This window comes from Hippocampus guttulatus, chromosome 11, assembly GCF_054856545.1.
Source record: "Hippocampus guttulatus isolate MCC_2025c chromosome 11, RoL_Hgut_1.0, whole genome shotgun sequence".
Taxonomy (NCBI): Eukaryota; Metazoa; Chordata; class Actinopteri; order Syngnathiformes; family Syngnathidae; genus Hippocampus; species Hippocampus guttulatus.
Window position 1 is genome coordinate 1,026,173 of NC_141271.1, and position 144,179 is coordinate 1,170,351.

Genomic DNA, 144,179 nt, shown 5'->3' on the forward strand with positions numbered 1-144,179 from the left:
ATTTAAAGCAATAAAAACTCAAATTGAGTGTCACACCTAAACCAAAGGACTTATGCACACACTTCAACATGTATTTTGTTCAGGATGACCTTCTGAACCCCATATGAGCATTAATTTGACTACACAACTCATTCCTATGAAGATACATTCAAACTCACAAAACGTGCTCAGCTCGGGCTGAAAATGCATTTAAAGCAATAAAAACTCAAATTGAGTGTCACGCCTAAACCAAAGGACTTATGCACACACTTCAACATGTATTTAGTTCAGGATGACCACCTGAAGCCTAAATGAGCATTAATTTGACCACACAACTCATTCCTATGAAGATACATTCAAACTCACAAAACATGCTCAGCTCGGGCTGAAAATGCATTTAAAGCAATAAAAACTCAAATTGAATGTCACGCCTAAACCAAAGGACTTATGCACACACTTCAACATGTATTTTGTTCAGGATGACCACCTGAAGCCTAAATGAGCATTAATTTGACCACACAACTCATTCTATGAAGATACATTCAAACTCACAAAACGTGCTCAGCTCGGGCTGAAAATGCATTTAAAGCAATAAAAACTCAAATTGAGTGTCACGCCTAAACCAAAGGACTTATGCACACACTTCAACATGTATTTTGTTCAGGATGACCTCCTGAAGCCTAAATGAGCAGTAATTTGACCACACAACTCATTCCTATGAAGATACATTCAAAGTCAGAAAGCGCGCTCAGCTCGGGCTGAAAATGCATTTAAAGCAATAAAAGCTCAAATTGAGTGTCACGCCTAAACCAAAGGACTTATGCACACACTTCAACATGTATTTTGTTCAGGATGACCTCCTGAAGCCCATGTGAGCATTAATTTGACCACACAACTCATTCCTATGAAGATACATTCAAACACACAAAACTTGCTCAGCTCGGGCTGAAAATGCATTTAAAGCAATAAAAACTCAAATTGAGTGTCACACCTAAACCAAAGGACTTATGCACACACTTCAACATGTATTTTGTTCAGGATGACCTCCTGAAGCCCATATGAGAATTAATTTGACTACACAACTCATTCCTATGAAGATACATTCAAACTCACAAAACGTGCTCAGCTCGGGCTGAAAATGCATTTAAAGCAATAAAAACTCAAATTGAGTGTCACACCTAAACCAAAGGACTTATGCACACACTTCAACATGTATTTTGTTCAGGATGACCTCCCGAAGCCCATATGAGCATTAATTTGACTACACAACTCATTCCTATGAAGATACATTCAAATTCACAAAACGTGCTCAGCTCGGGCTGAAAATGCATTTAAAGCAATAAAAACTCAAATTGAGTGTCACGCCTAAACCAAAGGACTTATGCACACACTTCAACATGTATTTTGTTCAGGATGACCTCCTGAAGCCTAAATAAGCATTAATTTGACCACACAACTCATTCCTATGACGATACATTCAAACTCACAAAACGCGCTCAGCTCGGGCTGAAAATGCATTTAAAGCAATAAAAACTCAAATTGAGTGTCACACCTAAACCAAAGGACTTATGCACACACTTCAACATGTATTTTGTTCAGGATGACCACCTGAAGCCTAAATGAGCATTCATTTGACCACACAACTCATTCCTATGAAGATACATTCAAAGTCAGAAAGCGCGCTCAGCTCGAGGTTGAAAATGCATTTAAAGCAATAAAAACTCAAATTGAGTGTCACGCCTAAACCAAAGGACTTATGCACACACTTCAACATGTATTTTGTTCAGGATGACCTCCTGAAGCCCATATGAGCATTAATTTGACTACACAACTCATTCCTATGAAGATACATTCAAACGCACAAAACTTGCTCAGCTCGGGCTGAAAATGCATTTAAAGCAATAAAAACTCAAATTGAGTGTCACGCCTAAACCAAAGGACTTATGCACACACTTCAACATGTATTTTGTTCAGGATGACCACCTGACGCCTAAATGAGCATTAATTTGACCACACAACTCATTCCTATGAAGATACATTCAAACTCACAAAACGTGCTCAGCTCGGCAGAAAATGCATTTAAAGCAATAAAAACTCAAATTGAGTGTCACGCCTAAACCAAAGGACTTATGCACACTTCAACATGTATTTTGTTCAGGATGACCTCCTGAAGCCTAAATAAGCATTAATTTGACCACACAACTCATTCCTATGACGATACATTCAAACTCACAAAACACGCTCAGCTCGGGCTGAAAATGCATTTAAAGCAATAAAAACTCAAATTGAGTGTCACACCTAAACCAAAGGACTTATGCACACACTTCAACATGTATTTTGTTCAGGATGACCTCCTGAAGCCTAAATGAGCAATAATTTCACCACACAACTCATTCCTATGAAGATACATTCAAAGTCAGAAAGCGCGCTCAGCTCGGGCTGAAAAAGCATTTAAAGCAATAAAAATTCAAATTGAGTGTCACGCCTAAACCAAAGGACTTATGCACACACTTCAACATGTATTTTGTTCAGGATGACCTTCTGAACCCCATATGAGCATTAATTTGACTACACAACTCATTCCTATGAAGATACATTCAAACTCACAAAACGTGCTCAGCTCGGGCTGAAAATGCATTTAAAGCAATAAAAACTCAAATTGAGTGTCACGCCTAAACCAAAGGACTTATGCACACACTTCAACATGTATTTAGTTCAGGATGACCACCTGAAGCCTAAATGAGCATTAATTTGACCACACAACTCATTCCTATGAAGATACATTCAAACTCACAAAACATGCTCAGCTCGGGCTGAAAATGCATTTAAAGCAATAAAAACTCAAATTGAATGTCACGCCTAAACCAAAGGACTTATGCACACACTTCAACATGTATTTTGTTCAGGATGACCACCTGAAGCCTAAATGAGCATTAATTTGACCACACAACTCATTCTATGAAGATACATTCAAACTCACAAAACGTATTCAGCTCGGGCTGAAAATGCATTTAAAGCAATAAAAACTCAAATTGAGTGTCACGCCTAAACCAAAGGACTTATGCACACACTTCAACATGTATTTTGTTCAGGATGACCTCCTGAAGCCTAAATGAGCAGTAATTTGACCACACAACTCATTCCTATGAAGATACATTCAAAGTCAGAAAGCGCGCTCAGCTCGGGCTGAAAATGCATTTAAAGCAATAAAAACTCAAATTGAGTGTCACACCTAAACCAAAGGACTTATGCACACACTTCAACATGTATTTTGTTCAGGATGACCTCCTGAAGCCCATATGAGCATTAATTTGACTACACAACTCATTCCTATGAAGATACATTCAAACTCACAAAACGTGCTCAGCTTGGGCTGAAAATGCATTTAAAGCAATAAAAACTCAAATTGAGTGTCACACCTAAACCAAAGGACTTATGCACACACTTCAACATGTATTTTGTTCAGGATGACCTCCCGAAGCCCATATGAGCATTAATTTGACTACACAACTCATTCCTATGAAGATACATTCAAATTCACAAAACGTGCTCAGCTCGGGCTGAAAATGCATTTAAAGCAATAAAAACTCAAATTGAGTGTCACGCCTAAACCAAAGGACTTATACACACTTTTCAACATGTATTTTGTTCAGGATGACCTCCTGAAGCCTAAATAAGCATTAATTTGACCACACAACTCATTCCTATGACGATACATTCAAACTCACAAAACGCGCTCAGCTCGGGCTGAAAATGCATTTAAAGCAATAAAAACTCAAATTGAGTGTCACACCTAAACCAAAGGACTTATGCACACACTTCAACATGTATTTTGTTCAGGATGACCACCTGAAGCCTAAATGAGCATTCATTTGACCACACAACTCATTCCTATGAAGATACATTCAAAGTCAGAAAGCGCGCTCAGCTCGAGGTTGAAAATGCATTTAAAGCAATAAAAACTCAAATTGAGTGTCACGCCTAAACCAAAGGACTTATGCACACACTTCAACATGTATTTTGTTCAGGATGACCTCCTGAAGCCCATATGAGCATTAATTTGACTACACAACTCATTCCTATGAAGATACATTCAAACTCACAAAACTTGCTCAGCTCGGGCTGAAAATGCATTTAAAGCAATAAAAACTCAAATTGAGTGTCACGCCTAAACCAAAGGACTTATGCACACACTTCAACATGTATTTTGTTCAGGATGACCACCTGACGCCTAAATGAGCATTAATTTGACCACACAACTCATTCCTATGAAGATACATTCAAACTCACAAAACGTGCTCAGCTCGGCAGAAAATGCATTTAAAGCAATAAAAACTCAAATTGAGTGTCACGCCTAAACCAAAGGACTTATGCACACTTCAACATGTATTTTGTTCAGGATGACCTCCTGAAGCCTAAATAAGCATTAATTTGACCACACAACTCATTCCTATGATGATACATTCAAACTCACAAAACACGCTCAGCTCGGGCTGAAAATGCATTTAAAGCAATAAAAACTCAAATTGAGTGTCACGCCTAAACCAAAGGACTTATGCACACACTTCAACATGTATTTTGTTCAGGATGACCTCCTGAAGCCTAAATGAGCAATAATTTGACCACACAACTCATTCCTATGAAGATACATTCAAAGTCAGAAAGCGCGCTCAGCTCGGGCTGAAAAAGCATTTAAAGCAATAAAAATTCAAATTGAGTGTCACGCCTAAACCAAAGGACTTATGCACACACTTCAACATGTAGTTTGTTCAGGATGACCTCCTGAAGCCCATATGAGCATTAATTTGACTACACAACTCATTCCTATGAAGATACATTCAAACTCACAAAACGTGCTCAGCTCGGGCTGAAAATGCATTTAAAAGAATAAAAACTCAAATTGAGTCTCACGCCTAAACCAAAGGACTTATGCACACACTTCAACATGTATTTTGTTCAGGATGACCACCTGAAGCCTAAATGAGCATTAATTTGACCACACAACTCATTCCTATGAAGATACATTCAAACTCACAAAACGCGCTCAGCTCGGGCTGAAAAAGCATTTAAAGCAATAAAAACTCAAATTGAGTGTCACGCCTAAACCAAAGGACTTATGCACACACTTCAACATGTATTTTGTTCAGGATGACCTCCTGAAGCCCATATGAGCATTAATTTGACTACACAACTCATTCCTATGAAGATACATTCAAAGTCAGAAAGTGCGCTCAGCTCGGGCTGAAAATGCATTTAATTTAAAGCAATAAAAACTCAAATTGAGTGTCACGCCTAAACCAAAGGACTTATGCACACACTTCAACATGTATTTAGTTCAGGATGACCACCTGAAGCCTAAATGAGCATTAATTTGACCACACAACTCATTCCTATGAAGATACATTCAAACTCACAAAACGTGCTCAGCTCGGGCTGAAAATGCATTTAAAGCAATAAAAACTCAAATTGAGTGTCACACCTAAACCAAAGGACTTATGCACACACTTCAACATGTATTTTGTTCAGGATGACCTTCTGAACCCCATATGAGCATTAATTTGACTACACAACTCATTCCTATGAAGATACATTCAAACTCACAAAACGTGCTCAGCTCGGGCTGAAAATGCATTTAAAGCAATAAAAACTCAAATTGAGTGTCACGCCTAAACCAAAGGACTTATGCACACACTTCAACATGTATTTAGTTCAGGATGACCACCTGAAGCCTAAATGAGCATTAATTTGACCACACAACTCATTCCTATGAAGATACATTCAAACTCACAAAACATGCTCAGCTCGGGCTGAAAATGCATTTAAAGCAATAAAAACTCAAATTGAATGTCACGCCTAAACCAAAGGACTTATGCACACACTTCAACATGTATTTTGTTCAGGATGACCACCTGAAGCCTAAATGAGCATTAATTTGACCACACAACTCATTCTATGAAGATACATTCAAACTCACAAAACGTGCTCAGCTCGGGCTGAAAATGCATTTAAAGCAATAAAAACTCAAATTGAGTGTCACGCCTAAACCAAAGGACTTATGCACACACTTCAACATGTATTTTGTTCAGGATGACCTCCTGAAGCCTAAATGAGCAGTAATTTGACCACACAACTCATTCCTATGAAGATACATTCAAAGTCAGAAAGCGCGCTCAGCTCGGGCTGAAAATGCATTTAAAGCAATAAAAGCTCAAATTGAGTGTCACGCCTAAACCAAAGGACTTATGCACACACTTCAACATGTATTTTGTTCAGGATGACCTCCTGAAGCCCATGTGAGCATTAATTTGACCACACAACTCATTCCTATGAAGATACATTCAAACACACAAAACTTGCTCAGCTCGGGCTGAAAATGCATTTAAAGCAATAAAAACTCAAATTGAGTGTCACACCTAAACCAAAGGACTTATGCACACACTTCAACATGTATTTTGTTCAGGATGACCTCCTGAAGCCCATATGAGAATTAATTTGACTACACAACTCATTCCTATGAAGATACATTCAAACTCACAAAACGTGCTCAGCTCGGGCTGAAAATGCATTTAAAGCAATAAAAACTCAAATTGAGTGTCACACCTAAACCAAAGGACTTATGCACACACTTCAACATGTATTTTGTTCAGGATGACCTCCCGAAGCCCATATGAGCATTAATTTGACTACACAACTCATTCCTATGAAGATACATTCAAATTCACAAAACGTGCTCAGCTCGGGCTGAAAATGCATTTAAAGCAATAAAAACTCAAATTGAGTGTCACGCCTAAACCAAAGGACTTATGCACACACTTCAACATGTATTTTGTTCAGGATGACCTCCTGAAGCCTAAATAAGCATTAATTTGACCACACAACTCATTCCTATGACGATACATTCAAACTCACAAAACGCGCTCAGCTCGGGCTGAAAATGCATTTAAAGCAATAAAAACTCAAATTGAGTGTCACACCTAAACCAAAGGACTTATGCACACACTTCAACATGTATTTTGTTCAGGATGACCACCTGAAGCCTAAATGAGCATTCATTTGACCACACAACTCATTCCTATGAAGATACATTCAAAGTCAGAAAGCGCGCTCAGCTCGAGGTTGAAAATGCATTTAAAGCAATAAAAACTCAAATTGAGTCTCACGCCTAAACCAAAGGACTTATGCACACACTTCAACATGTATTTTGTTCAGGATGACCTCCTGAAGCCCATATGAGCATTAATTTGACTACACAACTCATTCCTATGAAGATACATTCAAACTCACAAAACTTGCTCAGCTCGGGCTGAAAATGCATTTAAAGCAATAAAAACTCAAATTGAGTGTCACGCCTAAACCAAAGGACTTATGCACACACTTCAACATGTATTTTGTTCAGGATGACCACCTGACGCCTAAATAAGCATTAATTTGACCACACAACTCATTCCTATGAAGATACATTCAAACTCACAAAACTTGCTCAGCTCGGGCTGAAAATGCATTTAAAGCAATAAAAACTCAAATTGAGTGTCACGCCTAAACCAAAGGACTTATGCACACTTCAACATGTATTTTGTTCAGGATGACCTCCTGAAGCCTAAATAAGCATTAATTTGACCACACAACTCATTCCTATGACGATACATTCAAACTCACAAAACGCGCTCAGCTCGGGCTGAAAATGCATTTAAAGCAATAAAAACTCAAATTGAGTGTCACGCCTAAACCAAAGGACTTATGCACACACTTCAACATGTATTTTGTTCAGGATGACCTCCTGAAGCCTAAATGAGCAATAATTTGACCACACAACTCATTCCTATGAAGATACATTCAAAGTCAGAAAGCGCGCTCAGCTCGGGCTGAAAAAGCATTTAAAGCAATAAAAATTCAAATTGAGTGTCACGCCTAAACCAAAGGACTTATGCACACACTTCAACATGTATTTTGTTCAGGATGACCTCCTGAAGCCCATATGAGCATTAATTTGACTACACAACTCATTCCTATGAAGATACATTCAAACTCACAAAACGTGCTCAGCTCGGGCTGAAAATGCATTTAAAGGAATAAAAACTCAAATTGAGTCTCACGCCTAAACCAAAGGACTTATGCACACACTTCAACATGTATTTTGTTCAGGATGACCACCTGAAGCCTAAATGAGCATTAATTTGACCACACAACTCATTCCTATGAAGATACATTCAAACTCACAAAACGCGCTCAGCTCGGGCTGAAAAAGCATTTAAAGCAATAAAAACTCAAATTGAGTGTCACGCCTAAACCAAAGGACTTATGCACACACTTCAACATGTACTTAGTTCGCATGTCCTCCTGAAGCCTAAATGAGCATTAATTTGACCACACAACTCATTCCTATGAAGATACATTCAAACTCACAAAACGTGCTCAGCTCGGGCTGAAAATGCTTTTAAAGCAATAAAAACTCAAATTGAGTGTCACAGCTAAACCAAAGTACTTATGCACACACTTCAACATGTATTTTGTTCAGGATGACCTCCTGAAGCCCATATGAGCATTAATTTGACCACACAACTCATTCCTATGAAGATACATTCAAACTCACAAAACGTGCTCAGCTCGGGCTGAAAATGCATTTAAAGCAATAAAAACTCAAATTGAGTGTCACGCCTAAACCAAAGGACTTATACACACACTTCAACATGTATTTTGTTCAGGATGACCTCCTGAAGCCTAAATGAGCAATAATTTGACCACACAACTCATTCCTATGAAGATACATTCAAAGTCAGAAAGTGCGCTAAGCTCGGGCTGAAAAAGCATTTAAAGCAATAAAAACTCAAATTGGGTGTCACGCCTAAACCAAAGGACTTATGCACACACTTCAACATGTATTTAGTTCAGGATGACCACCTGAAGCCCAAATGAGCATTAATATGATCACACATCTCATTCCTATGAAGATACATTCAAACTCAGAACACGTGCTCAGCTCGGCCCGAAACTGCACTTAAAGCAATAAAAACTGAAATTGAGTATAGTCATGGTACCCGCGTTGAGTTATAATTAGTTCAAGAACAAAGAGAAATTGAATAATTGGCTCAAGAGTACAGTTATACAGTCATATAAATGTAAAATGGTTTCAGGCCTTGGAGACAATAACGGACTTTGGTCAGTAGAGGGGAACATAGACCATAACATGATTCAAGACACATTTTGAAAACTTGTTCCACTCGGCCTGAAAATGCATTTAAAGCAATAAAAACTCAAATTGAGTGTCACTCCCAAACCAAAGGACTTTTGCACACACTTCAATGTATTTAATTCAGGATGTCCTCCTGAAGCCTAAATGAGCAGTAATTTGACTACACAACTCATTCCTATGAAGATACATTCAAACTCACAAAACGCGCTCAGCTAGGGCTGAAAAAGCATTTAAAGCAATAAAAACTCAAATTGAGTGTCACGCCTAAACCAAAGGACTTATGCACACACTTCAACATGTATTTTGTTCAAGATGTCCTCCTGAAGCCTAAATGAGCATTAATTTGACTACACAACTCATTCCTATGAAGATACATTCAAACTCACAAAACGCGCTCAGCTCGGGCTGAAAAAGCATTTAAAGCAATAAAAACTCAAATTGAGTGTCACGCCTAAACCAAAGGACTTATGCACACACTTCAACATGTACTTAGTTCAGATGTCCTCCTGAAGCCTAAATGAGCATTAATTTGACCACACAACTCATTCCTATGAAGATACATTCAAACTCACAAAACGTGCTCAGCTCGGGCTGAAAATGCATTTAAAGCAATAAAAACTCAAATTGAGTGTCACGCCTAAACCAAAGGACTTATACACACACTTCAACATGTATTTTGTTCAGGATGACCTCCTCAAGCCTAAATGAGCAATAATTTGACCACACAACTCATTCCTATGAAGATACATTCAAACTCAAAAAACGTGCTCAGCTCGGGCTGAAAATGCATTTAAAGCAATAAAAACTCAAATTGAGTGTCACAGCTAAACCAAAGTACTTATGCACACACTTCAACATGTATTCAGTTCAGGAGGTCATCCTGAAGCCTATATGAGCATTAATTTGACCACACAACTCATTCGTATCAAGATACATTCAAACTCACAAAACGTGCTCAGCTCGGGCTGAAAATGCATTCAAAGCAATAAAACCTTAAATTGAGTGTCACGCCTAAACCAAAGGACTTATGCACACACTTCAACATGTATTTAGTTCGGGAGGTCATCCTGAAGCCTATATGAGCATTAATTTGACCACACAACTCATTCCTATCAAGATACATTCAAAGTCAGAAAGCGCGCTCAGCTCGGGCTGAAAATGCATTCAAAGCAATAAAACCTCAAATTGAGTGTCACGCCTAAACCAAAGGACTTATGCACACACTTCAACATGTATTTTGTTCAGGATGACCTCCCGAAGCCTATATGAGCATTAATTTGACCACACAACTCATTCCTATCAAGATACATTCAAACTCACAAAACGTGCTCAGCTCGGGCTGAAAATGCATTTAAAGCAATAAAAACTCAAATTGAGTGTCACGCCTAAACCAAAGGACTTATGCACACACTTCAACATGTATTTAGTTCAGGAGGTCATCCTGAAGCCTATATGAGCATTAATTTGACCACACAACTCATTCCTATGAAGATACATTCAAACTCACAAAACGTGCTCAGCTCGGGCTGAAAATGCATTTAAAGCAATAAAAACTCAAATTGAGTGTCACGCCTAAACCAAAGGACTTATGCACACACTTCAACATGTATTTAATTCAGGAGGTCATCCTGAAGCCTATATGAGCATTAATTTGACCACACAACTCATTCCTATCAAGATACATTCAAACTCACAAAACGTACTCAGCTCGGGCTGAAAATGCATTTAAAGCAATAAAAACTCAAATTGAGTGTCACGCCTAAACGAAAGGACTCATGCACACACTTCAACATGTATTTAGTTCGGGAGGTCATCCTGAAGCCTATATGAGCATTAATTTGACCACACAACTCATTCCTATCAAGATACATTCAAACTCACAAAACGTGCTCAGCTCGGGCTGAAAATGCATTTAAAGCAATAAAAACTCAAATTGAGTGTCACGCCTAAACCAAAGGACGTATGCGCACACTTCAACATGTATTTAGTTCAGGATGACCACCTGAAGCCTAAATGAGCATTAATTTGACTACACAACTCATTCCTATGAAGATACATTCAAACTCACAAAACGTGCTCAGCTCGGGCTGAAAATGCATTTAAAGCAATAAAAACTCAAATTGAGTGTCACGCCAAAACCAAAGGACTTATGCACACACTTATACATGTATTTTGTTCAGGATGACCTCCTGAAGCCCATATGAGCATTAATTTGACCACACAACTCATTCCTATGAAGATACATTCAAACTCACAAAACGTGCTCAGCTCGGGCTGAAACTGCATTTAAAGCAATAAAAACTCAAATTGAGTGTCACGCCTAAACCAAAGGACTTATGCACACACTTCAACATGTATTTTGTTCAAGATGTCCTCCTGAAGCCTAAATGAGCATTAATATGATCACACATCTCATTCCTATGAAGATACATTCAAACTCAGAACACGTGCTCAGCTCGGCCCGAAACTGCACTTAAACCAATAAAAACTGAAATTGAGTATAGTCATGGTACCCGCGTTGAGTTATAATTAGTTCAAGAAGAAAGAGAAATTGAATGATTGGCTCAAGAGTACAGTTATACAGTCATATAAATGTAAAATGGTTTCAGGCCTCGGAGACAATAACGGACTTTGGTCAGTAGAGGGCAACATAGACCATAACATGAATCAAGACACATTTTGAAAACTTGTTCCACTCGGCCTGAAAATGCATTTAAAGCAATAATAACTCAAATTGAGTGTCACTCCCAAACCAAAGGACTTTTGCACACACTTCAATGTATTTAGTTCAGGATGTCCTCCTGAAGCCTAAATGAGCAGTAATTTGACTACACAACTCATTCCTATGAAGATACATTCAAACTCAAAAAACGTGCTCAGCTCAGCAAAAAATGCATTTAAAGCAATAAAAACTCAAATTCAGTGTCACGCCTAAACCAAAGGACTTATGCACACACTTCAACATGTATTTAGTTCAGGATGACCACCTGAAGCCTAAATGAGCATTAATTTGACTACACAACTCATTCCTATGAAGATACATTCAAACTCACAAAACGTGCTCAGCTCGGGCTGAAAATGCATTTAAAGCAATAAAAACTCAAATTGAGTGTCACGCCTAAACCAAAGGACTTATGGACACACTTCAACATGTATTTAGTTCAGGATGTCCTCCTGTAGCCTAAATCAGCATTAATTTGACTACACAACTAATTCCTATGAAGATACATTCAAACTCACAAAACGTGCTCAGCTCGGGCTGAAAATGCATTTAAAGCAATAAAAACTCAAATTGAGTGTCACGCCTAAACCAAAGGACTTATGCACACACTTCAACATGTATTTTGTTCAGGATGACCTCCTGAAGCCCATATGAGCATTAATTTGACCACACAACTCATTCCTATGAAGATACATTCAAACTCAAAAAACGTGCTCAGCTCGGGCTGAAAATTCATTTAAAGCAATAAAAACTCAAATTGAGTGTCACAGCTAAACCAAAGTACTTATGCACACACCTCAACATGTATTTAGTTCAGGAGGTCATCCTGAAGCCTATATGAGCATTAATTTGACCACACAACTCATTCGTATCAAGATACATTCAAACTCACAAAATGTGCTCAGCTCGGGCTGAAAATGCATTCAAAGCAATAAAACCTCAAATTGAGTGTCACGCCTAAACCAAAGGACTTATGCACACACTTCAACATGTATTTTGTTCAGGATGACCTCCCGAAGCCTTTATGAGCATTAATTTGACCACACAACTCAATCCTATCAAGATACATTCAAACTCACAAAACGTGGTCAGCTCGGGCTGAAAATGCATTTAAAGCAATAAAAACTCAAATTGAGTGTCACGCCTAAACCAAAGGACTTATGCACACACTTCAACATGTATTTAGTTCAGGAGGTCATCCTGAAGCCTATATGAGCATTAATTTGACCACACAACTCATTCCTATGAAGATACATTCAAACTCACAAAACGTGCTCAGCTCGGGCTGAAAAGGCATTTAAAGCAATAAAAACTCAAATTGAGTCTCACGCCTAAACCAAAGGACTTATGCACACACTTCAACATGTATTTTGTTCAGGATGACCACCTGAAGCCTAAATGAGCATTAATTTGACCACACAACTCATTCCTATGAAGATACATTCAAACTCACAAAACGTGCTCAGCTCAGGCTGAAAATGCATTTAAAGCAATAAAAACTCAAATTGAGTGTCACGCCTAAACCAAAGGACTTATACACACACTTCAACATGTATTTTGTTCAGGATGACCTCCTGAAGCCTAAATGAGCAATAATTTGACCACACAACTCATTCCTATGAAGATACATTCAAAGTCAGAAAGTGCGCTAAGCTCGGGCTGAAAAAGCATTTAAAGCAATAAAAACTCAAATTGAGTGTCACGCCTATACCAAAGGACTTATGCACACACTTCAACATGTATTTAGTTCAGGATGACCACCTGAAGCCTAAATGAGCATTAATATGATCACACATCTCATTCCTATGAAGATACATTCAAACTCAGAACACATGCTCAGCTCGGCCCGAAACTGCACTTAAAGCAATAAAAACTGAAATTGAGTATAGTCATGGTACCCGCGTTGAGTTATAATTAGTTCAAGAACAAAGAGAAATTGAATAATTGGCTCAAGAGTACAGTTATACAGTCATATAAATGTAAAATGGTTTCAGGCCTCGGAGACAATAACGGACTTTGGTCAGTAGAGGGCAACATAGACCATAACATGATTCAAGACACATTTTGAAAACTTGTTCCACTCGGCCTGAAAATGCATTTAAAGCAATAATAACTCAAAATGAGCGTCACTCCCAAACCAAAGGACTTTTGCACACACTTCAATGTATTTAGTTCAGGATGTCCTCCTGAAGCCTAAATGAGCAGTAATTTGACTACACAACTCATTCCTATGAAGATACATTCAAACTCACAAAACGTGCTCAGCTCGGGCTGAAAATGCATTTAAAGCAATAAAAACTCAAATTGAGTGTCACGCCTAAACCAAAGGACTTATGCACACACTTCAACATGTATTTAGTTCAGGAGGTCATCCTGAAGCCTATATGAGCATTAATTTGACCACACAACTCATTCCTATGAAGATACATTCAAACTCACAAAACGTGCTCAGCTCGGGCTGAAAATGCATTTAAAGCAATAAAAACTCAAATTGAGTGTCACGCCTAAACCAAAGGACTTATGCACACACTTCAACATGTATTTAGTTCAGGAGGTCATCCTGAAGCCTATATGAGCATTAATTTGACCACACAACTCATTCCTATCAAGATACATTCAAACTCACAAAACGTACTCAGCTCGGGCTGAAAATGCATTTAAAGCAATAAAAACTCAAATTGAGTGTCACGCCTAAACCAAAGGACTTATGCACACACTTCAACATGTATTTAGTTCAGGATGACCACCTGAAGCCTAAATGAGCATTAATTTGACCACACAACTCATTCCTATGAAGATACATTCAAACTCACAAAACGTGCTCAGCTCGGGCTGAAAATGCATTTAAAGCAATAAAAACTCAAATTGAGTGTCACGCCTAAACCAAAGGACTTATACACACACTTCAACATGTATTTTGTTCAGGATGACCTCCTGAAGCCTAAATGAGCAATAATTTGACCATACAACTCATTCCTATGAAGATACATTCAAAGTCAGAAAGCGCGCTCAGCTCGGGCTGAAAAAGCATTTAAAGCAATAAAAACTCAAATTGAGTGTCACGCCTAAACCAAAGGACTCATGCACACACTTCAACATGTATTTTGTTCAGGATGACCACCTGAAGCCTAAATGAGCATTAATTTGACTACACAACTCATTCCTATGAAGATACATTCAAACTCACAAAACGTGCTCAGCTCGGGCTGAAAATGCATTTAAAGCAATAAAAACTCAAATTGAGTGTCACGCCTAAACCAAAGGACTTATGCACACACTTCAACATGTATTTTGTTCAGGATGACCTCCTGAAGCCTAAATGAGCATTAATTTGACCATACAACTCATTCCTATGAAGATACATTCAAACTCAGAAAACGCGCTCAGTTCGGCCTGAAAATGCATTTCGCAATAAAAACTCAAATTGAGTGTCACACCTAAACCAAAGGACTTATGCACACACTTCAACAAGTACTTAGTTCAGATGTCCTCCTGAAGCCTAAATGAGCATTAATTTGACCACACAACTCATTCCTATGAAGATACATTCAAACTCAGAAAACGCGCTCAGTTCGGCCTGAAAATGCATTTCGCAATAAAAACTCGAATTGAATGTCACGCCTAAACCAAAGGGCTTATGGGCACACTTCAACATGTATTTAGTTCAGGATGTCCTCCTGAAGCCTAAATGAGCATTAATTTGACCACACAACTCATTCCTATGAAGATACATTCAAACTCACCAAACGTGCTCAGCTCGGGCTGAAAATGCATTTAAAGCAATAAAAACTCAAATTGAGTGTCACGCCTAAACCAAAGGACTTATGCACACACTTCAACATGTATTTTGTTCAGGATGACCTCCTGAAGCCCATATGAGCATTAATTTGACCACACAACTCATTCCTATGAAGATACATTCAAAGTCACAAAACGTGCTCAGCTCGGGCTGAAAATGCATTTAAAGCAATAAAAACTCAAATTGAGTGTCACGCCCAAACCAAAGGACTTATGCACACACTTCAACATGTACTTAGTTCAGGATGACCTCCTGAAGCCCATATGAGCATTAATTTGACCACACAACTCATTCCTATGAAGATACATTCAAAGTCAGAAAGCGCGCTCAGCTCGGGCTGAAAATGCATTTAATTTAAAGCAATAAAAACTCAAATTGAGTGTCACGCCTAAACCAAAGGACTTATGCACACACTTCAACATGTATTTAGTTCAGGATGACCACCTGAAGCCTAAATGAGCATTAATTTGACCACACAACTCATTCCTATGAAGATACATTCAAACTCACAAAAACGTGCTTAGCTGGGGCTGAAAATGCATTTAAAGCAATAAAAACTTAAATTGAGTGTCACACCTAAACCAAAGGACTTATGTACACACTTCAACATGTATTTTGTTCAGGATGACCTCCTGAAGCCCATATGAGCATTAATGTGACTACACAACTCATTCCTATGAAGATACATTCAAAGTCAGAAAGTGCGCTCAGCTCGGGCTGAAAATGCATTTAATTTAAAGCAATAAAAACTCAAATTGAGTGTCACGCCTAAACCAAAGGACTTATGCACACACTTCAACATGTATTTAGTTCAGGATGACCACCTGAAGCCTAAATGAGCATTAATTTGACCACACAACTCATTCCTATGAAGATACATTCAAACTCACAAAACGTGCTCAGCTCGGGCTGAAAATGCATTTAAAGCAATAAAAACTCAAATTGAGTGTCACACCTAAACCAAAGGACTTATGCACACACTTCAACATGTATTTTGTTCAGGATGACCTTCTGAACCCCATATGAGCATTAATTTGACTACACAACTCATTCCTATGAAGATACATTCAAACTCACAAAACGTGCTCAGCTCGGGCTGAAAATGCATTTAAAGCAATAAAAACTCAAATTGAGTGTCATGCCTAAACCAAAGGACTTATGCACACACTTCAACATGTATTTAGTTCAGGATGACATCCTGAAGCCCATATGAGCATTAATTTGACTACACAACTCATTCCTATGAAGATACATTCAAACTCACAAAACGTGCTCAGCTCGGGCTGAAAATGCATTTAAAGCAATAAAAACTCAAATTGAGTGTCACGCCTAAACCAAAGGACTTATGCAAACACTTCAACATGTATTTTGTTCAGGATGACCTCCTGAAGCCTAAATGAGCATTAATTTGACCATACAACTCATTCCTATGAAGATACATTCAAACTCAGAAAACGCGCTCAGTTCGGCCTGAAAATGCATTTCGCAATAAAAACTCAAATTGAGTGTCACACCTAAACCAAAGGACTTATGCACACACTTCAACAAGTACTTAGTTCAGATGTCCTCCTGAAGCCTAAATGAGCATTAATTTGACCACACAACTCATTCCTATGAAGATACATTCAAACTCAGAAAACGCGCTCAGTTCGGCCTGAAAATGCATTTCGCAATAAAAACTCGAATTGAATGTCACGCCTAAACCAAAGGGCTTATGGACACACTTCAACATGTATTTAGTTCAGGATGTCCTCCTGAAGCCTAAATGAGCATTAATTTGACCACACAACTCATTCCTATGAAGATACATTCAAACTCACCAAACGTGCTCAGCTCGGGCTGAAAATGCATTTAAAGCAATAAAAACTCAAATTGAGTGTCACGCCTAAACCAAAGGACTTATGCACACACTTCAACATGTATTTTGTTCAGGATGACCTCCTGAAGCCCATATGAGCATTAATTTGACCACACAACTCATTCCTATGAAGATACATTCAAAGTCAGAAAGTGCGCTCAGCTCGGGCTGAAAATGCATTTAATTTAAAGCAATAAAAACTCAAATTGAGTGTCACGCCTAAACCAAAGGACTTATGCACACACTTCAACATGTATTTAGTTCAGGATGACCACCTGAAGCCTAAATGAGCATTAATTTGACCACACAACTCATTCCTATGAAGATACATTCAAACTCACAAAACGTGCTCAGCTCGGGCTGAAAATGCATTTAAAGCAATAAAAACTCAAATTGAGTGTCACACCTAAACCAAAGGACTTATGCACACACTTCAACATGTATTTTGTTCAGGATGACCTTCTGAACCCCATATGAGCATTAATTTGACTACACAACTCATTCCTATGAAGATACATTCAAACTCACAAAACGTGCTCAGCTCGGGCTGAAAATGCATTTAAAGCAATAAAAACTCAAATTGAGTGTCACGCCTAAACCAAAGGACTTATGCACACACTTCAACATGTATTTAGTTCAGGATGACCACCTGAAGCCTAAATGAGCATTAATTTGACCACACAACTCATTCCTATGAAGATACATTCAAACTCACAAAACATGCTCAGCTCGGGCTGAAAATGCATTTAAAGCAATAAAAACTCAAATTGAATGTCACGCCTAAACCAAAGGACTTATGCACACACTTCAACATGTATTTTGTTCAGGATGACCACCTGAAGCCTAAATGAGCATTAATTTGACCACACAACTCATTCTATGAAGATACATTCAAACTCACAAAACGTGCTCAGCTCAGGCTGAAAAATGCATTTAAAGCAATGCAAACTCAAATTGAGTGTCACGCCTAAACCGAATGACTTATGCACACACTTCAACATGTATTTTGTTCAGGATGACCTACTGAAGCCTAAATCAGCAATAATTTGACCACACAACTCATTCCTATGAAGATACATTCAAAGTCAGAAAGCGCGCTCAGCTCGGGCTGAAAATGCATTTAAAGCAATAAAAGCTCAAATTGAGTGTCACGCCTAAACCAAAGGACTTATGCACACACTTCAACATGTATTTTGTTCAGGATGACCTCCTGAAGCCCATATGAGCATTAATTTGACCACACAACTCATTCCTATGAAGATACATTCAAACACACAAAACTTGCTCAGCTCGGGCTGAAAATGCATTTAAAGCAATAAAAACTCAAATTGAGTGTCACACCTAAACCAAAGGACTTATGCACACACTTCAACATGTATTTTGTTCAAGATGTCCTCCTGAAGCCTAAATGAGCATTAATTTGACTACACAACTCATTCCTATGAAGATACATTCAAACTCACAAAACGTGCTCAGCTCGGGCTGAAAATGCATTTAAAGCAATAAAAACTCAAATTGAGTGTCACACCTAAACCAAAGGACTTATGCACACACTTCAACATGTATTTTGTTCAGGATGACCTCCTGAAGCCCATATGAGCATTAATTTGACTACACAACTCATTCCTATGAAGATACATTCAAACTCACAAAACGTGCTCAGCTCGGGCTGAAAATGCATTTAAAGCAATAAAAACTCAAATTGAGTGTCACACCTAAAACAAAGGACTTATGCACACACTTCAACATGTATTTTGTTCAGGATGACCTCCCGAAGCCCATATGAGCATTAATTTGACTACACAACTCATTCCTATGAAGATACATTCAAATTCACAAAACGTGCTCAGCTCGGGCTGAAAATGCATTTAAAGCAATAAAAACTCAAATTGAGTGTCACGCCTAAACCAAAGGACTTATGCACACACTTCAACATGTATTTTGTTCAGGATGACCTCCTGAAGCCTAAATAAGCATTAATTTGACCACACAACTCATTCCTATGACGATACATTCAAACTCACAAAACGCGCTCAGCTCGGGCTGAAAATGCATTTAAAGCAATAAAAACTCAAATTGAGTGTCACACCTAAACCAAAGGACTTATGCACACACTTCAACATGTATTTTGTTCAGGATGACCACCTGAAGCCTAAATGAGCATTAATTTGACCACACAACTCATTCCTATGAAGATACATTCAAAGTCAGAAAGCGCGCTCAGCTCGAGGTTGAAAATGCATTTAAAGCAATAAAAACTCAAATTGAGTCTCACGCCTAAACCAAAGGACTTATGCACACACTTCAACATGTATTTTGTTCAGGATGACCTCCTGAAGCCTAAATGAGCATTAATTTGACCACACAACTCATTCCTATGAAGATACATTCAAACTCACAAAACGTGCTCAGCTCGGGCTGAAAATGCTTTTAAAGCAATAAAAACTCAAATTGAGTGTCACGCCTAAACCAAAGGACTTATACACACACTTCAACATGTATTTTGTTCAGGATGACCTCCTGAAGCCTAAATGAGCAATAATTTGACCACACAACTCATTCCTATGAAGATACATTCAAAGTCAGAAAGTGCGCTAAGCTCGGGCTGAAAAAGCATTTAAAGCAATAAAAACTCAAATTGAGTGTCACGCCTAAACCAAAGGACTTATGCACACACTTCAACATGTATTTAGTTCAGGATGACCACCTGAAGCCCAAATGAGCATTAATATGATCACACATCTCATTCCTATGAAGATACATTCAAACTCAGAACACGTGCTCAGCTCGGCCCGAAACTGCACTTAAAGCAATAAAAACTGAAATTGAGTATAGTCATGGTACCCGCGTTGAGTTATAATTAGTTCAAGAACAAAGAGAAATTGAATAATTGGCTCAAGAGTACAGTTATACAGTCATATAAATGTAAAATGGTTTCAGGCCTTGGAGACAATAACGGACTTTGGTCAGTAGAGGGGAACATAGACCATAACATGATTCAAGACACATTTTGAAAACTTGTTCCACTCGGCCTGAAAATGCATTTAAAGCAATAAAAACTCAAATTGAGTGTCACTCCCAAACCAAAGGACTTTTGCACACACTTACTTCAATGTATTTAATTCAGGATGTCCTCCTGAAGCCTAAATGAGCAGTAATTTGACTACACAACTCATTCCTATGAAGATACATTCAAACTCACAAAACGCGCTCACCTCGGGCTGAAAAAGCATTTAAAGCAATAAAAACTCAAATTGAGTGTCACGCCTAAACCAAAGGACTTATGCACACACTTCAACATGTATTTTGTTCAAGATGTCCTCCTGAAGCCTAAATGAGCATTAATTTGACTACACAACTCATTCCTATGAAGATACATTCAAACTCACAAAACGCGCTCAGCTCGGGCTGAAAAAGCATTTAAAGCAATAAAAACTCAAATTGAGTGTCACGCCTAAACCAAAGGACTTATGCACACACTTCAACATGTACTTAGTTCAGATGTCCTCCTGAAGCCTAAATGAGCATTAATTTGACCACACAACTCATTCCTATGAAGATACATTCAAACTCACAAAACGTGCTCAGCTCGGGCTGAAAATGCATTTAAAGCAATAAAAACTCAAATTGAGTGTCACGCCTAAACCAAAGTACTTATGCACACACTTCAACATGTATTTAGTTCAGGAGGTCATCCTGAAGCCTATATGAGCATTAATTTGACCACACAACACATTCGTATCAAGATACATTCAAACTCACAAAATGTGCTCAGCTCGGGCTGAAAATGCATTCAAAGCAATAAAACCTCAAATTGAGTGTCACGCCTAAACCAAAGGACTTATGCACACACTTCAACATGTATTTTGTTCAGGATGACCTCCCGAAGCCTATATGAGCATTAATTTGACCACACAACTCATTCCTATCAAGATACATTCAAACTCACAAAACGTGCTCAGCTCGGGATGAAAATGCATTTAAAGCAATAAAAACTCAAATTGAGTGTCACGCCTAAACCAAAGGACTTATGCACACACTTCAACATGTATTTAGTTCAGGAGGTCATCCTGAAGCCTATATGAGCATTAATTTGACCACACAACTCATTCCTATGAAGATACATTCAAACTCACAAAACGTGCTCAGCTCGGGCTGAAAATGCATTTAAAGCAATAAAAACTCAAATTGAGTGTCACGCCTAAACCAAAGGACTTATGCACACACTTCAACATGTATTTAGTTCGGGAGGTCATCCTGAAGCCTATATGAGCATTAATTTGACCACACAACTCATTCCTATCAAGATACATTCAAAGTCAGAAAGCGCGCTCAGCTCGGGCTGAAAATGCATTTAAAGCAATAAAAACTCAAATTGAGTGTCACGCCTAAACCAAATGACTTATGCACACACTTCAACATGTATTTTGTTCAGGATGACCTCCTCAAGCCTAAATGAGCAATAATTTGACCACACAACTCATTCCTATGAAGATACATTCAAACTCAAAAAACGTGCTCAGCTCGGGCTGAAAATGCATTTAAAGCAATAAAAACTCAAATTGAGTGTCACAGCTAAACCAAAGTACTTATGCACACACTTCAACATGTATTTAGTTCAGGAGGTCATCCTGAAGCCTATATGAGCATTAATTTGACCACACAACTCATTCGTATCAAGATACATTCAAACTCACAAAATGTGCTCAGCTCGGGCTGAAAATGCATTCAAAGCAATAAAACCTCAAATTGAGTGTCACGCCTAAACCAAAGGACTTATGCACACACTTCAACATGTATTTTGTTCAGGATGACCTCCCGAAGCCTATATGAGCATTAATTTGACCACACAACTCATTCCTATCAAGATACATTCAAACTCACAAAACGTGCTCAGCTCGGGCTGAAAATGCATTTAAAGCAATAAAAACTCAAATTGAGTGTCACGCCTAAACCAAAGGACTTATGCACACACTTCAACATGTATTTAGTTCAGGAGGTCATCCTGAAGCCTATATGAGCATTAATTTGACCACACAACTCATTCCTATGAAGATACATTCAAACTCACAAAACGTGCTCAGCTCGGGCTGAAAATGCATTTAAAGCAATAAAAACTCAAATTGAGTGTCACGCCTAAACCAAAGGACTTATGCACACACTTCAACATGTATTTAGTTCAGGAGGTCATCCTGAAGCCTATATGAGCATTAATTTGACCACACAACTCATTCCTATGAAGATACATTCAAACTCACAAAACGTGCTCAGCTCGGGCTGAAAATGCATTTAAAGCAATAAAAACTCAAATTGAGTGTCACGCCTAAACCAAAGGACTTATGCACACACTTCAACATGTATTTAGTTCGGGAGGTCATCCTGAAGCCTATATGAGCATTAATTTGACCACACAACTCATTCCTATCAAGATACATTCAAAGTCAGAAAGCGCGCTCAGCTCGGGCTGAAAATGCATTTAAAGCAATAAAAACTCAAATTGAGTGTCACGCCTAAACCAAATGACTTATGCACACACTTCAACATGTATTTTGTTCAGGATGACCTCCTCAAGCCTAAATGAGCAATAATTTGACCACACAACTCATTCCTATGAAGATACATTCAAACTCAAAAAACGTGCTCAGCTCGGGCTGAAAATGCATTTAAAGCAATAAAAACTCAAATTGAGTGTCACGCCTAAACCAAAGGACTTATGCACACACTTCAACATGTATTTAGTTCAGGAGGTCATCCTGAAGCCTATATGAGCATTAATTTGACCACACAACTCATTCCTATGAAGATACATTCAAACTCACAAAACGTGCTCAGCTCGGGCTGAAAATGCATTTAAAGCAATAAAAACTCAAATTGAGTGTCACGCCTAAACCAAAGGACTTATGCACACACTTCAACATGTATTTAGTTCAGGAGGTCATCCTGAAGCCTATATGAGCATTAATTTGACCACACAACTCATTCCTATGAAGATACATTCAAACTCACAAAACGTGCTCAGCTCGGGCTGAAAATGCATTTAAAGCAATAAAAACTCAAATTGAGGGTCACGCCTAAACCAAAGGACTTATGCACACACTTCAACATGTATTTAGTTCGGGAGGTCATCCTGAAGCCTATATGAGCATTAATTTGACCACACAACTCATTCCTATCAAGATACATTCAAAGTCAGAAAGCGCGCTCAGCTCGGGCTGAAAATGCATTTAAAGCAATAAAAACTCAAATTGAGTGTCACGCCTAAACCAAATGACTTATGCACACACTTCAACATGTATTTTGTTCAGGATGACCTCCTCAAGCCTAAATGAGCAATAATTTGACCACACAACTCATTCCTATGAAGATACATTCAAACTCAAAAAACGTGCTCAGCTCGGGCTGAAAATGCATTTAAAGCAATAAAAACTCAAATTGAGTGTCACAGCTAAACCAAAGTACTTATGCACACACTTCAACATGTATTTAGTTCAGGAGGTCATCCTGAAGCCTATATGAGCATTAATTTGACCACACAACTCATTCGTATCAAGATACATTCAAACTCACAAAATGTGCTCAGCTCGGGCTGAAAATGCATTCAAAGCAATAAAACCTCAAATTGAGTGTCACGCCTAAACCAAAGGACTTATGCACACACTTCAACATGTATTTTGTTCAGGATGACCTCCCGAAGCCTATATGAGCATTAATTTGACCACACAACTCATTCCTATCAAGATACATTCAAACTCACAAAACGTGCTCAGCTCGGGCTGAAAATGCATTTAAAGCAATAAAAACTCAAATTGAGTGTCACGCCTAAACCAAAGGACTTATGCACACACTTCAACATGTATTTAGTTCAGGAGGTCATCCTGAAGCCTATATGAGCATTAATTTGACCACACAACTCATTCCTATGAAGATACATTCAAACTCACAAAACGTGCTCAGCTCGGGCTGAAAATGCATTTAAAGCAATAAAAACTCAAATTGAGTGTCACGCCTAAACCAAAGGACTTATGCACACACTTCAACATGTATTTAATTCAGGAGGTCATCCTGAAGCCTATATGAGCATTAATTTGACCACACAACTCATTCCTATCAAGATACATTCAAACTCACAAAACGTACTCAGCTCGGGCTGAAAATGCATTTAAAGCAATAAAAACTCAAATTGAGTGTCACGCCTAAACGAAAGGACTCATGCACACACTTCAACATGTATTTAGTTCGGGAGGTCATCCTGAAGCCTATATGAGCATTAATTTGACCACACAACTCATTCCTATCAAGATACATTCAAACTCACAAAACGTGCTCAGCTCGGGCTGAAAATGCATTTAAAGCAATAAAAACTCAAATTGAGTGTCACGCCTAAACCAAAGGACGTATGCACACACTTCAACATGTATTTAGTTCAGGATGACCACCTGAAGCCTAAATGAGCATTAATTTGACTACACAACTCATTCCTATGAAGATACATTCAAACTCACAAAACGTGCTCAGCTCGGGCTGAAAATGCATTTAAAGCAATAAAAACTCAAATTGAGTGTCACGCCTAAACCAAAGGACTTATGCACACACTTCAACATGTATTTTGTTCAGGATGACCACCCGACGCCTAAATGAGCATTAATTTGACCACACAACTCATTCCTATGAAGATACATTCAAACTCACAAAACGTGCTCAGCTCGGGCTGAAAATGCATTTAAAGCAATAAAAACTCAAATTGAGTGTCACGCCTAAACCAAGGGACTTATACACACACTTCAACATGTATTTTGTTCAGGATGACCTCCTGAAGCCTAAATGAGCAATAATTTGACCACACAACTCATTCCTATGAAGATACATTCAAAGTCAGAAAGCGCGCTCAGCTCGGGCTGAAAAAGCATTTAAAGCAATAAAAACTCAAATTGAGTGTCACGCCTAAACCAAAGGACTTATGCACACACTTCAACATGTATTTTGTTCAGGATGACCACCTGAAGCCTAAATGAGCATTAATTTGACTACACAACTCATTCCTATGAAGATACATTCAAACTCACAAAACGTGCTCAGCTCGGGCTGAAAATGCATTTAAAGCAATAAAAACTCAAATTGAGTGTCACGCCTAAACCAAAGGACTTATGCACACACTTCAACATGTACATTGTTCAGGATGACCTCCTGAAGCCTAAATGAGCATTAATTTGACCACACAACTCATTCCTATGAAGATACATTCAAACTCAGAAAACGCGCTCAGTTCGGCCTGAAAATGCATTTGGCAATAAAAACTCAAATTGAGTGTCACGCCTAAACCAAAGGACTTATGCACACACTTCAACATGTACTTAGTTCAGATGTCCTCCTGAAGCCTAAATGAGCATTAATTTGACCACACAACTCATTCCTATGAAGATACATTCAAACTCACAAAACGTGCTCAGCTCGGGCTGAAAATGCATTTAAAGCAATAAAAACTCAAATTGAGTGTCACGCCTAAACCAAAGGACTTATGCACACACTTCAACATGTATTTTGTTCAGGATGACCTCCTGAAGCCCAAATGAGCATTAATTTGACCACACAACTCATTCCTATGAAGATACATTCAAACTCACAAAACGTGCTCAGCTCGGGCTGAAACTGCATTTAAAGCAATAAAAACTCAAATTGAGTGTCACGTCTAAACCAAAGGACTTATGCACACACTTCAACATGTATTTTGTTCAAGATGTCCTCCTGAAGCCTAAATGAGCATTAATATGATCACACATCTCATTCCTATGAAGATACATTCAAACTCAGAACACGTGCTCAGCTCGGCCCGAAACTGCACTTAAACCAATAAAAACTGAAATTGAGTATAGTCATGGTACCCGCGTTGAGTTATAATTAGTTCAAGAAGAAAGAGAAATTGAATGATTGGCTCAAGAGTACAGTTATACAGTCATATAAATGTAAAATGGTTTCAGGCCTCGGAGACAATAACGGACTTTGGTCAGTAGAGGGCAACATAGACCATAACATGAATCAAGACACATTTTGAAAACTTGTTCCACTCGGCCTGAAAATGCATTTAAAGCAATAATAACTCAAATTGAGTGTCACTCCCAAACCAAAGGACTTTTGCACACACTTCAATGTATTTAGTTCAGGATGTCCTCCTGAAGCCTAAATGAGCAGTAATTTGACTACACAACTCATTCCTATGAAGATACATTCAAACTCACAAAACGTGCTCAGCTCGGGCTGAAAATGCATTTAAAGCAATAAAAACTCAAATTGAGTGTCACGCCTAAACCAAAGGACTTATGCACACACTTCAACATGTATTTTGTTCAGGATGACCACCCGACGCCTAAATGAGCATTAATTTGACCACACAACTCATTCCTATGAAGATACATTCAAACTCACAAAACGTGCTCAGCTCGGGCTGAAAATGCATTTAAAGCAATAAAAACTCAAATTGAGTGTCACGCCTAAACCAAGGGACTTATACACACACTTCAACATGTATTTTGTTCAGGATGACCTCCTGAAGCCTAAATGAGCAATAATTTGACCACACAACTCATTCCTATGAAGATACATTCAAAGTCAGAAAGCGCGCTCAGCTCGGGCTGAAAATGCATTTAAAGCAATAAAAACTCAAATTGAGTGTCACGCCTAAACCAAAGGACTTATGCACACACTTCAACATGTATTTAGTTCAGGATGTCCTCCTGAAGCCTAAATGAGCATTAATTTGACTACACAACTCATTCCTATGAAGATACATTCAAACTCACAAAACGTGCTCAGCTCGGGCTGAAAATGCATTTAAAGCAATAAAAACTCAAATTGAGTGTCACGCCCAAACCAAAGGACTTATGCACACACTTCAACATGTACTTAGTTCAGATGTCCTCCTGAAGCCTAAATGAGCATTAATTTGACCACACAACTCATTCCTATGAAGATACATTCAAACTCACAAAACGTGCTCAGCTCGGGCTGAAAATGCATTTAAAGCAATAAAAACTCAAATTGAGTGTCACACCTAAACCAAAGGACTTATGCACACACTTCAACATGTATTTTGTTCAGGATGACCACCTGACGCCTAAATGAGCATTAATTTGACTACACAACTCATTCCTATGAAGATACATTCAAACTCACAAAACGTGCTCAGCTCGGGCTGAAAATGCATTTAAAGCAATAAAAACTCAAATTGAGTGTCACGCCTAAACCAAAGGACTTATGCACACACTTCAACATGTATTTTGTTCAGGATGACCACCTGACGCCTAAATGAGCATTAATTTGACCACACAACTCATTCCTATGAAGATACATTCAAAGTCAGAAAGCGCGCTCATCTCGGGCTGAAAATGCATTTAATTTAAAGCAATAAAAACTCAAATTGAGTGTCACGCCTAAACCAAAGGACTTATGCACACACTTCAACATGTATTTTGTTCAGGATGACCACCCGACGCCTAAATGAGCATTAATTTGACCACACAACTCATTCCTATGAAGATACATTCAAACTCACAAAACGTGCTCAGCTCGGGCTGAAAATGCATTTAAAGCAATAAAAACTCAAATTGAGTGTCACGCCTAAACCAAGGGACTTATACACACACTTCAACATGTATTTTGTTCAGGATGACCTCCTGAAGCCTAAATGAGCAATAATTTGACCACACAACTCATTCCTATGAAGATACATTCAAAGTCAGAAAGCGCGCTCAGCTCGGGCTGAAAAAGCATTTAAAGCAATAAAAACTCAAATTGAGTGTCACGCCTAAACCAAAGGACTTATGCACACACTTCAACATGTATTTTGTTCAGGATGACCACCTGAAGCCTAAATGAGCATTAATTTGACTACACAACTCATTCCTATGAAGATACATTCAAACTCACAAAACGTGCTCAGCTCGGGCTGAAAATGCATTTAAAGCAATAAAAACTCAAATTGAGTGTCACGCCTAAACCAAAGGACTTATGCACACACTTCAACATGTACATTGTTCAGGATGACCTCCTGAAGCCTAAATGAGCATTAATTTGACCACACAACTCATTCCTATGAAGATACATTCAAACTCAGAAAACGCGCTCAGTTCGGCCTGAAAATGCATTTCGCAATAAAAACTCAAATTGAGTGTCACGCCTAAACCAAAGGACTTATGCACACACTTCAACATGTACTTAGTTCAGATGTCCTCCTGAAGCCTAAATGAGCATTAATTTGACCACACAACTCATTCCTATGAAGATACATTCAAACTCACAAAACGTGCTCAGCTCGGGCTGAAAATGCATTTAAAGCAATAAAAACTCAAATTGAGTGTCACGCCTAAACCAAAGGACTTATGCACACACTTCAACATGTATTTTGTTCAGGATGACCTCCTGAAGCCCAAATGAGCATTAATTTGACCACACAACTCATTCCTATGAAGATACATTCAAACTCACAAAACGTGCTCAGCTCGGGCTGAAACTGCATTTAAAGCAATAAAAACTCAAATTGAGTGTCACGTCTAAACCAAAGGACTTATGCACACACTTCAACATGTATTTTGTTCAAGATGTCCTCCTGAAGCCTAAATGAGCATTAATATGATCACACATCTCATTCCTATGAAGATACATTCAAACTCAGAACACGTGCTCAGCTCGGCCCGAAACTGCACTTAAACCAATAAAAACTGAAATTGAGTATAGTCATGGTACCCGCGTTGAGTTATAATTAGTTCAAGAAGAAAGAGAAATTGAATGATTGGCTCAAGAGTACAGTTATACAGTCATATAAATGTAAAATGGTTTCAGGCCTCGGAGACAATAACGGACTTTGGTCAGTAGAGGGCAACATAGACCATAACATGAATCAAGACACATTTTGAAAACTTGTTCCACTCGGCCTGAAAATGCATTTAAAGCAATAATAACTCAAATTGAGTGTCACTCCCAAACCAAAGGACTTTTGCACACACTTCAATGTATTTAGTTCAGGATGTCCTCCTGAAGCCTAAATGAGCAGTAATTTGACTACACAACTCATTCCTATGAAGATACATTCAAACTCACAAAACGTGCTCAGCTCGGGCTGAAAATGCATTTAAAGCAATAAAAACTCAAATTGAGTGTCACGCCTAAACCAAAGGACTTATGCACACACTTCAACATGTATTTTGTTCAGGATGACCACCCGACGCCTAAATGAGCATTAATTTGACCACACAACTCATTCCTATGAAGATACATTCAAACTCACAAAACGTGCTCAGCTCGGGCTGAAAATGCATTTAAAGCAATAAAAACTCAAATTGAGTGTCACGCCTAAACCAAGGGACTTATACACACACTTCAACATGTATTTTGTTCAGGATGACCTCCTGAAGCCTAAATGAGCAATAATTTGACCACACAACTCATTCCTATGAAGATACATTCAAAGTCAGAAAGCGCGCTCAGCTCGGGCTGAAAATGCATTTAAAGCAATAAAAACTCAAATTGAGTGTCACGCCTAAACCAAAGGACTTATGCACACACTTCAACATGTATTTAGTTCAGGATGTCCTCCTGAAGCCTAAATGAGCATTAATTTGACTACACAACTCATTCCTATGAAGATACATTCAAACTCACAAAACGTGCTCAGCTCGGGCTGAAAATGCATTTAAAGCAATAATAACTCAAATTGAGTGTCACTCCCAAACCAAAGGACTTTTGCACACACTTCAATGTATTTAGTTCAGGATGTCCTCCTGAAGCCTAAATGAGCAGTAATTTGACTACACAACTCATTCCTATGAAGATACATTCAAACTCACAAAACGTGCTCAGCTCGGGCTGAAAATGCATTTAAAGCAATAAAAACTCAAATTGAGTGTCACGCCTAAACCAAAGGACTTATGCACACACTTCAACATGTATTTTGTTCAGGATGACCACCCGACGCCTAAATGAGCATTAATTTGACCACACAACTCATTCCTATGAAGATACATTCAAACTCACAAAACGTGCTCAGCTCGGGCTGAAAATGCATTTAAAGCAATAAAAACTCAAATTGAGTGTCACGCCTAAACCAAGGGACTTATACACACACTTCAACATGTATTTTGTTCAGGATGACCTCCTGAAGCCTAAATGAGCAATAATTTGACCACACAACTCATTCCTATGAAGATACATTCAAAGTCAGAAAGCGCGCTCAGCTCGGGCTGAAAATGCATTTAAAGCAATAAAAACTCAAATTGAGTGTCACGCCTAAACCAAAGGACTTATGCACACACTTCAACATGTATTTAGTTCAGGATGTCCTCCTGAAGCCTAAATGAGCATTAATTTGACTACACAACTCATTCCTATGAAGATACATTCAAACTCACAAAACGTGCTCAGCTCGGGCTGAAAATGCATTTAAAGCAATAAAAACTCAAATTGAGTGTCACGCCCAAACCAAAGGACTTATGCACACACTTCAACATGTACTTAGTTCAGATGTCCTCCTGAAGCCTAAATGAGCATTAATTTGACCACACAACTCATTCCTATGAAGATACATTCAAACTCACAAAACGTGCTCAGCTCGGGCTGAAAATGCATTTAAAGCAATAAAAACTCAAATTGAGTGTCACACCTAAACCAAAGGACTTATGCACACACTTCAACATGTATTTTGTTCAGGATGACCACCTGACGCCTAAATGAGCATTAATTTGACCACACAACTCATTCCTATGAAGATACATTCAAACTCACAAAACGTGCTCAGCTCGAGCTGAAAATTCATTTAAGGCAATAAAAACTCAAATTGAGTGTCACGCCTAAACCAAAGGACTTATGCACACACTTCAACATGTATTTTGTTCAGGATGACCTCCTGAAGCCTAAATGAGCAATAATTTGACCACACAACTCATTCCTATGAAGATACATTCAAAGTCAGAAAGCGCGCTCAGCTCGGGCTGAAAATGCATTTAAAGCAATAAAAACTCAAATTGAGTGTCACGCCTAAACCAAAGGACTTATGCACACACTTCAACATGTATTTTGTTCAGGATGACCACCTGAAGCCTAAATGAGCATTAATTTGACCACACAACTCATTCTATGAAGATACATTCAAACTCACAAAACGTGCTCAGCTCGGGCTGAAAATGCATTTCAAGCAATAAAAACTCAAATTGAGTGTCACGCCTAAACCAAAGGACTTATGCACACACTTCAACATGTATTTTGTTCAGGATGACCTCCTGAAGCCTAAATGAGCATTAATTTGACCACACAACTCATTCCTATGAAGATACATTCAAAGTCACAAAACGTGCTCAACTCGGGCTGAAAATGCATTTAAAGCAATAAAAACTCAAATTGAATGTCACGCCTAAACCAAAGGGCTTATGGACACACTTCAACATGTATTTAGTTCAGGATGTCCTCCTGAAGCCTAAATGAGCATTAATTTGACTACACAACTCATTCCTATGAAGATACATTCAAACTCACAAAACGTGCTCAGCTCGGGCTGAAAATGCATTTAAAGCAATAAAAACTCAAAATGAGTGTCACGCCTAAACCAAAGGACTTATGCACACAATTCAACATGTATTTTGTTCAGGATGACCTCCTGAAGCCCATATGAGCATTAATTTGACCACACAACTCATTCCTATGAAGATACATTCAAACTCACAAAACGTGCTCAGCTCGGGCTGAAAATGCATTTAAAGCAATAAAAACTCAAATTGAGTGTCACGCCTAAACCAAAGGACTTATGCACACACTTCAACATGTATTTTGTTCAGGATGACCTCCTCAAGCCTAAATGAGCAATAATTTGACCACACAACTAATTCCTATGAAGATACATTCAAACTCAAAAAACGTGCTCAGCTCGGGCTGAAAATGCATTTAAAGCAATAAAAACTCAAATTGAGTGTCACACCTAAACCAAAGGACTAATGCACACACTTCAACATGTATTTTGTTCAGGATGACCTCCTGAAGCCCATATGAGCATTAATTTGACCACACAACTCATTCCTATGAAGATACATTCAAACTCACAAAACGTGCTCAGCTCGGGCTGAAAATGCATTTAAAGCAATAAAAACTCAAATTGAGTGTCACGCCTAAACCAAAGGACTTATGCACACACTTCAACATGTATTTTGTTCAGGATGACCACCTGAAGCCTAAATGAGCATTAATTTGACCACACAACTCATTCCTATGAAGATACATTCAAACTCACAAAACGTGCTCAACTCGGGCTGAAAATGCATTTAAAGCAATAAAAACTCAAATTGAGTGTCACGCCTAAACCAAAGGACTTATGCACACACTTCAACATGTATTTTGTTCAGGATGACCTCCTGAAGCCCATATGAGCATTAATTTGACCACACAACTCATTCCTATGAAGATACATTCAAACACACAAAACGTGCTCAGCTCGGGCTGAAAATGCATTTAAAGCAATAAAAACTCAAATTGAGTGTCACGCCTAAACCAAAGGACTTATGCACACACTTCAACATGTATTTTGTTCAGGATGACCTCCTGAAGCCTAAATGAGCAATAATTTGACCACACAACTCATTCCTATGAAGATACATTCAAAGTCAGAAAGCGCGCTCAGCTCGGGCTGAAAATGCATTTAAAGCAATAAAAACTCAAATTGAGTGTCACACCTAAACCAAAGAACTTATGCACACACTTCAACATGTATTTTGTTCAGGATGACCTCCTGAAGCCCATATGAGCATTAATTTGACCACACAACTCATTCCTATGAAGATACATTCAAACTCATAAAACGTGTTCAGCTCGGGCTGAAAATGCATTAAAAGCAATAAAAACTCAAATTGAGTGTCACGCCTAAACCAAAGGACTTATGGACACACTTCAACATGTATTTAGTTCAGGATGACCTCCTGAAGCCTAAATGAGCATTAATTTGACTACACAACTCATTCCTACGAAGATACATTCAAAGTCAGAAAGCGCGCTCAGCTCGGGCTGAAAATGCATTTAAAGAAATAAAAAATCAAATCGAGTGTCACGCCTAAACCAAAGGACTTATGCACACACTTCAACATGTATTTAGTTCAGGATGACCACCTGAAGCCTAAATGAGCATTAATTTGACCACACAACTCATTCTATGAAGATACATTCAAAGTCAGAAAGCGCGCTCATCTCGGGCTGAAAATGCATTTAAAGCAATAAAAACTCAAATTGAGTGTCACGCCTAAACCAAAGGACTTATGCACACACTTCAACATGTATTTTGTTCAGGATGACCTCCTGAAGCCTAAATGAGCATTAATTTGACCACACAACTCATTCCTATGAAGATACATTCAAAGTCAGAAAGCGCGCTCAGCTCGGGCTGAAAATGCATTTAAAGCAATAAAAACTCAAATTGAGTGTCACACCTAAACCAAAGAATTTATGCACACACTTCAACATGTATTTTGTTCAGGATGACCTCCTGAAGCCCATATGAGCATTAATTTGACTACACAACTCATTCCTATGAAGATACATTTAAACTCACAAAACGTGCTCAGCTCGGGCTGAAAATGCATTTAAAGCAATAAAAACTCAAATTGAGTGTCACGCCTAAACCAAAGGACTTATGCACACACTTCAACATGTATTTTGTTCAGGATGACCACCTGACGCCTAAATGAGCATTAATTTGACCACACAACTCATTCCTATGAAGATACATTCAAACTCACAAAACGTGCTCAGCTCGAGCTGAAAATGCATTTAAAGCAATAAAAACTCAAATTGAGTGTCACGCCTAAACCAAAGGACTTATGCACACACTTCAACATGTATTTTGTTCAGGATGACCTCCTGAAGCCTAAATGAGCAATAATTTGACCACACAACTCATTCCTATGAAGATACATTCAAAGTCAGAAAGCGCGCTCAGCTCGGGCTAAAAATGCATTTAAAGCAATAGAAACTCAAATTGAGTGTCACGCCTAAACCAAAGGACTTATGCACACACTTCAACATGTATTTTGTTCAGGATGACCACCTGAAGCCTAAATGAGCATTAATTTGACCACACAACTCATTCTATGAAGATACATTCAAACTCACAAAACGTGCTCAGGTCGGGCTGAAAATGCATTTAAAGCAATAAAAACTCAAAATGAGTGTCACGCCTAAACCAAAGGACTTATGCACACACTTCAACATGTATTTTGTTCAGGATGACCTCCTCAAGCCTAAATGAGCAATAATTTGACCACACAACTCATTCCTATGAAGATACATTCAAACTCAAAAAACGTGCTCAGCTCGGGCTGAAAATGCATTTAAAGCAATAAAAACTCAAATTGAGTGTCACACCTAAACCAAAGGACTAATGCACACACTTCAACATGTATTTTGTTCAGGATGACCTCCTGAAGCCCATATGAGCATTAATTTGACTACACAACTCATTCCTATGAAGATACATTCAAAGTCAGAAAGCGCGCTCAGCTCGGGCTAAAAATGCATTTAAAGCAATAGAAACTCAAATTGAGTGTCACGCCTAAACCAAAGGACTTATGCACACACTTCAACATGTATTTTGTTCAGGATGACCACCTGAAGCCTAAATGAGCATTAATTTGACCACACAACTCATTCTATGAAGATACATTCAAACTCACAAAACGTGCTCAGGTCGGGCTGAAAATGCATTTAAAGCAATAAAAACTCAAAATGAGTGTCACGCCTAAACCAAAGGACTTATGCACACACTTCAACATGTATTTTGTTCAGGATGACCTCCTCAAGCCTAAATGAGCAATAATTTGACCACACAACTCATTCCTATGAAGATACATTCAAACTCACAAAACGTGCTCAGCTCGGGCTGAAAATGCATTTAAAGCAATAAAAACTCAAATTGAGTGTCACGCCTAAACCAAAGGACTTATGCACACACTTCAACATGTATTTTGTTCAGGATGACCACCTGACGCCTAAATGAGCATTAATTTGACCACACAACTCATTCCTATGAAGATACATTCAAAGTCACAAAACGTGCTCAGCTCGGGCTGAAAATGCATTTAAAGCAATAAAAACTCAAATTGAGTGTCACGCCTAAACCAAAGGACTTATGCACACACTTCAACATGTATTTTGTTCAAGATGTCCTCCTGAAGCCTAAATGAACATTAATATGATCACACATCTCATTCCTATGAAGATACATTCAAACTCAGAACACGTGCTCAGCTCGGCCCGAAACTGCACTTAAACCAATAAAAACTGAAATTGAGTATAGTCATGGTACCCGCGTTGAGTTATAATTAGTTCAAGAACAAAGAGAAATTGAATAATTGGCTCAAGAGTACAGTTATACAGTCATATAAATGTAAAATGGTTTCAGGCCTCGGAGACAATAACGGACTTTGGTCAGTAGAGGGCAACATAGACAATAACATGAATCAAGACACATTTTGAAAACTTGTTCCACTCGGCCTGAAAATGCATTTAAAGCAATAATAACTCAAATTGAGTGTCACTCCTTAACCAAAGGACTTTTGCACACACTTCAATGTATTTAGTTCAGGATGTCCTCCTGAAGCCTAAATGAGCAGTAATTTGACTACACAACTCATTCCTATGAAGATACATTCAAACTCAAAAAACGTGCTCAGGTCAGCAAAAAATGCATTTAAAGCAATAAAAACTCAAATTGAGTGTCACGCCTAAACCAAAGGACTTATGCACACACTTCAACATGTATTTTGTTCAGGATGACCACCTGACGCCTAAATGAGCATTAATTTGACCACACAACTCATTCCTATGAAGATACATTCAAACTCACAAAACGTGCTCAGCTCGGGCTGAAAATGCATTTAAAGCAATAAAAACTCAAATTGAGTGTCACGCCTAAACCAAAGGACTCATGCACACACTTCAACATGTATTTTGTTCAGGATGACCACCTGAAGCCTAAATGAGCATTAATTTGACCACACAACTCATTCTATGAAGATACATTCAAAGTCAGAAAACGTGCTCGGCTCGGGCTGAAAATGCATTTAAAGCAATAAAAACTCAAAATGAGTGTCACGCCTAAACCAAAGGACTTATGCACACACTTCAACGTGTATTTTGTTCAGGATGACCTCCTGAAGCCCATATGAGCATTAATTTGACCACACAACTCATTCCTATGAAGATACATTCAAACTCACAAAACGTGCTCAGCTCGGGCTGAAAATGCATTTAAAGCAATAAAAACTCAAATTGAGTGTCACGCCTAAACCAAAGGACTTATGCACACACTTCAACATGTATTTTGTTATGGATGACCACCTGAAGCCTAAATGAGCATTAATTTGACCACACAACTCATTCCTATGAAGATACATTCAAACTCACAAAACGTGCTCAGCTCGGGCTGAAAATGCATTTAAAGCAATAAAAACTCAAATTGAGTGTCACGCCTAAACCAAAGGACTTATGCACACACTTCAACATGTATTTTGTTCAGGATGACCTCCTGAAGCCCATATGAGCATTAATTTGACCACACAACTCATTCCTATGAAGATACATTCAAACTCACAAAACGTGCTCAGCTCGGGCTGAAAATGCATTTAAAGCAATAAAAACTCAAATTGAGTGTCACGCCTAAACCAAAGGACTTATGCACACACTTCAACATGTATTTTGTTCAGGATGACCTCCTGAAGCCTAAATGAGCAATAATTTGACCACACAACTCATTCCTATGAAGATACATTCAAAGTCAGAAAGCGCGCTCAGCTCGGGCTGAAAATGCATTTAAAGCAATAAAAACTCAAATTGAGTGTCACGCCTAAACCAAAGGACTCATGCACACACTTCAACATGTATTTTGTTCAGGATGACCACCTGAAGCCTAAATGAGCATTAATTTGACCACACAACTCATTCTATGAAGATACATTCAAACTCACAAAACGTGCTCAGCTCGGGCTGAAAATGCATTTAAAGCAATAAAAACTCAAAATGAGTGTCACGCCTAAACCAAAGGACTTATGCACACACTTCAACGTGTATTTTGTTCAGGATGACCTCCTGAAGCCCATATGAGCATTAATTTGACCACACAACTCATTCCTATGAAGATACATTCAAACTCACAAAACGTGCTCAGCTCGGGCTGAAAATGCATTTAAAGCAATAAAAACTCAAATTGAGTGTCACGCCTAAACCAAAGGACTTATGCACACACTTCAACATGTATTTTGTTATGGATGACCACCTGAAGCCTAAATGAGCATTAATTTGACCACACAACTCATTCCTATGAAGATACATTCAAACTCACAAAACGTGCTCAGCTCGGGCTGAAAATGCATTTAAAGCAATAAAAACTCAAATTGAGTGTCACGCCTAAACCAAAGGACTTATGCACACACTTCAACATGTATTTTGTTCAGGATGACCTCCTGAAGCCCATATGAGCATTAATTTGACCACACAACTCATTCCTATGAAGATACATTCAAACTCACAAAACGTGCTCAGCTCGGGCTGAAAATGCATTTAAAGCAATAAAAACTCAAATTGAGTGTCACGCCTAAACCAAAGGACTTATGCACACACTTCAACATGTATTTTGTTATGGATGACCACCTGAAGCCTAAATGAGCATTAATTTGACCACACAACTCATTCCTATGAAGATACATTCAAACTCACAAAACGTGCTCAGCTCGGGCTGAAAATGCATTTAAAGCAATAAAAACTCAAATTGAGTGTCACGCCTAAACCAAAGGACTTATGCACACACTTCAACATGTATTTTGTTCAGGATGACCTCCTGAAGCCTAAATGAGCAATAATTTGACCACACAACTCATTCCTATGAAGATACATTCAAAGTCAGAAAGCGCGCTCAGCTCGGGCTGAAAATGCATTTAAAGCAATAAAAACTCAAATTGAGTGTCACGCCTAAACCAAAGGACTTATGCACACACTTCAACATGTATTTTGTTCAGGATGACCACCTGAAGCCTAAATGAGCATTAATTTGACCACACAACTCATTCTATGAAGATACATTCAAACTCACAAAACGTGCTCAGCTCGGGCTGAAAATGCATTTAAAGCAATAAAAACTCAAAATGAGTGTCACGCCTAAACCAAAGGACTTATGCACACACTTCAACATGTATTTTGTTCAGGATGACCACCTGAAGCCTAAATGAGCATTAATTTGACCACACAACTCATTCCTATGAAGATACATTCAAAGTCACAAAACGTGCTCAACTCGGGCTGAAAATGCATTTAAAGCAATAAAAACTCAAATTGAGTGTCACGCCTAAACCAAAGGACTTATGCACACACTTCAACATGTATTTTGTTCAGGATGACCTCCTGAAGCCCATATGAGCATTAATTTGACCACACAACTCATTCCTATGAAGATACATTCAAAGTCACAAAACGTGCTCAACTCGGGCTGAAAATGCATTTAAAGCAATAAAAACTCAAATTGAATGTCACGCCTAAACCAAAGGGCTTATGGACACACTTCAACATGTATTTAGTTCAGGATGTCCTCCTGAAGCCTAAATGAGCATTAATTTGACTACACAACTCATTCCTATGAAGATACATTCAAACTCACAAAACGTGCTCAGCTCGGGCTGAAAATGCATTTAAAGCAATAAAAACTCAAAATGAGTGTCACGCCTAAACCAAAGGACTTATGCACACACTTAACATGTATTTTGTTCAGGATGACCACCTGAAGCCTAAATGAGCATTAATTTGACTACACAACTCATTCCTATGAAGATACATTCAAACTCACAAAACGTGCTCAGCTCGGGCTGAAAATGCATTTAAAGCAATAAAAACTCAAATTGAGTGTCACGCCTAAACCAAAGGACTTATGCACACACTTCAACATGTATTTTGTTCAGGATGACCACCCGACGCCTAAATGAGCATTAATTTGACCACACAACTCATTCCTATGAAGATACATTCAAACTCACAAAACGTGCTCAGCTCGGGCTGAAAATGCATTTAAAGCAATAAAAACTCAAATTGAGTGTCACGCCTAAACCAAGGGACTTATACACACACTTCAACATGTATTTTGTTAAGGATGACCTCCTGAAGCCTAAATGAGCAATAATTTGACCACACAACTCATTCCTATGAAGATACATTCAAAGTCAGAAAGCGCGCTCAGCTCGGGCTGAAAAAGCATTTAAAGCAATAAAAACTCAAATTGAGTGTCACGCCTAAACCAAAGGACTTATGCACACACTTCAACATGTATTTTGTTCAGGATGACCACCTGAAGCCTAAATGAGCATTAATTTGACTACACAACTCATTCCTATGAAGATACATTCAAACTCACAAAACGTGCTCAGCTCGGGCTGAAAATGCATTTAAAGCAATAAAAACTCAAATTGAGTGTCACGCCTAAACCAAAGGACTTATGCACACACTTCAACATGTACATTGTTCAGGATGACCTCCTGAAGCCTAAATGAGCATTAATTTGACCACACAACTCATTCCTATGAAGATACATTCAAACTCAGAAAACGCGCTCAGTTCGGCCTGAAAATGCATTTCGCAATAAAAACTCAAATTGAGTGTCACGCCTAAACCAAAGGACTTATGCACACACTTCAACATGTACTTAGTTCAGATGTCCTCCTGAAGCCTAAATGAGCATTAATTTGACCACACAACTCATTCCTATGAAGATACATTCAAACTCACAAAACGTGCTCAGCTCGGGCTGAAAATGCATTTAAAGCAATAAAAACTCAAATTGAGTGTCACGCCTAAACCAAAGGACTTATGCACACACTTCAACATGTATTTTGTTCAGGATGACCTCCTGAAGCCCAAATGAGCATTAATTTGACCACACAACTCATTCCTATGAAGATACATTCAAACTCACAAAACGTGCTCAGCTCGGGCTGAAACTGCATTTAAAGCAATAAAAACTCAAATTGAGTGTCACGTCTAAACCAAAGGACTTATGCACACACTTCAACATGTATTTTGTTCAAGATGTCCTCCTGAAGCCTAAATGAGCATTAATATGATCACACATCTCATTCCTATGAAGATACATTCAAACTCAGAACACGTGCTCAGCTCGGCCCGAAACTGCACTTAAACCAATAAAAACTGAAATTGAGTATAGTCATGGTACCCGCGTTGAGTTATAATTAGTTCAAGAAGAAAGAGAAATTGAATGATTGGCTCAAGAGTACAGTTATACAGTCATATAAATGTAAAATGGTTTCAGGCCTCGGAGACAATAACGGACTTTGGTCAGTAGAGGGCAACATAGACCATAACATGAATCAAGACACATTTTGAAAACTTGTTCCACTCGGCCTGAAAATGCATTTAAAGCAATAATAACTCAAATTGAGTGTCACTCCCAAACCAAAGGACTTTTGCACACACTTCAATGTATTTAGTTCAGGATGTCCTCCTGAAGCCTAAATGAGCAGTAATTTGACTACACAACTCATTCCTATGAAGATACATTCAAACTCACAAAACGTGCTCAGCTCGGGCTGAAAATGCATTTAAAGCAATAAAAACTCAAATTGAGTGTCACGCCTAAACCAAAGGACTTATGCACACACTTCAACATGTATTTTGTTCAGGATGACCACCCGACGCCTAAATGAGCATTATTTTGACCACACAACTCATTCCTATGAAGATACATTCAAACTCACAAAACGTGCTCAGCTCGGGCTGAAAATGCATTTAAAGCAATAAAAACTCAAATTGAGTGTCACGCCTAAACCAAGGGACTTATACACACACTTCAACATGTATTTTGTTCAGGATGACCTCCTGAAGCCTAAATGAGCAATAATTTGACCACACAACTCATTCCTATGAAGATACATTCAAAGTCAGAAAGCGCGCTCAGCTCGGGCTGAAAATGCATTTAAAGCAATAAAAACTCAAATTGAGTGTCACGCCTAAACCAAAGGACTTATGCACACACTTCAACATGTATTTAGTTCAGGATGTCCTCCTGAAGCCTAAATGAGCATTAATTTGACTACACAACTCATTCCTATGAAGATACATTCAAACTCACAAAACGTGCTCAGCTCGGGCTGAAAATGCATTTAAAGCAATAAAAACTCAAATTGAGTGTCACGCCCAAACCAAAGGACTTATGCACACACTTCAACATGTACTTAGTTCAGATGTCCTCCTGAAGCCTAAATGAGCATTAATTTGACCACACAACTCATTCCTATGAAGATACATTCAAACTCACAAAACGTGCTCAGCTCGGGCTGAAAATGCATTTAAAGCAATAAAAACTCAAATTGAGTGTCACACCTAAACCAAAGGACTTATGCACACACTTCAACATGTATTTTGTTCAGGATGACCACCTGACGCCTAAATGAGCATTAATTTGACCACACAACTCATTCCTATGAAGATACATTCAAACTCACAAAACGTGCTCAGCTCGAGCTGAAAATTCATTTAAGGCAATAAAAACTCAAATTGAGTGTCACGCCTAAACCAAAGGACTTATGCACACACTTCAACATGTATTTTGTTCAGGATGACCTCCTGAAGCCTAAATGAGCAATAATTTGACCACACAACTCATTCCTATGAAGATACATTCAAAGTCAGAAAGCGCGCTCAGCTCGGGCTGAAAATGCATTTAAAGCAATAAAAACTCAAATTGAGTGTCACGCCTAAACCAAAGGACTTATGCACACACTTCAACATGTATTTTGTTCAGGATGACCACCTGAAGCCTAAATGAGCATTAATTTGACCACACAACTCATTCTATGAAGATACATTCAAACTCACAAAACGTGCTCAGCTCGGGCTGAAAATGCATTTCAAGCAATAAAAACTCAAATTGAGTGTCACGCCTAAACCAAAGGACTTATGCACACACTTCAACATGTATTTTGTTCAGGATGACCTCCTGAAGCCTAAATGAGCATTAATTTGACCACACAACTCATTCCTATGAAGATACATTCAAAGTCACAAAACGTGCTCAACTCGGGCTGAAAATGCATTTAAAGCAATAAAAACTCAAATTGAATGTCACGCCTAAACCAAAGGGCTTATGGACACACTTCAACATGTATTTAGTTCAGGATGTCCTCCTGAAGCCTAAATGAGCATTAATTTGACTACACAACTCATTCCTATGAAGATACATTCAAACTCACAAAACGTGCTCAGCTCGGGCTGAAAATGCATTTAAAGCAATAAAAACTCAAAATGAGTGTCACGCCTAAACCAAAGGACTTATGCACACAATTCAACATGTATTTTGTTCAGGATGACCTCCTGAAGCCCATATGAGCATTAATTTGACCACACAACTCATTCCTATGAAGATACATTCAAACTCACAAAACGTGCTCAGCTCGGGCTGAAAATGCATTTAAAGCAATAAAAACTCAAATTGAGTGTCACGCCTAAACCAAAGGACTTATGCACACACTTCAACATGTATTTTGTTCAGGATGACCTCCTCAAGCCTAAATGAGCAATAATTTGACCACACAACTAATTCCTATGAAGATACATTCAAACTCAAAAAACGTGCTCAGCTCGGGCTGAAAATGCATTTAAAGCAATAAAAACTCAAATTGAGTGTCACACCTAAACCAAAGGACTAATGCACACACTTCAACATGTATTTTGTTCAGGATGACCTCCTGAAGCCCATATGAGCATTAATTTGACCACACAACTCATTCCTATGAAGATACATTCAAACTCACAAAACGTGCTCAGCTCGGGCTGAAAATGCATTTAAAGCAATAAAAACTCAAATTGAGTGTCACGCCTAAACCAAAGGACTTATGCACACACTTCAACATGTATTTTGTTCAGGATGACCACCTGAAGCCTAAATGAGCATTAATTTGACCACACAACTCATTCCTATGAAGATACATTCAAACTCACAAAACGTGCTCAACTCGGGCTGAAAATGCATTTAAAGCAATAAAAACTCAAATTGAGTGTCACGCCTAAACCAAAGGACTTATGCACACACTTCAACATGTATTTTGTTCAGGATGACCTCCTGAAGCCCATATGAGCATTAATTTGACCACACAACTCATTCCTATGAAGATACATTCAAACACACAAAACGTGCTCAGCTCGGGCTGAAAATGCATTTAAAGCAATAAAAACTCAAATTGAGTGTCACGCCTAAACCAAAGGACTTATGCACACACTTCAACATGTATTTTGTTCAGGATGACCTCCTGAAGCCTAAATGAGCAATAATTTGACCACACAACTCATTCCTATGAAGATACATTCAAAGTCAGAAAGCGCGCTCAGCTCGGGCTGAAAATGCATTTAAAGCAATAAAAACTCAAATTGAGTGTCACACCTAAACCAAAGAACTTATGCACACACTTCAACATGTATTTTGTTCAGGATGACCTCCTGAAGCCCATATGAGCATTAATTTGACCACACAACTCATTCCTATGAAGATACATTCAAACTCATAAAACGTGTTCAGCTCGGGCTGAAAATGCATTAAAAGCAATAAAAACTCAAATTGAGTGTCACGCCTAAACCAAAGGACTTATGGACACACTTCAACATGTATTTAGTTCAGGATGACCTCCTGAAGCCTAAATGAGCATTAATTTGACTACACAACTCATTCCTACGAAGATACATTCAAAGTCAGAAAGCGCGCTCAGCTCGGGCTGAAAATGCATTTAAAGAAATAAAAAATCAAATCGAGTGTCACGCCTAAACCAAAGGACTTATGCACACACTTCAACATGTATTTAGTTCAGGATGACCACCTGAAGCCTAAATGAGCATTAATTTGACCACACAACTCATTCCTATGAAGATACATTCAAAGTCAGAAAGCGCGCTCATCTCGGGCTGAAAATGCATTTAAAGCAATAAAAACTCAAATTGAGTGTCACGCCTAAACCAAAGGACTTATGCACACACTTCAACATGTATTTTGTTCAGGATGACCTCCTGAAGCCTAAATGAGCATTAATTTGACCACACAACTCATTCCTATGAAGATACATTCAAAGTCAGAAAGCGCGCTCAGCTCGGGCTGAAAATGCATTTAAAGCAATAAAAACTCAAATTGAGTGTCACACCTAAACCAAAGAATTTATGCACACACTTCAACATGTATTTTGTTCAGGATGACCTCCTGAAGCCCATATGAGCATTAATTTGACTACACAACTCATTCCTATGAAGATACATTTAAACTCACAAAACGTGCTCAGCTCGGGCTGAAAATGCATTTAAAGCAATAAAAACTCAAATTGAGTGTCACGCCTAAACCAAAGGACTTATGCACACACTTCAACATGTATTTTGTTCAGGATGACCACCTGACGCCTAAATGAGCATTAATTTGACCACACAACTCATTCCTATGAAGATACATTCAAACTCACAAAACGTGCTCAGCTCGAGCTGAAAATGCATTTAAAGCAATAAAAACTCAAATTGAGTGTCACGCCTAAACCAAAGGACTTATGCACACACTTCAACATGTATTTTGTTCAGGATGACCTCCTGAAGCCTAAATGAGCAATAATTTGACCACACAACTCATTCCTATGAAGATACATTCAAAGTCAGAAAGCGCGCTCAGCTCGGGCTAAAAATGCATTTAAAGCAATAGAAACTCAAATTGAGTGTCACGCCTAAACCAAAGGACTTATGCACACACTTCAACATGTATTTTGTTCAGGATGACCACCTGAAGCCTAAATGAGCATTAATTTGACCACACAACTCATTCTATGAAGATACATTCAAACTCACAAAACGTGCTCAGGTCGGGCTGAAAATGCATTTAAAGCAATAAAAACTCAAAATGAGTGTCACGCCTAAACCAAAGGACTTATGCACACACTTCAACATGTATTTTGTTCAGGATGACCTCCTCAAGCCTAAATGAGCAATAATTTGACCACACAACTCATTCCTATGAAGATACATTCAAACTCAAAAAACGTGCTCAGCTCGGGCTGAAAATGCATTTAAAGCAATAAAAACTCAAATTGAGTGTCACACCTAAACCAAAGGACTAATGCACACACTTCAACATGTATTTTGTTCAGGATGACCTCCTGAAGCCCATATGAGCATTAATTTGACTACACAACTCATTCCTATGAAGATACATTCAAAGTCAGAAAGCGCGCTCAGCTCGGGCTAAAAATGCATTTAAAGCAATAGAAACTCAAATTGAGTGTCACGCCTAAACCAAAGGACTTATGCACACACTTCAACATGTATTTTGTTCAGGATGACCACCTGAAGCCTAAATGAGCATTAATTTGACCACACAACTCATTCTATGAAGATACATTCAAACTCACAAAACGTGCTCAGGTCGGGCTGAAAATGCATTTAAAGCAATAAAAACTCAAAATGAGTGTCACGCCTAAACCAAAGGACTTATGCACACACTTCAACATGTATTTTGTTCAGGATGACCTCCTCAAGCCTAAATGAGCAATAATTTGACCACACAACTCATTCCTATGAAGATACATTCAAACTCACAAAACGTGCTCAGCTCGGGCTGAAAATGCATTTAAAGCAATAAAAACTCAAATTGAGTGTCACGCCTAAACCAAAGGACTTATGCACACACTTCAACATGTATTTTGTTCAGGATGACAACCTGACGCCTAAATGAGCATTAATTTGACCACACAACTCATTCCTATGAAGATACATTCAAAGTCACAAAACGTGCTCAGCTCGGGCTGAAAATGCATTTAAAGCAATAAAAACTCAAATTGAGTGTCACGCCTAAACCAAAGGACTTATGCACACACTTCAACATGTATTTTGTTCAAGATGTCCTCCTGAAGCCTAAATGAACATTAATATGATCACACATCTCATTCCTATGAAGATACATTCAAACTCAGAACACGTGCTCAGCTCGGCCCGAAACTGCACTTAAACCAATAAAAACTGAAATTGAGTATAGTCATGGTACCCGCGTTGAGTTATAATTAGTTCAAGAACAAAGAGAAATTGAATAATTGGCTCAAGAGTACAGTTATACAGTCATATAAATGTAAAATGGTTTCAGGCCTCGGAGACAATAACGGACTTTGGTCAGTAGAGGGCAACATAGACAATAACATGAATCAAGACACATTTTGAAAACTTGTTCCACTCGGCCTGAAAATGCATTTAAAGCAATAATAACTCAAATTGAGTGTCACTCCTTAACCAAAGGACTTTTGCACACACTTCAATGTATTTAGTTCAGGATGTCCTCCTGAAGCCTAAATGAGCAGTAATTTGACTACACAACTCATTCCTATGAAGATACATTCAAACTCAAAAAACGTGCTCAGGTCAGCAAAAAATGCATTTAAAGCAATAAAAACTCAAATTGAGTGTCACGCCTAAACCAAAGGACTTATGCACACACTTCAACATGTATTTTGTTCAGGATGACCACCTGACGCCTAAATGAGCATTAATTTGACCACACAACTCATTCCTATGAAGATACATTCAAACTCACAAAACGTGCTCAGCTCGGGCTGAAAATGCATTTAAAGCAATAAAAACTCAAATTGAGTGTCACGCCTAAACCAAAGGACTCATGCACACACTTCAACATGTATTTTGTTCAGGATGACCACCTGAAGCCTAAATGAGCATTAATTTGACCACACAACTCATTCTATGAAGATACATTCAAAGTCAGAAAACGTGCTCAGCTCGGGCTGAAAATGCATTTAAAGCAATAAAAACTCAAAATGAGTGTCACGCCTAAACCAAAGGACTTATGCACACACTTCAACGTGTATTTTGTTCAGGATGACCTCCTGAAGCCCATATGAGCATTAATTTGACCACACAACTCATTCCTATGAAGATACATTCAAACTCACAAAACGTGCTCAGCTCGGGCTGAAAATGCATTTAAAGCAATAAAAACTCAAATTGAGTGTCACGCCTAAACCAAAGGACTTATGCACACACTTCAACATGTATTTTGTTATGGATGACCACCTGAAGCCTAAATGAGCATTAATTTGACCACACAACTCATTCCTATGAAGATACATTCAAACTCACAAAACGTGCTCAGCTCGGGCTGAAAATGCATTTAAAGCAATAAAAACTCAAATTGAGTGTCACGCCTAAACCAAAGGACTTATGCACACACTTCAACATGTATTTTGTTCAGGATGACCTCCTGAAGCCCATATGAGCATTAATTTGACCACACAACTCATTCCTATGAAGATACATTCAAACTCACAAAACGTGCTCAGCTCGGGCTGAAAATGCATTTAAAGCAATAAAAACTCAAATTGAGTGTCACGCCTAAACCAAAGGACTTATGCACACACTTCAACATGTATTTTGTTCAGGATGACCTCCTGAAGCCTAAATGAGCAATAATTTGACCACACAACTCATTCCTATGAAGATACATTCAAAGTCAGAAAGCGCGCTCAGCTCGGGCTGAAAATGCATTTAAAGCAATAAAAACTCAAATTGAGTGTCACGCCTAAACCAAAGGACTCATGCACACACTTCAACATGTATTTTGTTCAGGATGACCACCTGAAGCCTAAATGAGCATTAATTTGACCACACAACTCATTCTATGAAGATACATTCAAACTCACAAAACGTGCTCAGCTCGGGCTGAAAATGCATTTAAAGCAATAAAAACTCAAAATGAGTGTCACGCCTAAACCAAAGGACTTATGCACACACTTCAACGTGTATTTTGTTCAGGATGACCTCCTGAAGCCCATATGAGCATTAATTTGACCACACAACTCATTCCTATGAAGATACATTCAAACTCACAAAACGTGCTCAGCTCGGGCTGAAAATGCATTTAAAGCAATAAAAACTCAAATTGAGTGTCACGCCTAAACCAAAGGACTTATGCACACACTTCAACATGTATTTTGTTATGGATGACCACCTGAAGCCTAAATGAGCATTAATTTGACCACACAACTCATTCCTATGAAGATACATTCAAACTCACAAAACGTGCTCAGCTCGGGCTGAAAATGCATTTAAAGCAATAAAAACTCAAATTGAGTGTCACGCCTAAACCAAAGGACTTATGCACACACTTCAACATGTATTTTGTTCAGGATGACCTCCTGAAGCCCATATGAGCATTAATTTGACCACACAACTCATTCCTATGAAGATACATTCAAACTCACAAAACGTGCTCAGCTCGGGCTGAAAATGCATTTAAAGCAATAAAAACTCAAATTGAGTGTCACGCCTAAACCAAAGGACTTATGCACACACTTCAACATGTATTTTGTTATGGATGACCACCTGAAGCCTAAATGAGCATTAATTTGACCACACAACTCATTCCTATGAAGATACATTCAAACTCACAAAACGTGCTCAGCTCGGGCTGAAAATGCATTTAAAGCAATAAAAACTCAAATTGAGTGTCACGCCTAAACCAAAGGACTTATGCACACACTTCAACATGTATTTTGTTCAGGATGACCTCCTGAAGCCTAAATGAGCAATAATTTGACCACACAACTCATTCCTATGAAGATACATTCAAAGTCAGAAAGCGCGCTCAGCTCGGGCTGAAAATGCATTTAAAGCAATAAAAACTCAAATTGAGTGTCACGCCTAAACCAAAGGACTTATGCACACACTTCAACATGTATTTTGTTCAGGATGACCACCTGAAGCCTAAATGAGCATTAATTTGACCACACAACTCATTCTATGAAGATACATTCAAACTCACAAAACGTGCTCAGCTCGGGCTGAAAATGCATTTAAAGCAATAAAAACTCAAAATGAGTGTCACGCCTAAACCAAAGGACTTATGCACACACTTCAACATGTATTTTGTTCAGGATGACCACCTGAAGCCTAAATGAGCATTAATTTGACCACACAACTCATTCCTATGAAGATACATTCAAAGTCACAAAACGTGCTCAACTCGGGCTGAAAATGCATTTAAAGCAATAAAAACTCAAATTGAGTGTCACGCCTAAACCAAAGGACTTATGCACACACTTCAACATGTATTTTGTTCAGGATGACCTCCTGAAGCCCATATGAGCATTAATTTGACCACACAACTCATTCCTATGAAGATACATTCAAAGTCACAAAACGTGCTCAACTCGGGCTGAAAATGCATTTAAAGCAATAAAAACTCAAATTGAATGTCACGCCTAAACCAAAGGGCTTATGGACACACTTCAACATGTATTTAGTTCAGGATGTCCTCCTGAAGCCTAAATGAGCATTAATTTGACTACACAACTCATTCCTATGAAGATACATTCAAACTCACAAAACGTGCTCAGCTCGGGCTGAAAATGCATTTAAAGCAATAAAAACTCAAAATGAGTGTCACGCCTAAACCAAAGGACTTATGCACACAATTCAACATGTATTTTGTTCAGGATGACCTCCTGAAGCCCATATGAGCATTAATTTGACCACACAACTCATTCCTATGAAGATACATTCAAACTCACAAAACGTGCTCAGCTCGGGCTGAAAATGCATTTAAAGCAATAAAAACTCTAATTGAGTGTCACGCCTAAACCAAAGGACTTATGCACACACTTCAACATGTATTTTGTTATGGATGACCACCTGAAGCCTAAATGAGCATTAATTTGACCACACAACTCATTCTATGAAGATACATTCAAACTCACAAAACGTGCTCAGCTCGGGCTGAAAATGCATTTAAAGCAATAAAAACTCAAAATGAGTGTCACGCCTAAACCAAAGGACTTATGCACACACTTCAACATGTATTTTGTTCAGGATGACCACCTGAAGCCTAAATGAGCATTAATTTGACCACACAACTCATTCTATGAAGATACATTCAAACTCACAAAACGTGCTCAGCTCGGGCGGAAAATGCATTTAAAGCAATAAAAACTCAAATTGAGTGTCACGCCTAAACCAAAGGACTTATGCACACACTTCAACATGTATTTAGTTCAGGATAACCACCTGAAGCCTAAATGAGCATTAATTTGACCACACAACTCATTCTATGAAGATACATTCAAACTCACAAAACGTGCTCAGCTCGGGCTGAAAATGCATTTAAAGCAATAAAAACTCAAAATGAGTGTCACGCCTAAACCAAAGGACTTATGCACACACTTCAACATGTATTTTGTTCAGGATGACCACCTGAAGCCTAAATGAGCATTAATTTGACCACACAACTCATTCCTATGAAGATACATTCAAAGTCACAAAACGTGCTCAACTCGGGCTGAAAATGCATTTAAAGCAATAAAAACTCAAATTGAGTGTCACGCCTAAACCAAAGGACTTATGCACACACTTCAACATGTATTTTGTTCAGGATGACCTCCTGAAGCCCATATGAGCATTAATTTGACCACACAACTCATTCCTATGAAGATACATTCAAAGTCACAAAACGTGCTCAACTCGGGCTGAAAATGCATTTAAAGCAATAAAAACTCAAATTGAATGTCACGCCTAAACCAAAGGGCTTATGGACACACTTCAACATGTATTTAGTTCAGGATGTCCTCCTGAAGCCTAAATGAGCATTAATTTGACTACACAACTCATTCCTATGAAGATACATTCAAACTCACAAAACGTGCTCAGCTCGGGCTGAAAATGCATTTAAAGCAATAAAAACTCAAAATGAGTGTCACGCCTAAACCAAAGGACTTATGCACACAATTCAACATGTATTTTGTTCAGGATGACCTCCTGAAGCCCATATGAGCATTAATTTGACCACACAACTCATTCCTATGAAGATACATTCAAACTCACAAAACGTGCTCAGCTCGGGCTGAAAATGCATTTAAAGCAATAAAAACTCTAATTGAGTGTCACGCCTAAACCAAAGGACTTATGCACACACTTCAACATGTATTTAGTTCAGGATGACCACCTGAAGCCTAAATGAGCATTAATTTGACTACACAACTCATTCTATGAAGATACATTCAAACTCACAAAACGTGCTCAGCTCGGGCTGAAAATGCATTTAAAGCAATAAAAACTCAAAATGAGTGTCACGCCTAAACCAAAGGACTTATGCACACACTTCAACATGTATTTTGTTCAGGATGACCTCCTCAAGCCTAAATGAGCAATAATTTGACCACACAACTCATTCCTATGAAGATACATTCAAACTCAAAAAACGTGCTCAGCTCGGGCTGAAAATGCATTTAAAGCAATAAAAACTCAAATTGAGTGTCACACCTAAACCAAAGGACTTATGCACACACTTCAACATGTATTTTGTTCAGGATGACCTCCTGAAGCCCATATGAGCATTAATTTGACCACACAACTCATTCCTATGAAGATACATTCAAACTCACAAAACGTGCTCAGCTCGGGCTGAAAATGCATTTAAAGCAATAAAAACTCAAATTGAGTGTCACGCCTAAACCAAAGGACTTATGCACACACTTCAACATGTATTTTGTTCAGGATGACCTCCTGAAGCCTAAATGAGCAATAATTTGACCACACAACTCATTCCTATGAAGATACATTCAAAGTCAGAAAGCGCGCTCAGCTCGGGCTGAAAATGCATTTAAAGCAATAAAAACTCAAATTGAGTGTCACGCCTAAACCAAAGGACTTATGCACACACTTCAACATGTATTTTGTTCAGGATGACCTCCTGAAGCCTAAATGAGCAATAATTTGACCACACAACTCATTCCTATGAAGATACATTCAAAGTCAGAAAGCGCGCTCAGCTCGGGCTGAAAATGCATTTAAAGCAATAAAAACTCAAATTGAGTGTCACGCCTAAACCAAAGGACTTATGCACACACTTCAACATGTATTTTGTTCAGGATGACCTCCTGAAGCCCATATGAGCATTAATTTGACTACACAATTCATTCCTATGAAGATACATTCAAACTCACAAAACGTGCTCAGCTCGGGCTGAAAATGCATTTAAAGCAATAAAAACTCAAATTGAGTGTCACGCCCAAACCAAAGGACTTATGCACACACTTGAACATGTACTTAGTTCAGATGTCCTCCTGAAGCCTAAATGAGCATTAATTTGACCACACAACTCATTCCTATGAAGATACATTCAAACTCACAAAACGTGCTCAGCTCGGGCTGAAAATGCATTTAAAGCAATAAAAACTCAAATTGAGTGTCACGCCTAAACCAAAGGACTTATGCACACACTTCAACATGTATTTTGTTCAGGATGACCACCTGACGCCTAAATGAGCATTAATTTGACCACACAACTCATTCCTATGAAGATACATTCAAACTCACAAAACGTGCTCAGCTCGGGCTGAAAATGCATTTAAAGCAATAAAAACTCAAATTGAGTGTCACGCCTAAACCAAAGGACTCATGCACACACTTCAACATGTATTTTGTTCAGGATGACCACCTGAAGCCTAAATGAGCATTAATTTGACCACACAACTCATTCTATGAAGATACATTCAAACTCACAAAACGTGCTCAGCTAGGGGCTGAAAATGCATTTAAAGCAATAAAAACTCAAATTGAGTGTCACGCCTAAACAAAAGGACTTATGCACACACTTCAACATGTATTTTGTTATGGATGACCACCTGAAGCCTAAATGAGCATTAATTTGACCACACAACTCATTCCTATGAAGATACATTCAAACTCACAAAACGTGCTCAGCTCGGGCTGAAAATGCATTTAAAGCAATAAAGATTCAAATTGAATGTCACGCCTAAACCAAAGGGCTTATGGACACACTTCAACATGTATTTAGTTCAGGATGTCCTCCTGAAGCCTAAATGAGCAATAATTTGACTACACAACTCATTCCTATGAAGATACATTCAAACTCACAAAACGTGCTCAGCTCGGGCTGAAAATGCATTTAAAGCAATAAAAACTCAAATTGAGTGTCACGCCTAAACCAAAGGACTTATGCACACACTTCAACATGTATTTAGTTCAGGATAACCACCTGAAGCCTAAATGAGCATTAATTTGACCACACAACTCATTCTATGAAGATACATTCAAACTCACAAAACGTGCTCAGCTCGGGCTGAAAATGCATTTAAAGCAATAAAAACTCAAAATGAGTGTCACGCCTAAACCAAAGGACTTATGCACACACTTCAACATGTATTTTGTTCAGGATGACCACCTGAAGCCTAAATGAGCATTAATTTGACCACACAACTCATTCCTATGAAGATACATTCAAAGTCACAAAACGTGCTCAACTCGGGCTGAAAATGCATTTAAAGCAATAAAAACTCAAATTGAGTGTCACGCCTAAACCAAAGGACTTATGCACACACTTCAACATGTATTTTGTTCAGGATGACCTCCTGAAGCCCATATGAGCATTAATTTGACCACACAACTCATTCCTATGAAGATACATTCAAAGTCACAAAACGTGCTCAACTCGGGCTGAAAATGCATTTAAAGCAATAAAAACTCAAATTGAATGTCACGCCTAAACCAAAGGGCTTATGGACACACTTCAACATGTATTTAGTTCAGGATGTCCTCCTGAAGCCTAAATGAGCATTAATTTGACTACACAACTCATTCCTATGAAGATACATTCAAACTCACAAAACGTGCTCAGCTCGGGCTGAAAATGCATTTAAAGCAATAAAAACTCAAAATGAGTGTCACGCCTAAACCAAAGGACTTATGCACACAATTCAACATGTATTTTGTTCAGGATGACCTCCTGAAGCCCATATGAGCATTAATTTGACCACACAACTCATTCCTATGAAGATACATTCAAACTCACAAAACGTGCTCAGCTCGGGCTGAAAATGCATTTAAAGCAATAAAAACTCTAATTGAGTGTCACGCCTAAACCAAAGGACTTATGCACACACTTCAACATGTATTTAGTTCAGGATGACCACCTGAAGCCTAAATGAGCATTAATTTGACTACACAACTCATTCTATGAAGATACATTCAAACTCACAAAACGTGCTCAGCTCGGGCTGAAAATGCATTTAAAGCAATAAAAACTCAAAATGAGTGTCACGCCTAAACCAAAGGACTTATGCACACACTTCAACATGTATTTTGTTCAGGATGACCTCCTCAAGCCTAAATGAGCAATAATTTGACCACACAACTCATTCCTATGAAGATACATTCAAACTCAAAAAACGTGCTCAGCTCGGGCTGAAAATGCATTTAAAGCAATAAAAACTCAAATTGAGTGTCACACCTAAACCAAAGGACTTATGCACACACTTCAACATGTATTTTGTTCAGGATGACCTCCTGAAGCCCATATGAGCATTAATTTGACCACACAACTCATTCCTATGAAGATACATTCAAACTCACAAAACGTGCTCAGCTCGGGCTGAAAATGCATTTAAAGCAATAAAAACTCAAATTGAGTGTCACGCCTAAACCAAAGGACTTATGCACACACTTCAACATGTATTTTGTTCAGGATGACCTCCTGAAGCCTAAATGAGCAATAATTTGACCACACAACTCATTCCTATGAAGATACATTCAAAGTCAGAAAGCGCGCTCAGCTCGGGCTGAAAATGCATTTAAAGCAATAAAAACTCAAATTGAGTGTCACGCCTAAACCAAAGGACTTATGCACACACTTCAACATGTATTTTGTTCAGGATGACCTCCTGAAGCCTAAATGAGCAATAATTTGACCACACAACTCATTCCTATGAAGATACATTCAAAGTCAGAAAGCGCGCTCAGCTCGGGCTGAAAATGCATTTAAAGCAATAAAAACTCAAATTGAGTGTCACGCCTAAACCAAAGGACTTATGCACACACTTCAACATGTATTTTGTTCAGGATGACCTCCTGAAGCCCATATGAGCATTAATTTGACTACACAATTCATTCCTATGAAGATACATTCAAACTCACAAAACGTGCTCAGCTCGGGCTGAAAATGCATTTAAAGCAATAAAAACTCAAATTGAGTGTCACGCCCAAACCAAAGGACTTATGCACACACTTGAACATGTACTTAGTTCAGATGTCCTCCTGAAGCCTAAATGAGCATTAATTTGACCACACAACTCATTCCTATGAAGATACATTCAAACTCACAAAACGTGCTCAGCTCGGGCTGAAAATGCATTTAAAGCAATAAAAACTCAAATTGAGTGTCACGCCTAAACCAAAGGACTTATGCACACACTTCAACATGTATTTTGTTCAGGATGACCACCTGACGCCTAAATGAGCATTAATTTGACCACACAACTCATTCCTATGAAGATACATTCAAACTCACAAAACGTGCTCAGCTCGGGCTGAAAATGCATTTAAAGCAATAAAAACTCAAATTGAGTGTCACGCCTAAACCAAAGGACTCATGCACACACTTCAACATGTATTTTGTTCAGGATGACCACCTGAAGCCTAAATGAGCATTAATTTGACCACACAACTCATTCTATGAAGATACATTCAAACTCACAAAACGTGCTCAGCTAGGGGCTGAAAATGCATTTAAAGCAATAAAAACTCAAATTGAGTGTCACGCCTAAACAAAAGGACTTATGCACACACTTCAACATGTATTTTGTTATGGATGACCACCTGAAGCCTAAATGAGCATTAATTTGACCACACAACTCATTCCTATGAAGATACATTCAAACTCACAAAACGTGCTCAGCTCGGGCTGAAAATGCATTTAAAGCAATAAAGATTCAAATTGAATGTCACGCCTAAACCAAAGGGCTTATGGACACACTTCAACATGTATTTAGTTCAGGATGTCCTCCTGAAGCCTAAATGAGCAATAATTTGACTACACAACTCATTCCTATGAAGATACATTCAAACTCACAAAACGTGCTCAGCTCGGGCTGAAAATGCATTTAAAGCAATAAAAACTCAAATTGAGTGTCACGCCCAAACCAAAGGACTTATGCACACACTTCAACATGTACTTAGTTCAGATGTCCTCCTGAAGCCTAAATGAGCATTAATTTGACCACACAACTCATTCCTATGAAGATACATTCAAACTCACAAAACGTGCTCAGCTCGGGCTGAAAATGCATTTAAAGCAATAAAAACTCTAAATGAGTGTCACGCCTAAACCAAAGGACTTATGCACACACTTCGACATGTATTTTGTTCAGGATGACCTCCTCAAGCCTAAATGAGCAATAGTTTGACCACACAACTCATTCCTATGAAGATACATTCAAACTCAAAAAACGTGCTCAGCTCGGGCTGGAAATGCATTTAAAGCAATAAAAACTCAAATTGAGTGTCACACCTAAACCAAAGGACTTATGCACACACTTCAACATGTATTTTGTTCAGGATGACCTCCTGAGCCCATATGAGCATTAATTTAACCACACAACTCATTCCTATGAAGATACATTCAAACACACAAAACGTGCTCAGCTCGGGCTGAAAATGCATTTAAAGCAATAAAAACTCAAATTGAGTGTCACGCCTAAACCAAAGGACTTATGCACACACTTCAACATGTATTTTGTTCAGGATGACCTCCTGAAGCCCATATGAGCATTAATTTGACTACACAACTCATTCCTATGAAGATACATTCAAACTCACAAAACGTGCTCAGCTCGGGCTGAAAATGCATTTAAAGCAATAAAAACTCAAATTGAGTGTCACGCCTAAACCAAAGGACTTATGCACACACTTCAACGTGTATTTTGTTCAGGATGACCTCCTGAAGCCCATATGAGCATTAATTTGACCACACAACTCATTCCTATGAAGATACATTCAAACTCACAAAACGTGCTCAGCTCGGGCTGAAAATGCATTTAAAGCAATAAAAACTCAAATTGAGTGTCACGCCTAAACCAAAGGACTTATGCACACACTTCAACATGTATTTTGTTCAGGATGACCTCCTGAAGCCTAAATGAGCATTAATTTGACCACACAACTCATTCCTATGAAGATACATTCAAACTCAGAAAACGCGCTCAGTTCGGCCTGAAAATGCATTTAAAGCAATAAAAACTCAAATTGAGTGTCACGCCTAAACCAAAGGACTTATGCACACACTTCAACATGTATTTTGTTCAGGATGACCACCTGACGCCTAAATGAGCATTAATTTGACCACACAACTCATTCCTATGAAGATACATTCAAACTCACAAAACGTGCTCAGCTCGGGCTGAAAATGCATTTAAAGCAATAAAAACTCAAATTGAGTGTCACGCCTAAACCAAAGGACTCATGCACACACTTCAACATGTATTTTGTTCAGGATGACCACCTGAAGCCTAAATGAGCAATAATTTGACCACACAACTCATTCCTATGAAGATACATTCAAACTCAAAAAACGTGCTCAGCTCGGGCTGAAATTGCATTTAAAGCAATAAAAACTCAAATTGAGTGTCACACCTAAACCAAAGGACTTATGCACACACTTCATGTATTTTGTTCAGGATGACCTCCTGAAGCCCATATGAGCATTAATTTGACCACACAACTCATTCCTATGAAGATACATTCAAACTCACAAAACGTGCTCAGCTCGGGCTGAAAATGCATTTAAAGCAATAAAAACTCAAATTGAGTGTCACGCCTAAACCAAAGGACTTATGCACACACTTCAACATGTATTTTGTTCAGGATGACCACCTGAAGCCTAAATGAGCATTGATTTGACCACACAACTCATTCCTATGAAGATACATTCAAACTCACAAAACGTGCTCAACTCGGGCTGAAAATGCATTTAAAGCAATAAAAACTCAAATTGAGTGTCACGCCTAAACCAAAGGACTTATGCACACACTTCAACATGTATTTTGTTCAGGATGACCTCCTGAAGCCCATATGAGCATTAATTTGACCACACAACTCATTCCTATGAAGATACATTCAAAGTCACAAAACGTCCTCAACTCGGGCTGAAAATGCATTTAAAGCAATAAAAACTCAAATTGAGTGTCACGCCTAAACCAAAGGACTTATGCACACACTTCAACATGTATTTAGTTCAGGATGACCTCCTGAAGCCTATATGAGCATTAATTTGACCACACAACTCATTCCTATGAAGATACATTCAAAGTCACAAAACGTGCTCAGCTCGGGCTGAAACTGCATTTAAAGCAATAAAAACTCAAATTGAGTGTCACGCCTAAACCAAAGGACTAATGCACACACTTCAACATGTATTTTGTTCAAGATGTCCTCCTGAAGCCTAAATGAACATTAATATGATCACACATCTCATTCCTATGAAGATACATTCAAACTCAGAACACGTGCTCAGCTCGGCCCGAAACTGCACTTAAACCAATAAAAACTGAAATTGAGTATAGTCATGGTACCCGCGTTGAGTTATAATTAGTTCAAGAACAAAGAGAAATTGAATAATTGGCTCAAGAGTACAGTTATACAGTCATATAAATGTAAAATGGTTTCAGGCCTCGGAGACAATAACGGACTTTGGTCAGTAGAGGGCAACATAGACCATAACATGAATCAAGACACATTTTGAAAACTTGTTCCACTCGGCCTGAAAATGCATTTAAAGCAATAATAACTCAAATTGAGTGTCACTCCTTAACCAAAGGACTTTTGCACACACTTCAATGTATTTAGTTCAGGATGTCCTCCTGAAGCCTAAATGAGCAGTAATTTGACTACACAACTCATTCCTATGAAGATACATTCAAACTCAAAAAACGTGCTCAGGTCAGCAAAAAATGCATTTAAAGCAATAAAAACTCAAATTGAGTGTCACGCCTAAACCAAAGGACTTATGCACACACTTCAACATGTATTTTGTTCAGGATGACCTCCTGAAGCCTAAATGAGCATTAATTTGACCACACAACTCATTCCTATGAAGATACATTCAAACTCAGAAAACGCGCTCAGTTCGGCCTGAAAATGCATTTAAAGCAATAAAAACTCAAATTGAGTGTCACGCCTAAACCAAAGGACTTATGCACACACTTCAACATGTATTTTGTTCAGGATGACCACCTGACGCCTAAATGAGCATTAATTTGACCACACAACTCATTCCTATGAAGATACATTCAAACTCACAAAACGTGCTCAGCTCGGGCTGAAAATGCATTTAAAGCAATAAAAACTCAAATTGAGTGTCACGCCTAAACCAAAGGACTCATGCACACACTTCAACATGTATTTTGTTCAGGATGACCACCTGAAGCCTAAATGAGCATTAATTTGACCACACAACTCATTCTATGAAGATACATTCAAACTCACAAAACGTGCTCAGCTCGGGCTGAAAATGCATTTAAAGCAATAAAAACTCAAAATGAGTGTCACGCCTAAACCAAAGGACTTATGCACACACTTCAACGTGTATTTTGTTCAGGATGACCTCCTGAAGCCCATATGAGCATTAATTTGACCACACAACTCATTCCTATGAAGATACATTCAAACTCACAAAACGTGCTCAGCTCGGGCTGAAAATGCATTTAAAGCAATAAAAACTCAAATTGAGTGTCACGCCTAAACCAAAGGACTTATGCACACACTTCAACATGTATTTTGTTATGGATGACCACCTGAAGCCTAAATGAGCATTAATTTGACCACACAACTCATTCCTATGAAGATACATTCAAACTCACAAAACGTGCTCAGCTCGGGCTGAAAATGCATTTAAAGCAATAAAAACTCAAATTGAGTGTCACGCCTAAACCAAAGGACTTATGCACACACTTCAACATGTATTTTGTTCAGGATGACCTCCTGAAGCCCATATGAGCATTAATTTGACCACACAACTCATTCCTATGAAGATACATTCAAACTCACAAAACGTGCTCAGCTCGGGCTGAAAATGCATTTAAAGCAATAAAAACTCAAATTGAGTGTCACGCCTAAACCAAAGGACTTATGCACACACTTCAACATGTATTTTGTTATGGATGACCACCTGAAGCCTAAATGAGCATTAATTTGACCACACAACTCATTCCTATGAAGATACATTCAAACTCACAAAACGTGCTCAGCTCGGGCTGAAAATGCATTTAAAGCAATAAAAACTCAAATTGAGTGTCACGCCTAAACCAAAGGACTTATGCACACACTTCAACATGTATTTTGTTCAGGATGACCTCCTGAAGCCTAAATGAGCAATAATTTGACCACACAACTCATTCCTATGAAGATACATTCAAAGTCAGAAAGCGCGCTCAGCTCGGGCTGAAAATGCATTTAAAGCAATAAAAACTCAAATTGAGTGTCACGCCTAAACCAAAGGACTTATGCACACACTTCAACATGTATTTTGTTCAGGATGACCACCTGAAGCCTAAATGAGCATTAATTTGACCACACAACTCATTCTATGAAGATACATTCAAACTCACAAAACGTGCTCAGCTCGGGCTGAAAATGCATTTAAAGCAATAAAAACTCAAAATGAGTGTCACGCCTAAACCAAAGGACTTATGCACACACTTCAACATGTATTTTGTTCAGGATGACCACCTGAAGCCTAAATGAGCATTAATTTGACCACACAACTCATTCCTATGAAGATACATTCAAAGTCACAAAACGTGCTCAACTCGGGCTGAAAATGCATTTAAAGCAATAAAAACTCAAATTGAGTGTCACGCCTAAACCAAAGGACTTATGCACACACATCAACATGTATTTTGTTCAGGATGACCTCCTGAAGCCCATATGAGCATTAATTTGACCACACAACTCATTCCTATGAAGATACATTCAAAGTCACAAAACGTGCTCAACTCGGGCTGAAAATGCATTTAAAGCAATAAAAACTCAAATTGAATGTCACGCCTAAACCAAAGGGCTTATGGACACACTTCAACATGTATTTAGTTCAGGATGTCCTCCTGAAGCCTAAATGAGCATTAATTTGACTACACAACTCATTCCTATGAAGATACATTCAAACTCACAAAACGTGCTCAGCTCGGGCTGAAAATGCATTTAAAGCAATAAAAACTCAAAATGAGTGTCACGCCTAAACCAAAGGACTTATGCACACAATTCAACATGTATTTTGTTCAGGATGACCTCCTGAAGCCCATATGAGCATTAATTTGACCACACAACTCATTCCTATGAAGATACATTCAAACTCACAAAACGTGCTCAGCTCGGGCTGAAAATGCATTTAAAGCAATAAAAACTCAAATTGAGTGTCACGCCTAAACCAAAGGACTTATGCACACACTTTAACATGTATTTTGTTCAGGATGACCTCCTGAAGCCTAAAGGAGCAATAATTTGACCACACAACTCATTCCTATGAAGATACATTCAAAGTCAGAAAGCGCGCTCAGCTCGGGCTGAAAATGCATTTAAAGCAATAAAAACTCAAATTGAGTGTCACGCCTAAACTAAAGGACTTATGCACACACTTCAACATGTATTTTTTTCAGGATGACCACCTGAAGCCTAAATGAGCATTAATTTGACCACACAACTCATTCTATGAAGATACATTCAAACTCACAAAACGTGCTCAGCTCGGGCTGAAAATGCATTTAAAGCAATAAAAACTCAAAATGAGTGTCACGCCTAAACCAAAGGACTTATGCACACACTTCAACATGTATTTTGTGCAGGATGACCTCCTCAAGCCTAAATGAGCAATAATTTGACCACACAACTCATTCCTATGAAGATACATTCAAACTCAAAAAACGTGCTCAGCTCGGGCTGAAAATGCATTTAAAGCAATAAAAACTCAAATTGAGTGTCACACCTAAACCAAAGGACTTATGCACACACTTCAACATGTATTTTGTTCAGGATGACCTCCTGAAGCCCATATGAGCATTAATTTGACCACACAACTCATTCCTATGAAGATACATTCAAACTCACAAAACGTGCTCAGCTCGGGCTGAAAATGCATTTAAAGCAATAAAAACTCAAATTGAGTGTCACGCCTAAACCAAAGGACTTATGCACACACTTCAACATGTATTTAGTTCAGGATGACCACCTGAAGCCTAAATGAGCATTAATTTGACCACACAACTCATTCCTATGAAGATACATTCAAACTCACAAAACGTGCTCAGCTCAGGCTGAAACTGCATTTAAAGCAATAAAAAATCAAATTGAGTGTCACGCCTAAACCAAAGGACTTATGCACACACTTCAACATATATTTTGTTCAAGATGTCCTCTTGAAGCCTAAATATGCATTAATATGATCACACATCTCATTCCTATGAAGATACATTCAAACTCAGAACACGTGCTCAGCTCCGCCCGAAACTGCACTTAAAGCAATAAAAACTGAAATTGAGTATAGTCATGGTACCCGCGTTGAGTTATAATTAATTCAAGAACAAAGAGAAATTGAATAATTGGTTCAAGAGTACAGTTATACTGTCATATAAATGTAAAATGGTTTCAGGCCTCAGAGACAATAACGGACTTTGGTCAGTAGAGGGCAACATAGACCATAACATGAATCAAGACACATTTTGAAAACTTGTTCCACTCGGCCTGAAAATGCATTTAAAGCAATAATAACTCAAATTAAGTGTCACTCCCAAACCAAAGGACTTTTGCACACACTTCAATGTATTTAGTTCAGGATGTCCTCCTGAAGCATAAATGAGCAGTAATTTGACTACACAACTCATTCCTATGAAGATACATTCAAACTCAAAAAACGTGCTCAGCTCAGTAAAAAATGCATTTAAAGCAATAAAAACTCAAATTGAGTGTCACGCCCAAACCAAAGGACTTATGCACACACTTCAACATGTACTTAGTTCAGATGTCCTCCTGAAGCCTAAATGAGCATTAATTTGACCACACAACTCATTCCTATGAAGATACATTCAAACTCACAAAACGTGCTCAGCTCGGGCTGAAAATGCATTTAAAGCAATAAAAACTCAAATTGAGTGTCACGCCTAAACCAAAGGACTCATGCACACACTTCAACATGTATTTTGTTCAGGATGACCACCTGAAGCCTAAATGAGCATTAATTTGACCACACAACTCATTCTATGAAGATACATTCAAACTCACAAAACGTGCTCAGCTCGGGCTGAAAATGCATTTAAAGCAATAAAAACTCAAAATGAGTGTCACGCCTAAACCAAAGGACTTATGCACACACTTCAACGTGTATTTTGTTCAGGATGACCTCCTGAAGCCCATATGAGCATTAATTTGACCACACAACTCATTCCTATGAAGATACATTCAAACTCACAAAACGTGCTCAGCTCGGGCTGAAAATGCATTTAAAGCAATAAAAACTCAAATTGAGTGTCACGCCTAAACCAAAGGACTTATGCACACACTTCAACATGTATTTTGTTATGGATGACCACCTGAAGCCTAAATGAGCATTAATTTGACCACACAACTCATTCCTATGAAGATACATTCAAACTCACAAAACGTGCTCAGCTCGGGCTGAAAATGCATTTAAAGCAATAAAAACTCAAATTGAGTGTCACGCCTAAACCAAAGGACATATGCACACACTTCAACATGTATTTTGTTCAGGATGACCTCCTGAAGCCCATATGAGCATTAATTTGACCACACAACTCATTCCTATGAAGATACATTCAAACTCACAAAACGTGCTCAGCTCGGGCTGAAAATGCATTTAAAGCAATAAAAACTCAAATTGAGTGTCACGCCTAAACCAAAGGACTTATGCACACACTTCAACATGTATTTTGTTATGGATGACCACCTGAAGCCTAAATGAGCATTAATTTGACCACACAACTCATTCCTATGAAGATACATTCAAACTCACAAAACGTGCTCAGCTCGGGCTGAAAATGCATTTAAAGCAATAAAAACTCAAATTGAGTGTCACGCCTAAACCAAAGGACTTATGCACACACTTCAACATGTATTTTGTTCAGGATGACCTCCTGAAGCCTAAATGAGCAATAATTTGACCACACAACTCATTCCTATGAAGATACATTCAAAGTCAGAAAGCGCGCTCAGCTCGGGCTGAAAATGCATTTAAAGCAATAAAAACTCAAATTGAGTGTCACGCCTAAACCAAAGGACTTATGCACACACTTCAACATGTATTTTGTTCAGGATGACCACCTGAAGCCTAAATGAGCATTAATTTGACCACACAACTCATTCTATGAAGATACATTCAAACTCACAAAACGTGCTCAGCTCGGGCTGAAAATGCATTTAAAGCAATAAAAACTCAAAATGAGTGTCACGCCTAAACCAAAGGACTTATGCACACACTTCAACATGTATTTTGTTCAGGATGACCACCTGAAGCCTAAATGAGCATTAATTTGACCACACAACTCATTCCTATGAAGATACATTCAAAGTCACAAAACGTGCTCAACTCGGGCTGAAAATGCATTTAAAGCAATAAAAACTCAAATTGAGTGTCACGCCTAAACCAAAGGACTTATGCACACACTTCAACATGTATTTTGTTCAGGATGACCTCCTGAAGCCCATATGAGCATTAATTTGACCACACAACTCATTCCTATGAAGATACATTCAAAGTCACAAAACGTGCTCAACTCGGGCTGAAAATGCATTTAAAGCAATAAAAACTCAAATTGAATGTCACGCCTAAACCAAAGGGCTTATGGACACACTTCAACATGTATTTAGTTCAGGATGTCCTCCTGAAGCCTAAATGAGCATTAATTTGACTACACAACTCATTCCTATGAAGATACATTCAAACTCACAAAACGTGCTCAGCTCGGGCTGAAAATGCATTTAAAGCAATAAAAACTCAAAATGAGTGTCACGCCTAAACCAAAGGACTTATGCACACAATTCAACATGTATTTTGTTCAGGATGACCTCCTGAAGCCCATATGAGCATTAATTTGACCACACAACTCATTCCTATGAAGATACATTCAAACTCACAAAACGTGCTCAGCTCGGGCTGAAAATGCATTTAAAGCAATAAAAACTCAAATTGAGTGTCACGCCTAAACCAAAGGACTTATGCACACACTTCAACATGTATTTTGTTCAGGATGACCTCCTGAAGCCTAAATGAGCAATAATTTGACCACACAACTCATTCCTATGAAGATACATTCAAAGTCAGAAAGCGCGCTCAGCTCGGGCTGAAAATGCATTTAAAGCAATAAAAACTCAAATTGAGTGTCACGCCTAAACCAAAGGACTTATGCACACACTTCAACATGTATTTTTTTCAGGATGACCACCTGAAGCCTAAATGAGCATTAATTTGACCACACAACTCATTCTATGAAGATACATTCAAACTCACAAAACGTGCTCAGCTCGGGCTGAAAATGCATTTAAAGCAATAAAAACTCAAAATGAGTGTCACGCCTAAACCAAAGGACTTATGCACACACTTCAACATGTATTTTGTTCAGGATGACCTCCTCAAGCCTAAATGAGCAATAATTTGACCACACAACTCATTCCTATGAAGATACATTCAAACTCAAAAAACGTGCTCAGCTCGGGCTGAAAATGCATTTAAAGCAATAAAAACTCAAATTGAGTGTCACGCCTAAACCAAAGGACTTATGCACACACTTCAACATGTATTTTGTTCAGGATGACCTCCTGAAGCCCATATGAGCATTAATTTGACCACACAACTCATTCCTATGAAGACACATTCAAACTCACAAAACGTGCTCAGCTCGGGCTGAAAATGCATTTAAAGCAATAAAAACTCAAATTGAGTGTCACGCCTAAACCAAAGGACTTATGCACACACTTCAACATGTATTTAGTTCAGGATGACCACCTGAAGCCTAAATGAGCATTAATTCGACCACACAACTCATTCCTATGAAGATACATTCAAACTCACAAAACGTGCTCAGCTCAGGCTGAAACTGCATTTAAAGCAATAAAAAATCAAATTGAGTGTCACGCCTAAACCAAAGGACTTATGCACACACTTCAACATATATTTTGTTCAAGATGTCCTCTTGAAGCCTAAATATGCATTAATATGATCACACATCTCATTCCTATGAAGATACATTCAAACTCAGAACACGTGCTCAGCTCCGCCCGAAACTGCACTTAAAGCAATAAAAACTGAAATTGAGTATAGTCATGGTACCCGCGTTGAGTTATAATTAATTCAAGAACAAAGAGAAATTGAATAATTGGTTCAAGAGTACAGTTATACTGTCATATAAATGTAAAATGGTTTCAGGCCTCAGAGACAATAACGGACTTTGGTCAGTAGAGGGCAACATAGACCATAACATGAATCAAGACACATTTTGAAAACTTGTTCCACTCGGCCTGAAAATGCATTTAAAGCAATAATAACTCAAATTGAGTGTCACTCCCAAACCAAAGGACTTTTGCACACACTTCAATGTATTTAGTTCAGGATGTCCTCCTGAAGCATAAATGAGCAGTAATTTGACTACACAACTCATTCCTATGAAGATACATTCAAACTCAAAAAACGTGCTCAGCTCAGTAAAAAATGCATTTAAAGCAATAAAAACTCAAATTGAGTGTCACGCCCAAACCAAAGGACTTATGCACACACTTCAACATGTACTTAGTTCAGATGTCCTCCTGAAGCCTAAATGAGCATTAATTTGACCACACAACTCATTCCTATGAAGATACATTCAAACTCACAAAACGTGCTCAGCTCGGGCTGAAAATGCATTTAAAGCAATAAAAACTCAAATTGAGTGTCACGCCTAAACCAAAGGACTTATGCACACACTTCAACATGTATTTTGTTCAGGATGACCTCCTGAAGCCTAAATGAGCATTAATTTAACCACACAACTCATTCCTATGAAGATACATTCAAACTCAGAAAACGCGCTCAGTTCGGCCTGAAAATGCATTTAAAGCAATAAAAACTCAAATTGAGTGTCACGCCTAAACCAAAGGACTTATGCACACACTTCAACATGTATTTTGTTCAGGATGACCACCTGACGCCTAAATGAGCATTAATTTGACCACACAACTCATTCCTATGAAGATACATTCAAACTCACAAAACGTGCTCAGCTCGGGCTGAAAATGCATTTAAAGCAATAAAAACTCAAATTGAGTGTCACGCCTAAACCAAAGGACTCATGCACACACTTCAACATGTATTTTGTTCAGGATGACCACCTGAAGCCTAAATGAGCATTAATTTGACCACACAACTCATTCTATGAAGATACATTCAAACTCACAAAACGTGCTCAGCTCGGGCTGAAAATGCATTCAAAGCAATAAAAACTCAAAATGAGTGTCACGCCTAAACCAAAGGACTTATGCACACACTTCAACATGTATTTTGTTATGGATGACCACCTGAAGCCTAAATGAGCATTAATTTGACCACACAACTCATTCCTATGAAGATACATTCAAACTCACAAAACGTGCTCAGCTCGGGCTGAAAATGCATTTAAAGCAATAAAAACTCAAATTGAGTGTCACGCCTAAACCAAAGGACTTATGCACACACTTCAACATGTATTTTGTTCAGGATGACCTCCTGAAGCCCATATGAGCATTAATTTGACCACACAACTCATTCCTATGAAGATACATTCAAACTCACAAAACGTGCTCAGCTCGGGCTGAAAATGCATTTAAAGCAATAAAAACTCAAATTGAGTGTCACGCCTAAAACAAAGGACTTATGCACACACTTCAACATGTATTTTGTTATGGATGACCACCTGAAGCCTAAATGAGCATTAATTTGACCACACAACTCATTCCTATGAAGATACATTCAAACTCACAAAACGTGCTCAGCTCGGGCTGAAAATGCATTTAAAGCAATAAAAACTCAAATTGAGTGTCACGCCTAAACCAAAGGACTTATGCACACACTTCAACATGTATTTTGTTCAGGATGACCTCCTGAAGCCTAAATGAGCAATAATTTGACCACACAACTCATTCCTATGAAGATACATTCAAAGTCAGAAAGCGCGCTCAGCTCGGGCTGAAAATGCATTTAAAGCAATAAAAACTCAAATTGAGTGTCACGCCTAAACCAAAGGACTTATGCACACACTTCAACATGTATTTTGTTCAGGATGACCACCTGAAGCCTAAATGAGCATTAATTTGACCACACAACTCATTCTATGAAGATACATTCAAACTCACAAAACGTGCTCAGCTCGGGCTGAAAATGCATTTCAAGCAATAAAAACTCAAAATGAGTGTCACGCCTAAACCAAAGGACTTATGCACACACTTCAACATGTATTTTGTTCAGGATGACCACCTGAAGCCTAAATGAGCATTAATTTGACCACACAACTCATTCCTATGAAGATACATTCAAAGTCACAAAACGTGCTCAACTCGGGCTGAAAATGCATTTAAAGCAATAAAAACTCAAATTGAGTGTCACGCCTAAACCAAAGGACTTATGCACACACTTCAACATGTATTTTGTTCAGGATGACCTCCTGAAGCCCATATGAGCATTAATTTGACCACACAACTCATTCCTATGAAGATACATTCAAAGTCACAAAACGTGCTCAACTCGGGCTGAAAATGCATTTAAAGCAATAAAAACTCAAATTGAATGTCACGCCTAAACCAAAGGGCTTATGGACACACTTCAACATGTATTTAGTTCAGGATGTCCTCCTGAAGCCTAAATGAGCATTAATTTGACTACACAACTCATTCCTATGAAGATACATTCAAACTCACAAAACGTGCTCAGCTCGGGCTGAAAATGCATTTAAAGCAATAAAAACTCAAAATGAGTGTCACGCCTAAACCAAAGGACTTATGCACACAATTCAACATGTATTTTGTTCAGGATGACCTCCTGAAGCCCATATGAGCATTAATTTGACCACACAACTCATTCCTATGAAGATACATTCAAACTCACAAAACGTGCTCAGCTCGGGCTGAAAATGCATTTAAAGCAATAAAAACTCAAATTGAGTGTCACGCCTAAACCAAAGGACTTATGCACACACTTCAACATGTATTTTGTTCAGGATGACCTCCTGAAGCCTAAATGAGCAATAATTTGACCACACAACTCATTCCTATGAAGATACATTCAAAGTCAGAAAGCGCGCTCAGCTCGGGCTGAAAATGCATTTAAAGCAATAAAAACTCAAATTGAGTGTCACGCCTAAACCAAAGGACTTATGCACACACTTCAACATGTATTTTTTTCAGGATGACCACCTGAAGCCTAAATGAGCATTAATTTGACCACACAACTCATTCTATGAAGATACATTCAAACTCACAAAACGTGCTCAGCTCGGGCTGAAAATGCATTTAAAGCAATAAAAACTCAAAATGAGTGTCACGCCTAAACCAAAGGACTTATGCACACACTTCAACATGTATTTTGTTCAGGATGACCTCCTCAAGCCTAAATGAGCAATAATTTGACCACACAACTCATTCCTATGAAGATACATTCAAACTCAAAAAACGTGCTCAGCTCGGGCTGAAAATGCATTTAAAGCAATAAAAACTCAAATTGAGTGTCACGCCTAAACCAAAGGACTTATGCACACACTTCAACATGTATTTTGTTCAGGATGACCTTCTGAAGCCCATATGAGCATTAATTTGACTACACAACTCATTCCTATGAAGATACATTCAAACTCACAAAACGTGCTCAGCTCGGGCTGAAAATGCATTTAAAGCAATAAAAACTCAAATTGAGTGTCACGCCTAAACCAAAGGACTTATGCACACACTCCAACGTGTATTTTGTTCAGGATGACCTCCTGAAGCCCAAATAAGCATTAATTTGACCACACAACTCATTCTATGAAGATACATTCAAACTCACAAAACGTGCTCAGCTCGGGCTGAAAATGCATTTAAAGCAATAAAAACTCAAATCGAGTGTCACGCCTAAACAAAAGGACTTATGAACACACTTCAACATGTATTTTGTTCAGGATGACCTCCTGAAGCCTAAATAAGCATTAATTTGACCACACAACTCATTCCTATGAAGATACATTCAAACTCACAAAACGTGCTCAGCTCGGGCTGAAAATGCATTTAAAGCAATAAAAACTCAAATTGAGTGTCACGCCTAAACAAAAGGACTTATGCACACACTTCATCATGTATTTAGTTCAGGATTACCTCCTGAAGCCCATATGAGCATTAATTTGACCACACAACTCATTCCTATGAAGATACATTCAAAGTCAGAAAGCGCGCTCAGCTCGGGCGGAAAATGCATTTAAAGCAATAAAAACTCAAATTGAGTGTCACGCCTAAACCAAAGGACTTATGCACACACTTCAACATGTATTTAGTTCAGGAGGTCATCCTGAAGCCAAATTAGCATTAATTTGACCACACAACTGATTCCTATGAAGATACATTCAAACTCACAAAACATGCTCAGCTCGGGCTGAAAATGCAATTAAAGCAATAAAAACTCAAACTGAGTGTCACGCCTAAACCAAAAGACTTATGCACACACTTCAACATGTATTTTGTTCAGGATGACCTCCTGAAGCCTAAATGAGCAATAATTTGACTACACAACTCATTCCTATGAAGATATACATTCAAAGTCAGAAAGCGTGCTCAGCTCGGGCTGAAATGCATTTAAAGCAATAAAAACTCAAATTGAGTGTCACGCCTAAACCAAAAGACTTATGCACACACTTCAACATGTATTTTGTTCAGGATGACCTCCTGAAGCCTAAATGAGCAATAATTTGACTACACAACTCATTCCTATGAAGATATACATTCAAAGTCAGAAAGCGCGCTCAGCTCGGGCTGAAATGCATTTAAAGCAATAAAAACTCAAATTGAGTGTCACGCCTAAACCAAAGGACTTATGCACACACTTCAACATGTATTTTGTTCAGGATGACCACCTGACGCCTAAATGAGCATTAATTTGACCACACAACTCATTCCTATGAAGATACATTCAAACTCACAAAACGTGCTCAGCTCGGGCTGAAAATGCATTTAAAGTAAAAAAAACTCAAATTGAGTGTCACGCCTAAACCAAAGGACTTATGCACACACTTCAACATGTATTTAGTTCAGGAGGTCATCCTGAAGCCAAATTAGCATTAATTTGACCACACAACTGATTCCTATGAAGATACCTTCAAACTCACAAAACATGCTCAGCTCGGGCTGAAAATGCAATTAAAGCAATAAAAACTCAAACTGAGTGTCACGCCTAAACCAAAAGACTTATGCACACACTTCAACATGTATTTTGTTCAGGATGACCTCCTGAAGCCCATATGAGCATTAATTTGACTACACAACTCATTCCTATGAAGATACATTCAAAGTCAGAAAGCGCGCTCAGCTCGGGCTAAAAATGCATTTAAAGCAATAGAAACTCAAATTGAGTGTCACGCCTAAACCAAAGGACTTATGCACACACTTCAACATGTATTTTGTTCAGGATGACCACCTGAAGCCTAAATGAGCATTAATTTGACCACACAACTCATTCTATGAAGATACATTCAAACTCACAAAACGTGCTCAGGTCGGGCTGAAAATGCATTTAAAGCAATAAAAACTCAAAATGAGTGTCACGCCTAAACCAAAGGACTTATGCACACACTTCAACATGTATTTTGTTCAGGATGACCTCCTCAAGCCTAAATGAGCAATAATTTGACCACACAACTCATTCCTATGAAGATACATTCAAACTCACAAAACGTGCTCAGCTCGGGCTGAAAATGCATTTAAAGCAATAAAAACTCAAATTGAGTGTCACGCCTAAACCAAAGGACTTATGCACACACTTCAACATGTATTTTGTTCAGGATGACAACCTGACGCCTAAATGAGCATTAATTTGACCACACAACTCATTCCTATGAAGATACATTCAAAGTCACAAAACGTGCTCAGCTCGGGCTGAAAATGCATTTAAAGCAATAAAAACTCAAATTGAGTGTCACGCCTAAACCAAAGGACTTATGCACACACTTCAACATGTATTTTGTTCAAGATGTCCTCCTGAAGCCTAAATGAACATTAATATGATCACACATCTCATTCCTATGAAGATACATTCAAACTCAGAACACGTGCTCAGCTCGGCCCGAAACTGCACTTAAACCAATAAAAACTGAAATTGAGTATAGTCATGGTACCCGCGTTGAGTTATAATTAGTTCAAGAACAAAGAGAAATTGAATAATTGGCTCAAGAGTACAGTTATACAGTCATATAAATGTAAAATGGTTTCAGGCCTCGGAGACAATAACGGACTTTGGTCAGTAGAGGGCAACATAGACAATAACATGAATCAAGACACATTTTGAAAACTTGTTCCACTCGGCCTGAAAATGCATTTAAAGCAATAATAACTCAAATTGAGTGTCACTCCTTAACCAAAGGACTTTTGCACACACTTCAATGTATTTAGTTCAGGATGTCCTCCTGAAGCCTAAATGAGCAGTAATTTGACTACACAACTCATTCCTATGAAGATACATTCAAACTCAAAAAACGTGCTCAGGTCAGCAAAAAATGCATTTAAAGCAATAAAAACTCAAATTGAGTGTCACGCCTAAACCAAAGGACTTATGCACACACTTCAACATGTATTTTGTTCAGGATGACCACCTGACGCCTAAATGAGCATTAATTTGACCACACAACTCATTCCTATGAAGATACATTCAAACTCACAAAACGTGCTCAGCTCGGGCTGAAAATGCATTTAAAGCAATAAAAACTCAAATTGAGTGTCACGCCTAAACCAAAGGACTCATGCACACACTTCAACATGTATTTTGTTCAGGATGACCACCTGAAGCCTAAATGAGCATTAATTTGACCACACAACTCATTCTATGAAGATACATTCAAAGTCAGAAAACGTGCTCAGCTCGGGCTGAAAATGCATTTAAAGCAATAAAAACTCAAAATGAGTGTCACGCCTAAACCAAAGGACTTATGCACACACTTCAACGTGTATTTTGTTCAGGATGACCTCCTGAAGCCCATATGAGCATTAATTTGACCACACAACTCATTCCTATGAAGATACATTCAAACTCACAAAACGTGCTCAGCTCGGGCTGAAAATGCATTTAAAGCAATAAAAACTCAAATTGAGTGTCACGCCTAAACCAAAGGACTTATGCACACACTTCAACATGTATTTTGTTATGGATGACCACCTGAAGCCTAAATGAGCATTAATTTGACCACACAACTCATTCCTATGAAGATACATTCAAACTCACAAAACGTGCTCAGCTCGGGCTGAAAATGCATTTAAAGCAATAAAAACTCAAATTGAGTGTCACGCCTAAACCAAAGGACTTATGCACACACTTCAACATGTATTTTGTTCAGGATGACCTCCTGAAGCCCATATGAGCATTAATTTGACCACACAACTCATTCCTATGAAGATACATTCAAACTCACAAAACGTGCTCAGCTCGGGCTGAAAATGCATTTAAAGCAATAAAAACTCAAATTGAGTGTCACGCCTAAACCAAAGGACTTATGCACACACTTCAACATGTATTTTGTTCAGGATGACCTCCTGAAGCCTAAATGAGCAATAATTTGACCACACAACTCATTCCTATGAAGATACATTCAAAGTCAGAAAGCGCGCTCAGCTCGGGCTGAAAATGCATTTAAAGCAATAAAAACTCAAATTGAGTGTCACGCCTAAACCAAAGGACTCATGCACACACTTCAACATGTATTTTGTTCAGGATGACCACCTGAAGCCTAAATGAGCATTAATTTGACCACACAACTCATTCTATGAAGATACATTCAAACTCACAAAACGTGCTCAGCTCGGGCTGAAAATGCATTTAAAGCAATAAAAACTCAAAATGAGTGTCACGCCTAAACCAAAGGACTTATGCACACACTTCAACGTGTATTTTGTTCAGGATGACCTCCTGAAGCCCATATGAGCATTAATTTGACCACACAACTCATTCCTATGAAGATACATTCAAACTCACAAAACGTGCTCAGCTCGGGCTGAAAATGCATTTAAAGCAATAAAAACTCAAATTGAGTGTCACGCCTAAACCAAAGGACTTATGCACACACTTCAACATGTATTTTGTTATGGATGACCACCTGAAGCCTAAATGAGCATTAATTTGACCACACAACTCATTCCTATGAAGATACATTCAAACTCACAAAACGTGCTCAGCTCGGGCTGAAAATGCATTTAAAGCAATAAAAACTCAAATTGAGTGTCACGCCTAAACCAAAGGACTTATGCACACACTTCAACATGTATTTTGTTCAGGATGACCTCCTGAAGCCCATATGAGCATTAATTTGACCACACAACTCATTCCTATGAAGATACATTCAAACTCACAAAACGTGCTCAGCTCGGGCTGAAAATGCATTTAAAGCAATAAAAACTCAAATTGAGTGTCACGCCTAAACCAAAGGACTTATGCACACACTTCAACATGTATTTTGTTATGGATGACCACCTGAAGCCTAAATGAGCATTAATTTGACCACACAACTCATTCCTATGAAGATACATTCAAACTCACAAAACGTGCTCAGCTCGGGCTGAAAATGCATTTAAAGCAATAAAAACTCAAATTGAGTGTCACGCCTAAACCAAAGGACTTATGCACACACTTCAACATGTATTTTGTTCAGGATGACCTCCTGAAGCCTAAATGAGCAATAATTTGACCACACAACTCATTCCTATGAAGATACATTCAAAGTCAGAAAGCGCGCTCAGCTCGGGCTGAAAATGCATTTAAAGCAATAAAAACTCAAATTGAGTGTCACGCCTAAACCAAAGGACTTATGCACACACTTCAACATGTATTTTGTTCAGGATGACCACCTGAAGCCTAAATGAGCATTAATTTGACCACACAACTCATTCTATGAAGATACATTCAAACTCACAAAACGTGCTCAGCTCGGGCTGAAAATGCATTTAAAGCAATAAAAACTCAAAATGAGTGTCACGCCTAAACCAAAGGACTTATGCACACACTTCAACATGTATTTTGTTCAGGATGACCACCTGAAGCCTAAATGAGCATTAATTTGACCACACAACTCATTCCTATGAAGATACATTCAAAGTCACAAAACGTGCTCAACTCGGGCTGAAAATGCATTTAAAGCAATAAAAACTCAAATTGAGTGTCACGCCTAAACCAAAGGACTTATGCACACACTTCAACATGTATTTTGTTCAGGATGACCTCCTGAAGCCCATATGAGCATTAATTTGACCACACAACTCATTCCTATGAAGATACATTCAAAGTCACAAAACGTGCTCAACTCGGGCTGAAAATGCATTTAAAGCAATAAAAACTCAAATTGAATGTCACGCCTAAACCAAAGGGCTTATGGACACACTTCAACATGTATTTAGTTCAGGATGTCCTCCTGAAGCCTAAATGAGCATTAATTTGACTACACAACTCATTCCTATGAAGATACATTCAAACTCACAAAACGTGCTCAGCTCGGGCTGAAAATGCATTTAAAGCAATAAAAACTCAAAATGAGTGTCACGCCTAAACCAAAGGACTTATGCACACAATTCAACATGTATTTTGTTCAGGATGACCTCCTGAAGCCCATATGAGCATTAATTTGACCACACAACTCATTCCTATGAAGATACATTCAAACTCACAAAACGTGCTCAGCTCGGGCTGAAAATGCATTTAAAGCAATAAAAACTCTAATTGAGTGTCACGCCTAAACCAAAGGACTTATGCACACACTTCAACATGTATTTTGTTATGGATGACCACCTGAAGCCTAAATGAGCATTAATTTGACCACACAACTCATTCTATGAAGATACATTCAAACTCACAAAACGTGCTCAGCTCGGGCTGAAAATGCATTTAAAGCAATAAAAACTCAAAATGAGTGTCACGCCTAAACCAAAGGACTTATGCACACACTTCAACATGTATTTTGTTCAGGATGACCACCTGAAGCCTAAATGAGCATTAATTTGACCACACAACTCATTCTATGAAGATACATTCAAACTCACAAAACGTGCTCAGCTCGGGCGGAAAATGCATTTAAAGCAATAAAAACTCAAATTGAGTGTCACGCCTAAACCAAAGGACTTATGCACACACTTCAACATGTATTTAGTTCAGGATAACCACCTGAAGCCTAAATGAGCATTAATTTGACCACACAACTCATTCTATGAAGATACATTCAAACTCACAAAACGTGCTCAGCTCGGGCTGAAAATGCATTTAAAGCAATAAAAACTCAAAATGAGTGTCACGCCTAAACCAAAGGACTTATGCACACACTTCAACATGTATTTTGTTCAGGATGACCACCTGAAGCCTAAATGAGCATTAATTTGACCACACAACTCATTCCTATGAAGATACATTCAAAGTCACAAAACGTGCTCAACTCGGGCTGAAAATGCATTTAAAGCAATAAAAACTCAAATTGAGTGTCACGCCTAAACCAAAGGACTTATGCACACACTTCAACATGTATTTTGTTCAGGATGACCTCCTGAAGCCCATATGAGCATTAATTTGACCACACAACTCATTCCTATGAAGATACATTCAAAGTCACAAAACGTGCTCAACTCGGGCTGAAAATGCATTTAAAGCAATAAAAACTCAAATTGAATGTCACGCCTAAACCAAAGGGCTTATGGACACACTTCAACATGTATTTAGTTCAGGATGTCCTCCTGAAGCCTAAATGAGCATTAATTTGACTACACAACTCATTCCTATGAAGATACATTCAAACTCACAAAACGTGCTCAGCTCGGGCTGAAAATGCATTTAAAGCAATAAAAACTCAAAATGAGTGTCACGCCTAAACCAAAGGACTTATGCACACAATTCAACATGTATTTTGTTCAGGATGACCTCCTGAAGCCCATATGAGCATTAATTTGACCACACAACTCATTCCTATGAAGATACATTCAAACTCACAAAACGTGCTCAGCTCGGGCTGAAAATGCATTTAAAGCAATAAAAACTCTAATTGAGTGTCACGCCTAAACCAAAGGACTTATGCACACACTTCAACATGTATTTAGTTCAGGATGACCACCTGAAGCCTAAATGAGCATTAATTTGACTACACAACTCATTCTATGAAGATACATTCAAACTCACAAAACGTGCTCAGCTCGGGCTGAAAATGCATTTAAAGCAATAAAAACTCAAAATGAGTGTCACGCCTAAACCAAAGGACTTATGCACACACTTCAACATGTATTTTGTTCAGGATGACCTCCTCAAGCCTAAATGAGCAATAATTTGACCACACAACTCATTCCTATGAAGATACATTCAAACTCAAAAAACGTGCTCAGCTCGGGCTGAAAATGCATTTAAAGCAATAAAAACTCAAATTGAGTGTCACACCTAAACCAAAGGACTTATGCACACACTTCAACATGTATTTTGTTCAGGATGACCTCCTGAAGCCCATATGAGCATTAATTTGACCACACAACTCATTCCTATGAAGATACATTCAAACTCACAAAACGTGCTCAGCTCGGGCTGAAAATGCATTTAAAGCAATAAAAACTCAAATTGAGTGTCACGCCTAAACCAAAGGACTTATGCACACACTTCAACATGTATTTTGTTCAGGATGACCTCCTGAAGCCTAAATGAGCAATAATTTGACCACACAACTCATTCCTATGAAGATACATTCAAAGTCAGAAAGCGCGCTCAGCTCGGGCTGAAAATGCATTTAAAGCAATAAAAACTCAAATTGAGTGTCACGCCTAAACCAAAGGACTTATGCACACACTTCAACATGTATTTTGTTCAGGATGACCTCCTGAAGCCTAAATGAGCAATAATTTGACCACACAACTCATTCCTATGAAGATACATTCAAAGTCAGAAAGCGCGCTCAGCTCGGGCTGAAAATGCATTTAAAGCAATAAAAACTCAAATTGAGTGTCACGCCTAAACCAAAGGACTTATGCACACACTTCAACATGTATTTTGTTCAGGATGACCTCCTGAAGCCCATATGAGCATTAATTTGACTACACAATTCATTCCTATGAAGATACATTCAAACTCACAAAACGTGCTCAGCTCGGGCTGAAAATGCATTTAAAGCAATAAAAACTCAAATTGAGTGTCACGCCCAAACCAAAGGACTTATGCACACACTTGAACATGTACTTAGTTCAGATGTCCTCCTGAAGCCTAAATGAGCATTAATTTGACCACACAACTCATTCCTATGAAGATACATTCAAACTCACAAAACGTGCTCAGCTCGGGCTGAAAATGCATTTAAAGCAATAAAAACTCAAATTGAGTGTCACGCCTAAACCAAAGGACTTATGCACACACTTCAACATGTATTTTGTTCAGGATGACCACCTGACGCCTAAATGAGCATTAATTTGACCACACAACTCATTCCTATGAAGATACATTCAAACTCACAAAACGTGCTCAGCTCGGGCTGAAAATGCATTTAAAGCAATAAAAACTCAAATTGAGTGTCACGCCTAAACCAAAGGACTCATGCACACACTTCAACATGTATTTTGTTCAGGATGACCACCTGAAGCCTAAATGAGCATTAATTTGACCACACAACTCATTCTATGAAGATACATTCAAACTCACAAAACGTGCTCAGCTAGGGGCTGAAAATGCATTTAAAGCAATAAAAACTCAAATTGAGTGTCACGCCTAAACAAAAGGACTTATGCACACACTTCAACATGTATTTTGTTATGGATGACCACCTGAAGCCTAAATGAGCATTAATTTGACCACACAACTCATTCCTATGAAGATACATTCAAACTCACAAAACGTGCTCAGCTCGGGCTGAAAATGCATTTAAAGCAATAAAGATTCAAATTGAATGTCACGCCTAAACCAAAGGGCTTATGGACACACTTCAACATGTATTTAGTTCAGGATGTCCTCCTGAAGCCTAAATGAGCAATAATTTGACTACACAACTCATTCCTATGAAGATACATTCAAACTCACAAAACGTGCTCAGCTCGGGCTGAAAATGCATTTAAAGCAATAAAAACTCAAATTGAGTGTCACGCCTAAACCAAAGGACTTATGCACACACTTCAACATGTATTTAGTTCAGGATAACCACCTGAAGCCTAAATGAGCATTAATTTGACCACACAACTCATTCTATGAAGATACATTCAAACTCACAAAACGTGCTCAGCTCGGGCTGAAAATGCATTTAAAGCAATAAAAACTCAAAATGAGTGTCACGCCTAAACCAAAGGACTTATGCACACACTTCAACATGTATTTTGTTCAGGATGACCACCTGAAGCCTAAATGAGCATTAATTTGACCACACAACTCATTCCTATGAAGATACATTCAAAGTCACAAAACGTGCTCAACTCGGGCTGAAAATGCATTTAAAGCAATAAAAACTCAAATTGAGTGTCACGCCTAAACCAAAGGACTTATGCACACACTTCAACATGTATTTTGTTCAGGATGACCTCCTGAAGCCCATATGAGCATTAATTTGACCACACAACTCATTCCTATGAAGATACATTCAAAGTCACAAAACGTGCTCAACTCGGGCTGAAAATGCATTTAAAGCAATAAAAACTCAAATTGAATGTCACGCCTAAACCAAAGGGCTTATGGACACACTTCAACATGTATTTAGTTCAGGATGTCCTCCTGAAGCCTAAATGAGCATTAATTTGACTACACAACTCATTCCTATGAAGATACATTCAAACTCACAAAACGTGCTCAGCTCGGGCTGAAAATGCATTTAAAGCAATAAAAACTCAAAATGAGTGTCACGCCTAAACCAAAGGACTTATGCACACAATTCAACATGTATTTTGTTCAGGATGACCTCCTGAAGCCCATATGAGCATTAATTTGACCACACAACTCATTCCTATGAAGATACATTCAAACTCACAAAACGTGCTCAGCTCGGGCTGAAAATGCATTTAAAGCAATAAAAACTCTAATTGAGTGTCACGCCTAAACCAAAGGACTTATGCACACACTTCAACATGTATTTAGTTCAGGATGACCACCTGAAGCCTAAATGAGCATTAATTTGACTACACAACTCATTCTATGAAGATACATTCAAACTCACAAAACGTGCTCAGCTCGGGCTGAAAATGCATTTAAAGCAATAAAAACTCAAAATGAGTGTCACGCCTAAACCAAAGGACTTATGCACACACTTCAACATGTATTTTGTTCAGGATGACCTCCTCAAGCCTAAATGAGCAATAATTTGACCACACAACTCATTCCTATGAAGATACATTCAAACTCAAAAAACGTGCTCAGCTCGGGCTGAAAATGCATTTAAAGCAATAAAAACTCAAATTGAGTGTCACACCTAAACCAAAGGACTTATGCACACACTTCAACATGTATTTTGTTCAGGATGACCTCCTGAAGCCCATATGAGCATTAATTTGACCACACAACTCATTCCTATGAAGATACATTCAAACTCACAAAACGTGCTCAGCTCGGGCTGAAAATGCATTTAAAGCAATAAAAACTCAAATTGAGTGTCACGCCTAAACCAAAGGACTTATGCACACACTTCAACATGTATTTTGTTCAGGATGACCTCCTGAAGCCTAAATGAGCAATAATTTGACCACACAACTCATTCCTATGAAGATACATTCAAAGTCAGAAAGCGCGCTCAGCTCGGGCTGAAAATGCATTTAAAGCAATAAAAACTCAAATTGAGTGTCACGCCTAAACCAAAGGACTTATGCACACACTTCAACATGTATTTTGTTCAGGATGACCTCCTGAAGCCTAAATGAGCAATAATTTGACCACACAACTCATTCCTATGAAGATACATTCAAAGTCAGAAAGCGCGCTCAGCTCGGGCTGAAAATGCATTTAAAGCAATAAAAACTCAAATTGAGTGTCACGCCTAAACCAAAGGACTTATGCACACACTTCAACATGTATTTTGTTCAGGATGACCTCCTGAAGCCCATATGAGCATTAATTTGACTACACAATTCATTCCTATGAAGATACATTCAAACTCACAAAACGTGCTCAGCTCGGGCTGAAAATGCATTTAAAGCAATAAAAACTCAAATTGAGTGTCACGCCCAAACCAAAGGACTTATGCACACACTTGAACATGTACTTAGTTCAGATGTCCTCCTGAAGCCTAAATGAGCATTAATTTGACCACACAACTCATTCCTATGAAGATACATTCAAACTCACAAAACGTGCTCAGCTCGGGCTGAAAATGCATTTAAAGCAATAAAAACTCAAATTGAGTGTCACGCCTAAACCAAAGGACTTATGCACACACTTCAACATGTATTTTGTTCAGGATGACCACCTGACGCCTAAATGAGCATTAATTTGACCACACAACTCATTCCTATGAAGATACATTCAAACTCACAAAACGTGCTCAGCTCGGGCTGAAAATGCATTTAAAGCAATAAAAACTCAAATTGAGTGTCACGCCTAAACCAAAGGACTCATGCACACACTTCAACATGTATTTTGTTCAGGATGACCACCTGAAGCCTAAATGAGCATTAATTTGACCACACAACTCATTCTATGAAGATACATTCAAACTCACAAAACGTGCTCAGCTAGGGGCTGAAAATGCATTTAAAGCAATAAAAACTCAAATTGAGTGTCACGCCTAAACAAAAGGACTTATGCACACACTTCAACATGTATTTTGTTATGGATGACCACCTGAAGCCTAAATGAGCATTAATTTGACCACACAACTCATTCCTATGAAGATACATTCAAACTCACAAAACGTGCTCAGCTCGGGCTGAAAATGCATTTAAAGCAATAAAGATTCAAATTGAATGTCACGCCTAAACCAAAGGGCTTATGGACACACTTCAACATGTATTTAGTTCAGGATGTCCTCCTGAAGCCTAAATGAGCAATAATTTGACTACACAACTCATTCCTATGAAGATACATTCAAACTCACAAAACGTGCTCAGCTCGGGCTGAAAATGCATTTAAAGCAATAAAAACTCAAATTGAGTGTCACGCCCAAACCAAAGGACTTATGCACACACTTCAACATGTACTTAGTTCAGATGTCCTCCTGAAGCCTAAATGAGCATTAATTTGACCACACAACTCATTCCTATGAAGATACATTCAAACTCACAAAACGTGCTCAGCTCGGGCTGAAAATGCATTTAAAGCAATAAAAACTCTAAATGAGTGTCACGCCTAAACCAAAGGACTTATGCACACACTTCGACATGTATTTTGTTCAGGATGACCTCCTCAAGCCTAAATGAGCAATAGTTTGACCACACAACTCATTCCTATGAAGATACATTCAAACTCAAAAAACGTGCTCAGCTCGGGCTGGAAATGCATTTAAAGCAATAAAAACTCAAATTGAGTGTCACACCTAAACCAAAGGACTTATGCACACACTTCAACATGTATTTTGTTCAGGATGACCTCCTGAGCCCATATGAGCATTAATTTAACCACACAACTCATTCCTATGAAGATACATTCAAACACACAAAACGTGCTCAGCTCGGGCTGAAAATGCATTTAAAGCAATAAAAACTCAAATTGAGTGTCACGCCTAAACCAAAGGACTTATGCACACACTTCAACATGTATTTTGTTCAGGATGACCTCCTGAAGCCCATATGAGCATTAATTTGACTACACAACTCATTCCTATGAAGATACATTCAAACTCACAAAACGTGCTCAGCTCGGGCTGAAAATGCATTTAAAGCAATAAAAACTCAAATTGAGTGTCACGCCTAAACCAAAGGACTTATGCACACACTTCAACGTGTATTTTGTTCAGGATGACCTCCTGAAGCCCATATGAGCATTAATTTGACCACACAACTCATTCCTATGAAGATACATTCAAACTCACAAAACGTGCTCAGCTCGGGCTGAAAATGCATTTAAAGCAATAAAAACTCAAATTGAGTGTCACGCCTAAACCAAAGGACTTATGCACACACTTCAACATGTATTTTGTTCAGGATGACCTCCTGAAGCCTAAATGAGCATTAATTTGACCACACAACTCATTCCTATGAAGATACATTCAAACTCAGAAAACGCGCTCAGTTCGGCCTGAAAATGCATTTAAAGCAATAAAAACTCAAATTGAGTGTCACGCCTAAACCAAAGGACTTATGCACACACTTCAACATGTATTTTGTTCAGGATGACCACCTGACGCCTAAATGAGCATTAATTTGACCACACAACTCATTCCTATGAAGATACATTCAAACTCACAAAACGTGCTCAGCTCGGGCTGAAAATGCATTTAAAGCAATAAAAACTCAAATTGAGTGTCACGCCTAAACCAAAGGACTCATGCACACACTTCAACATGTATTTTGTTCAGGATGACCACCTGAAGCCTAAATGAGCAATAATTTGACCACACAACTCATTCCTATGAAGATACATTCAAACTCAAAAAACGTGCTCAGCTCGGGCTGAAATTGCATTTAAAGCAATAAAAACTCAAATTGAGTGTCACACCTAAACCAAAGGACTTATGCACACACTTCATGTATTTTGTTCAGGATGACCTCCTGAAGCCCATATGAGCATTAATTTGACCACACAACTCATTCCTATGAAGATACATTCAAACTCACAAAACGTGCTCAGCTCGGGCTGAAAATGCATTTAAAGCAATAAAAACTCAAATTGAGTGTCACGCCTAAACCAAAGGACTTATGCACACACTTCAACATGTATTTTGTTCAGGATGACCACCTGAAGCCTAAATGAGCATTGATTTGACCACACAACTCATTCCTATGAAGATACATTCAAACTCACAAAACGTGCTCAACTCGGGCTGAAAATGCATTTAAAGCAATAAAAACTCAAATTGAGTGTCACGCCTAAACCAAAGGACTTATGCACACACTTCAACATGTATTTTGTTCAGGATGACCTCCTGAAGCCCATATGAGCATTAATTTGACCACACAACTCATTCCTATGAAGATACATTCAAAGTCACAAAACGTCCTCAACTCGGGCTGAAAATGCATTTAAAGCAATAAAAACTCAAATTGAGTGTCACGCCTAAACCAAAGGACTTATGCACACACTTCAACATGTATTTAGTTCAGGATGACCTCCTGAAGCCTATATGAGCATTAATTTGACCACACAACTCATTCCTATGAAGATACATTCAAAGTCACAAAACGTGCTCAGCTCGGGCTGAAACTGCATTTAAAGCAATAAAAACTCAAATTGAGTGTCACGCCTAAACCAAAGGACTAATGCACACACTTCAACATGTATTTTGTTCAAGATGTCCTCCTGAAGCCTAAATGAACATTAATATGATCACACATCTCATTCCTATGAAGATACATTCAAACTCAGAACACGTGCTCAGCTCGGCCCGAAACTGCACTTAAACCAATAAAAACTGAAATTGAGTATAGTCATGGTACCCGCGTTGAGTTATAATTAGTTCAAGAACAAAGAGAAATTGAATAATTGGCTCAAGAGTACAGTTATACAGTCATATAAATGTAAAATGGTTTCAGGCCTCGGAGACAATAACGGACTTTGGTCAGTAGAGGGCAACATAGACCATAACATGAATCAAGACACATTTTGAAAACTTGTTCCACTCGGCCTGAAAATGCATTTAAAGCAATAATAACTCAAATTGAGTGTCACTCCTTAACCAAAGGACTTTTGCACACACTTCAATGTATTTAGTTCAGGATGTCCTCCTGAAGCCTAAATGAGCAGTAATTTGACTACACAACTCATTCCTATGAAGATACATTCAAACTCAAAAAACGTGCTCAGGTCAGCAAAAAATGCATTTAAAGCAATAAAAACTCAAATTGAGTGTCACGCCTAAACCAAAGGACTTATGCACACACTTCAACATGTATTTTGTTCAGGATGACCTCCTGAAGCCTAAATGAGCATTAATTTGACCACACAACTCATTCCTATGAAGATACATTCAAACTCAGAAAACGCGCTCAGTTCGGCCTGAAAATGCATTTAAAGCAATAAAAACTCAAATTGAGTGTCACGCCTAAACCAAAGGACTTATGCACACACTTCAACATGTATTTTGTTCAGGATGACCACCTGACGCCTAAATGAGCATTAATTTGACCACACAACTCATTCCTATGAAGATACATTCAAACTCACAAAACGTGCTCAGCTCGGGCTGAAAATGCATTTAAAGCAATAAAAACTCAAATTGAGTGTCACGCCTAAACCAAAGGACTCATGCACACACTTCAACATGTATTTTGTTCAGGATGACCACCTGAAGCCTAAATGAGCATTAATTTGACCACACAACTCATTCTATGAAGATACATTCAAACTCACAAAACGTGCTCAGCTCGGGCTGAAAATGCATTTAAAGCAATAAAAACTCAAAATGAGTGTCACGCCTAAACCAAAGGACTTATGCACACACTTCAACGTGTATTTTGTTCAGGATGACCTCCTGAAGCCCATATGAGCATTAATTTGACCACACAACTCATTCCTATGAAGATACATTCAAACTCACAAAACGTGCTCAGCTCGGGCTGAAAATGCATTTAAAGCAATAAAAACTCAAATTGAGTGTCACGCCTAAACCAAAGGACTTATGCACACACTTCAACATGTATTTTGTTATGGATGACCACCTGAAGCCTAAATGAGCATTAATTTGACCACACAACTCATTCCTATGAAGATACATTCAAACTCACAAAACGTGCTCAGCTCGGGCTGAAAATGCATTTAAAGCAATAAAAACTCAAATTGAGTGTCACGCCTAAACCAAAGGACTTATGCACACACTTCAACATGTATTTTGTTCAGGATGACCTCCTGAAGCCCATATGAGCATTAATTTGACCACACAACTCATTCCTATGAAGATACATTCAAACTCACAAAACGTGCTCAGCTCGGGCTGAAAATGCATTTAAAGCAATAAAAACTCAAATTGAGTGTCACGCCTAAACCAAAGGACTTATGCACACACTTCAACATGTATTTTGTTATGGATGACCACCTGAAGCCTAAATGAGCATTAATTTGACCACACAACTCATTCCTATGAAGATACATTCAAACTCACAAAACGTGCTCAGCTCGGGCTGAAAATGCATTTAAAGCAATAAAAACTCAAATTGAGTGTCACGCCTAAACCAAAGGACTTATGCACACACTTCAACATGTATTTTGTTCAGGATGACCTCCTGAAGCCTAAATGAGCAATAATTTGACCACACAACTCATTCCTATGAAGATACATTCAAAGTCAGAAAGCGCGCTCAGCTCGGGCTGAAAATGCATTTAAAGCAATAAAAACTCAAATTGAGTGTCACGCCTAAACCAAAGGACTTATGCACACACTTCAACATGTATTTTGTTCAGGATGACCACCTGAAGCCTAAATGAGCATTAATTTGACCACACAACTCATTCTATGAAGATACATTCAAACTCACAAAACGTGCTCAGCTCGGGCTGAAAATGCATTTAAAGCAATAAAAACTCAAAATGAGTGTCACGCCTAAACCAAAGGACTTATGCACACACTTCAACATGTATTTTGTTCAGGATGACCACCTGAAGCCTAAATGAGCATTAATTTGACCACACAACTCATTCCTATGAAGATACATTCAAAGTCACAAAACGTGCTCAACTCGGGCTGAAAATGCATTTAAAGCAATAAAAACTCAAATTGAGTGTCACGCCTAAACCAAAGGACTTATGCACACACATCAACATGTATTTTGTTCAGGATGACCTCCTGAAGCCCATATGAGCATTAATTTGACCACACAACTCATTCCTATGAAGATACATTCAAAGTCACAAAACGTGCTCAACTCGGGCTGAAAATGCATTTAAAGCAATAAAAACTCAAATTGAATGTCACGCCTAAACCAAAGGGCTTATGGACACACTTCAACATGTATTTAGTTCAGGATGTCCTCCTGAAGCCTAAATGAGCATTAATTTGACTACACAACTCATTCCTATGAAGATACATTCAAACTCACAAAACGTGCTCAGCTCGGGCTGAAAATGCATTTAAAGCAATAAAAACTCAAAATGAGTGTCACGCCTAAACCAAAGGACTTATGCACACAATTCAACATGTATTTTGTTCAGGATGACCTCCTGAAGCCCATATGAGCATTAATTTGACCACACAACTCATTCCTATGAAGATACATTCAAACTCACAAAACGTGCTCAGCTCGGGCTGAAAATGCATTTAAAGCAATAAAAACTCAAATTGAGTGTCACGCCTAAACCAAAGGACTTATGCACACACTTTAACATGTATTTTGTTCAGGATGACCTCCTGAAGCCTAAAGGAGCAATAATTTGACCACACAACTCATTCCTATGAAGATACATTCAAAGTCAGAAAGCGCGCTCAGCTCGGGCTGAAAATGCATTTAAAGCAATAAAAACTCAAATTGAGTGTCACGCCTAAACTAAAGGACTTATGCACACACTTCATGTATTTTTTTCAGGATGACCACCTGAAGCCTAAATGAGCATTAATTTGACCACACAACTCATTCTATGAAGATACATTCAAACTCACAAAACGTGCTCAGCTCGGGCTGAAAATGCATTTAAAGCAATAAAAACTCAAAATGAGTGTCACGCCTAAACCAAAGGACTTATGCACACACTTCAACATGTATTTTGTGCAGGATGACCTCCTCAAGCCTAAATGAGCAATAATTTGACCACACAACTCATTCCTATGAAGATACATTCAAACTCAAAAAACGTGCTCAGCTCGGGCTGAAAATGCATTTAAAGCAATAAAAACTCAAATTGAGTGTCACACCTAAACCAAAGGACTTATGCACACACTTCAACATGTATTTTGTTCAGGATGACCTCCTGAAGCCCATATGAGCATTAATTTGACCACACAACTCATTCCTATGAAGATACATTCAAACTCACAAAACGTGCTCAGCTCGGGCTGAAAATGCATTTAAAGCAATAAAAACTCAAATTGAGTGTCACGCCTAAACCAAAGGACTTATGCACACACTTCAACATGTATTTAGTTCAGGATGACCACCTGAAGCCTAAATGAGCATTAATTTGACCACACAACTCATTCCTATGAAGATACATTCAAACTCACAAAACGTGCTCAGCTCAGGCTGAAACTGCATTTAAAGCAATAAAAAATCAAATTGAGTGTCACGCCTAAACCAAAGGACTTATGCACACACTTCAACATATATTTTGTTCAAGATGTCCTCTTGAAGCCTAAATATGCATTAATATGATCACACATCTCATTCCTATGAAGATACATTCAAACTCAGAACACGTGCTCAGCTCCGCCCGAAACTGCACTTAAAGCAATAAAAACTGAAATTGAGTATAGTCATGGTACCCGCGTTGAGTTATAATTAATTCAAGAACAAAGAGAAATTGAATAATTGGTTCAAGAGTACAGTTATACTGTCATATAAATGTAAAATGGTTTCAGGCCTCAGAGACAATAACGGACTTTGGTCAGTAGAGGGCAACATAGACCATAACATGAATCAAGACACATTTTGAAAACTTGTTCCACTCGGCCTGAAAATGCATTTAAAGCAATAATAACTCAAATTAAGTGTCACTCCCAAACCAAAGGACTTTTGCACACACTTCAATGTATTTAGTTCAGGATGTCCTCCTGAAGCATAAATGAGCAGTAATTTGACTACACAACTCATTCCTATGAAGATACATTCAAACTCAAAAAACGTGCTCAGCTCAGTAAAAAATGCATTTAAAGCAATAAAAACTCAAATTGAGTGTCACGCCCAAACCAAAGGACTTATGCACACACTTCAACATGTACTTAGTTCAGATGTCCTCCTGAAGCCTAAATGAGCATTAATTTGACCACACAACTCATTCCTATGAAGATACATTCAAACTCACAAAACGTGCTCAGCTCGGGCTGAAAATGCATTTAAAGCAATAAAAACTCAAATTGAGTGTCACGCCTAAACCAAAGGACTCATGCACACACTTCAACATGTATTTTGTTCAGGATGACCACCTGAAGCCTAAATGAGCATTAATTTGACCACACAACTCATTCTATGAAGATACATTCAAACTCACAAAACGTGCTCAGCTCGGGCTGAAAATGCATTTAAAGCAATAAAAACTCAAAATGAGTGTCACGCCTAAACCAAAGGACTTATGCACACACTTCAACGTGTATTTTGTTCAGGATGACCTCCTGAAGCCCATATGAGCATTAATTTGACCACACAACTCATTCCTATGAAGATACATTCAAACTCACAAAACGTGCTCAGCTCGGGCTGAAAATGCATTTAAAGCAATAAAAACTCAAATTGAGTGTCACGCCTAAACCAAAGGACTTATGCACACACTTCAACATGTATTTTGTTATGGATGACCACCTGAAGCCTAAATGAGCATTAATTTGACCACACAACTCATTCCTATGAAGATACATTCAAACTCACAAAACGTGCTCAGCTCGGGCTGAAAATGCATTTAAAGCAATAAAAACTCAAATTGAGTGTCACGCCTAAACCAAAGGACATATGCACACACTTCAACATGTATTTTGTTCAGGATGACCTCCTGAAGCCCATATGAGCATTAATTTGACCACACAACTCATTCCTATGAAGATACATTCAAACTCACAAAACGTGCTCAGCTCGGGCTGAAAATGCATTTAAAGCAATAAAAACTCAAATTGAGTGTCACGCCTAAACCAAAGGACTTATGCACACACTTCAACATGTATTTTGTTATGGATGACCACCTGAAGCCTAAATGAGCATTAATTTGACCACACAACTCATTCCTATGAAGATACATTCAAACTCACAAAACGTGCTCAGCTCGGGCTGAAAATGCATTTAAAGCAATAAAAACTCAAATTGAGTGTCACGCCTAAACCAAAGGACTTATGCACACACTTCAACATGTATTTTGTTCAGGATGACCTCCTGAAGCCTAAATGAGCAATAATTTGACCACACAACTCATTCCTATGAAGATACATTCAAAGTCAGAAAGCGCGCTCAGCTCGGGCTGAAAATGCATTTAAAGCAATAAAAACTCAAATTGAGTGTCACGCCTAAACCAAAGGACTTATGCACACACTTTAACATGTATTTTGTTCAGGATGACCTCCTGAAGCCTAAAGGAGCAATAATTTGACCACACAACTCATTCCTATGAAGATACATTCAAAGTCAGAAAGCGCGCTCAGCTCGGGCTGAAAATGCATTTAAAGCAATAAAAACTCAAATTGAGTGTCACGCCTAAACTAAAGGACTTATGCACACACTTCAACATGTATTTTTTTCAGGATGACCACCTGAAGCCTAAATGAGCATTAATTTGACCACACAACTCATTCTATGAAGATACATTCAAACTCACAAAACGTGCTCAGCTCGGGCTGAAAATGCATTTAAAGCAATAAAAACTCAAAATGAGTGTCACGCCTAAACCAAAGGACTTATGCACACACTTCAACATGTATTTTGTGCAGGATGACCTCCTCAAGCCTAAATGAGCAATAATTTGACCACACAACTCATTCCTATGAAGATACATTCAAACTCAAAAAACGTGCTCAGCTCGGGCTGAAAATGCATTTAAAGCAATAAAAACTCAAATTGAGTGTCACACCTAAACCAAAGGACTTATGCACACACTTCAACATGTATTTTGTTCAGGATGACCTCCTGAAGCCCATATGAGCATTAATTTGACCACACAACTCATTCCTATGAAGATACATTCAAACTCACAAAACGTGCTCAGCTCGGGCTGAAAATGCATTTAAAGCAATAAAAACTCAAATTGAGTGTCACGCCTAAACCAAAGGACTTATGCACACACTTCAACATGTATTTAGTTCAGGATGACCACCTGAAGCCTAAATGAGCATTAATTTGACCACACAACTCATTCCTATGAAGATACATTCAAACTCACAAAACGTGCTCAGCTCAGGCTGAAACTGCATTTAAAGCAATAAAAAATCAAATTGAGTGTCACGCCTAAACCAAAGGACTTATGCACACACTTCAACATATATTTTGTTCAAGATGTCCTCTTGAAGCCTAAATATGCATTAATATGATCACACATCTCATTCCTATGAAGATACATTCAAACTCAGAACACGTGCTCAGCTCCGCCCGAAACTGCACTTAAAGCAATAAAAACTGAAATTGAGTGTCACGCCTAAACCAAAGGACTTATGCACACACTTCAACATGTATTTTGTTCAGGATGACCTCCTGAAGCCTAAATGAGCAATAATTTGACCACACAACTCATTCCTATGAAGATACATTCAAAGTCAGAAAGCGCGCTCAGCTCGGGCTGAAAATGCATTTAAAGCAATAAAAACTCAAATTGAGTGTCACGCCTAAACCAAAGGACTTATGCACACACTTCAACATGTATTTTTTTCAGGATGACCACCTGAAGCCTAAATGAGCATTAATTTGACCACACAACTCATTCTATGAAGATACATTCAAACTCACAAAACGTGCTCAGCTCGGGCTGAAAATGCATTTAAAGCAATAAAAACTCAAAATGAGTGTCACGCCTAAACCAAAGGACTTATGCACACACTTCAACATGTATTTTGTTCAGGATGACCTCCTCAAGCCTAAATGAGCAATAATTTGACCACACAACTCATTCCTATGAAGATACATTCAAACTCAAAAAACGTGCTCAGCTCGGGCTGAAAATGCATTTAAAGCAATAAAAACTCAAATTGAGTGTCACGCCTAAACCAAAGGACTTATGCACACACTTCAACATGTATTTTGTTCAGGATGACCTCCTGAAGCCCATATGAGCATTAATTTGACCACACAACTCATTCCTATGAAGACACATTCAAACTCACAAAACGTGCTCAGCTCGGGCTGAAAATGCATTTAAAGCAATAAAAACTCAAATTGAGTGTCACGCCTAAACCAAAGGACTTATGCACACACTTCAACATGTATTTAGTTCAGGATGACCACCTGAAGCCTAAATGAGCATTAATTCGACCACACAACTCATTCCTATGAAGATACATTCAAACTCACAAAACGTGCTCAGCTCAGGCTGAAACTGCATTTAAAGCAATAAAAAATCAAATTGAGTGTCACGCCTAAACCAAAGGACTTATGCACACACTTCAACATATATTTTGTTCAAGATGTCCTCTTGAAGCCTAAATATGCATTAATATGATCACACATCTCATTCCTATGAAGATACATTCAAACTCAGAACACGTGCTCAGCTCCGCCCGAAACTGCACTTAAAGCAATAAAAACTGAAATTGAGTATAGTCATGGTACCCGCGTTGAGTTATAATTAATTCAAGAACAAAGAGAAATTGAATAATTGGTTCAAGAGTACAGTTATACTGTCATATAAATGTAAAATGGTTTCAGGCCTCAGAGACAATAACGGACTTTGGTCAGTAGAGGGCAACATAGACCATAACATGAATCAAGACACATTTTGAAAACTTGTTCCACTCGGCCTGAAAATGCATTTAAAGCAATAATAACTCAAATTGAGTGTCACTCCCAAACCAAAGGACTTTTGCACACACTTCAATGTATTTAGTTCAGGATGTCCTCCTGAAGCATAAATGAGCAGTAATTTGACTACACAACTCATTCCTATGAAGATACATTCAAACTCAAAAAACGTGCTCAGCTCAGTAAAAAATGCATTTAAAGCAATAAAAACTCAAATTGAGTGTCACGCCCAAACCAAAGGACTTATGCACACACTTCAACATGTACTTAGTTCAGATGTCCTCCTGAAGCCTAAATGAGCATTAATTTGACCACACAACTCATTCCTATGAAGATACATTCAAACTCACAAAACGTGCTCAGCTCGGGCTGAAAATGCATTTAAAGCAATAAAAACTCAAATTGAGTGTCACGCCTAAACCAAAGGACTTATGCACACACTTCAACATGTATTTTGTTCAGGATGACCTCCTGAAGCCTAAATGAGCATTAATTTAACCACACAACTCATTCCTATGAAGATACATTCAAACTCAGAAAACGCGCTCAGTTCGGCCTGAAAATGCATTTAAAGCAATAAAAACTCAAATTGAGTGTCACGCCTAAACCAAAGGACTTATGCACACACTTCAACATGTATTTTGTTCAGGATGACCACCTGACGCCTAAATGAGCATTAATTTGACCACACAACTCATTCCTATGAAGATACATTCAAACTCACAAAACGTGCTCAGCTCGGGCTGAAAATGCATTTAAAGCAATAAAAACTCAAATTGAGTGTCACGCCTAAACCAAAGGACTCATGCACACACTTCAACATGTATTTTGTTCAGGATGACCACCTGAAGCCTAAATGAGCATTAATTTGACCACACAACTCATTCTATGAAGATACATTCAAACTCACAAAACGTGCTCAGCTCGGGCTGAAAATGCATTCAAAGCAATAAAAACTCAAAATGAGTGTCACGCCTAAACCAAAGGACTTATGCACACACTTCAACATGTATTTTGTTATGGATGACCACCTGAAGCCTAAATGAGCATTAATTTGACCACACAACTCATTCCTATGAAGATACATTCAAACTCACAAAACGTGCTCAGCTCGGGCTGAAAATGCATTTAAAGCAATAAAAACTCAAATTGAGTGTCACGCCTAAACCAAAGGACTTATGCACACACTTCAACATGTATTTTGTTCAGGATGACCTCCTGAAGCCCATATGAGCATTAATTTGACCACACAACTCATTCCTATGAAGATACATTCAAACTCACAAAACGTGCTCAGCTCGGGCTGAAAATGCATTTAAAGCAATAAAAACTCAAATTGAGTGTCACGCCTAAAACAAAGGACTTATGCACACACTTCAACATGTATTTTGTTATGGATGACCACCTGAAGCCTAAATGAGCATTAATTTGACCACACAACTCATTCCTATGAAGATACATTCAAACTCACAAAACGTGCTCAGCTCGGGCTGAAAATGCATTTAAAGCAATAAAAACTCAAATTGAGTGTCACGCCTAAACCAAAGGACTTATGCACACACTTCAACATGTATTTTGTTCAGGATGACCTCCTGAAGCCTAAATGAGCAATAATTTGACCACACAACTCATTCCTATGAAGATACATTCAAAGTCAGAAAGCGCGCTCAGCTCGGGCTGAAAATGCATTTAAAGCAATAAAAACTCAAATTGAGTGTCACGCCTAAACCAAAGGACTTATGCACACACTTCAACATGTATTTTGTTCAGGATGACCACCTGAAGCCTAAATGAGCATTAATTTGACCACACAACTCATTCTATGAAGATACATTCAAACTCACAAAACGTGCTCAGCTCGGGCTGAAAATGCATTTCAAGCAATAAAAACTCAAAATGAGTGTCACGCCTAAACCAAAGGACTTATGCACACACTTCAACATGTATTTTGTTCAGGATGACCACCTGAAGCCTAAATGAGCATTAATTTGACCACACAACTCATTCCTATGAAGATACATTCAAAGTCACAAAACGTGCTCAACTCGGGCTGAAAATGCATTTAAAGCAATAAAAACTCAAATTGAGTGTCACGCCTAAACCAAAGGACTTATGCACACACTTCAACATGTATTTTGTTCAGGATGACCTCCTGAAGCCCATATGAGCATTAATTTGACCACACAACTCATTCCTATGAAGATACATTCAAAGTCACAAAACGTGCTCAACTCGGGCTGAAAATGCATTTAAAGCAATAAAAACTCAAATTGAATGTCACGCCTAAACCAAAGGGCTTATGGACACACTTCAACATGTATTTAGTTCAGGATGTCCTCCTGAAGCCTAAATGAGCATTAATTTGACTACACAACTCATTCCTATGAAGATACATTCAAACTCACAAAACGTGCTCAGCTCGGGCTGAAAATGCATTTAAAGCAATAAAAACTCAAAATGAGTGTCACGCCTAAACCAAAGGACTTATGCACACAATTCAACATGTATTTTGTTCAGGATGACCTCCTGAAGCCCATATGAGCATTAATTTGACCACACAACTCATTCCTATGAAGATACATTCAAACTCACAAAACGTGCTCAGCTCGGGCTGAAAATGCATTTAAAGCAATAAAAACTCAAATTGAGTGTCACGCCTAAACCAAAGGACTTATGCACACACTTCAACATGTATTTTGTTCAGGATGACCTCCTGAAGCCTAAATGAGCAATAATTTGACCACACAACTCATTCCTATGAAGATACATTCAAAGTCAGAAAGCGCGCTCAGCTCGGGCTGAAAATGCATTTAAAGCAATAAAAACTCAAATTGAGTGTCACGCCTAAACCAAAGGACTTATGCACACACTTCAACATGTATTTTTTTCAGGATGACCACCTGAAGCCTAAATGAGCATTAATTTGACCACACAACTCATTCTATGAAGATACATTCAAACTCACAAAACGTGCTCAGCTCGGGCTGAAAATGCATTTAAAGCAATAAAAACTCAAAATGAGTGTCACGCCTAAACCAAAGGACTTATGCACACACTTCAACATGTATTTTGTTCAGGATGACCTCCTCAAGCCTAAATGAGCAATAATTTGACCACACAACTCATTCCTATGAAGATACATTCAAACTCAAAAAACGTGCTCAGCTCGGGCTGAAAATGCATTTAAAGCAATAAAAACTCAAATTGAGTGTCACGCCTAAACCAAAGGACTTATGCACACACTTCAACATGTATTTTGTTCAGGATGACCTTCTGAAGCCCATATGAGCATTAATTTGACTACACAACTCATTCCTATGAAGATACATTCAAACTCACAAAACGTGCTCAGCTCGGGCTGAAAATGCATTTAAAGCAATAAAAACTCAAATTGAGTGTCACGCCTAAACCAAAGGACTTATGCACACACTCCAACGTGTATTTTGTTCAGGATGACCTCCTGAAGCCCAAATAAGCATTAATTTGACCACACAACTCATTCTATGAAGATACATTCAAACTCACAAAACGTGCTCAGCTCGGGCTGAAAATGCATTTAAAGCAATAAAAACTCAAATCGAGTGTCACGCCTAAACAAAAGGACTTATGAACACACTTCAACATGTATTTTGTTCAGGATGACCTCCTGAAGCCTAAATAAGCATTAATTTGACCACACAACTCATTCCTATGAAGATACATTCAAACTCACAAAACGTGCTCAGCTCGGGCTGAAAATGCATTTAAAGCAATAAAAACTCAAATTGAGTGTCACGCCTAAACAAAAGGACTTATGCACACACTTCATCATGTATTTAGTTCAGGATTACCTCCTGAAGCCCATATGAGCATTAATTTGACCACACAACTCATTCCTATGAAGATACATTCAAAGTCAGAAAGCGCGCTCAGCTCGGGCGGAAAATGCATTTAAAGCAATAAAAACTCAAATTGAGTGTCACGCCTAAACCAAAGGACTTATGCACACACTTCAACATGTATTTAGTTCAGGAGGTCATCCTGAAGCCAAATTAGCATTAATTTGACCACACAACTGATTCCTATGAAGATACATTCAAACTCACAAAACATGCTCAGCTCGGGCTGAAAATGCAATTAAAGCAATAAAAACTCAAACTGAGTGTCACGCCTAAACCAAAAGACTTATGCACACACTTCAACATGTATTTTGTTCAGGATGACCTCCTGAAGCCTAAATGAGCAATAATTTGACTACACAACTCATTCCTATGAAGATATACATTCAAAGTCAGAAAGCGTGCTCAGCTCGGGCTGAAATGCATTTAAAGCAATAAAAACTCAAATTGAGTGTCACGCCTAAACCAAAAGACTTATGCACACACTTCAACATGTATTTTGTTCAGGATGACCTCCTGAAGCCTAAATGAGCAATAATTTGACTACACAACTCATTCCTATGAAGATATACATTCAAAGTCAGAAAGCGCGCTCAGCTCGGGCTGAAATGCATTTAAAGCAATAAAAACTCAAATTGAGTGTCACGCCTAAACCAAAGGACTTATGCACACACTTCAACATGTATTTTGTTCAGGATGACCACCTGACGCCTAAATGAGCATTAATTTGACCACACAACTCATTCCTATGAAGATACATTCAAACTCACAAAACGTGCTCAGCTCGGGCTGAAAATGCATTTAAAGTAAAAAAAACTCAAATTGAGTGTCACGCCTAAACCAAAGGACTTATGCACACACTTCAACATGTATTTAGTTCAGGAGGTCATCCTGAAGCCAAATTAGCATTAATTTGACCACACAACTGATTCCTATGAAGATACCTTCAAACTCACAAAACATGCTCAGCTCGGGCTGAAAATGCAATTAAAGCAATAAAAACTCAAACTGAGTGTCACGCCTAAACCAAAAGACTTATGCACACACTTCAACATGTATTTTGTTCAGGATGACCTCCTGAAGCCTAAATGAGCAATAATTTGACTACACAACTCATTCCTATGAAGATATACATTCAAAGTCAGAAAGCGTGCTCAGCTCGGGCTGAAATGCATTTAAAGCAATAAAAACTCAAATTGAGTGTCACGCCTAAACCAAAAGACTTATGCACACACTTCAACATGTATTTTGTTCAGGATGACCTCCTGAAGCCTAAATGAGCAATAATTTGACTACACAACTCATTCCTATGAAGATATACATTCAAAGTCAGAAAGCGCGCTCAGCTCGGGCTGAAATGCATTTAAAGCAATAAAAACTCAAATTGAGTGTCACGCCTAAACCAAAGGACTTATGCACACACTTCAACATGTATTTTGTTCAGGATGACCACCTGAAGCCTAAAGGAGCATTAATTTGACCACACAACTCATTCCTATGAAGATACATTCAAACTCACAAAACGTGCTCAGTTCGGGCTGAAAATGCATTTAAAGCAATAAAAACTCAAATTGAGTGTCACGCCTAAACCAAAGGACTTATGCACACACTTCAACATGTATTTTGTTCAGGATGACCACCTGAAGCCTAAATGAGCATTAATTTGACCACACAACTCATTCCTATGAAGATACATTCAAAGTCAGAAAGCGCGCTCAGCTCGGGCTGAAAAAGCATTTAAAGCAATAAAAACTCAAATTGAGTGTCACGCCTAAACCAAAGGACTTATGCACACATTCAACATGTATTTAGTTCAGGATGACCACCTGAAGCCTAAATGAGCATTAATTTGACCACACAACTCATTCCTATGAAGATACATTCAAACTCACAAAACGTGCTCAGCTCGGGCTGAAAATGCATTTAAAGCAATAACAACTCAAATTGAGTGTCACACCTAAACCAAAGGACTTATGCACACACTTCAACATGTATTTTGTTCAGGATGACCTCCTGAAGCCCACATGAGCATTAATTTGACCACACAACTCATTCCTATGAAGATACATTCAAACTCACAAAACGTGCTCAGCTCGGGCTGAAAATGCATTTAAAGCAATAAAAACTCAAATTGAGTGTCACGCCTAAACCAAAGGACTTATGCACACACTTCAACATGTATTTTGTTCAGGATGACCACCTGAAGCCTAAAGGAGCATTAATTTGACCACACAACTCATTCCTATGAAGATACATTCAAACTCACAAAACGTGCTCAGTTCGGGCTGAAAATGCATTTAAAGCAATAAAAACTCAAATTGAGTGTCACGCCTAAACCAAAGGACTTATGCACACACTTCAACATGTATTTTGTTCAGGATGACCACCTGAAGCCTAAATGAGCATTAATTTGACCACACAACTCATTCCTATGAAGATACATTCAAAGTATGAAAGCGCGCTCAGCTCGGGCTGAAAATGCATTTAAAGCAATAAAAACTCAAATTGAGTGTCACGCCTAAACCAAAGGACTTATGCACACACTTCAACATGTATTTTGTTCAGGATGACCACCTGAAGCCTAAATGAGCATTAATTTGACCACACAACTCATTCCTATGAAGATACATTCAAACTCACAAAACGTGCTCAGCTCGTGCTGAAAATGCATTTAAAGCAATAAAAACTCAAATTGAGTGTCACGCCTAAACCAAAGGACTTATGCACACACTTCAACATGTATTTTGTTCAGGATGACCACCTGACGCCTAAATGAGCATTAATTTGACCACACAACTCATTCCTATGAAGATACATTCAAACTCACAAAACGTGCTCAGCTCGTGCTGAAAATGCATTTAAAGCAATAAAAACTCAAATTGAGTGTCACGCCTAAACCAAAGGACTTATGCACACACTTCAACATGTATTTTGTTCAGGATGACCTCCTGAAGCCTAAATGAGCAATAATTTGACTACACAACTCATTCCTATGAAGATATACATTCAAAGTCAGAAAGCGCGCTCAGCTCGGGCTGAAATGCATTTAAAGCAATAAAAACTCAAATTGAGTGTCACGCCTAAACCAAAGGACTTATGCACACTTCAACATGTATTTTGTTCAGGATGACCACCTGAAGCCTAAAGGAGCATTAATTTGACCACACAACTCATTCCTATGAAGATACATTCAAACTCACAAAACGTGCTCAGTTCGGGCTGAAAATTCATTTAAAGCAATAAAAACTCAAATTGAGTGTCACACCTAAACCAAAGGACTTATGCACACACTTCAACATGTATTTTGTTCAGGATGACCTCCTGAAGTCCATATGAGAATTAATTTGACCAGACAACTCATTCCTATGAAGATACATTCAAACTCACAAAACGTCCTCAGCTCGGGCTGAAAATGCATTTAAAGCAATAAAAACTCAAATTGAGTGTCACGCCTAAACCAAAGGACTTATGCACACACTTCAACATGTATTTAGTTCAGGAGGTCATCCTGAAGCCTATATGAGCATTAATTTGACCACACAACTCATTCCTATCAAGATACATTCAAACTCACAAAACGTGCTCAGCTCGGGCTGAAAATGCATTTAAAGAAATAAAACCTCAAATTGAGTGTCACACCTAAACCAAAGGACTTATGCACACACTTCAACATGTATTTTGTTCAGGATGACTTCCTGAAGCCCATATGAGCATTAATTTGACTACACAACTCATTCCTATGAAGATACATTCAAACTCTCAAAACGTGCTCAGCTCGGGCTGAAAATGCATTTAAAGCAATAAAAACTCAAATTGAGTGTCACGCCTAAACCAAAGGACTTATGCACACACTTCAACATGTATTTAGTTCAGGATGACCACCTGAAGCCTAAATGAGCATTAATTTGACCACACAACTCATTCCTATGAAGATACATTCAAACTCACAAAACGTGCTCAGTTCGGGCTGAAAATGCATTTAAAGCAATAAAAACTCAAATTGAGTGTCACACCTAAACCAAAGGACTTATGCACACACTCCAACGTGTATTTTGTTCAGGATGACCTCCTGAAGCCCAAATAAGCATTAATTTGACCACACAACTCATTCTATGAAGATACATTCAAACTCACAAAACGTGCTCAGCTCGGGCTGAAAATGCATTTAAAGCAATAAAAACTCAAATTGAGTGTCACGCCTAAACAAAAGGACTTATGAACACACTTCAACATGTATTTTGTTCAGGATGACCTCCTGAAGCCTAAATAAGCATTAATTTGACCACACAACTCATTCCTATGAAGATACATTCAAACTCACAAAACGTGCTCAGCTCGGGCTGAAAATGCATTTAAAGCAATAAAAACTCAAATTGAGTGTCACGCCTAAAAAAGGACTTATGCACACACTTCATCATGTATTTAGTTCAGGATTGCCTCCTGAAGCCCATATGAGCATTAATTTGACCACACAACTCATTCCTATGAAGATACATTCAAAGTCAGAAAGCGCGCTCAGCTCGGGCGGAAAATACATTTAAAGCAATAAAAACTCAAATTGAGTGTCACGCCTAAACCAAAGGACTTATGCACACACTTCAACATGTATTTAGTTCAGGATAACCACCTGAAGCCTAAATGAGCATTAATTTGACCACACAACTCATTCCTATAAAGATACATTCAAACTCACAAAACGTGCTCAGCTCGGGCTGAAAATGCATTTAAAGCAATAAAACTCAAATTGAGTGTCACACCTAAACCAAAGGACTTATGCACACACTTCAACATGTATTTTGTTCAGGATGACCTCCTGAAGCCTAAATAAGCATTAATTTGACCACACAACTCATTCCTATCAAGATACATTCAAACTCACAAAACGTGCTCAGCTCGGGCTGAAAATGCATTTAAAGAAATAAAAACTTAAATTGAGTGTCACACCTAAACCAAAGGACTTATGCACACACTTCAACATGTATTTTGTTCAGGATGACTTCCTGAAGCCCATATGAGCATTAATTTGACTACACAACTCATTCCTATGAAGATACATTCAAACTCACAAAACGTGCTCAGCTCGGGCTGAAAATGCATTTAAAGCAATAAAAACTCAAATTGAGTGTCACGCCTAAAAAAGGACTTATGCACACACTTCATCATGTATTTTGTTCAGGATGACCTCCTGAAGCCCAAATAAGCATTAATTTGACCACACAACTCATTCTATGAAGATACATTCAAACTCACAAAACGTGCTCAGCTCGGGCTGAAAATGCATTTAAAGCAATAAAAACTCAAATTGAGTGTCACGCCTAAACAAAAGGACTTATGCACACACTTTAACATGTATTTTGTTCAGGATGACCTCCTGAGGCCTAAATAAGCATTAATTTGACCACACAACTCATTCCTATGAAGATACATTCAAACTCACAAAACGTGCTCAGCTCGGGCTGAAAATGCATTTAAAGCAATAAAAACTCAAATTGAGTGTCACGCCTAAACCAAAGGACTTATGCACACACTTCAACATGTATTTAGTTCAGGATGACCACCTGAAGCCTAAATGAGCATTAATTTGACCACACAACTCATTCCTATGAAGATACATTCAAACTCACAAAACGTGCTCAGCTCGGGCTGAAAATGCATTTAAAGAAATAAAAACTCAAATTGAGTGTCACACCTAAACCAAAGGACTTATGCACACACTTCAACATGTATTTTGTTCAGGATGACCACCTGAAGCCTAAATGAGCATTAATTTGACCACACAACTCATTCCTATGAAGATACATTCAAACTCTCAAAACGTGCTCAGCTCGGGCTGAAAATGCATTTAAAGCAATAAAAACTCAAATTGAGTGTCACGCCTAAACCAAAGGACTTATGCACACACTTCAACAGGTATTTAGTTCAGGATGACCACCTGAAGCCTAAATGAGCATTAATTTGACCACACAACTCATTCCTATGAAGATACATTCAAACTCACAAAACGTGCTCAGCTGGGGCTGAAAATGCATTTAAAGCAATAAAAACTCAAATTGAGTGTCACACCTAAACCAAAGGACTTATGCACACACTTCAACATGTATTTTGTTCAGGATGACCTCCTGAAGCCCATATGAGCATTAATTTGACTACACAACTCATTCCTATGAAGATACATTCAAACTCACAAAACGTGCTCAGCTCGGGCTGAAAATGCATTTAAAGCAATAAAAACAAATTGAGTGTCACGCCTGAACCAAAGGACTTATGCACACACTTCAACATGTATTTTGTTCAGGATGACCTCCTGAAGCCTATTTGAGCAATAATTTGACCACACAACTCATTCCTATGAAGATACATTCAAAGTCAGAAAGCGCGCTCAGCTCGGGCTGAAAATGCATTTAAAGCAATAAAAACTCAAATTGAGTGTCACGCCTAAACCAAAGGACTTATGCACACACTTCAACATGTATTTAGTTCAGGATGACCACCTGAAGCCTAAATGAGCATTAATTTGACCACACAACTCATTCCTATGAAGATACATTCAAACTCACAAAACGTGCTCAGCTCGGGCTGAAAATGCATTTAAAGCAATAAAACTCAAATTGAGTGTCACACCTAAACCAAAGGACTTATTCACACACTTCAACATGTATTTTGTTCAGGATGACCTCCTGAAGCCCATATGAGCATTAATTTGACCACACAACTCATTCCTAAGAAGATACATTCAAAGTCAGAAAGCGCGCTCAGCCCGGGCTGAAAATGCATTTAAAACAATAAAAACTCAAATTGAGTGTCACGCCTAAACCAAAGGACTTATGCACACACTTCAACGTGTATTTTGTTCAGGATGACCTCCTGAAGCCAAAATAAGCATTAATTTGACCACACAACTCATTCCTATGAAGATACATTCAAACTCACAAAACGTGCTCAGCTCGGGCTGAAAATGCATTTAAAGAAATAAAAACTCAAATTGAGTGTCACGCCTAAACCAAAGGACTTATGCACACACTTCAACATGTATTTAGTTCAGGAGGTCATCCTGAAGCCTATATGAGCATTAATTTGACCACACAACTCATTCCTATGAAGATACATTCAAACTCACAAAACGTCCTCAGCTCGGGCTGAAAATGCATTTAAAGCAATAAAAACTCAAATTGAGTGTCACGCCTAAACCAAAGGACTTATGCGCACACTTTAACATGTATTTTGTTCAGGAGGTCATCCTGAAGCCTATATGAGCATTAATTTGACCACACAACTGATTCCTATCAAGATACATTCAAACTCACAAAACGTGCTCAGCTCGGGCTGAAAATGCATATAAGCAATAAAACCTCAAATTGAGTGTCACGCCAAAACCAAAGAACTTATGCACACACTTCAACATGTATTTTGTTCAGGATGACCTCCTGAAGCCTAAATTAGCATTAATTTGACCACACAACTCATTCCTATGAAGATACATTCAAAGTCAGAAAGCGCGCTCAGCTCGGGCTGAAAATGCATTTAAAGCAATAAAAACTCAAATTGAGTGTCACGCCTAAACCAAAGGACTTATGCACACACTTCAACATGTATTTTGTTCAGGATGACTTCCTGAAGCCCATGAGCATTAATTTGACTACACAACTCATTCCTATGAAGATACATTCAAACTCTCAAAACGTGCTCAGCTCGGGCTGAAAATGCATTTAAAGCAATAAAAACTCAAATTGAGTGTCACGCCTAAACCAAAGGACTTATGCACACACTTCAACATGTATTTTGTTCAGGATGACCACCTGAATGAGGATTATTTTGACCACACAACTCATTCCTATTAAAATACTTCAAACTCAGAAAACTTGCTCATCTCTGCCTGAAAATGCATTTCGCAATAAAAACTCAAATTGAGTGTCACGCCTAAACCAAAGGACTTATGCGCACACTTTAACATGTATTTTGTTCAGGAGGTCATCCTGAAGCCTATATGAGCATTAATTTGACCACACAACTGATTCCTATCAAGATACATTCAAACTCACAAAACGTGCTCAGCTCGGGCTGAAAATGCATTTAAAGCAATAAAAACTCAAATTGAGTGTCACGCCTAAACCAAAGGACTTATGCACACACTTCAACATGTATTTAGTTCAGGAGGTCATCCTGAAGCCTATATGAGCATTAATTTGACCACACAACTCATTCCTATGAAGATACATTCAAACTCACAAAACGTGCTCAGCTCGGGCTGAAAATGCATTTAAAGCAATAAAAACTCAAATTGAGTGTCACGCCTAAACCAAAGGACTTATGCACACACTTCAACATGTATTTAGTTCAGGATGACCACCTGAAGCCTAAATGAGCATTAATTTGACCACACAACTCATTCCTATGAAGATACATTCAAACTCACAAAACGTGCTCAGCTCGGGCTGAAAATGCATTTAAAGAAATAAAAACTCAAATTGAGTGTCACACCTAAACCAAAGGACTTATGCACACACTTCAACATGTATTTTGTTCAGGATGACCACCTGAAGCCTAAATGAGCATTAATTTGACCACACAACTCATTCCTATGAAGATACATTCAAACTCTCAAAACGTGCTCAGCTCGGGCTGAAAATGCATTTAAAGCAATAAAATCTCAAATTGAGTGTCACGCCTAAACCAAAGGACTTATGCACACACTTCAACAGGTATTTAGTTCAGGATGACCACCTGAAGCCTAAATGAGCATTAATTTGACCACACAACTCATTCCTATGAAGATACATTCAAACTCACAAAACGTGCTCAGCTTGGGCTGAAAATGCATTTAAAGCAATAAAAACTCAAATTGAGTGTCACACCTAAACCAAAGGACTTATGCACACACTTCAACATGTATTTTGTTCAGGATGACCTCCTGAAGCCCATATGAGCATTAATTTGACTACAAAACTCATTCCTATGAAGATACATTCAAACTCACAAAACGTGCTCAGCTCGGGCTGAAAATGCATTTAAAGCAATAAAAACTCAAATTGAGTGTCACGCCTGAACCAAAGGACTTATGCACACACTTCAACATGTATTTTGTTCAGGATGACCTCCTGAAGCCTATTTGAGCAATAATTTGACCACACAACTCATTCCTATGAAGATACATTCAAAGTCAGAAAGCGCGCTCAGATCGGGCTGAAAATGCATTTAAAGCAATAAAAACTCAAATTGAGTGTCACGCCTAAACCAAAGGACTTATGCACACACTTCAACATGTATTTAGTTCAGGATGACCACCTGAAGCCTAAATGAGCATTAATTTGACCACACAACTCATTCCTATGAAGATACATTCAAACTCACAAAACGTGCTCAGCTCGGGCTGAAAATGCATTTAAAGCAATAAAACTCAAATTGAGTGTCACACCTAAACCAAAGGACTTATTCACACACTTCAACATGTATTTTGTTCAGGATGACCTCCTGAAGCCCATATGAGCATTAATTTGACCACACAACTCATTCCTAAGAAGATACATTCAAAGTCAGAAAGCGCGCTCAGCCCGGGCTGAAAATGCATTTAAAACAATAAAAACTCAAATTGAGTGTCACGCCTAAACCAAAGGACTTATGCACACACTTCAACATGTATTTTGTTCAGGATGACCTCCTGAAGCCAAAATAAGCATTAATTTGACCACACAACTCATTCCTATGAAGATACATTCAAACTCACAAAACGTGCTCAGCTCGGGCTGAAAATGCATTTAAAGCAATAAAAACTCAAATTGAGTGTCACGCCTAAACCAAAGGACTTATGCACACACTTCAACATGTATTTAGTTCAGGAGGTCATCCTGAAGCCTATATGAGCATTAATTTGACCACACAACTCATTCCTATCAAGATACATTCAAACTCACAAAACGTGCTCAGCTCGGGCTGAAAATGCATTTAAAGCAATAAAAACTCAAATTGAGTGTCACACCTAAACCAAAGGACTTATGCACACACTTCAACATGTATTTTGTTCAGGATGACCACCTGAAGCCTAAATGAGCATTAATTTGACCACACAACTCATTCCTATGAAGATACATTCAAACTCACAAAACGTGCTCAGCTTGGGCTGAAAATGCATTTAAAGCAATAAAAACTCAAATTGAGTGTCACGCCTAAACCAAAGGACTTATGCACACACTTCAACATGTATTTAGTTCAGGAGGTCATCCTGAAGCCTAAATGAGCATTAATTTGACCACACAACTCATTCCTATGAAGATACATTCAAACTCTCAAAACGTGCTCAGCTCGGGCTGAAAATGCATTTAAAGCAATAAAAACTCAAATTGAGTGTCACGCCTAAACCAAAGGACTTATGCACACACTTCAACAGGTATTTAGTTCAGGATGACCACCTGAAGCCTAAATGAGCATTAATTTGACCACACAACTCATTCCTATGAAGATACATTCAAACTCACAAAACGTGCTCAGCTTGGGCTGAAAATGCATTTAAAGCAATAAAAACTCAAATTGAGTGTCACACCTAAACCAAAGGACTTATGTACACACTTCAACATGTATTTTGTTCAGGATGACCTCCTGAAGCCTATTTGAGCAATAATTTGACCACACAACTCATTCCTATGAAGATACATTCAAAGTCAGAAAGCGCGCTCAGCTCGGGCTGAAAATGCATTTAAAGCAATAAAAACTCAAATTAAGTGTCACGCCTAAACCAAAGGACTTATGCACACACTTCATGTATTTAGTTCAGGATGACCACCTGAAGCCTAAATGAGCATTAATTTGACCACACAACTCATTCCTATGAAGATACATTCAAACTCACAAAACGTGCTCAGCTCGGGCTGAAAATGCATTTAAAGCAATAAAACTCAAATTGAGTGTCACACCTAAACCAAAGGACTTATTCACACACTTCAACATGTATTTTGTTCAGGATGACCTCCTGAAGCCCATATGAGCATTAATTTGACCACACAACTCATTCCTAAGAAGATACATTCAAAGTCAGAAAGCGCGCTCAGCCCGGGCTGAAAATGCATTTAAAACAATAAAAACTCAAATTGAGTGTCCCGCCTAAACCAAAGGACTTATGCACACACTTCAACATGTATTTTGTTCAGGATGACCTCCTGAAGCCAAAATAAGCATTAATTTGACCACACAACTCATTCCTATGAAGATACATTCAAACTCACAAAACATGCTCAGCTCGGGCTGAAAATGCATTTAAAGAAATAAAAACTCAAATTGAGTGTCACACCTAAACCAAAGGACTTATGCACACACTTCAACATGTATTTTGTTCAGGATGACTTCCTGAAGCCCATATGAGCATTAATTTGACTACACAACTCATTCCTATGAAGATACATTCAAACTCTCAAAACGTGCTCAGCTCGGGCTGAAAATGCATTTAAAGCAATAAAAACTCAAATTGAGTGTCACGCCTGAACCAAAGGACTTATGCACACACTTCAACATGTATTTTGTTCAGGATGACCTCCTGAAGCCTATTTGAGCAATAATTTGACCACACAACTCATTCCTATGAAGATACATTCAAAGTCAGAAAGCGCGCTCAGCTCGGGCTGAAAATGCATTTAAAGCAATAAAAACTCAAATTGAGTGTCACGCCTAAACCAAAGGACTTATGCACACACTTCAACATGTATTTAGTTCAGGATGACCACCTGAAGCCTAAATGAGCATTAATTTGACCACACAACTCATTCCTATGAAGATACATTCAAACTCACAAAACGTGCTCAGCTCGTGCTGAAAATGCATTTAAAGCAATAAAAACTCAAATTGAGTGTCACGCCTAAACCAAAGGACTTATGCACACACTTCAACATGTATTTAGTTCAGGAGGTCATCCTGAAGCCTAAATGAGCATTAATTTGACCACACAACTCATTCCTATGAAGATACATTCAAACTCTCAAAACGTGCTCAGCTCGGGCTGAAAATGCATTTAAAGCAATAAAAACTCAAATTGAGTGTCACGCCTAAACCAAAGGACTTATGCACACACTTCAACAGGTATTTAGTTCAGGATGACCACCTGAAGCCTAAATGAGCATTAATTTGACCACACAACTCATTCCTATGAAGATACATTCAAACTCACAAAACGTGCTCAGCTTGGGCTGAAAATGCATTTAAAGCAATAAAAACTCAAATTGAGTGTCACACCTAAACCAAAGGACTTATGTACACACTTCAACATGTATTTTGTTCAGGATGACCTCCTGAAGCCTATTTGAGCAATAATTTGACCACACAACTCATTCCTATGAAGATACATTCAAAGTCAGAAAGCGCGCTCAGCTCGGGCTGAAAATGCATTTAAAGCAATAAAAACTCAAATTAAGTGTCACGCCTAAACCAAAGGACTTATGCACACACTTCATGTATTTAGTTCAGGATGACCACCTGAAGCCTAAATGAGCATTAATTTGACCACACAACTCATTCCTATGAAGATACATTCAAACTCACAAAACGTGCTCAGCTCGGGCTGAAAATGCATTTAAAGCAATAAAACTCAAATTGAGTGTCACACCTAAACCAAAGGACTTATTCACACACTTCAACATGTATTTTGTTCAGGATGACCTCCTGAAGCCCATATGAGCATTAATTTGACCACACAACTCATTCCTAAGAAGATACATTCAAAGTCAGAAAGCGCGCTCAGCCCGGGCTGAAAATGCATTTAAAACAATAAAAACTCAAATTGAGTGTCACGCCTAAACCAAAGGACTTATGCACACACTTCAACATGTATTTTGTTCAGGATGACCTCCTGAAGCCAAAATAAGCATTAATTTGACCACACAACTCATTCCTATGAAGATACATTCAAACTCACAAAACATGCTCAGCTCGGGCTGAAAATGCATTTAAAGAAATAAAAACTCAAATTGAGTGTCACACCTAAACCAAAGGACTTATGCACACACTTCAACATGTATTTTGTTCAGGATGACTTCCTGAAGCCCATATGAGCATTAATTTGACTACACAACTCATTCCTATGAAGATACATTCAAACTCTCAAAACGTGCTCAGCTCGGGCTGAAAATGCATTTAAAGCAATAAAAACTCAAATTGAGTGTCACGCCTGAACCAAAGGACTTATGCACACACTTCAACATGTATTTTGTTCAGGATGACCTCCTGAAGCCTATTTGAGCAATAATTTGACCACACAACTCATTCCTATGAAGATACATTCAAAGTCAGAAAGCGCGCTCAGCTCGGGCTGAAAATGCATTTAAAGCAATAAAAACTCAAATTGAGTGTCACGCCTAAACCAAAGGACTTATGCACACACTTCAACATGTATTTAGTTCAGGATGACCACCTGAAGCCTAAATGAGCATTAATTTGACCACACAACTCATTCCTATGAAGATACATTCAAACTCACAAAACGTGCTCAGCTCGTGCTGAAAATGCATTTAAAGCAATAAAAACTCAAATTGAGTGTCACGCCTAAACCAAAGGACTTATGCACACACTTCATGTATTTAGTTCAGGATGACCACCTGAAGCCTAAATGAGCATTAATTTGACCACACAACTCATTCCTATGAAGATACATTCAAACTCACAAAACGTGCTCAGCTCGGGCTGAAAATGCATTTAAAGCAATAAAACTCAAATTGAGTGTCACACCTAAACCAAAGGACTTATTCACACACTTCAACATGTATTTTGTTCAGGATGACCTCCTGAAGCCCATATGAGCATTAATTTGACCACACAACTCATTCCTAAGAAGATACATTCAAAGTCAGAAAGCGCGCTCAGCCCGGGCTGAAAATGCATTTAAAACAATAAAAACTCAAATTGAGTGTCCCGCCTAAACCAAAGGACTTATGCACACACTTCAACATGTATTTTGTTCAGGATGACCTCCTGAAGCCAAAATAAGCATTAATTTGACCACACAACTCATTCCTATGAAGATACATTCAAACTCACAAAACATGCTCAGCTCGGGCTGAAAATGCATTTAAAGAAATAAAAACTCAAATTGAGTGTCACACCTAAACCAAAGGACTTATGCACACACTTCAACATGTATTTTGTTCAGGATGACTTCCTGAAGCCCATATGAGCATTAATTTGACTACACAACTCATTCCTATGAAGATACATTCAAACTCTCAAAACGTGCTCAGCTCGGGCTGAAAATGCATTTAAAGCAATAAAAACTCAAATTGAGTGTCACGCCTGAACCAAAGGACTTATGCACACACTTCAACATGTATTTTGTTCAGGATGACCTCCTGAAGCCTATTTGAGCAATAATTTGACCACACAACTCATTCCTATGAAGATACATTCAAAGTCAGAAAGCGCGCTCAGCTCGGGCTGAAAATGCATTTAAAGCAATAAAAACTCAAATTGAGTGTCACGCCTAAACCAAAGGACTTATGCACACACTTCAACATGTATTTAGTTCAGGATGACCACCTGAAGCCTAAATGAGCATTAATTTGACCACACAACTCATTCCTATGAAGATACATTCAAACTCACAAAACGTGCTCAGCTCGTGCTGAAAATGCATTTAAAGCAATAAAAACTCAAATTGAGTGTCACGCCTAAACCAAAGGACTTATGCACACACTTCAACATGTATTTAGTTCAGGAGGTCATCCTGAAGCCTAAATGAGCATTAATTTGACCACACAACTCATTCCTATGAAGATACATTCAAACTCTCAAAACGTGCTCAGCTCGGGCTGAAAATGCATTTAAAGCAATAAAAACTCAAATTGAGTGTCACGCCTAAACCAAAGGACTTATGCACACACTTCAACAGGTATTTAGTTCAGGATGACCACCTGAAGCCTAAATGAGCATTAATTTGACCACACAACTCATTCCTATGAAGATACATTCAAACTCACAAAACGTGCTCAGCTTGGGCTGAAAATGCATTTAAAGCAATAAAAACTCAAATTGAGTGTCACACCTAAACCAAAGGACTTATGTACACACTTCAACATGTATTTTGTTCAGGATGACCTCCTGAAGCCTATTTGAGCAATAATTTGACCACACAACTCATTCCTATGAAGATACATTCAAAGTCAGAAAGCGCGCTCAGCTCGGGCTGAAAATGCATTTAAAGCAATAAAAACTCAAATTAAGTGTCACGCCTAAACCAAAGGACTTATGCACACACTTCATGTATTTAGTTCAGGATGACCACCTGAAGCCTAAATGAGCATTAATTTGACCACACAACTCATTCCTATGAAGATACATTCAAACTCACAAAACGTGCTCAGCTCGGGCTGAAAATGCATTTAAAGCAATAAAACTCAAATTGAGTGTCACACCTAAACCAAAGGACTTATTCACACACTTCAACATGTATTTTGTTCAGGATGACCTCCTGAAGCCCATATGAGCATTAATTTGACCACACAACTCATTCCTAAGAAGATACATTCAAAGTCAGAAAGCGCGCTCAGCCCGGGCTGAAAATGCATTTAAAACAATAAAAACTCAAATTGAGTGTCACGCCTAAACCAAAGGACTTATGCACACACTTCAACATGTATTTTGTTCAGGATGACCTCCTGAAGCCAAAATAAGCATTAATTTGACCACACAACTCATTCCTATGAAGATACATTCAAACTCACAAAACATGCTCAGCTCGGGCTGAAAATGCATTTAAAGAAATAAAAACTCAAATTGAGTGTCACACCTAAACCAAAGGACTTATGCACACACTTCAACATGTATTTTGTTCAGGATGACTTCCTGAAGCCCATATGAGCATTAATTTGACTACACAACTCATTCCTATGAAGATACATTCAAACTCTCAAAACGTGCTCAGCTCGGGCTGAAAATGCATTTAAAGCAATAAAAACTCAAATTGAGTGTCACGCCTGAACCAAAGGACTTATGCACACACTTCAACATGTATTTTGTTCAGGATGACCTCCTGAAGCCTATTTGAGCAATAATTTGACCACACAACTCATTCCTATGAAGATACATTCAAAGTCAGAAAGCGCGCTCAGCTCGGGCTGAAAATGCATTTAAAGCAATAAAAACTCAAATTGAGTGTCACGCCTAAACCAAAGGACTTATGCACACACTTCAACATGTATTTAGTTCAGGATGACCACCTGAAGCCTAAATGAGCATTAATTTGACCACACAACTCATTCCTATGAAGATACATTCAAACTCACAAAACGTGCTCAGCTCGTGCTGAAAATGCATTTAAAGCAATAAAAACTCAAATTGAGTGTCACGCCTAAACCAAAGGACTTATGCACACACTTCATGTATTTAGTTCAGGATGACCACCTGAAGCCTAAATGAGCATTAATTTGACCACACAACTCATTCCTATGAAGATACATTCAAACTCACAAAACGTGCTCAGCTCGGGCTGAAAATGCATTTAAAGCAATAAAACTCAAATTGAGTGTCACACCTAAACCAAAGGACTTATGCACACACTTCAACATGTATTTAGTTCAAGAGGTCATCCTGAAGCCTATATGAGCATTAATTTGACCACACAACTCATTCCTATCAAGATACATTCAAACTCACAAAACGTGCTCAGCTCGGGCTGAAAATGCATTCAAAGCAATAAAACCTCAAATTGAGTGTCACGCCAAAACCAAAGGACTTATGCACACACTTCAACATGTATTTTGTTCAGGATGACCTCCTGAAGCCTAAATTAGCATTAATTTGACCACACAACTCATTCCTATGAAGATACTTCAAACTCAGAAAACGTGCTCATCTCTGCCTGAAAATGCATTTCGCAATAAAAACTCAAATTGAGTGTCACACCTAAACCAAAGGACTTATGCACACACTTCAACATGTATTTTGTTCAGGATGACCTCCTGAAGTCCATATGAGAATTAATTTGACCAGACAACTCATTCCTATGAAGATACATTCAAACTCACAAAACGTCCTCAGCTCGGGCTGAAAATGCATTTAAAGCAATAAAAACTCAAATTGAGTGTCACGCCTAAACCAAAGGACTTATGCACACACTTCAACATGTATTTAGTTCAGGATGACCACCTGAAGCCTAAATGAGCATTAATTTGACCACACAACTCATTCCTATGAAGATACATTCAAACTCACAAAACGTGCTCAGTTCGGGCTGAAAATTCATTTAAAGCAATAAAAACTCAAATTGAGTGTCACACCTAAACCAAAGGACTTATGCACACACTTCATGTATTTTGTTCAGGATGACCTCCTGAAGTCCATATGAGAATTAATTTGACCAGACAACTCATTCCTATGAAGATACATTCAAACTCACAAAACGTGCTCAGCTCGGGCTGAAAATGCATTTAAAGCAATAAAAACTCAAATTGAGTGTCACGCCTAAACCAAAGGACTTATGCACACACTTCAACATGTATTTAGTTCAGGAGGTCATCCTGAAGCCTATATGAGCATTAATTTGACCACACAACTCATTCCTATCAAGATACATTCAAACTCACAAAACGTGCTCAGCTCGGGCTGAAAATGCATTTAAAGCAATAAAAACTCAAATTGAGTGTCACGCCTAAACCAAAGGACTTATGCACACACTTCAACATGTATTTTGTTCAGGATGACCTCCTGAAGCCTATTTGAGCAATAATTTGACCACACAACTCATTCCTATGAAGATACATTCAAAGTCAGAAAGCGCGCTCAGCTCGGGCTGAAAATGCATTTAAAGCAATAAAAACTCAAATTGAGTGTCACGCCTAAACCAAAGGACTTATGCACACACTTCAACATGTATTTAGTTCAGGATGACCACCTGAAGCCTAAATGAGCATTAATTTGACCACACAACTCATTCCTATGAAGATACATTCAAACTCACAAAACGTGCTCAGCTCGGGCTGAAAATGCATTTAAAGCAATAAAACTCAAATTGAGTGTCACACCTAAACCAAAGGACTTATTCACACACTTCAACATGTATTTTGTTCAGGATGACCTCCTGAAGCCCATATGAGCATTAATTTGACCACACAACTCATTCCTAAGAAGATACATTCAAAGTCAGAAAGCGCGCTCAGCCCGGGCTGAAAATGCATTTAAAACAATAAAAACTCAAATTGAGTGTCACGCCTAAACCAAAGGACTTATGCACACACTTCAACGTGTATTTTGTTCAGGATGACCTCCTGAAGCCAAAATAAGCATTAATTTGACCACACAACTCATTCCTATGAAGATACATTCAAACTCACAAAACGTGCTCAGCTCGGGCTGAAAATGCATTTAAAGAAATAAAAACTCAAATTGAGTGTCACGCCTAAACCAAAGGACTTATGCACACACTTCAACATGTATTTAGTTCAGGAGGTCATCCTGAAGCCTATATGAGCATTAATTTGACCACACAACTCATTCCTATGAAGATACATTCAAACTCACAAAACGTCCTCAGCTCGGGCTGAAAATGCATTTAAAGCAATAAAAACTCAAATTGAGTGTCACGCCTAAACCAAAGGACTTATGCGCACACTTTAACATGTATTTTGTTCAGGAGGTCATCCTGAAGCCTATATGAGCATTAATTTGACCACACAACTGATTCCTATCAAGATACATTCAAACTCACAAAACGTGCTCAGCTCGGGCTGAAAATGCATATAAGCAATAAAACCTCAAATTGAGTGTCACGCCAAAACCAAAGAACTTATGCACACACTTCAACATGTATTTTGTTCAGGATGACCTCCTGAAGCCTAAATTAGCATTAATTTGACCACACAACTCATTCCTATGAAGATACATTCAAAGTCAGAAAGCGCGCTCAGCTCGGGCTGAAAATGCATTTAAAGCAATAAAAACTCAAATTGAGTGTCACGCCTAAACCAAAGGACTTATGCACACACTTCAACATGTATTTTGTTCAGGATGACTTCCTGAAGCCCATGAGCATTAATTTGACTACACAACTCATTCCTATGAAGATACATTCAAACTCTCAAAACGTGCTCAGCTCGGGCTGAAAATGCATTTAAAGCAATAAAAACTCAAATTGAGTGTCACGCCTAAACCAAAGGACTTATGCACACACTTCAACATGTATTTTGTTCAGGATGACCACCTGAATGAGGATTATTTTGACCACACAACTCATTCCTATTAAAATACTTCAAACTCAGAAAACTTGCTCATCTCTGCCTGAAAATGCATTTCGCAATAAAAACTCAAATTGAGTGTCACGCCTAAACCAAAGGACTTATGCGCACACTTTAACATGTATTTTGTTCAGGAGGTCATCCTGAAGCCTATATGAGCATTAATTTGACCACACAACTGATTCCTATCAAGATACATTCAAACTCACAAAACGTGCTCAGCTCGGGCTGAAAATGCATTTAAAGCAATAAAAACTCAAATTGAGTGTCACGCCTAAACCAAAGGACTTATGCACACACTTCAACATGTATTTAGTTCAGGAGGTCATCCTGAAGCCTATATGAGCATTAATTTGACCACACAACTCATTCCTATGAAGATACATTCAAACTCACAAAACGTGCTCAGCTCGGGCTGAAAATGCATTTAAAGCAATAAAAACTCAAATTGAGTGTCACGCCTAAACCAAAGGACTTATGCACACACTTCAACATGTATTTAGTTCAGGATGACCACCTGAAGCCTAAATGAGCATTAATTTGACCACACAACTCATTCCTATGAAGATACATTCAAACTCACAAAACGTGCTCAGCTCGGGCTGAAAATGCATTTAAAGAAATAAAAACTCAAATTGAGTGTCACACCTAAACCAAAGGACTTATGCACACACTTCAACATGTATTTTGTTCAGGATGACCACCTGAAGCCTAAATGAGCATTAATTTGACCACACAACTCATTCCTATGAAGATACATTCAAACTCTCAAAACGTGCTCAGCTCGGGCTGAAAATGCATTTAAAGCAATAAAATCTCAAATTGAGTGTCACGCCTAAACCAAAGGACTTATGCACACACTTCAACAGGTATTTAGTTCAGGATGACCACCTGAAGCCTAAATGAGCATTAATTTGACCACACAACTCATTCCTATGAAGATACATTCAAACTCACAAAACGTGCTCAGCTTGGGCTGAAAATGCATTTAAAGCAATAAAAACTCAAATTGAGTGTCACACCTAAACCAAAGGACTTATGCACACACTTCAACATGTATTTTGTTCAGGATGACCTCCTGAAGCCCATATGAGCATTAATTTGACTACAAAACTCATTCCTATGAAGATACATTCAAACTCACAAAACGTGCTCAGCTCGGGCTGAAAATGCATTTAAAGCAATAAAAACTCAAATTGAGTGTCACGCCTGAACCAAAGGACTTATGCACACACTTCAACATGTATTTTGTTCAGGATGACCTCCTGAAGCCTATTTGAGCAATAATTTGACCACACAACTCATTCCTATGAAGATACATTCAAAGTCAGAAAGCGCGCTCAGATCGGGCTGAAAATGCATTTAAAGCAATAAAAACTCAAATTGAGTGTCACGCCTAAACCAAAGGACTTATGCACACACTTCAACATGTATTTAGTTCAGGATGACCACCTGAAGCCTAAATGAGCATTAATTTGACCACACAACTCATTCCTATGAAGATACATTCAAACTCACAAAACGTGCTCAGCTCGGGCTGAAAATGCATTTAAAGCAATAAAACTCAAATTGAGTGTCACACCTAAACCAAAGGACTTATTCACACACTTCAACATGTATTTTGTTCAGGATGACCTCCTGAAGCCCATATGAGCATTAATTTGACCACACAACTCATTCCTAAGAAGATACATTCAAAGTCAGAAAGCGCGCTCAGCCCGGGCTGAAAATGCATTTAAAACAATAAAAACTCAAATTGAGTGTCACGCCTAAACCAAAGGACTTATGCACACACTTCAACATGTATTTTGTTCAGGATGACCTCCTGAAGCCAAAATAAGCATTAATTTGACCACACAACTCATTCCTATGAAGATACATTCAAACTCACAAAACGTGCTCAGCTCGGGCTGAAAATGCATTTAAAGCAATAAAAACTCAAATTGAGTGTCACGCCTAAACCAAAGGACTTATGCACACACTTCAACATGTATTTAGTTCAGGAGGTCATCCTGAAGCCTATATGAGCATTAATTTGACCACACAACTCATTCCTATCAAGATACATTCAAACTCACAAAACGTGCTCAGCTCGGGCTGAAAATGCATTTAAAGCAATAAAAACTCAAATTGAGTGTCACACCTAAACCAAAGGACTTATGCACACACTTCAACATGTATTTTGTTCAGGATGACCACCTGAAGCCTAAATGAGCATTAATTTGACCACACAACTCATTCCTATGAAGATACATTCAAACTCACAAAACGTGCTCAGCTTGGGCTGAAAATGCATTTAAAGCAATAAAAACTCAAATTGAGTGTCACGCCTAAACCAAAGGACTTATGCACACACTTCAACATGTATTTAGTTCAGGAGGTCATCCTGAAGCCTAAATGAGCATTAATTTGACCACACAACTCATTCCTATGAAGATACATTCAAACTCTCAAAACGTGCTCAGCTCGGGCTGAAAATGCATTTAAAGCAATAAAAACTCAAATTGAGTGTCACGCCTAAACCAAAGGACTTATGCACACACTTCAACAGGTATTTAGTTCAGGATGACCACCTGAAGCCTAAATGAGCATTAATTTGACCACACAACTCATTCCTATGAAGATACATTCAAACTCACAAAACGTGCTCAGCTTGGGCTGAAAATGCATTTAAAGCAATAAAAACTCAAATTGAGTGTCACACCTAAACCAAAGGACTTATGTACACACTTCAACATGTATTTTGTTCAGGATGACCTCCTGAAGCCTATTTGAGCAATAATTTGACCACACAACTCATTCCTATGAAGATACATTCAAAGTCAGAAAGCGCGCTCAGCTCGGGCTGAAAATGCATTTAAAGCAATAAAAACTCAAATTAAGTGTCACGCCTAAACCAAAGGACTTATGCACACACTTCATGTATTTAGTTCAGGATGACCACCTGAAGCCTAAATGAGCATTAATTTGACCACACAACTCATTCCTATGAAGATACATTCAAACTCACAAAACGTGCTCAGCTCGGGCTGAAAATGCATTTAAAGCAATAAAACTCAAATTGAGTGTCACACCTAAACCAAAGGACTTATTCACACACTTCAACATGTATTTTGTTCAGGATGACCTCCTGAAGCCCATATGAGCATTAATTTGACCACACAACTCATTCCTAAGAAGATACATTCAAAGTCAGAAAGCGCGCTCAGCCCGGGCTGAAAATGCATTTAAAACAATAAAAACTCAAATTGAGTGTCCCGCCTAAACCAAAGGACTTATGCACACACTTCAACATGTATTTTGTTCAGGATGACCTCCTGAAGCCAAAATAAGCATTAATTTGACCACACAACTCATTCCTATGAAGATACATTCAAACTCACAAAACATGCTCAGCTCGGGCTGAAAATGCATTTAAAGAAATAAAAACTCAAATTGAGTGTCACACCTAAACCAAAGGACTTATGCACACACTTCAACATGTATTTTGTTCAGGATGACTTCCTGAAGCCCATATGAGCATTAATTTGACTACACAACTCATTCCTATGAAGATACATTCAAACTCTCAAAACGTGCTCAGCTCGGGCTGAAAATGCATTTAAAGCAATAAAAACTCAAATTGAGTGTCACGCCTGAACCAAAGGACTTATGCACACACTTCAACATGTATTTTGTTCAGGATGACCTCCTGAAGCCTATTTGAGCAATAATTTGACCACACAACTCATTCCTATGAAGATACATTCAAAGTCAGAAAGCGCGCTCAGCTCGGGCTGAAAATGCATTTAAAGCAATAAAAACTCAAATTGAGTGTCACGCCTAAACCAAAGGACTTATGCACACACTTCAACATGTATTTAGTTCAGGATGACCACCTGAAGCCTAAATGAGCATTAATTTGACCACACAACTCATTCCTATGAAGATACATTCAAACTCACAAAACGTGCTCAGCTCGTGCTGAAAATGCATTTAAAGCAATAAAAACTCAAATTGAGTGTCACGCCTAAACCAAAGGACTTATGCACACACTTCAACATGTATTTAGTTCAGGAGGTCATCCTGAAGCCTAAATGAGCATTAATTTGACCACACAACTCATTCCTATGAAGATACATTCAAACTCTCAAAACGTGCTCAGCTCGGGCTGAAAATGCATTTAAAGCAATAAAAACTCAAATTGAGTGTCACGCCTAAACCAAAGGACTTATGCACACACTTCAACAGGTATTTAGTTCAGGATGACCACCTGAAGCCTAAATGAGCATTAATTTGACCACACAACTCATTCCTATGAAGATACATTCAAACTCACAAAACGTGCTCAGCTTGGGCTGAAAATGCATTTAAAGCAATAAAAACTCAAATTGAGTGTCACACCTAAACCAAAGGACTTATGTACACACTTCAACATGTATTTTGTTCAGGATGACCTCCTGAAGCCTATTTGAGCAATAATTTGACCACACAACTCATTCCTATGAAGATACATTCAAAGTCAGAAAGCGCGCTCAGCTCGGGCTGAAAATGCATTTAAAGCAATAAAAACTCAAATTAAGTGTCACGCCTAAACCAAAGGACTTATGCACACACTTCATGTATTTAGTTCAGGATGACCACCTGAAGCCTAAATGAGCATTAATTTGACCACACAACTCATTCCTATGAAGATACATTCAAACTCACAAAACGTGCTCAGCTCGGGCTGAAAATGCATTTAAAGCAATAAAACTCAAATTGAGTGTCACACCTAAACCAAAGGACTTATTCACACACTTCAACATGTATTTTGTTCAGGATGACCTCCTGAAGCCCATATGAGCATTAATTTGACCACACAACTCATTCCTAAGAAGATACATTCAAAGTCAGAAAGCGCGCTCAGCCCGGGCTGAAAATGCATTTAAAACAATAAAAACTCAAATTGAGTGTCACGCCTAAACCAAAGGACTTATGCACACACTTCAACATGTATTTTGTTCAGGATGACCTCCTGAAGCCAAAATAAGCATTAATTTGACCACACAACTCATTCCTATGAAGATACATTCAAACTCACAAAACATGCTCAGCTCGGGCTGAAAATGCATTTAAAGAAATAAAAACTCAAATTGAGTGTCACACCTAAACCAAAGGACTTATGCACACACTTCAACATGTATTTTGTTCAGGATGACTTCCTGAAGCCCATATGAGCATTAATTTGACTACACAACTCATTCCTATGAAGATACATTCAAACTCTCAAAACGTGCTCAGCTCGGGCTGAAAATGCATTTAAAGCAATAAAAACTCAAATTGAGTGTCACGCCTGAACCAAAGGACTTATGCACACACTTCAACATGTATTTTGTTCAGGATGACCTCCTGAAGCCTATTTGAGCAATAATTTGACCACACAACTCATTCCTATGAAGATACATTCAAAGTCAGAAAGCGCGCTCAGCTCGGGCTGAAAATGCATTTAAAGCAATAAAAACTCAAATTGAGTGTCACGCCTAAACCAAAGGACTTATGCACACACTTCAACATGTATTTAGTTCAGGATGACCACCTGAAGCCTAAATGAGCATTAATTTGACCACACAACTCATTCCTATGAAGATACATTCAAACTCACAAAACGTGCTCAGCTCGTGCTGAAAATGCATTTAAAGCAATAAAAACTCAAATTGAGTGTCACGCCTAAACCAAAGGACTTATGCACACACTTCATGTATTTAGTTCAGGATGACCACCTGAAGCCTAAATGAGCATTAATTTGACCACACAACTCATTCCTATGAAGATACATTCAAACTCACAAAACGTGCTCAGCTCGGGCTGAAAATGCATTTAAAGCAATAAAACTCAAATTGAGTGTCACACCTAAACCAAAGGACTTATTCACACACTTCAACATGTATTTTGTTCAGGATGACCTCCTGAAGCCCATATGAGCATTAATTTGACCACACAACTCATTCCTAAGAAGATACATTCAAAGTCAGAAAGCGCGCTCAGCCCGGGCTGAAAATGCATTTAAAACAATAAAAACTCAAATTGAGTGTCCCGCCTAAACCAAAGGACTTATGCACACACTTCAACATGTATTTTGTTCAGGATGACCTCCTGAAGCCAAAATAAGCATTAATTTGACCACACAACTCATTCCTATGAAGATACATTCAAACTCACAAAACATGCTCAGCTCGGGCTGAAAATGCATTTAAAGAAATAAAAACTCAAATTGAGTGTCACACCTAAACCAAAGGACTTATGCACACACTTCAACATGTATTTTGTTCAGGATGACTTCCTGAAGCCCATATGAGCATTAATTTGACTACACAACTCATTCCTATGAAGATACATTCAAACTCTCAAAACGTGCTCAGCTCGGGCTGAAAATGCATTTAAAGCAATAAAAACTCAAATTGAGTGTCACGCCTGAACCAAAGGACTTATGCACACACTTCAACATGTATTTTGTTCAGGATGACCTCCTGAAGCCTATTTGAGCAATAATTTGACCACACAACTCATTCCTATGAAGATACATTCAAAGTCAGAAAGCGCGCTCAGCTCGGGCTGAAAATGCATTTAAAGCAATAAAAACTCAAATTGAGTGTCACGCCTAAACCAAAGGACTTATGCACACACTTCAACATGTATTTAGTTCAGGATGACCACCTGAAGCCTAAATGAGCATTAATTTGACCACACAACTCATTCCTATGAAGATACATTCAAACTCACAAAACGTGCTCAGCTCGTGCTGAAAATGCATTTAAAGCAATAAAAACTCAAATTGAGTGTCACGCCTAAACCAAAGGACTTATGCACACACTTCAACATGTATTTAGTTCAGGAGGTCATCCTGAAGCCTAAATGAGCATTAATTTGACCACACAACTCATTCCTATGAAGATACATTCAAACTCTCAAAACGTGCTCAGCTCGGGCTGAAAATGCATTTAAAGCAATAAAAACTCAAATTGAGTGTCACGCCTAAACCAAAGGACTTATGCACACACTTCAACAGGTATTTAGTTCAGGATGACCACCTGAAGCCTAAATGAGCATTAATTTGACCACACAACTCATTCCTATGAAGATACATTCAAACTCACAAAACGTGCTCAGCTTGGGCTGAAAATGCATTTAAAGCAATAAAAACTCAAATTGAGTGTCACACCTAAACCAAAGGACTTATGTACACACTTCAACATGTATTTTGTTCAGGATGACCTCCTGAAGCCTATTTGAGCAATAATTTGACCACACAACTCATTCCTATGAAGATACATTCAAAGTCAGAAAGCGCGCTCAGCTCGGGCTGAAAATGCATTTAAAGCAATAAAAACTCAAATTAAGTGTCACGCCTAAACCAAAGGACTTATGCACACACTTCATGTATTTAGTTCAGGATGACCACCTGAAGCCTAAATGAGCATTAATTTGACCACACAACTCATTCCTATGAAGATACATTCAAACTCACAAAACGTGCTCAGCTCGGGCTGAAAATGCATTTAAAGCAATAAAACTCAAATTGAGTGTCACACCTAAACCAAAGGACTTATTCACACACTTCAACATGTATTTTGTTCAGGATGACCTCCTGAAGCCCATATGAGCATTAATTTGACCACACAACTCATTCCTAAGAAGATACATTCAAAGTCAGAAAGCGCGCTCAGCCCGGGCTGAAAATGCATTTAAAACAATAAAAACTCAAATTGAGTGTCACGCCTAAACCAAAGGACTTATGCACACACTTCAACATGTATTTTGTTCAGGATGACCTCCTGAAGCCAAAATAAGCATTAATTTGACCACACAACTCATTCCTATGAAGATACATTCAAACTCACAAAACATGCTCAGCTCGGGCTGAAAATGCATTTAAAGAAATAAAAACTCAAATTGAGTGTCACACCTAAACCAAAGGACTTATGCACACACTTCAACATGTATTTTGTTCAGGATGACTTCCTGAAGCCCATATGAGCATTAATTTGACTACACAACTCATTCCTATGAAGATACATTCAAACTCTCAAAACGTGCTCAGCTCGGGCTGAAAATGCATTTAAAGCAATAAAAACTCAAATTGAGTGTCACGCCTGAACCAAAGGACTTATGCACACACTTCAACATGTATTTTGTTCAGGATGACCTCCTGAAGCCTATTTGAGCAATAATTTGACCACACAACTCATTCCTATGAAGATACATTCAAAGTCAGAAAGCGCGCTCAGCTCGGGCTGAAAATGCATTTAAAGCAATAAAAACTCAAATTGAGTGTCACGCCTAAACCAAAGGACTTATGCACACACTTCAACATGTATTTAGTTCAGGATGACCACCTGAAGCCTAAATGAGCATTAATTTGACCACACAACTCATTCCTATGAAGATACATTCAAACTCACAAAACGTGCTCAGCTCGTGCTGAAAATGCATTTAAAGCAATAAAAACTCAAATTGAGTGTCACGCCTAAACCAAAGGACTTATGCACACACTTCATGTATTTAGTTCAGGATGACCACCTGAAGCCTAAATGAGCATTAATTTGACCACACAACTCATTCCTATGAAGATACATTCAAACTCACAAAACGTGCTCAGCTCGGGCTGAAAATGCATTTAAAGCAATAAAACTCAAATTGAGTGTCACACCTAAACCAAAGGACTTATGCACACACTTCAACATGTATTTAGTTCAAGAGGTCATCCTGAAGCCTATATGAGCATTAATTTGACCACACAACTCATTCCTATCAAGATACATTCAAACTCACAAAACGTGCTCAGCTCGGGCTGAAAATGCATTCAAAGCAATAAAACCTCAAATTGAGTGTCACGCCAAAACCAAAGGACTTATGCACACACTTCAACATGTATTTTGTTCAGGATGACCTCCTGAAGCCTAAATTAGCATTAATTTGACCACACAACTCATTCCTATGAAGATACTTCAAACTCAGAAAACGTGCTCATCTCTGCCTGAAAATGCATTTCGCAATAAAAACTCAAATTGAGTGTCACACCTAAACCAAAGGACTTATGCACACACTTCAACATGTATTTTGTTCAGGATGACCTCCTGAAGTCCATATGAGAATTAATTTGACCAGACAACTCATTCCTATGAAGATACATTCAAACTCACAAAACGTCCTCAGCTCGGGCTGAAAATGCATTTAAAGCAATAAAAACTCAAATTGAGTGTCACGCCTAAACCAAAGGACTTATGCACACACTTCAACATGTATTTAGTTCAGGATGACCACCTGAAGCCTAAATGAGCATTAATTTGACCACACAACTCATTCCTATGAAGATACATTCAAACTCACAAAACGTGCTCAGTTCGGGCTGAAAATTCATTTAAAGCAATAAAAACTCAAATTGAGTGTCACACCTAAACCAAAGGACTTATGCACACACTTCATGTATTTTGTTCAGGATGACCTCCTGAAGTCCATATGAGAATTAATTTGACCAGACAACTCATTCCTATGAAGATACATTCAAACTCACAAAACGTGCTCAGCTCGGGCTGAAAATGCATTTAAAGCAATAAAAACTCAAATTGAGTGTCACGCCTAAACCAAAGGACTTATGCACACACTTCAACATGTATTTAGTTCAGGAGGTCATCCTGAAGCCTATATGAGCATTAATTTGACCACACAACTCATTCCTATCAAGATACATTCAAACTCACAAAACGTGCTCAGCTCGGGCTGAAAATGCATTTAAAGCAATAAAAACTCAAATTGAGTGTCACACCTAAACCAAAGGACTTATGCACACACTTCAACATGTATTTTGTTCAGGATGACCACCTGAAGCCTAAATGAGCATTAATTTGACCACACAACTCATTCCTATGAAGATACATTCAAACTCACAAAACGTGCTCAGCTTGGGCTGAAAATGCATTTAAAGCAATAAAAACTCAAATTGAGTGTCACGCCTAAACCAAAGGACTTATGCACACACTTCAACATGTATTTAGTTCAGGAGGTCATCCTGAAGCCTAAATGAGCATTAATTTGACCACACAACTCATTCCTATGAAGATACATTCAAACTCTCAAAACGTGCTCAGCTCGGGCTGAAAATGCATTTAAAGCAATAAAAACTCAAATTGAGTGTCACGCCTAAACCAAAGGACTTATGCACACACTTCAACAGGTATTTAGTTCAGGATGACCACCTGAAGCCTAAATGAGCATTAATTTGACCACACAACTCATTCCTATGAAGATACATTCAAACTCACAAAACGTGCTCAGCTTGGGCTGAAAATGCATTTAAAGCAATAAAAACTCAAATTGAGTGTCACACCTAAACCAAAGGACTTATGTACACACTTCAACATGTATTTTGTTCAGGATGACCTCCTGAAGCCTATTTGAGCAATAATTTGACCACACAACTCATTCCTATGAAGATACATTCAAAGTCAGAAAGCGCGCTCAGCTCGGGCTGAAAATGCATTTAAAGCAATAAAAACTCAAATTAAGTGTCACGCCTAAACCAAAGGACTTATGCACACACTTCATGTATTTAGTTCAGGATGACCACCTGAAGCCTAAATGAGCATTAATTTGACCACACAACTCATTCCTATGAAGATACATTCAAACTCACAAAACGTGCTCAGCTCGGGCTGAAAATGCATTTAAAGCAATAAAACTCAAATTGAGTGTCACACCTAAACCAAAGGACTTATTCACACACTTCAACATGTATTTTGTTCAGGATGACCTCCTGAAGCCCATATGAGCATTAATTTGACCACACAACTCATTCCTAAGAAGATACATTCAAAGTCAGAAAGCGCGCTCAGCCCGGGCTGAAAATGCATTTAAAACAATAAAAACTCAAATTGAGTGTCACGCCTAAACCAAAGGACTTATGCACACACTTCAACATGTATTTTGTTCAGGATGACCTCCTGAAGCCAAAATAAGCATTAATTTGACCACACAACTCATTCCTATGAAGATACATTCAAACTCACAAAACATGCTCAGCTCGGGCTGAAAATGCATTTAAAGCAATAAAAACTCAAATTGAGTGTCACACCTAAACCAAAGGACTTATGCACACACTTCAACATGTATTTTGTTCAGGATAACTTCCTGAAGCCCATATGAGCATTAATTTGACCACACAACTCATTCCTATGAAGATACATTCAAACTCTCAAAATGTGCTCAGCTCGGGCTGAAAATGCATTTAAAGCAATAAAAACTCAAATTGAGTGTCACGCCTAAACCAAAGGACTTATGCACACACTTCAACATGTATTTTGTTCAGGATGACCACCTGAAGCCTAAATGAGCATTAATTTGACCACACAACTAATTCCTATGAAGATACATTCAAACTCACAAAACGTGCTCAGCTCGGGCTGAAAATGCATTTAAAGCAATAAAACTCAAATTGAGTGTCACACCTAAACCAAAGGACTTATTCACACACTCCAACGTGTATTTTGTTCAGGATGACCTCCTGAAGCCCAAATAAGCATTAATTTGACCACACAACTCATTCTATGAAGATACATTCAAACTCACAAAACGTGCTCAGCTCGGGCTGAAAATGCATTTAAAGCAATAAAAACTCAAATTGAGTGTCACGCCTAAAAAAGGACTTATCACACACTTGCACATGTATTTAGTTCAGGATTACCTCCTGAAGCCCATATGAGCATTAATTTGACCACACAACTCATTCCTATGAAGATACATTCAAACTCTCAAAATGTGCTCAGCTCGGGCTGAAAATGCATTTAAAGCAATAAAAACTCAAATTGAGTGTCACACCTAAACCAAAGGACTTATGCACACACTTCAACATGTATTTTGTTCAGGATAACTTCCTGAAGCCCATATGAGCATTAATTTGACCACACAACTCATTCCTATGAAGATACATTCAAACTCTCAAAATGTGCTCAGCTCGGGCTGAAAATGCATTTAAAGCAATAAAAACTCAAATTGAGTGTCACGCCTAAACCAAAGGACTTATGCACACACTTCAACATGTATTTTGTTCAGGATGACCACCTGAAGCCTAAATGAGCATTAATTTGACCACACAACTAATTCCTATGAAGATACATTCAAACTCACAAAACGTGCTCAGCTCGGGCTGAAAATGCATTTAAAGCAATAAAACTCAAATTGAGTGTCACACCTAAACCAAAGGACTTATTCACACACTCCAACGTGTATTTTGTTCAGGATGACCTCCTGAAGCCCAAATAAGCATTAATTTGACCACACAACTCATTCTATGAAGATACATTCAAACTCACAAAACGTGCTCAGCTCGGGCTGAAAATGCATTTAAAGCAATAAAAACTCAAATTGAGTGTCACGCCTAAACAAAAGGACTTATGCACACACTTTAACATGTATTTTGTTCAGGATGACCTCCTGAGGCCTAAATAAGCATTAATTTGACCACACAACTCATTCCTATGAAGATACATTCAAACTCACAAAACGTGCTCAGCTCGGGCTGAAAATGCATTTAAAGCAATAAAAACTCAAATTGAGTGTCATGCCTAAACCAAAGGACTTATGCACACACTTCAACATGTATTTAGTTCAGGATGACCACCTGAAGCCTAATTGAGCATTAATTTGACCACACAACTCATTCCTATGAAGATACATTCAAACTCACAAAACGTGCTCAGCTTGGGCTGAAAATGCATTTAAAGCAATAAAAACTCAAATTGAGTGTCACACCTAAACCAAAGGACTTATGCACACACTTCAACATGTATTTTGTTCAGGATGACCTCCTGAAGCCCATATGAGCATTAATTTGACTACACAACTCATTCCTATGAAGATACATTCAAACTCACAAAACGTGCTCAGCTCGGGCTGAAAATGCATTTAAAGCAATAAAAACTCAAATTGAGTGTCACGCCTGAACCAAAGGACTTATGCACACACTTCAACATGTATTTTGTTCAGGATGACCTCCTGAAGCCTATTTGAGCAATAATTTGACCACACAACTCATTCCTATGAAGATACATTCAAAGTCAGAAAGCGCGCTCAGCTCGGGCTGAAAATGCATTTAAAGCAATAAAAACTCAAATTGAGTGTCACGCCTAAACCAAAGGACTTATGCACACACTTCAACATGTATTTAGTTCAGGATGACCACCTGAAGCCTAAATGAGCATTAATTTGACCACACAACTCATTCCTATGAAGATACATTCAAACTCACAAAACGTGCTCAACTCGTGCTGAAAATGCATTTAAAGCAATAAAAACTCAAATTGAGTGTCACGCCTAAACCAAAGGACTTATGCACACACTTCAACATGTATTTAGTTCAGGATGACCACCTGAAGCCTAAATGAGCATTAATTTGACCACACAACTCATTCCTATGAAGATACATTCAAACTCACAAAACATGCTCAGCTCGGGCTGAAAATGCATTTAAAGCAATAAAACTCAAATTGAGTGTCACACCTAAACCAAAGGACTTATTCACACACTCCAACGTGTATTTTGTTCAGGATGACCTCCTGAAGCCCAAATACGCATTAATTTGACCACACAACTCATTCTATGAAGATACATTCAAACTCACAAAACGTGCTCAGCTCGGGCTGAAAATGCATTTAAAGCAATAAAAACTCAAATTGAGTGTCACGCCTAAACAAAAGGACTTATGCACACACTTTAACATGTATTTTGTTCAGGATGACCTCCTGAGGCCTAAATAAGCATTAATTTGACCACACAACTCATTCCTATGAAGATACATTCAAACTCACAAAACGTGCTCAGCTCGGGCTGAAAATGCATTTAAAGTTATAAAAACTCAAATTGAGTGTCACGCCTAAACCAAAGTACTTATGCACACACTTCAACATGTATTTAGTTCAAGAGGTCATCCTGAAGCCTATATGAGCATTAATTTGACCACACAACTCATTCCTATCAAGATACATTCAAACTCACAAAACGTGCTCAGCTCGGGCTGAAAATGCATTCAAAGCAATAAAACCTCAAATTGAGTGTCACGCCAAAACCAAAGGACTTATATGCACACACTTCAACATGTATTTTGTTCAGGATGACCTCCTGAAGCCTAAATTAGCATTAATTTGACCACACAACTCATTCCTATGAAGATACTTCAAACTCAGAAAACGTGCTCATCTCTGCCTGAAAATGCATTCAAAGCAATAAAAACTCAAATTGAGTGTCACGCCTAAACCAAAGGACTTATGCACACACTTCAACATGTATTTAGTTCAGGATGACCACCTGAAGCCTAAATGAGCATTAATTTGACCACACAACTCATTCCTATGAAGATACATTCAAACTCACAAAACGTGCTCAGCTCGGGCTGAAAATGCATTTAAAGCAATACAACTCAAATTGAATGTCACACCTAAACCAAAGGACTTATGCACACACTCCAACATGTATTTTGTTCAGGATGACCTCCTGAAGCCCAAATAAGCATTAATTTGACCACACAACTCATTCTATGAAGATATATTCAAACTCACAAAACGTGCTCAGCTCGGGCTGAAAATGCATTTAAAGCAATAAAAACTCAAATTGAGTGTCACGCCTAAACAAAAGGACTTATGCACACACTTCAACATGTATTTTGTTCAGGATGACCTCCTGAAGCCTAAATAAGCATTAATTTGACCACACAACTCATTCCTATGAAGATACATTCAAACTCACAAAACGTGCTCAGCTCGGGCTGAAAATGCATTTAAAGAAATAAAAACTCAAATTGAGTGTCACACCTAAACCAAAGGACTTATGCACACACTTCAACATGTATTTTGTTCAGGATGACCTCCTCAAGCCTAAATGAGCAATAATTTGACCACACAACTCATTCCTATGAAAATACATTCAAAGTCAGAAAGCGCGCTCAGCTCGTGCTGAAAATGCATTTAAAGCAATAAAAACTCAAATTGAGTGTCACGCCTAAACCAAAGGACTTATGCACACACTTCAACATGTATTTAGTTCAGGATGACCACCTGAAGCCTAAATGAGCATTAATTTGACCACACAACTCATTCCTATGAAGATACATTCAAACTCACAAAACATGCTCAGCTCGGGCTGAAAATGCATTTAAAGCAATAAAACTCAAATTGAGTGTCACACCTAAACCAAAGGACTTATTCACACACTCCAACGTGTATTTTGTTCAGGATGACCTCCTGAAGCCCAAATAAGCATTAATTTGACCACACAACTCATTCTATGAAGATACATTCAAACTCACAAAACGTGCTCAGCTCGGGCTGAAAATGCATTTAAAGCAATAAAAACTCAAATTGAGTGTCACGCCTAAACAAAAGTACTTATGCACACACTTCAACATGTATTTAGTTCAAGAGGTCATCCTGAAGCCTATATGAGCATTAATTTGACCACACAACTCATTCCTATCAAGATACATTCAAACTCACAAAACGTGCTCAGCTCGGGCTGAAAATGCATTCAAAGCAATAAAACCTCAAATTGAGTGTCACGCCAAAACCAAAGGACTTATGCACACACTTCAACATGTATTTTGTTCAGGATGACCTCCTGAAGCCTAAATTAGCATTAATTTGACCACACAACTCATTCCTATGAAGATACTTCAAACTCAGAAAACGTGCTCATCTCTGCCTGAAAATGCATTCAAAACAATAAAAACTCAAATTGAGTGTCACGCCTAAACCAAAGGACTTATGCACACACTTCAACATGTATTTAGTTCAGGATGACCACCTGAAGCCTAAATGAGCATTAATTTGACCACACAACTCATTCCTATGAAGATACATTCAAACTCACAAAACGTGCTCAGCTCGGGCTGCAAATGCATTTAAAGCAATACAACTCAAATTGAATGTCACACCTAAACCAAAGGACTTATGCACACACTCCAACATGTATTTTGTTCAGGATGACCTCCTGAAGCCCAAATAAGCATTAATTTGACCACACAACTCATTCTATGAAGATATATTCAAACTCACAAAACGTGCTCAGCTGGGGCTGAAAATGCATTTAAAGCAATAAAAACTCAAATTGAGTGTCACGCCTAAACAAAAGGACTTATGCACACACTTCAACATGTATTTTGTTCAGGATGACCTCCTGAAGCCTAAATAAGCATTAATTTGACCACACAACTCATTCCTATGAAGATACATTCAAACTCACAAAACGTGCTCAGCTCGGGCTGAAAATGCATTTAAAGAAATAAAAACTCAAATTGAGTGTCACACCTAAACCAAAGGACTTATGCACACACTTCAACATGTATTTTGTTCAGGATGACCACCTGAAGCCTAAATGAGCATTAATTTGACCACACAACTCATTCCTATGAAGATACATTCAAACTCACAAAACGTGCTCAACTCGGGCTGAAAATGCATTTAAAGCAATAAAAACTCAAATTGAGTGTCACGCCTAAACCAAAGGATTTATGCACACACTTCAACATGTATTTAGTTCAGGATGACCACCTGAAGCCTAAATGAGCATTAATTTGACCACACAACTCATTCCTATGAAGATACATTCAAACTCACAAAACGTACTCAGCTCGGGCTGAAAATGCATTTAAAGCAATAAAAACTCAAATTGAGTGTCACGCCTAAACCAAAGGACTTATGCACACACTTCGACATGTATTTTGTTCAGGATGACCTCCTCAAGCCTAAATGAGCAATAATTTGACCACACAACTCATTCCTATGAAAATACATTCAAAGTCAGAAAGCGCGCTCAGCTCGTGCTGAAAATGCATTTAAAGCAATAAAAACTCAAATTGAGTGTCACGCCTAAACCAAAGGACTTATGCACACACTTCAACATGTATTTTGGTCAGGATGACCACCTGAAGCCTAAATGAGCATTAATTTGACCACACAACTCATTCCTATGAAGATACATTCAAACTCACAAAACGTGCTCAGTTCGGGCTGAAAATTCATTTAAAGCAATACAACTCAAATTGAATGTCACACCTAAACCAAAGGACTTATGCACACACTCCAACATGTATTTTGTTCAGGATGACCTCCTGAAGCCCAAATAAGCATTAATTTGACCACACAACTCATTCTATGAAGATATATTCAAACTCACAAAACGTGCTCAGCTCGGGCTGAAAATGCATTTAAAGCAATAAAAACTCAAATTGAGTGTCACGCCTAAACAAAAGGACTTATGCACACACTTCAACATGTATTTTGTTCAGGATGACCTCCTGAAGCCTAAATAAGCATTAATTTGACCACACAACTCATTCCTATGAAGATACATTCAAACTCACAAAACGTGCTCAGCTCGGGCTGAAAATGCATTTAAAGAAATAAAAACTCAAATTGAGTGTCACACCTAAACCAAAGGACTTATGCACACACTTCAACATGTATTTTGTTCAGGATGACTTCCTGAAGCCCATATGAGCATTAATTTGACTACACAACTCATTCCTATGAAGATACATTCAAACTCACAAAACGTGCTCAGCTCGGGCTGAAAATGCATTTAAAGCAATAAAAACTCAAATTGAGTGTCACACCTAAACCAAAGGACTTATGCACACACTTCAACATGTATTTTGTTCAGGATGACCACCTGAAGCCTAAATGAGCATTAATTTGACCACACAACTCATTCCTATGAAGATACATTCAAACTCACAAAACGTGCTCAACTCGGGCTGAAAATGCATTTAAAGCAATAAAAACTCAAATTGAGTGTCACGCCTAAACCAAAGGATTTATGCACACACTTCAACATGTATTTAGTTCAGGATGACCACCTGAAGCCTAAATGAGCATTAATTTGACCACACAATCATTCCTATGAAGATACATTCAAACTCACAAAACGTACTCAGCTCGGGCTGAAAATGCATTTAAAGCAATAAAAACTCAAATTGAGTGTCACGCCTAAACCAAAGGACTTATGCACACACTTCGACATGTATTTTGTTCAGGATGACCTCCTCAAGCCTAAATGAGCAATAATTTGACCACACAACTCATTCCTATGAAAATACATTCAAAGTCAGAAAGCGCGCTCAGCTCGTGCTGAAAATGCATTTAAAGCAATAAAAACTCAAATTGAGTGTCACGCCTAAACCAAAGGACTTATGCACACACTTCAACATGTATTTAGTTCAGGATGACCACCTGAAGCCTAAATGAGCATTAATTTGACCACACAACTCATTCCTATGAAGATACATTCAAACTCACAAAACGTGCTCAGTTCGGGCTGAAAATTCATTTAAAGCAATAAAAACTCAAATTGAGTGTCACACCTAAACCAAAGGACTTATGCACACACTTCAACATGTATTTTGTTCAGGATGACCTCCTGAAGTCCATATGAGAATTAATTTGACCAGACAACTCATTCCTATGAAGATACATTCAAACTCACAAAACGTCCTCAGCTCGGGCTGAAAATGCATTTAAAGCAATAAAAACTCAAATTGAGTGTGACACCTAAACAAAAGGACTTATGCACACACTTCAACATGTATTTTGTTCAGGATGACCTCCTGAAGCCTAAATAAGCATTAATTTGACCACACAACTCATTCCTATGAAGATACATTCAAACTCACAAAACGTGCTCAGCTCGGGCTGAAAATGCATTTAAAGCAATAAAAACTCAAATTGAGTGTCACGCCTGAACCAAAGGACTTATGCACACACTTCAACATGTATTTTGTTCAGGATGACCTCCTGAAGCCTATTTGAGCAATAATTTGACCACACAACTCATTCCTATGAAGATACATTCAAAGTCAGAAAGCGCGCTCAGCTCGGGCTGAAAATGCATTTAAAGCAATAAAAACTCAAATTGAGTGTCACGCCTAAACCAAAGGACTTATGCACACACTTCAACATGTATTTAGTTCAGGATGACCACCTGAAGCCTAAATGAGCATTAATTTGACCACACAACTCATTCCTATGAAGATACATTCAAACTCACAAAACGTGCTCAACTCGTGCTGAAAATGCATTTAAAGCAATAAAAACTCAAATTGAGTGTCACGCCTAAACCAAAGGACTTATGCACACACTTCAACATGTATTTAGTTCAGGATGACCACCTGAAGCCTAAATGAGCATTAATTTGACCACACAACTCATTCCTATGAAGATACATTCAAACTCACAAAACATGCTCAGCTCGGGCTGAAAATGCATTTAAAGCAATAAAACTCAAATTGAGTGTCACACCTAAACCAAAGGACTTATTCACACACTCCAACGTGTATTTTGTTCAGGATGACCTCCTGAAGCCCAAATACGCATTAATTTGACCACACAACTCATTCTATGAAGATACATTCAAACTCACAAAACGTGCTCAGCTCGGGCTGAAAATGCATTTAAAGCAATAAAAACTCAAATTGAGTGTCACGCCTAAACAAAAGGACTTATGCACACACTTTAACATGTATTTTGTTCAGGATGACCTCCTGAGGCCTAAATAAGCATTAATTTGACCACACAACTCATTCCTATGAAGATACATTCAAACTCACAAAACGTGCTCAGCTCGGGCTGAAAATGCATTTAAAGTTATAAAAACTCAAATTGAGTGTCACGCCTAAACCAAAGTACTTATGCACACACTTCAACATGTATTTAGTTCAAGAGGTCATCCTGAAGCCTATATGAGCATTAATTTGACCACACAACTCATTCCTATCAAGATACATTCAAACTCACAAAACGTGCTCAGCTCGGGCTGAAAATGCATTCAAAGCAATAAAACCTCAAATTGAGTGTCACGCCAAAACCAAAGGACTTATATGCACACACTTCAACATGTATTTTGTTCAGGATGACCTCCTGAAGCCTAAATTAGCATTAATTTGACCACACAACTCATTCCTATGAAGATACTTCAAACTCAGAAAACGTGCTCATCTCTGCCTGAAAATGCATTCAAAGCAATAAAAACTCAAATTGAGTGTCACGCCTAAACCAAAGGACTTATGCACACACTTCAACATGTATTTAGTTCAGGATGACCACCTGAAGCCTAAATGAGCATTAATTTGACCACACAACTCATTCCTATGAAGATACATTCAAACTCACAAAACGTGCTCAGCTCGGGCTGAAAATGCATTTAAAGCAATACAACTCAAATTGAATGTCACACCTAAACCAAAGGACTTATGCACACACTCCAACATGTATTTTGTTCAGGATGACCTCCTGAAGCCCAAATAAGCATTAATTTGACCACACAACTCATTCTATGAAGATATATTCAAACTCACAAAACGTGCTCAGCTCGGGCTGAAAATGCATTTAAAGCAATAAAAACTCAAATTGAGTGTCACGCCTAAACAAAAGGACTTATGCACACACTTCAACATGTATTTTGTTCAGGATGACCTCCTGAAGCCTAAATAAGCATTAATTTGACCACACAACTCATTCCTATGAAGATACATTCAAACTCACAAAACGTGCTCAGCTCGGGCTGAAAATGCATTTAAAGAAATAAAAACTCAAATTGAGTGTCACACCTAAACCAAAGGACTTATGCACACACTTCAACATGTATTTTGTTCAGGATGACCTCCTCAAGCCTAAATGAGCAATAATTTGACCACACAACTCATTCCTATGAAAATACATTCAAAGTCAGAAAGCGCGCTCAGCTCGTGCTGAAAATGCATTTAAAGCAATAAAAACTCAAATTGAGTGTCACGCCTAAACCAAAGGACTTATGCACACACTTCAACATGTATTTAGTTCAGGATGACCACCTGAAGCCTAAATGAGCATTAATTTGACCACACAACTCATTCCTATGAAGATACATTCAAACTCACAAAACATGCTCAGCTCGGGCTGAAAATGCATTTAAAGCAATAAAACTCAAATTGAGTGTCACACCTAAACCAAAGGACTTATTCACACACTCCAACGTGTATTTTGTTCAGGATGACCTCCTGAAGCCCAAATAAGCATTAATTTGACCACACAACTCATTCTATGAAGATACATTCAAACTCACAAAACGTGCTCAGCTCGGGCTGAAAATGCATTTAAAGCAATAAAAACTCAAATTGAGTGTCACGCCTAAACAAAAGTACTTATGCACACACTTCAACATGTATTTAGTTCAAGAGGTCATCCTGAAGCCTATATGAGCATTAATTTGACCACACAACTCATTCCTATCAAGATACATTCAAACTCACAAAACGTGCTCAGCTCGGGCTGAAAATGCATTCAAAGCAATAAAACCTCAAATTGAGTGTCACGCCAAAACCAAAGGACTTATGCACACACTTCAACATGTATTTTGTTCAGGATGACCTCCTGAAGCCTAAATTAGCATTAATTTGACCACACAACTCATTCCTATGAAGATACTTCAAACTCAGAAAACGTGCTCATCTCTGCCTGAAAATGCATTCAAAACAATAAAAACTCAAATTGAGTGTCACGCCTAAACCAAAGGACTTATGCACACACTTCAACATGTATTTAGTTCAGGATGACCACCTGAAGCCTAAATGAGCATTAATTTGACCACACAACTCATTCCTATGAAGATACATTCAAACTCACAAAACGTGCTCAGCTCGGGCTGCAAATGCATTTAAAGCAATACAACTCAAATTGAATGTCACACCTAAACCAAAGGACTTATGCACACACTCCAACATGTATTTTGTTCAGGATGACCTCCTGAAGCCCAAATAAGCATTAATTTGACCACACAACTCATTCTATGAAGATATATTCAAACTCACAAAACGTGCTCAGCTGGGGCTGAAAATGCATTTAAAGCAATAAAAACTCAAATTGAGTGTCACGCCTAAACAAAAGGACTTATGCACACACTTCAACATGTATTTTGTTCAGGATGACCTCCTGAAGCCTAAATAAGCATTAATTTGACCACACAACTCATTCCTATGAAGATACATTCAAACTCACAAAACGTGCTCAGCTCGGGCTGAAAATGCATTTAAAGAAATAAAAACTCAAATTGAGTGTCACACCTAAACCAAAGGACTTATGCACACACTTCAACATGTATTTTGTTCAGGATGACCACCTGAAGCCTAAATGAGCATTAATTTGACCACACAACTCATTCCTATGAAGATACATTCAAACTCACAAAACGTGCTCAACTCGGGCTGAAAATGCATTTAAAGCAATAAAAACTCAAATTGAGTGTCACGCCTAAACCAAAGGATTTATGCACACACTTCAACATGTATTTAGTTCAGGATGACCACCTGAAGCCTAAATGAGCATTAATTTGACCACACAACTCATTCCTATGAAGATACATTCAAACTCACAAAACGTACTCAGCTCGGGCTGAAAATGCATTTAAAGCAATAAAAACTCAAATTGAGTGTCACGCCTAAACCAAAGGACTTATGCACACACTTCGACATGTATTTTGTTCAGGATGACCTCCTCAAGCCTAAATGAGCAATAATTTGACCACACAACTCATTCCTATGAAAATACATTCAAAGTCAGAAAGCGCGCTCAGCTCGTGCTGAAAATGCATTTAAAGCAATAAAAACTCAAATTGAGTGTCACGCCTAAACCAAAGGACTTATGCACACACTTCAACATGTATTTTGGTCAGGATGACCACCTGAAGCCTAAATGAGCATTAATTTGACCACACAACTCATTCCTATGAAGATACATTCAAACTCACAAAACGTGCTCAGTTCGGGCTGAAAATTCATTTAAAGCAATACAACTCAAATTGAATGTCACACCTAAACCAAAGGACTTATGCACACACTCCAACATGTATTTTGTTCAGGATGACCTCCTGAAGCCCAAATAAGCATTAATTTGACCACACAACTCATTCTATGAAGATATATTCAAACTCACAAAACGTGCTCAGCTCGGGCTGAAAATGCATTTAAAGCAATAAAAACTCAAATTGAGTGTCACGCCTAAACAAAAGGACTTATGCACACACTTCAACATGTATTTTGTTCAGGATGACCTCCTGAAGCCTAAATAAGCATTAATTTGACCACACAACTCATTCCTATGAAGATACATTCAAACTCACAAAACGTGCTCAGCTCGGGCTGAAAATGCATTTAAAGAAATAAAAACTCAAATTGAGTGTCACACCTAAACCAAAGGACTTATGCACACACTTCAACATGTATTTTGTTCAGGATGACTTCCTGAAGCCCATATGAGCATTAATTTGACTACACAACTCATTCCTATGAAGATACATTCAAACTCACAAAACGTGCTCAGCTCGGGCTGAAAATGCATTTAAAGCAATAAAAACTCAAATTGAGTGTCACACCTAAACCAAAGGACTTATGCACACACTTCAACATGTATTTTGTTCAGGATGACCACCTGAAGCCTAAATGAGCATTAATTTGACCACACAACTCATTCCTATGAAGATACATTCAAACTCACAAAACGTGCTCAACTCGGGCTGAAAATGCATTTAAAGCAATAAAAACTCAAATTGAGTGTCACGCCTAAACCAAAGGATTTATGCACACACTTCAACATGTATTTAGTTCAGGATGACCACCTGAAGCCTAAATGAGCATTAATTTGACCACACAATCATTCCTATGAAGATACATTCAAACTCACAAAACGTACTCAGCTCGGGCTGAAAATGCATTTAAAGCAATAAAAACTCAAATTGAGTGTCACGCCTAAACCAAAGGACTTATGCACACACTTCGACATGTATTTTGTTCAGGATGACCTCCTCAAGCCTAAATGAGCAATAATTTGACCACACAACTCATTCCTATGAAAATACATTCAAAGTCAGAAAGCGCGCTCAGCTCGTGCTGAAAATGCATTTAAAGCAATAAAAACTCAAATTGAGTGTCACGCCTAAACCAAAGGACTTATGCACACACTTCAACATGTATTTAGTTCAGGATGACCACCTGAAGCCTAAATGAGCATTAATTTGACCACACAACTCATTCCTATGAAGATACATTCAAACTCACAAAACGTGCTCAGTTCGGGCTGAAAATTCATTTAAAGCAATAAAAACTCAAATTGAGTGTCACACCTAAACCAAAGGACTTATGCACACACTTCAACATGTATTTTGTTCAGGATGACCTCCTGAAGTCCATATGAGAATTAATTTGACCAGACAACTCATTCCTATGAAGATACATTCAAACTCACAAAACGTCCTCAGCTCGGGCTGAAAATGCATTTAAAGCAATAAAAACTCAAATTGAGTGTGACACCTAAACAAAAGGACTTATGCACACACTTCAACATGTATTTTGTTCAGGATGACCTCCTGAAGCCTAAATAAGCATTAATTTGACCACACAACTCATTCCTATGAAGATACATTCAAACTCACAAAACGTGCTCAGCTCGGGCTGAAAATGCATTTAAAGCAATAAAAACTCAAATTGAGTGTCACGCCTAAACAAAAGGACTTATGCACACACTTCAACATGTATTTTGTTCAGGATGACTTCCTGAAGCCCATATGAGCATTAATTTGACTACACAACTCATTCCTATGAAGATACATTCAAACTCACAAAACGTCCTCAGCTCGGGCTGAAAATGCATTTAAAGCAATAAAAACTCAAATTGAGTGTGACGCCTAAACCAAAGGACTTATGCACACACTTCAACATGTATTTTGTTCAGGATGACCTCCCGAAGCCTATATGAGCATTGATTTGACCACACAACTCATTCCTATGAAGATACATTCAAACTCACAAAACGTGCTCAACTCGGGCTGAAAATGCATTTAAAGCAATAAAAACTGAAATTGAGTGTCACGCCTAAACCAAAGGATTTATGCACACACTTCAACATGTATTTAGTTCAGGATGACCACCTGAAGCCTAAATGAGCATTAATTTGACCACACAACTCATTCCTATGAAGATACATTCAAACTCACAAAACGTACTCAGCTCGGGCTGAAAATGCATTTAAAGCAATAAAAACTCAAATTGAGTGTCACGCCTAAACCAAAGGACTTATGCACACACTTCGACATGTATTTTTCAGGATGACCTCCTCAAGCCTAAATGAGCAATAATTTGACCACACAACTCATTCCTATGAAAATACATTCAAAGTCAGAAAGCGCGCTCAGCTCGTGCTGAAAATGCATTTAAAGCAATAAAAACTCAAATTGAGTGTCACGCCTAAACCAAAGGACTTATGCACACACTTCAACATGTATTTAGTTCAGGATGACCACCTGAAGCCTAAATGAGCATTAATTTGACCACACAACTCATTCCTATGAAGATACATTCAAACTCACAAAACGTGCTCAGTTCGGGCTGAAAATTCATTTAAAGCAATAAAAACTCAAATTGAGTGTCACACCTAAACCAAAGGACTTATGCACACACTTCAACATGTATTTTGTTCAGGATGACCTCCTGAAGTCCATATGAGAATTAATTTGACCAGACAACTCATTCCTATGAAGATACATTCAAACTCACAAAACGTCCTCAGCTCGGGCTGAAAATGCATTTAAAGCAATAAAAACTCAAATTGAGTGTGACGCCTAAACCAAAGGACTTATGCACACACTTCAACATGTATTTTGTTCAGGATGACCTCCCGAAGCCTATATGAGCATTGATTTGACCACACAACTCATTCCTATGAAGATACATTCAAACTCACAAAACGTGCTCAGCTCGGGCTGAAAATGCATTTAAAGCAATAAAAACTCAAATTGAGTGTCACGCCTAAACCAAAGGACTTATGCACACACTTCAACATGTATTTTGTTCAAGAGGTCATCCTGAAGCCTATATGAGCATTAATTTGACCACACAATTCATTCCTATCAAGATACATTCAAACTCACAAAACGTGCTCAGCTCGGGCTGAAAATATATTCAAAGCAATAAAACCTCAAATTGAGTGTCACGCCAAAACCAAAGGACTTATGCACACACTTCAACATGTATTTTGTTCAGGATGACCTCCTGAAGCCTAAATTAGCATTAATTTGACCACACAACTCATTCCTATGAAGATACTTCAAACTCAGAAAACGTGCTCATCTCTGCCTGAAAATGCATTTCGCAATAAAAACTCAAATTGAGTGTCACACCTAAACCAAAGGACTTATGCACACACTTCAACATGTATTTTGTTCAGGATGACGACCTGAAACCTAAATGAGCTATAATTTGACCACACAACTCATTCCTATGAAGATACAGTCAAACTCACAAAACATGCTCAGCTCGGGCTGAAAATGCTAAAGCAATAAATACTCAAATTGAGTGTCACGCCTGAACCAAAGGACTTATACACACACTTCAACATGTATTTTGTTCAGGATGACCTCCTGAAGCCTATTTGAGCAATAATTTGACCACACAACTCATTCCTATGAAGATCCATTCAAAGTCAGAAAGCGCGCTCAGCTCGGGCTGAAAATGCATTTAAAGCAATAAAAACTCAAATTGAGTGTCACGCCTAAACCAAAGGACTTATGCACACACTTCAACATGTATTTAGTTCAGGATGACCACCTGAAGCCTAAATGAGCATTAATTTGACCACACAACTCATTCCTATGAAGATACATTCAAACTCACAAAACGTGCTCAGCTGGGGCTGAAAATGCATTTAAAGCAATAAAACTCAAATTGAATGTCACACCTAAATCAAAGGACTTATGCACACACTCCAACATGTATTTTGTTCAGGATGACCTCCTGAAGCCCAAATAAGCATTAATTTGACCACACAACTCATTCTATGAAGATACATTCAAACTCACAAAACGTGCTCAGCTCGGGCTGAAAATGCATTCAAAGCAATAAAACCTCAAATTGAGTGTGACGCCTAAACCAAAGGACTTATGCACATACTTCAACATGTATTTTGTTCAGGAGGTCATCCTGAAGCCTATATGAGCATTAATTTGACCACACAACTCATTCCTATCAAGATACATTCAAACTCACAAAACGTGCTCAGCTCGGGCTGAAAATGCATTTAAAGCAATAAAAACTCAATTTGAGTGTCACGCCTAAACCAAAGGACTTATGCACACACTTCAACATGTATTTAGTTCAAGAGGTCATCCTGAAGCCTATATGAGCATCAATTTGACCACACAACTCATTCGTATCAAGATACATTCAAACTCACAAAACGTATTCAGCTCGGGCTGAAAATGCATTCAAAGCAATAAAACCTCAAATTGAGTGTGACGCCTAAACCAAAGGACTTATGCACACACGTCAACATGTATTTTGTTCAGGATGACCTCCCGAAGCCTATATGAGCATTGATTTGACCACACAACTTATTCCTATGAAGATACATTCAAACTCACAAAACGTGCTCAGCTCGGGCTGAAAATGCATTTAAAGCAATAAAAACTCAAATTGAGTGTCACGCCTAAACCAAAGGACTTATGCACACACTTCAACATGTATTTAGTTCAAGAGGTCATCCTGAAGCCTATATGAGCATTAATTTGACCACATAACTCATTCTTATGAAGATACATTCAAACTCACAAAACGTGCTCAGCTCGGGCTGAAAATGCATTTAAAGTTATAAAAACTCAAATTGAGTGTCACGCCTAAACCAAAGTACTTATGCACACACTTCAACATGTATTTAGTTCAAGAGGTCATCCTGAAGCCTATATGAGCATCAATTTGACCACACAACTCATTCGTATCAAGATACATTCAAA